Raw genomic sequence first — 144,179 nt, forward strand, 5'->3', positions numbered from 1 at the left:
AATACAAAACAGAAAAAAGTTAGTCTCACCTATACCAAAGTATAATTTAAAACGCATTAAAATCATAGACCAACAAAATAAATACTTTAAGACCTTTCCTGAGAAATAAAAATTCATTATATACAGTTATGTGGCTGTTCATGAGATACACAAGCTTTTCAAGTTGAAAGATTACTACCAAATTAAAGCAAATTTAAGTTGGAAAAGGACAGGAGCTTTCTAAGTGAATATATACCAACATTTTATTAATTATTTCTAGCAGGTAAAATGTGATTATTTTGTTTGGGCCCCTCGTTATTTCAAGCTTAAAAGAACTCATTAAACTACTGAGAAAGGAAGGGAAGACCTTCTAATAAAGTAATTCTGAAGTGTCAACACAGATTAGAGTCCTGATCACCTAAATATATATGTAATCGTCTCCTATTTGTTTAAAAGTCATTAATAATTTTAAGTAGATGTTGCTTTATACACATGTATGAGTGTGTGCAGACACATGCATGCATGCACACATCACTTTTGGTTGTTCCTTTGTATAACTTCAGATAGCTAAAGAAATGCATTTAAGATGGAAATAGAAAAGGCAATTAACTTTCTAAGCTTTTTAGATCACTCCCAGTATGGTAACTCTCAAATTACATCAGGGTTTGTGAGTCTTAAAAGAGAAATGTATAAATTTTGGTCCAAAACAAAAGCAACACTTCATTTGGTGGAAAAATAGAATTCCCACCACTAGATGATAGTTATAATGCTGGTTAATGATGAAGAACATTCTACATACGAACATGAGACTCAAGGTTTTTCTTCATAAAAGTGTAACAGTGGCAAATAATTTTTAAATATATGTATAGATATCTATCATGGAAGTATTTAAATGAAGGACAGGAAGGAGTAACTGAATCTATACTGTCTTCTTTTTTTTTTTAAGAAACAAACACTTCCTATCTAAATTGTCAGCCATAAAGGAGGTTTGAAAAACTACAAAAATTTGGAAACCAATCTGATTCATCTGATTATGGATATCAAATGGCTCTCAGCCCACAAAAATGGAAATGGGGTAAAGTCAAATAGTAACAAAAATTATGCTTTGATCACAAATAAGGCAGTAACAAGAAAATAATTTGGGGATTAAATACAGGTACTACATTAAATAGATTGTGAAAGATGTAAAACACAATTCCCCTTTGAAATAAATCTTACCTAAAAGAAGTATTATAGAAAGTGGGAATGTATGATTTTTTTTTAATAAAACAATTCTGCTTCAGTGCAAATGTGTAGTCAAGGAAAAAAAAGAAAGAAAAGAAAATGTTTCATGTCACTTAGCAGGAACAGTTTCCACAGCCTTTTACACTGTTGATAATTTCTTCTTGTAGTTTCTTCCTTTCCTCCTCTTTGGACACATTTTCTTTCTTTGCATCCCATTTGGGGTTATCATGGTTCTGCACACGGCTGCTCTGTGTATGCCACATTTCTGAATAGATACTGCCAGGGTTAGCAAGCAAACCCTGGTGGGTACCACGTTCAGCTACCTTACCCTAATAAGCAAAAACAAGAGAAACATAGAGAAAGTCATATAACTAGCATAATAACTGACAATACATAATACTTCCTAAGCAAGGGATTTCGAAGGATTTGCATTCATTAAAATACCTCTCCCAATTCCTCATCATAGCATAAATGGGGAAAAAATTGAGATAGGAATGCTTTCTTCACTGTTGAGCTATCAGTCCAGTGAACAAACAAAAAGCTATGAAAATTTCACATACCATAAACCATTTCACTTAAAGGAAATAAAACTTGAATATTTTATTTTTCATTTTGAAGAGCAGAAAAGTCAGGTAAAGATTTTCTAAAGGTGATATTTTCTGTAATCAGTAAATATTTAAATCAAAAGCACTGTTATTTATATAGGGATTTAAAGGATTTAAAAATATTATCCCAAAATCCTTACCTGTACTTTGAAATAAAAACGATTTCTCCATGAAAAGTTTACTTCTTCCAGCAGCTATTTTTGTTAACAATCACTATTAAACTTAACATTGCATAAATTTGGTATCAATTCCAAAACTCTAACCCACAATTAGTCACTTGATGGCTACTGTTAAACATGTTGGGAGACAAAAGGAATTCTGTCACTTTTACTGGTATTCCTGGTGATAGCATCTTTACAAATATACCCTTAAACGAAATAACTGATATTTGTCTGTGCCCACTTCAGAGTGGTTAATTTAATTCTCCTCTTGATTGCTGGCTAGGCAGTCTAAGAACTACTTTGCTCAGCTATTTGGATTCCTCTGGATTCTGCACGTAGCCCTCAACCTTAGTGTGTGTGGACCACTTCACTGGCACAAAAGTCCCCATGATTATGTATTTTATACTTTTCTATTTACCACTGTAAAAAAACAAACAAAATAAAATTCTGAATGCACAGACATAGAAAACTAACTTATGGTCACCAAAGGGCAGAAGGAGTAGGGAGGGACAAATTAGGAGTATGGTATTAGCGTATACAAACTACTATACGTAAAATAGATACAAAGGGTTTACTCTATAGCACAAGGAATTATACTCAATATCTTGTAATAACCTATAATGGAATATAATCTGAAAAAGTGAATCATATGCTGTACACCTGAAACTAACACAGTACTATAAATCAACTATATTTCAATTAAAAAAATCCTCAATGAAAATCACACCAAAAAGTATTAGAAAGAATGTAATTATTTTTGTAGAAAAACCAATTAAATAAATCACAAAAAAGTTATCCTGCAATAAAAATGTATAAAATTATTTTTACTTATATCAAAGCATAAATATACATAGCTTAAAAAGCTAGGTAGTAATTACAAAGCTTATAACAAAAAAATAGTCTTTTGTCTCCTGCTTCTCCACCCTTGTATAGCTCCTTCTTATCCCCAAATTCATAGTTACTTCTTCTGGTATTTACACACAGATATACATATTACTGAGATTCAGCACTCTTATACTATTCCACATTCCCACTGTCTCATTCTTCACTTTCCTAGTAACACTGGTTATATCACAAATGTTTTTAAGTTAATATACAATGTTTACTTTATCATTACTATGTAAGTGTTACCTGTTGAGCCAAGTAGGTACTAGAATTTTATATATATTTTCTCGTAATTTTCCTGGACTTAATAACTGTCTTTCCATTTGCTTAGTTTTCTATGTCACTATTGGTAATTCTCCCTAAACTTTATTCCAGAATTATAAAGCCTGTCTGAATAGTATTTTTCTCATAATCGACTAGATCAGGTAATCTGTTCTTTAGTTTTCCCTACACGAGAGATATTCCACTCACAGCTTTTAGGTTCTTTTCTTTATCCTCAATTCTAAAATTTTATGATAATCTGCTTGGTGGTTCTTTCTTTTTTCCCCTTTCCATTCATTGTGGTGGGTACTTGGTAGGCCTTTTCAATCTGGAAACTCATGCTCTGAAGTTCTGGACATCTGGCAGGTATTATTCTCTGGTAATTTCCTTCCCTTTTTCCTATCCTCTCTTTCTAGAACAACCAGAAGTTGGATGTTGGACCTCTTAGACTAATTCTCTCATTTTCTTATCTTTATTTTATTTTTGTTCTACTCTTTGGAGATTTCTTTGACTTTACTTCAGCATTGACATTTTTCATTTGCAAAATCTCTTGTTCTCTGGTTGGTCCTTTATTTCGGCCCCCATTTTACTGGCTTTTTTTTTTTTTTTTTTTAAATAGAGGAACTGGGGATTGAAACCAGGACCTCATGCATGCTAAGCATGTGCTTTACTACTGAGCTATTTCCCTCCCCTTACCACCTTCATTTTAAATTTGAAATGTTGCACGAATGGTAACAATGAACACCTATATACACTCCTCCTAGGTTAGCAACTGTTATTAATTTTTCCACATTTGCTTTCTCTCACTTCATCCTATCTCTAAATTCACATTACTTTTTGCTAAATCATTTAAGAATGAGTTGCAGACATCATTCATTTCATCCCTACATATTTCATTAGCATGTATTCCTGAAAACAAGGACATTCTCCTACATGACTAGAATAAAACTATATCATACCCAAGAAAAGTATCTAATATATAGTCCATATTCATATTTCACTAACTATCCCAATAATATCCTTTATATATATGTATTTTTTCCCATTCAGGATCCAATCAGGATCAACACACTAAATTTATAACTTTCCTAATCTGTATGAGTTTGTGTGACACTGACATTTCTAAAATGTCCAGGCTTGCTTTTTAAAGAATGCCTTTCAAGTTGTTTTTGTCTAGTTGTTCCTGATAATTAGATACAGGCTAAACATTTTTGGTAGAAATACAATATAGATGATGTTTCCTCAGTGCATCATATTAGGAGGAACATATCAGTTTTGCTCCACAATTAATGATACTAAGTTTGATCACTTGGTTAACAGTAATGTCTACCAAATTTCTCTATTTTAAAGGTACTTTTTCTCTTTGCAATGAATAAGTAATCTATGGGTTATCCTTTCAAATTATTCCCTAATAGTTTTTCACCATATGGTTTTAGCAACTAATGATGATCCTTATCTGAATCAATTATTACAATGGTGGTTGCAAAATATGACTTTCTAAATTTATCATTCCTTCTACATGTGTTAGTTGGCACTCTTTTTTATTGAGTTATAATTAACATACAATATTATATTAGTTTCAGGTATACAATGCAGTGATTCATTATTTTTATGCATTATGAAATGATTACTTCAATAAGACCAATTATCACCCATTGTCATACAAAGTTGCTGTATTATTGAGTATATTCCCTTTGTGTACATTACATCCCTGTGACTTAGTTTGTATCTTATAATACTCTTCACCTATTTCATCCATCCTCCCCACCCTCTCCCCTCTGGCAACCACCAGTTTGTCCTCTGTACCTCTGAGTATGTTTTTGTTTTGTTTGTTCATTTGTTCTATTTTTTAGATTCCATATATAAATAAAATCATATGGCATTTTTCTCTGTCTGACTTATTTCACTTAGCATAAGGTGTATCTCCATGTTGCTGTAAATGGCAAGATTTCATTCTTAAAGAAGAGCTTTCCCTTTCTCCATGATACTTTAAAAAAAGTACCATTATGGAATTACACATTAGTTTTTTACTCAATGTGTTGTAATTCATTAGTAATGTTATTCTTTTAGATGTTCAAATTATCCCACATTTGGCCAGTGGGAAATCGTTCAAAATGGTTCCTGTGTCCTGGTGATATGTCTTCATTAACTTTCCTGCTCCAGATATGGAGTCAATCATTCTCCAAGAAGTCTTAGTTACTTTTAGTAAGGGACAATATTTAGTGTCCAAGATCTAGGTGCTTGTTATACTCATTGCTACTGGGATTTCATATGCTTTTTTTTTTTCACTGAACAGAGTTAGGAACTCTTTCTTTTTCATCATGAACTCATATTGATAATTCTGTTCCAATATAACATTACAAGGTTCCTCTTCTTCTCTTATTCCATATTTGTATCTTTCTTCTCCCAAGTAAGACCACTATTTCTCAAAAACATCTATATATTTACTCATATGCTCAGTCTTATAATATACACAAAATAGTTTCAAAACAGCTACTCCCATGCTATTACCAACAACAAACTTACAAAGTTCAAATTTTCTTTTAGTTATTTTTATCCTTATAATCTATTCCACCAAGGGTAAATAATCAGAGAAATGTGTTCAAAGGTTACTTGGGTTAATTCCATTTTTCTTCTGCACTGTTATGTTATCGATTTGTTATGCAGTTGGTTTAACTTTTTTCTGTTTGTATTCAATTTCTGATTTCCCCCATCCTTGTTGATTTTAAATTTTTTGAATATATAAAAACAGTAGCATGGTTCAAAAGTAAAAATAATACAAAAAAGTATAATCAGGAAAGTCTTATTTCCTCCCCTATGTCCTCTACCCCTTTTTATCCCCATCCTGTAGGTAACCAATGCCTTTAGTTTCTGGTTTATCCTCTCAGAGTTTCTTTTTGCAGAAATAAGTAAATACATGTATGTTCCCCCCCGGCCATACTCCTTGCAAAAGGTAGCATACTATTTATTCTTTTGCATCTTTCTTTCTTTCACTTAACAACATCCTAGAACTCATGCCATGTAAGTCTTCTTTATTTTTTTTCTTAACAGTATTTTTCCTTATTATAGAAATGCTATATTTTCCAAGACCTCTGATGATACTAATTATATTTTTAAGTTTTCTTTTGCTCTCTACATTGTCTACAGTTTTTATTGTTTTTTCCTGCTTGTTTTAGAAGTCTTCCTTTATTATCCACTGACACTTAAGAATACAGTATTAAAAAAGCTGACTGGAAGCTCTATGTGCATGGGAGTGGGGGTCTCAATTGTTGGATTTCATTATAGGATGATCACATGGGTGCCTGGTTATTTTATTGGAGCCATCAAATATGAATATCTTTTTTTTATTATACAAATATCTTTTTTAATGCAGCTACTTTTGTTTCTTCAGAGAAGAATCCTCTATCTGCTAAGGGAAGGAGTGGTAACAGTAGAAATAATTGGTTGGCAAGGTTCTTAGGGCCAGGGGCGAGAGAGGGTCTGTAATCTTATCTTTTAGTATGTTTTGATTTCCAGTTAATCTCATTTCTCTTTGTTAATGTGTCTGGTAATTTTCTTGTGTCCAGAGCCTGTCTGATTCAATTTCCTGACATGCAAACCTCCAATCTCTTGCCAAGACTGGGAAGGGGCAATCAACAGGTTGCAGCAGGTGAGGAAGGGCCTTAGGAACTCTATTTCTTATGTAGACTTAATATTAATACTACAAGGGACTGGTGACAGAACACATGAGGCTATATTAGTTTCACTAGAAAATAAAAATCTCTAATCTTCATAATCAAGAAATTACAAAACCAACAAATTATAAACATAAAGAGATTTTAGATACAAATGATATGATCAATCCAAACCCCAAGTGACAATATTATGATATAACTGTATGGATACGGTGAACCTCCTGGCATGAGGCAGGTAAGCACATGCCTGTTAAAGTACTTTAACACTTTATAACAAAGGGCTATATATACAATTGGAAAGTTCAGTAAAAAGTACAAAAGAGCAGATTTTATTTCAGATTCTTGAACAGCAACGAGATAACAAAATATATTTACAAAATTTCCCATTTAAGACATTCTGGAACAGTTATACTGAAAAAATCTGTTTTTTAATGAATGTTAGCATTTATTAACAAACCAACAAAAAGACCTAGGGTCTCAAGTGCATAGGTAATGTATAAAGGAAATAAAATATATACTACAGAGCTCAACATCCTATGAAAAATTTTAGTGGCATAAAGAATTCTATCTCAATATAGAAAGTATAAGAGAATGCTTCTTCTCTATTAACTCCCAGTACTAAGGCTTTCAAAAGGATAAAGAAGTGAAGGTTTATTTATTAGAAGGGAAAAATAATCATAGAAAAGGCTGAATGGGAGGTGAAAAACTAAACACTGTTAGAAAAAATCAAATACTAAGCAGGTGGGGATATGATATCCTTACAGAGAGGGGAAAAGAAAAACTATTACAATTTTCAAATCTACCAATCACAACAGTGGCACTCTGATATGTTCAGAACATTTAGATAATACATTCTTACAGTAATTTCCTCAGAAGAAATAAAGTAGGTTGCTCTTTTCCTTACTTTCCTCATGAGGAAAAAGATAAAATAAAAATGGCCATGTTTGACAATGACCACTTCATTTTATGGTAATTTTCCTTTAGTCATCAATGGTATGTGTAGGTATTAGAAAAATTTAAATATAAAATATGGCAAAGACACTGAGCAAAGATTCTGTACAGAGCAAAAATGAATATAGAAAAATTATTTTATATACATACTCTTTAAAACTGTTTCTACCATATGAAGGATTTAATGTTTTCCTCATCTAACTTTGCTTTTAAAACTTTAATAATGAAGAGTGAGTTAATACAGTTTATTCATTTTTGGAAGTGGCATGTATTATTTCTTATCAAAAGGAGGTAAAAACGGAATCCTAGCAGGATTCAATCTTATTCAAAGAACACAAATTCTGTTTATTTAAGTTGCTTGTGTTTGTAACAATTCCTAATGTTATTCAAATACTAAACTTTAACATTAAATCTCTTACCTGGTCCAAGACAATGATTTCATCTGCATCAACCACTGTTGACAATCTGTGTGCAATGAAAATAGAAGTTCTGTGCTTGACTGCATCCCTCATGGCACCAAGAATAGTCTGCAAGTTTGACAAGAATAGTAGGAAGGAAAAAAAAATCTATCTATTAGGTAAATGTAAATTAAAATAATCATACATTTCTTAAAAGAATAAATAAAATGCCAGTTAATTTTATATTATATAAATTTTATACCACTACCAATATTTTACCTAATCTAATAATTACAAAGAAGAGAAGAAAATCAATCAAAAAGGGAAGGCAAATATGACCACATTATCATGGAAAAAAATAGCTTTAAGATAGGCAACATTTCTTCAAATTACAAAGTTTGGGAGAAGATGGATATTTTCTATACCAAAAAGCAAACAAATAAATACCGATGATGAATCCACTGATATCAAGAGCATTGCCAGATATGATGTTTACCTGGCCAATGAAAGCAAAAATAAAATGAGGAGGGACTCAAGTGATAGGATGCAGAAAATTTAAAAAAATCAAGAAAAGACAGGAGATGCAAAGGGTACAGGAGCATTTGCTTTTCCTTAGTTCAAACTCAGAGGACAGGAACGGCAACAAAGACAACTAACTGTGCATGTTTAACTTGAGGAAACTTCTTTTTCAAAAGCATTCTGACTTTTTAAGGCATTCTAGAAAATACATTTTTGTTTACTGCCTGTAAAATGTAAGAGAGTTGTATATATATTCAGCTATACTTGGAAACCTGAGTCTAAGTACAGCTAGCTAGATGGAAATAGCAGCGTGGGGGTGGGGATATACCTAATGGCTTCCGACAGTTATTTCTAAACATTGTATTTATTAAAGGAATAAAATTATCAGGAATAGATGGTTACCCAGGAAAAGAAGACTGTTTATTTTCTAGGGCAGACTGAAAATCAAGTGCAGGGCCAATTCTAAGAAAAACTGTGATGTTTGTGGGGACTCTTCTTCCTTACTCTCAAGAACTTAAACTGACATTCTACTGATGCTCTGAACCTTTTAAAATGGTCCATTAAAACCTACTAAATCTTCTGGTAACTCATTCCCTTGGGAGGGGGTGTTTCTTTGCTGGCAATGAATGGGTTATGCTCTGTGAGATAATAAAGATATGTGACTCAAATAATGACTGTTGTTAGGACTTTTAGTTTGTCATAAATGTGGATGACACATCTTTAGGTATAAAGTTCTTGTAAGCAGATTCCTATTCTGCCTACAAATGGAGTCTGGTGCAGCTTAAGGCTCCCTTTAAATATAAAAAATTCTCATGCTAAACAATTCACTTAGAAATTAAACTATTTCAAACACATGGCAGATCAAACAGTATGCCCTGAAACTTAACTCTGTAGGCAAATATATGTCATACCTGCTGTATATCAAAATTAGGCCTATCTTTCAATAATAGGTTTTTACTATATATTCAAATAAAATGTAGGTGAATGGAGGCAACTGACACCACCAACCGATCTTTAGTTCTACATTAAGGGGATTTGTTCATGAAGTTATGATTGCTATTAAGACTTTGGTATTTAATACCAAGATGTTATGAAGTCTAATGTAGTTGCTGGGTAGTACCACAACATCACTGTCATGACATCTTAGTGCTACAATACTTGTGAAATGAATATAAATTGATACCAGCACTGCAGGTTGTGTATGCCTGACCTGCACCTTAGTGAGTTGCTCCATGATAAGGGAAAGGTTTTCTGGCGTGCACACAAACATTTACATGATCTGTTTTAATAGGCGTTAAGTGGTAAAAGCAGAAAGACTAAAACCTTCTTCTTTTGTCAACAGATGAGGTGAATATAGTCATTTTACTGACACTTCCAAAGAAAAAAGTTAAGCAATGTTGAAGAGTTTTATGTTTTCATCATTATTTACCTCTTCAGTAATTGAATCTAATGATGAAGTGGCTTCATCATAGAGAATGACTGGGGGGTCTTTCAAAATGGCTCTTGCGATTGCTACTCTTTGCTTTTCTCCTCCTGGTAAAGAAAATTTTTAGTTTAAGAAAGAATAACATAAATACATAATTTATGTTTCTAGTATTTCCACTGATTATAAACCAAGTAATACTTTCAACGTTTACCTTTACTCCTGATTCCTGTTCATTTTACTCTGTTATAAGTCTTAAGTTAATATATGATATCCTTTGACAAACCATACTCCCTAGAACATAAATGTAATTCTGGATTCTGACTTCATGGCAGGCAAAAAGAATGAGGAGGGGAAGTAACAATTTTGATTCCACATTTATTCCCCTCACCAGAAATATGCTCATTACATATGTTACTTTACATGTACTTTATATTACTTCCCAATGAGCAGCAACCTCAGATAAAAAAATTTTCAGTATTAGAGAATCAACAAAGCCAAAAACAAATTCAACATCTAAAGCCTGAAAACTTGAAGACATTTAACTATGAATATCTAAATTTATCTCTTAACATAAAAAGTAACATTCAGCCAGTATTCACAAAGATTTGTTTTTTTTTGACATAAGCTATTATTTTCACAGCACTCTTCAAAGTTAAGGCTATATACAGGAACCTCTTATTTCACCTTAGTTATTTGCTATGGGTCTTTGGCATAGCAAAATTTTAATACAGAGAGGAAACAGAGACCCACAAAGGTTAACTGATTTGCTCAAGGTTACAGAGCAAGTTCCAGAGGAATCTGGAGTAGACCTGACTAATGCCCAGTTCAATGCTCTTCCTTTCACAATGTACAAGCCCACAATTATTCCTAAATATACTTTAGAGAACATAAAGCAATCCTTCACTGGGACTCTTGCAGGTCTAAGGCCATCAATCTTACATAAAACTATGGTTGGAAGTACCAAAGATGGTGTTTTGCTGAATATGTCCCTTTTGGCATCTTTTCTTGTCTGTTATCCATTAATTTATCAATGTCCAAAAAAATCTGTATTTTTCAGCATCAGTAACCTCTTCAGGCAACAATCTCTACCTGTTGATTATCTGGTACACCAAGTATTATTTCATTTATATCTGCTCTGCAATTATTACCTTCAACCCGTCAGGGGGGCTCCTTATGTCTAATATTAGTGAATGAGTTTATATGCATACTATCCACACTCTTCCTCATTTCATAAATTCAAATTTCTTCTATCAAGGCAGGCACTGTGCTAGAAATAACTGCTTACCTACCTAGCAACGCAGGAGCAGAAAGCTCTAAAAGAAGTGGATACTCAGAGGGAGAACCAGTTTTCACATGTTTCCCAAATTTCTAGTGGAAACCAATCCAGTTTCAATTCTATTCAATAGAATTTTAGAACTTGGAGAAGAAACATTTGCTTGTTCTCTACCAAAATTATTAGCATAGAAGCTAAATTATACATTGCTGGTCTTAAGAGGTCTGGTTGAAAGGAAACAGGTATCAGGTAAGAATAAATTTTCCTTAACCACTCCTACCTTCAAAGGCATACAGAGAGGAAAATAACAATTGGAAAATGGGATGCAGCATAGCTATCTGAAGCAAAATCATGTTTTGAGAGGTCTTGTCTGTATTATGTGACCAATAGAGAAACTCTAGAATTAGCCAAATGGATAAATAATCTGAGGTGTGGGCTAGTTAGTTGGAAACTACTCCTGTGAATAGCAATGGTAAAGTATAAAGGTGGACTGGAATGATGCAGGCATTTTATACTACCAGCTAATGACCAAACAGCTACCACAAACAAACTTAATTTGAAAATAATCTTTGCTTAACGTTTTCTAAGCCTAGATCAAAACTTTCTAATAGACAGAAAATTCCTAGAGAGGAGGTCCCTTTATGCTTCATCTTTTTTAACTCTCAAATCATTTAACATAGTAGCCTGCACACAGTATGTACCTAAATCAATGCTGTGAATAAAGGAAGGCAGTTTGAAGAGAAAACGGGGATTTACTAAAGTTCATGCAGAGTAATCTTCATTCTCTTTTTCTTTACCCCCATACCTAATCTATAGATTTCCTCCCCAAACTAAATCAGAATGAAGAGTAAATGAAAAGTATGCAGTATGTTTATATGAGTTACATTAATACTTTCAGGCATTAGATATCTTTATACTTTTGGAATTCAAATCATTTGGGGCAAAGAAACATTTTTATGGATCATCCAAAAATTCACTCATTTTAGGATAATTCATTATTAAACCTAGTAATTTCATAATTAAACACTCAAATTAAAATGTACAAACTCTAAAATTTACTTGGCCACTGAACCAACAAGGACATGAAAATGAAGTTGGCTGTAAGGAAAGTACAGCAGTTAGGTATATCAATTGTAAGGAGGTCTAAATTATTGAAAACATCCCATAATGATCTAGGAGATTATGAGAAGATACACTATTTACTAGAAAATTCTCCCTACTCTTACTACTTTGCCATGTGAATAATAATCTTGGCTTTCCTTTAATAGTAAGATTATGGCTGATAAATTAACACTGATCTGAGCATGTATCAGCTATTAAGTACTTACAGTGTTTGCAGCTACAAGCGAAAAAAAGAGACTTGCATGATTTGAGAACAGTTACTTCTGGGCATGTCGAATTATTTACACTGATGGACAGGAGACCGGGTACTTTGTCTAAAGTGACTGAATGAGCACTAGGTTTGTACTCTGTCTTTACACCTTCTACAAAATGGCTCTGACAAATAAAAGTTTGAAGGAAGTATGTAAGTGGAGGTCAGGTCTAAAATCTTCGATTACCTGAAAGCTTGAGTCCTCGTTCCCCTACTTGGGTGTCATATCCATATGGCATTCGAAGAATTGCATCATGGAGTCCAGCTAATCTTGCCACTGCATATACTTCCTCAGGTGAAGCATTGATGTTTCCATATAAGAGGTTGTAGTAAATGGTATTATGGAAGAGGACAGCATCCTGGAGCAGATTTATATATAAACACATACATATATATGTTCATTATAAAAAAAATTCAAACAATAGTAAAGACATAGAGGCACAAAGAGTAAAACGTGATTTTACCCTTTCATCACCCCCTCATGCCTATAATCCTATTTCCCTCCCCAGAGTTAATCACCATGACAACTTGTTGTGTATCATTCCAGACTTTTTCTGATGCATTTATATGCCTAAATATACACTTTTCACCTCCAACACAAGTGGGGCCATACTATTATTCACAAATTGCTGTTTTCACTTAATATATCTTGGTGACTATTCATGTCAATAACAAAAACCTATCCCATTCTTTTTAACAGTTGTATGATACCAAGAATGTATCATATTTATCTTATCCATTCCTCTATTGATGGATATTAATATAGTTTCCAAATTTTTGCTACTATAAACAATATTGAAGTAAAATATCATTGTATATTATGATTTTGTACACCCATGTATTTCTGTAAGGATTCCAGAAGCAGACTGATGAGTTAAAAGGTAAGCACCCATTTATCCTTTGATAGTATTGCCCAACTGTCTTCCAGAAATGCTCAAATAGCATACACACCAATCAATAGTGTATGAAAGTGGCAGGTCCTCATATCTTCAACAACCCTGGATATTAGTAAGTGTTAGTTGTTGCTACTTTTAAGGGTAAGATGTGCTCTTTGTTTAAATCAGCATCTCCCTAATTAAGAATAAAGCTGAATATGTTTTCATATGTTTCTCAGCAGCTTTTAAATTGGACTTAAAACATAGAAAACAAAGAATTTATGTACTATAGGTTTTTCTGGAGAAAGTTCACTACAAGTATTCATTTGATATTTCAACTTATTCTGACATGGCACATTAAAGCTTATTTACTTAAAGTGAGCACCCATCTCACACTTTTCTTTCAGTCTCCAATGGTTGAAAGGCAACAGTTAGTAAGATGACATAAAATGACTCTATTAGCTCACATTAACCAGGATACTCAATTAAGATCTCCTTTAACATCATAATCAGCCCCAGAGTTTCAGATATTATTTCAAAGAATATTTTAATAATTTTTACACCTACTACTAATATAAAATTTTCTTGTATTGAGATAGTACTTAAACCCGATGAGCTTAAACTTCTACAAAGAGAAAATACTTATTTTAAAATATTTTATATTTTATATTTATATTTAGAAAAAAGTTAAGCAAATGTCAACTAGAAATTTTGAAAATACAAATATAAGATAAAATAAAAATTAATAATCCATAATCCCACCATTCAGCAATAACTATTAACATGTTGGTGTATTTTCTACAATCTTTTTTTCTCTTAACATGTATTCATTTAATATAAAATTGAGATGTTACATTTTGTTTGGTATCCTCTTTTTTAACAAACTTTGTATCTGAGTCTCTTTCCATGACACTCAATATTCTTTACAAACATGGTATTTATAAATGACTGTATGATATTTTATCTTATAATAATTTAACCATCTACTTATCGTTGGACTTTATAGTTTCCAACTTCTGTTATTATAAATAATGTCATAATGAACAGCTTTGCATATAAAAATCTGCTTACGTCTCTGTTGATTTCCTTACTAAAACTTACTATTAGCAGAATTACTGGAATAAAGGGTATAAATATTTTCCAGACTCTTGCTACTTATTGCCAATTTGCTCATCAGGAAAGCTATATATGTCTTCCAGCAAAATAGACTGGCCATTTTACACAGCTTTGCCCAAACTAGATACTATGAATTTTAGAATCTTTACCAATCTGATAGGTGAAAAATGGTATCCCATTGTTGATTTAATTACCAAGACTTCTAATGAGGATGAGCCTCTTTTCTTTCATTTATTGATCATGTATATTTTTCCTTAGTGAAAAAGTATTTTATTTTTCAAAAGGATGAGGATAATTGTTATACAGTCCAAGAGAATAGCAGGAATCAAGTTACATGGATGAGGACACTAAGCCCTAAGTAGCCACAGCCCAGAATTCAGTTCACTTGATATATGGTTTAGGTCACTGCTTCTCAACATATAGTCTACAAATCATCTCTGTTTGAATCACACAGAAGGCACATTCAAAAATGCAGGTTTATGGGGCTGACACGGCCCTCCTAAATCAGAACTAAGGTGTGTGAAAGAGAGTAGGAATTTCAATAATCGCCCTATGTGATTTCATACACATTAAATTTGGGATTCTCAGTGAAAGAAACGACAGGGCAGAATGGTATGTGCTATATCACCTGGGGGACCTTTTACAAGCAACATCACTGTCTGATCCCTTTCTTCAGTTCTTCCAGGGATTTGGTTCTGATTCTAGGCTGCAACTAACGCCCAGGTCTCTCTACTGGTTTTCAGCATAAGAAAAACTCACATCCTACAAGGTTATCTCCTTATCTTCTCAGATCTTACTCTGAACTTATGCTTCCCCCTAAAATTATTCAGCAAATACTTGTTAAATGCTCACTATGGGTCAGGCACTGTGCTTGGTACTAAGGGGACAGTGGTGAATAAGGTATACCAGCTTGAAGTTGGCAGTCAAACTGCCTTGTAATTTTTATAAATTTATTATGTCAAAAACTGTTCAAAATTAAAATAATAGTTTTCATTTACTGAACAATTATGTGATGGACATTGTACTTGGTGCTTTATACATATTATCTATAATTCATAATAATTCCATCCTATATGAAAAATGGTATCCTTATTTTACAGGAGACTGAGGCCTAAGACCATAGAACTTATAAAGGCTGGAGCAGGGCTTAGAATACAGTTCTGTATGATTCCAGTCTGGACTCTTTCCTCTATATTATGCTATATTTCTATGGATTAAAAAAACCCTTTCCATCATGAAGATTTTACATTCAGGGTTTTTTTTTTTTTTTTTTTTTTTGTCTTTTTGGTAACAGAATATGGCCTGTAGGGTCTAACACTTCCAACTTCATCAGCATATATTGACTCCATGGATTCAAATTATTCTAGTAAATGATCCACTAACCCAATAAATCTTCCCCCAAATAGGTTTTTTCTTTTTTGAAAATACCTGAGGTACCACTCCCACTGCCCTCCGAAGGCTTTCCAGGCTCACATCTTGTATATTTTGACCAGCAAGGTAAATGTTACCCTTTTGAGGCTCATAGAAGCGAAACAACAGCCTCACTATTGTGCTTTTCCTGAAATTGGAGACAAGGAAAGGTTATATAGCTCCTACTGGCACTAGGGAACCCCAATTTTAAACCACAAGTAATCATTTTATTATGATAAAAAATATTACATTGGGAATCATCAACAAATGATGCAGAATTTTATAAACAACTAAATTACCCACCCTGACCCACTACCTCCTACAATGGCCACTTTCTTTCCTGCAGGGACTTCAAAAGATATTCCACCAAGGACTTTTTGCCCCTCAATGTATTCAAAATGCACATTATCAAAAGCCACCGTAGCTGTTTGTGGTGTGATCTGAAGGGGGGATGCCATCACTTTGTCCTAGCAGGGAAGAGAGAAAAAAAAGCCACTTTACACACTGCCTAGAGTACATTATGCAAATAATTTTCTAATTCACAAAGAGAAAAAGGAAAATAATGAGGAAGGAGGAGGTTTATAAGTGGAGTTAGACCAGTTCCAAGCATGCTTTTAAAGATTTCCTTTTCTTACTCCTCACTGGTGAGGGGAAAAATTCTGAATGCTTTGATTTCTGATCAATTTGTTTTAGTGGGTAAGAGAGATGGTGGACAGGGGAGAAAGGAAGTTGAAAACGTGAGGAGAGGCAATCACATTTTATATCATTATTAGCAAAAGTAAATCAAGGGCAAGTACAAATAACTGAAGTTAACAAAATTTAGTTTCTAGGTAGAGTATTCTTTGCTAATACTGTTAAGGTTTCTAAACATAGAAGTAAAAGCTATAATAACCCATTAATAATACACATGATAGTCCTAACTCCCACAAAAAAGATACTGATTTGCTAATGTGGTGATATAAGAATATTCCCCTTGAATAATCCTATCAATGGGATGATACTCATATGATTTTTAAAAAGTACTAAATAGATTACTTACTTTAATCCTGGTGTCTATCTTAAGTAGAGTAAACAAGGTGTTCATATCTATGAGTGCTTGTCTAGTTTCTCTGTATACAGTTCCCAGAAAGTTAAGGGGTAATGAAAGCTGAAAAAGCAGTCCATTCACCATTACTAAATCTCCAACGGTAAGGGTACCTTAATATGAAGTTGTAAAAGAAAAAAAAAGGATATTTTAGATGTCATGAACTTTTCCAGTTTAAGATAAGAGAAGTTTATAGTCTATTAATCTGAAATACAGTTCAAAATGTATATAATCAGCAACTCTTAGGCCTACTCAAATTTCAAAGCATTTTAATCCATGATTTAGGAATATAGTGAACTAGATACATGATAAGTGGAATGGGAAAAGCCCAGTCATACACTACATATAATATATAAGAAAAAGAGAATAGTTTAAGGACAGAAATGGAAGGCTGAAAACCTCTCCTTTCTTCCTAAGACACTAGCAAGTTCCTTGTAATACAAAATAGAATTTTTTAAAGTACATATTTAAAAATTGGAGCAAATAGTTATCATGATTGGGAATGATAAACTATGTATTAAGGTCACAGTGAATGAATGAATTGTAACTGAGTAGGCAGGTTACAGAAAAGAGGCACAGATATTTACTTTTGAAATGTTTTGCAAATGAATAACTAATAGAAAGATGAAAAGGTTACCAGTAATTTTTTAAAAAGACTGCTTGCACTTTAGTCATTTGCACTAAACACTAAATTAATTACATTGCTTTCCAGGTCTACAAGACAAAGTAGAAATATTAGATGCTAAAAAAAGTTACACCTAAAAGAATCAAGTTATAGGCCCACAAACAGTAATCCCAAACAATGACAGAACCACCACTAAACTTGCAGTGTTAAACAAAAGGAAGTTAAAAAATTATCATACAATCAAAAACACATATTCTGATACAAAAAGGAAAGTACTTTCCAAAGATATTATAGCACCTTATCGAATATGCTTTATAATTAAGACTAATATACATATCCTTTCATTAATCTTCATAACGGTTAAGTAAATCATCTACAAATGTGAAAACCACAGATCCATTACCTGCCACAATTCCCTTACCTGCCATAATTCCCTGACTGGCGAGCACCATAATGGCTGTTAAACCAATACTGAAAATAGCACTTTGACCAAAATTCAGCATAGCCAGAGTAGAGGTACTTTTCAATGAAGCAGTCTCATATGTCTTCAAAAATTCATCGTATCTTTGTGCTTCATAATTTTCATTATTAAAATACTACAAAATATACAAAAATAGTAACTATATATAGGTGTAATTGGAATTTATTCCCTTAAGTAATTAGTATACTTTCCATGAGACTTTATGTACAGATACAATTTTGTACTGCGTACTACATTTTGAAAACTGACTTAGAATACATGGGACTATGGTACTTCTGTAGTTTTCCACAATGAACTATATTTGAAAAGTCCATAAAATTCATCCCACAAACATTTACTGAATGTCTAGTTAATTTAAACCCAGATCTAAAAAAGCTGTCAATGGTACTTCCCTCACAAAGCCTTCCCTTGATCCCCTGAGACTCTGAGTTGACAGTTCTCATTGCTCCGACCACATTATGCCTTCTTGAGTAGTCACCTGCATACTTAACTCTTCCAGTGGTCAGCAAATTCTGAGAGGGCAAGGATTAAATACTAACCACTTTTTTTTTAACCACCCTCTCCCATCACAGGACTTAGCAAGGTGCTTTGCACACAAGAGGCATTCAGTAATATTTGTTAATGGAAAAATGAACAAATAAATGAAAGAATTAATGAAAAGCACTATGTTAGGCACTATGAAGGATAGAGTCAAGAACTTAGCGTGCACTCTGAATCAAGATGCTAACTGTACTGTCACCACTTATAAATTAATTCAGAAGGTAAAATTCTGATGGTACTACACAAAAAATGTGATAGAAAGGGCAATTTCTAAACAAAAGGAAAATAATAAAGTAGTATTATTTCATCAGATCTAGAGATCCTATACTAGTCTGAAGCTCTGACTTACAACACCTATTATATTAAATGGCAGAACAAATCTAAGTGCAGTGTGAAAGGAAGAAAAAAGCAAAATGAAACATATTACCTTCACAGTTTCATAGTTCAGCAGCGAGTCTATGGCAGCATTACCTGCATCATTATCTGCTTTGTTCATTTCTATTCTAAATTTAGTTCTGTAAGACAAAGATTTGCATAGGCATGGAACGTCTGCTATAAAAGCATAACTAAATTCTGAACCTTGACTGACCTCTGGGGAATACCTTACCTCCACCGTGTGATGGCAACTGTGAATGCTGTGTATGCACCAAGTGTCCCAAGGGTTACCAATGCAAACTGGGCACCACATCTATAATACTGGAGAAGGCAAAAGAAGGAATGGAAACAGTCATTGTTCTTGCCAAATAGTTCATAACATAGAACAGCATATCTCAAAGATTTTAATTAAAAAATATGTTGGTGTGAAGTTGTATAAATGAAAAATTGAGTGAGAAAGCAAACACCTTAGAAAATCTACTTTAGGTTATAAGGAAGAAACCAAACTGCACTTGTCCCATTGATACTATTGTCAAATGCTTGTAATAAAATTGGTGCAATGAGCCTCAAGAGGAATAAAATACATATATACACATATTGTAAAATATGAAATTGCCTAAAATGTTATGAACGGTGAATAGAAAGAAACCTAGATAATCTGAGCACAGCAGTCCAAAGTCATATACCATAATATCTGCTAACAAAAAAATTGCAACCACTAGTTAAGTGACTGATCTATGTGTAGAAATCAGCAGCTCTTTACAATAACAACGTGATAAAGACTTGAACACAGTCCCTTGAAGCTTGTGGCAAAATAATTAAATGAACTACATAATCCTTCTGGCACCATGGAATTTTGCTTTCAAACCAAGGACATACGATATTACAAAAGCTTCAAGTACTAAAATGCTACTAACAAGAATGTAAGACAAAAGCTTGCTATGAGAAATGTTTTACTTACCAAAACACCACTGACAAGTGTCACCTCAAACATGATAGGAAGAAGATTAAATACTAAAGCACTCAGGACAAAACTGATACCCCTTGTCCCTCTGTCAATAGCCTTTGATAAAGCTCCTGTCTGTCTGCTTAGGTGGAAAGCCAGATCCAGGTTGTGAAGATGGAGAAAGACATTTTTGGCTATTCTTCGGATTGAATTTTGGGCTACCTTGCCAAATACTGCATTTCGAACTTCATTAAAAAAGGCAGCTCCGGCTCTTGATACACCATCTAACAATACATTCAAAAGAAAAAAAATGGGGTGTAAAAACATTAGAATCGTTGGAATGTAAAAACAAGGGCTCAGAAAATGTACAGTGAACACATATATCACAAAATACTTAACACTAAAAGAAACCTAGAAAGCATGTAACCTACTGAGTACCAACCTTTCCACCACCATGAAAACCTTTGTTATTCCCCCCCCCAGATTCCAGAAGTTGAAAGATTTTTTTTCAAGTAAATACTTTTAATAAATGGCAGCCCATAAAGCCTCATTGTGGATAAATGTACAGTATCTATTGAGGTTTTCTGATCTAATTCAACTCCCACAAATAACAAATGATAAAATTGAGATCCTAAAAAATCCAAGTGCTTTGACTAAAGCATGCCCCAACTCAAGTCTGAGTCTCATCAAGTATCCTTTCTACTATGTGGGGACACAAAGCATCATACACTATTTTTTACAAATTGTAGACTTGTATTATGGTTACTGAATATAATTTAATAAAGCATTAATACACACATATCATTATTTAGCTATTTCCTATTTAACAGCTAACAATAACAGCAAGAAAATAACTAGCCTTACTAAAAAGATATCTTATAAGGAGCCTAACAATTACCAGTGGTTGTTAAACTACTATATATAGAATAAACAACAAGGTCCTACTGTACAGCACAGGAAGCTATACTCATATCTTATAATAAACTATAATGGAAGAGAATATGAAAAAGAAATATACATGTATAACTGAATTACTCTGCTGTATACCAGAAACTAACACATTGTAAATCAACTATGCTTCAATTAAAAAAGTATTAAATTCAGTCAACCACTAAAAAAAAAAACAAACAACAAAAAAGAAGTGGCTGTTATGAATGTAATGTCTTATTTCATGTTATTATTTTCTAGAACTTAGAAAATGAGATAGTTATTACAGAATTTTTAGAAAGTATATCATATGAAGAATCTTTAATAAAGCACATAGTAAAAAAAATCTCACATAAGACAAACATCCAAAATGTTAAGTTGTGTTTGTGGTGAAAAGGTCTAACACTCAAATACGATGAAACCCTCTTGAAGAAAGTCAACACCTGTAGACAGATTAAAGAATCACACATACAGCCAATCAGAACTGCCGTTGCCATGGCTGCAACTGTATTTGGTGCATCACTCAGGTTCAGCATGTTTCCCGACATCTGGTTGAGGCTGTCTACAGCATATTTAAACATAAAGGGAACCACAATATTCATGGCCTAAAAACATAAAAGCAGCAATTACTTATCATATGCAAATTATTTATTAATAAAAGTACAAATATTTACCTTAAATTAGTATTTATGAGAATGTTTAGACATTAACCATTTACTAGTATTGAAATGATTTCCCCAATTTATAAAGATAAAACCTTTGGCAGTGGGAGAGCTGTCATTTCAGGACTCCTACCTTATACTAACTGCCATGTTAATATTCATTTACAAGCTATGTGCATTAGTCAAAAGCTCCTAACCCAATGAAATCACCCCAATCATCCACTCCAAAACACTTTCTCCGTTAAATAAAATCCTACTCTGTGCTCATGGCACTTACAGCAAACTGCCTTATATTGTAGTTACTCGTGTATATATTTTTCTTTCTGACTAGATCCTTGAAGGTCTGTATCACATTCCTCTTTCTGTCCCACTTATACTGAGTACAATGCTTTGTATTGTATAATAGGTATTCAATAAATATAAGTAAAATCATTTTTCACCAAAATAATGGTAAAACTGAAATTATACAGTGAAAAGGATCTCAAAAGTTGATAAATTACAAATATCTGCGGCTGATTCACCACTATAGGTGTTGGGGAAGACAATGACAGATCTATTTGCTCCAGAAAAAAATTCCCTTACTCCAATACCATACAAACAACCCAAAGAATACCAAACTAAGTTTTCAAAAACCAACCTATTGCTCCATGAGAATATACCAAAAAAAAAAAATGAGGGGTATAATGCTTTCATATATTCAATAGAAATTAGTCAATCACTCACATTTCACGTTTCCTGAAAAGTTATAGTATCAAAAACACCAACCATCATTTAGGAACAAGAAGTTGGTAAGACTGCCAGTTTTCTTTGAAGAAATTAAATTCATATACATTAATAACATGTGAAAAAATTCTGTAGGGCTTAACAAAGATACTGAAATCCCAGTTCTTGTTAATGTTCCATTATTATGTCATTCATCATTCTTGAACATAAAGAATTTATTGTCAACAAGCTTAACTTTAGCTACAACTGACAGGAGCTACGTAAATCTTACCCATCAAGATTTCAAAGTAAGATACAAGTGCCTTAGCAACCAAGCAGGTGCTACAGTATTCAACAATATCGTTAAAATACAAAGCAGATGTTGGAAAACTCTTAAGAATGTAACACTATGGAATACTTTCCTTAAAACTTTAAGATTTATAACTTCCAAATAAAATCTAATAGAATAGCAGGTTTCAAGTATTATAAATTTCTCAACTCGGATTCCCATATAACCATATACCCTCAGGCTCTTGCTTCTACTTGAAATGGTCTCCCTACCCGATTTACCTCTCTACTTCTATGTTCTTCAAAACCCACTTTGAATCTCATTCCCATCATGATGCCTTCTTTGAAACCTGCAGCCCTTTGGGCACGTTCCATTTTTTAACTCCTCTTTTTTACAATTTATACCTCAGTATTTATAATTTTTTATTATATATTTATCATTCACTTTGTCTGTAGTTGCATGTATATGGATAACTCCTTTCCAAAGCAGAAACCTTCTGTGGCAAAACAAATGTTTTGTAAACAAAAGCTATTATGAGTCAGATATGGTGCTAGGTAGCTTTCACAAAGATGAGAGCTGAATGAAATAACAATTCTGTGAAATGGGTACTACCCCTATAATTGAGAAAACTCAAGTTCCATGAGGTTTAATGACTTGTCTGGTAAGCAGGAGAACTAGAATTAAAATCCAGGTCTGCCTTAAAACAGAATTTTTTTCCAGTATACCACAGCCATATCAGCAGCTTATATAGCAGGGACAACATTACTTTATTACTTTTGCACTCTAAAATGGATGCTCTCAAATGCACTGCTTAAATCAGCTACACTCAAAAAGTATGGCACAAGTATTTAAATAAATTTGAACAGATTCCAGGTTTTCCATATAAGGCCAAATCCCCTCACTTATACTGTAATACACTTTTTCTGAGTGGGAGAAAAAGTGATAGTTACAGATAGCGTGTAATTCTCACAACTCACAGCCCATTATATCTTTACCACAGCTAGAGTGAGTTGTGGCTGAAAGTAATGCATCATCAAGAAAATTGTGCAATTTTACTTTCTTGAAAATGTGTTTGAGTTTGGTCAAACTTGGGAGCATCCATGTAAGTATGTAAAGAACGTCAATGTCATCTTTCCTGTGTTTTTACTGGCAGGGAAAGGGCAGTTAGCACAGTGCTAAGAACAAAGCACTACCTGTAATAATAACCGTTGATTACTGTCAATTTTCCCATAAAATTTCAAAAAGAAAAGGAAAAACACCAAAGAAACAGGAAGGATTATATTATATGTAGATGTTTTTATTAGTTATATATATGTGGGTTTCATTGACCTTGTGATATTTTGGGGCTGAGGGGTGGCAAATATTGGTTTTCTCTAATATTCTGCCTTCAGCAGAACTAGACTTAAACCATCTCAAATGCTAATTTTAAAAAAAAACTTTTTATTTTGAAATAATTATAGGCTAACAGGAAGTTGCAGAAGTAGTTTTAAAAAAAGACATTCATAACCCTTCACCCAGAATCTCCTAATGATGACATCTTATGTAGCTGTGGTTCATTATCAAAGCCAAAAATGTACTTTGGCACATTACTGTTAACTAGACTACAGAACTCATTCAGTTTTCACCATTTTAAAATGTGTATTCATGTGTGTGTGCTTCTTATTTGTCTTCTATATGGTTCTATGTAATTTTATCCCATGTTTAGATCCATGTAACCATCATCACAATCAAGATACAGAACTATCCCATCACCAGAGAACACCTTTGTGCCACCTCTTTATATTCCTTCCCATACCACTTGGTCCCAAGCTAGTCCCTGTTGCCTAGCAATCACGATCTCCATAGTTCCGTCATTTTGAGACTATTATATACACGGAATCATATAGTATGTAACCTTTTTAGATTGTTTTTTTTTTCACTCAGCATAATGCCCTTGAGATTTATCAAGGATGATGCATGTATCAAAAGCTCATCTCATTTTATTGCTGAGTACTATTCCATGGATGCACCAGAATTTATTCAGCCATTCATCCCTGAAGGACATTTTGGTTGTTTCTAGTTTTGAGCTATTACAAATAAAGATGTTATGAACATTTTCATACAGATGGTCATAAGTTTTCATTTCTCTGGGATAAATGCCCAAGAGTGTAACTGCTAAGTCATGTGGTAAGTCTACACTGAACTTTCTAAGAAACTGCCATACTCTCTCAGAGTAGCTGTACCACTTTTTATTCCCACCAGTTAAGTATGAGTAATCCAGTTCCTCTGCATCCTCACCAATATTTGATATCTCACTACTTTTTTTTAATTGTGATGCTATTTTAATAGGGATATAGTGATATATTATACATTGTGGTTTTAATTTGTGTTTCCCCTAGACAATGATGTTGAATGATGTGCTTATTTGCCATCCATATATCCTCTCTGATGAAATTATCTGCTTGTGTCTCTTGTATATGTTATATTTAGATTATCTTTTTTTTTCTGCTGTTGAGTTTTGGGAGTTCTTTGTATATATTCTAGATAGAGGCGTTGCTGGGTATGTGATTTGCAAATATTTTCTCCCAGTCCATAGCTTGTCTTTTATCCTACTAAGGAACCTGAATCAATGGATTCCCTATGAATCAATGGACGCTGAGGTAAGAACCTGGACTTTTATCCCCACCTACAGTAATGAGACAGCACCCTATCCCCACTGGAGCAGTGTCACAAGTCTGCTAAACAGGAGATTTGAATAAGATCCAGAGTCTCTTAACATAATACCCAAAATGCCCAGGTTTCAATAAAAAAATCACTTATCATCCCAAGAACTACTAAAATACCAATTTGAATATGAAAATAAAATCAACAGATATAAATGTCAGAACTACTGACAAGAATTTCAGAGTTGCCATCATAAAAGTGCTTCAAGGAGAATTTATGAACATGTTTAAATCAACAACAACAAAAAAAGAATATCTCAGTAAATAAATAGAAGACATAAAAGAAGAAATAAATTAAAAATTTGGAATTGAAAAAATATAACTGAAGTAAAAAAAAAAAAAAAAAAAAACCTGAATGGATGGCCTGACTCCATGGCAGAATGGAGGACAAAGGAAAGAATCAGTAAATTTGAAGATAGAACAATAGAAATTACTAAATATGAACAACAGAGGGAAAACAGACTTAAAAAAAAAAGTAAACAAGACTCAGAACCTATGGGACCATAACAAAAGATCTATCATTCCTCTTCAGAGTTTCTGAAGAATAGGAGAAAAAGTATGAGACTGGAAAAAGTACTCAAAGAAATAAAAAATCCTCTAATTTGGCAAAGACAAGTGCAAGAATTCAAGAAGCTGAGCAACCCCAAATAGGGATAAACCCAAAGAAATTCACACCAAGACACAGTATATTAAACTTTGGAAAGCTGGAGACAAAGAAGAAATCTTAAAAAGAGCTAGATAAAAACAATACATTAAAGATAAGGGAAAAACAATTTGAAGACGGCAGATTTCCAGGGAGGCCAGCAGGAAGCGGCACAACATTTTTCAAGTGGTAAAAGAGCTGTCTACCTAGAATCCTATAACCAGTAAAATTAGCCTTTAGAAATGAAGGGAATAACAAGACATTCCCAGATTAAGGAAAACTAATAAGGATTAGTCACCAGCAGATCTGCTCTAGAAGAACTGCTAAAGGAAATTCTTCATACACATGGGAAACAGAAACAGAATGATCCTGGAACATTAGGAATGAAGGGAAAGTAACAGAAACAATAAGTATCTACACAAATATAGAAGCAATTCTTCTCTTAAGTTCTTTAAAGTATGTTTGATGGTTAAAAACAAAAAGCAAATTATCGACTGATGAGGTTTTCAATGTATACAGATGTAATACATAAGATGACATGAATATAAAGGGGGAAGGTAAAGGGATTTAGAGGATCATACGGTCTTTACAATTCACCTGAAGTGATAAAATACTGATTCTAAGAGACTGAAAAGTTAAGTATGAATATTGTAATTTGTAGAGAAACTACTAAAAAATTATACAAAGAGATAGAGTAAAAGGCACAATAGATAAATTAAAATGGGATAGTAAAATCTGTTCAAATAACACAAAAGATGGCAAGGAAAGTGAAATAAAGCAACAAAATAAAGAGGCAACTAACAGAAAACAAATAATAAAATGGTAGGCTAAACTCCAAATATATCAATAATTATCAACATAATTATCAACATATTATAATGAGCAATATAAATGAACAATTATTAATGTATCAATACACTAGCAATGAACAACTGGAAACCAAAATTTAAATAAATTTACAACACTTCTCCCTACAAAAACAAACCCTTAAAAGTATACATTTAACCTGGGGTTTCTCAATCTTCAGCACTACTGACATTTTGGGTTAGATAATTCTTTTTTATGGGAGGGGCTATTCTATGCACTTCAGGATGTTTAGCAGTGTCCCTAATGTCTACCAAATACAGGTTAATAGCAGAAACGCTCCCAGTCCCCCCAACTCCCCAGCCTAGTTGTGATTAACAAAAATGTCTAAATGTCTCCAGATAGTGCCAAATGTCCTCTCAAAGACAAAATCACACCCAGTTGGGAATTACTGATCTAGTCAAACATGTACAGTGTCTGTATGCTGAAAGCTACAAATGCAAATGAAATAAATCAAAGACAAACTAAATAAATAGAGAGATATACTGTGCTCATCAACTGCAAGATTCAATGTAGTAGGGATGTCAATTCTCCCCAAATTTGCCCAGAGATTTAATAAAAATCCATTAAAAAAAAATCTCATCTGGCTTCTTTGTAGCCATAGGCAAGATTATTCTAAAATTACACAGAGAAGCAAAGAATAGCAAAAATAGTTTTGGAAAAAAAGAAAGGAAGAAGAATCATACTACTTGTCTTTAAGACATAACTATAAAGTCACAATAATGAAGAAAGTGTGGTGATGATGAATGGACAGACACATAGATCAATGGAAACAGAACAGAGTCCAGAAAAGGATGACATCCATCTTTCCTTCCTTCTTCTCTCTTCTCCTTCCTTCCTTCCTTCCTCTCTCTCTCCCTCTCTCTCTCTATCCCTCTCTCCCTCCATCCCTTCTTATTTATCTATCAACCCATCTATCATAGAGAGAATAATGACTCCCTAAAAACCTCCATGTACTAATACCCAGAACCTTTGAAGATGATACCTTATATGGAAAAATGGACTTTGCAGAGGTAGTTAAACTAAAGAACATGAGCTGGGGAGAGTATCCCAGGTTATCTGAGCGGGACAAATATAATCAAAAGGGTCCTTATAAGAGGGAAGAAGTAGGGTCAAAGTCAAGAAAAAAGATATGAGAAGCTGAGAGTCAGGGTCAGGAAGACTGAAAATGATGTTGGCCTTAAGATGAAGGCACCTCAATTAAAAAAAAAAAAAATGCAGGTGACCTCCAGAAGCTGGAAAAGGCAAGGAAATTGATCTTCCCCAAAGAGCCTCTGGAGGGAGCACAGTTCAGCCAAATGCCTTTATTTTGATCCAGTGAAATCTAATTTTGGACTTCTGATACCTTCAGAAATATAATAAATTTGTGTTGTTTTAAGCTATTAAGTTTATGATAAGTTGTTACAGCAGCAATAGGAAATAGAAAATATTCAGTGGGGTGAGGAGACTTTTAGTGTAGGAACAACTGGACAAAACAATGAACCTTCATTTAAACTAAATACAAGAATTAATTCAAAATGGAGCATAGATCTAAATATAAAAGGTAAAAATGTAACTTCTAGAAAAAAACACAGGAGAAAATCTTTATGACCTTGAGTTAGGTAAACAGTTCTTAGACATAAAACCAAGCATAAACCATAAAGGAAAAAACATGATAAACTGAAACCTATCAAAATTTAAAAAAAAAACACTTTTGTTCTATATAAGACACTATTAAGGGAATTAAAAAACAAACTACAGATTGGGAAAAATATTTTCAAATTATATATCTGAGAAAGGCTCATATCTAGAATATATAACTTACTAAACTCAACAGTAGAAACAACAGTCCAAATAAAAAATGGACAAAACACTTGAACGGACACTTCACCAGAGTGGACATATGGATGGCAATGAAGCACACACAAAGATATTCAACATCATTAGCCATAAGGGGAATGTATATTAAAACCTCAAGATACCACTATATGCCAAGTGTAGGCAAAGAAGTGAAGAAAGTGGAACTCTCATACATTGCTGGTGGGAAGAAAAAACAGCCACTCTGGAAAACAATTTGGCAGTTTTTTATAGAGTTAAACACACTTACCATGACCCAGCAATTTCACTCCTAGGTATTTATCCTAGAGAAATGAAAACTCAGGTTCACAAAAAACCTGTACTACAGTGTTTACAGCAACTCTAGTTATAATTGCCAAAGGGCAGAAAGAAACCAAATGCACATCAGTGGATGAATGGATAAATAAACTCTAGTACATCCATGCTATGGAATACTGCCCATTAATTAAAAAAAAAGAATGAACTAATGATAGACTGACTCAATGATTTGGTGAATGACAAAGGAATTATACTGAGTGAGAGAAGACAGCTCAAAAGGTTATATATTATATGATTCCACTTATATAGTATTCTCAAAATGACAAAACTACAGCAGTAGAGGACAAATCATTGATCTCTAGCAGTTAGGGATCTGGAGAGGGTATATCTACAAAGGGGTTACACAAAGGAGATCTTTGGGGTGATGGCAGTTTTCTGTGCCGTCTTGACCCAGGTAGTAATTATATAAATATATACATGTTAAAAATCACAGAACTATGTACCAAAAAGGGTACATTTTACTGTGTGTATTATTAAAAATATTTTTTTTTACAAAGCCAGTGTCTCAGGTCACATCAGCCCTAGCTCCCTTAGTGACTGGAATTATCTAAAAATAAAGCTAGCTGATAGCGTACTTCAGTAAAAATTGACTCAATATGAAGTTTCATCCCCTGTTGCTTTCTAAAAATTGAGAAATTGGTTATTTTTACTAGATTATAATCACATAACAGACAGTTGTTTTATCTGTAAATGCAATATACCCATTAAGTAACAAGAAATATAAAGGGACTAATTCTCACAAAACTATTTTCTTTCCTAGATGAAAAAGTTTAAATCACATATATAACTAACCTGCTAAACTCCTAAATTGTCACAGAGACTAGTATATCATTAGAAAACTGAATTTTAACATGCACATGTACAATTTGGGACACTGACCGAAGGAATAGAGTTAAGGAAAAAGTAAAATCACCATAAAGAACATCCAAAGGTATGCTGTATCTATATGATGTCAAAATTACTGGTCAATATGGTCATTTTGCTGAGGGTCTCAAATTCCAGATTTCATAACAACTGTTCCGTTCCTGGTCATGAAAGTATTGTCTATCTCATCTAAGGAACCCAACTCTTCCAGAACTTTTAATATTTAAATTTCTCAATAATTAATCTCTTTTGCATAAAGCAGTCTCTGACAATTAAGGGCTATATAGCTACTGATGCCATGAAGGGTCCAATATATGTGAACATGTAAAAGGGAATTTCATTTCATTGTTTAATTACCTCTCTGGTTCCAAAACAATTGGAAGGAGAGAAAGAACAAGAGCACTAAAGGCAGAATTGTTTAGCAAGGCAAAGCAATGAGAACAGAAGGATAAAGTACTTAGATAATTTGTAAAGACCATCTCTTCCAGAAAACAGAGATAGAGGGAATATTTCCTAACTCATTCTATGAGGCCAGCATCATTCTAATACCAAAACCAAACAAAGACACTATAAGAAAGAAAAACTACAGACCACTTTCTCTCATGAACACAGATAAAAAAAATCCCACCAAAATATTAGCAAATCAAATCCAATAATCTACAAAAATAATTATACAATATGGTCAGGTGGAACTTATTTCAGGTATGCATGTCTGGTTCAATATTCAAAAATCAGTTAATGTAACTGATCACATCAATAGGCTAAAGAAAAAATAGTATATATTAACAACAGATGCAAAAAAAGCAATGGAAAAAATACACCTATTCATGATTTTAAGAAACTCTGTAAAAAAAAAAAAAAACTGGGAATTGAGGGGAATGTCCTCAACTTAAGAATATCTACAAAAAAACCTCTATAGCTAACAACATAATTAATGATGAGAAATTAGATGCTTTTACCCCTAAGATTAGAAATAAGAAGGATGTCCTCTCTTACTGCTTCTGTTCAACATGGTACTAGAAGTCCTTAGCTAATGCAGTAAGACAAGAAAAGGAAATAAAAGGTATATATATTAGGGAGAAAGAAATAAAACCATCTTTGTAGATGATATGATTATCTATGGAGAAAATTCAAAACAAGCATTAAAAAAACCCTCCTGAAACTAGCAAGCAACTCTAGCAAGGATGCAGGATACATGGTTAATATAAAAAAGTCAATCATGTTCCTATATACCCCCAATGAATAATACATTATTTAAAATTAAAAATACAACACCATTTAAATTAGTACCAAAAAAGAAATAATTAGGTATAAGTATAACAAAACATATATAAGGTCTACATGAGGAAAACTATAAAACTTTGATGAAAGAAATCAAAGAAACTAAATGAATAGAGAGATATTCCATGTTTATGGATAGGATGACTCAATACTGTCAAGATGCTAGTTCTTCCCAAACTTGATCAATATATTCAATCCAGTCCCAATCAAAACCTTACCTAATAATCTGGTAGATAGGGACAAACTGATTCTAAATTTTATATAGAGAAGCAAAAGACCAAGAATATCTAACACAATATTGAAGAAGAAAACAATGTCGGAGGGCTGACACTATTTGACATCATCAAGACTTACTATAAAGCTATAGTACCCAAAACACTGTGGTACTGGAAAAAGAATCGACAAATAGATCAATGGAACTGAACAGAGAGTCCAGAAATAGACAAATACATACAAATATAGCTAACTGATCTCTGATAAAGGAGCAAAGGCAACTCAGTGGAGTAAAGATAGTCTTTTCAAAAAATGGTGCTTCAAAAACTACTAGAGCTGATAAAAGAATTTGGCAAGGTAGCAGGATATAAGATTAACATACAGAAATCAGTTGCATTTCTTTACACTAACAATGAAAGTAAAGAAACAATCCCTTTTAAAATTGCATCAAAAAAAATACTTAGGAATAAACCTGATCAAGGAGGTGAAAGACTTATATGTGGAGGACTACAAAACATTGATGAAGGAAATTAAAGATGATTTAAAGAAATGGAAAAATATCCCATGTTCTTGGACTAGAAGAATATATACTGTTAAAATGGCCATATTACCCAAAGCAACCTACAGATTAAATGTGATCCCTATCAAATTACCCAGGACATTTTTCACAGAACTAGAACAAATAATCCTAAAATTTATATGGAGTCACAGAAGATCTAGAATTGCCAAAGCAATACTGAGGAAAGAGAATGAAGCTGGAGGAATGACCCTCCCAGACTTCAGACAATATCATAGAGCTACAGTAATCAAAACAGTGCGGTACTGGCACAAAGACAGACCACATGGATCATGGAACTTAACAGAGCCCAGAAATAAACCCACATACTTACAGTCAATTAATCTTTGAAAAAGGAGGCAAGAATATACAATGGAGAAAAAGTAGTCTCTCCAGTAAGTGGTGTTGGAAAAACTGGACAGCTGCATGTAAATCAATTAAGTTAGAATACTCTCTCACACCATATACAAAAGTAAACTCCAAATGGACTTTAAAGACTTAAACACAAGACAAGGCACTATAAAACTCCTAGAAGAAAACATAGGCAAAACATTTTCTGACATAAATCTTGGCGATGTTCTCCTAGGGCAGTCTACCCAGATGACAGAAATAAAAGCAAAAATTAACAAATAGGACATGATTAAACTTATAAGCTTTTGCACAGCAAAGGGAACTATAAACAAAACAAAAAGACAACCTATGGAATGGGAGAAAATATTTGCAAATGATGTGACTGACAAGGGCTTAATTTCCAGAACAGACACACTGCTCGTACAACTTAATAATAAAAAAACAAACAACCTAATCCAAAAATGGGCAGAAGATCTCAACAAGCAACTCTCCAATGAAGACATACAAATGACCAATAGACACATGAAACAATGCTCAATATCGCTAATTATCAGAAAAATGCAAATCAAAACTACAATGAGGTTATCACCTTACACTGGTCAGAATGGCCATCATTCAAAAGTTCACAAACGATAAATGCTGGAGAGGTTGTGGAGAAAAAAAAAAACCCTCCTACACTGTTGGTGGGAAGGTACTTTAGTGCAGCCATTGTGGAAAACAGTATGGAGATTTCTTAAAAAACTAAAAATAGACTTACCATATGATCCAGCAATCTCACTCCTGGGCATATACCCAGAGGGAACTCTAATTAGAAAATATACATGCACCCCAATGTTCATAGCAGCACTATTTACAATAGCCAAGACATGGAAACAATCTGTCCATCAACAGATGACTGGATATAGAAGTTACAGTATATTTATACAATGGAATACTACTCAAGTCATAAAAAAGAACAAAATAATGCTATTTGCTGCAACATGGATGGACCTGGAAATCATCATTCAAAATGAAGTAAGTCAAAAAGAGAAAGAAAAATACCATATGATATCACTTATATGTGGAATCTAAAAAAAAACAAAAAACAAAAAACACAAATGAACTTATCTACAAAACAGAAACAGACTCACAGACATAGAAAACAAACTTATGGGTACCAGGGGGGAGGAGGTGGGAAGGGATAAATTGGGAGTTTGAGATTTGCAGATACTAACTACCATATATAAAATAGATAAACAAATTTCTATTGCATAGCACAGGGAACTATATTCAATATCTTGGAGTAACTTGCAATGAAAAAGAATATGAAAAGGAATATATGTATGCATATGTATGACTGAAACATTATGGTGTAAACCAGAAATTGATTCAACATTGTAAACTGACTATACTTCAATAAAAAAGAATATGAAAACTAATATATATGCATATGTATGACTGAAACATTATGCTTTACAACATTGTAAACTGACTATACTTCTATTAAAAAATGGTGCTTAAACAACTGAATGTGAAAAGAAAGAAAGGAAAGGAAGGAAGGAAGGAAGGATGAATCTAGACAGTGACATTACACCTTCCATAAAAATTAACTTCAAATTATCACAGATCTAAATGTAAAGCACAAAGCTATAAAATATCTAGAACATAACAATTAAGAAAATCTAGGTGACCTTTGGTTTGCCAGTGACTTTATACACAACACTAAAGGCACAATCCATGAAACACTGATGAGTTGCACTTCATTAAAATTTGAAACTTCTGTTCTGTTAAAGACACTGTAAAGAGAAGGAAAATACAAGCCACAGATTCATTGACAATATCTGCAAAACATCTATTTGATAAAGAACTGGTATCCAAAATATACAAAGAACTCTTAAAATTCAGCAATAAGAAAATAAACAATCCATATTAAAAATGCGCAAAAGACCTGACAGACATCTCACCAATGAAGAGATACATATGGTCAATAAGCATATGAAAAGATGCTCAGTAGCATATATCATTAGGCAATTTCAAATTAGAACAAAAATGAGATAATACTATGAACCTTTTAGAACGGCTGACAGGGATATGGAAGAAAAGAAACTCTCATTACTAGTAGAGATGCAGAATGGGTCAGCCACTTTGGAAGACAGTTTGTCAGTTTCTCACAAAACTAAACATAGTCTTTCCATATAATATAGCAATTGCAAATCCTTGATAATTACCCTAATGAGCTGAAAACTTACATCACACGAAATCCTGCACACAACTGTTAATGTAGCTTTATTTATTATTGCTAAAATCTAGAAGCAACCAAGATATCTTTCAAAGAGCAAGTGGCTTAAACACACTATGGTACATCCATACAATGAAATATTTTTCAGCAATAAAAGGAAATGAACTATCAAGTCAAAAAAGACATGAATGACTCTGAAATGCATATTCCTAAGTGAAAGAACCCAGTTTGAAAGGGCTACATACTATATGATTCCAATTATATAACATTCTGGAGAAATGAAAACTATAGAGACAGCAAAATCATCAGTAGTTATCAGGGATTCCAGAGGGTAGAGAGAGAGATGAATAACTGGAACAAGTGGGATTTGTAGGGAAGTGAAACTATTCTTATGATACTTTAATGGTGGATATATGATATTATGCATTTCTCCAGTCACAAATAACTACAACACAAAGAATGAATCCTAAGTTAATAAGAATAATGTATTTTTTATAATGGTTCATCAATGGCAAAAAATGTACTACGCTAATATAAAATGTTAGTAATAGAAGAAATTTAGTGGGGCTGTTTTAGGGAGAGGGATGTATAGCAACTTTGTACTTATTGATCAATTTTTCTGTAAGCCTAAAAATTCACTAAAATATAAAATATTTTAATTTAAAAAATACTTCAGGATGTAACTTATACTTCTCAACTTACATAAAGGCTTCAGGTAGTGTTTTATTCTAAAAAGTGTTTTTCAGAAAATTTTAAAGTATCAAAGTTAACCAAAAAGTATATGAATCTTTTGAAGTTACAAATGTTAAGATAGTTACTGGAAAACTCTAGCTCCTCCATGAAGACTTCCCTAAATGCCTAATTGTTGAAAGTCCCATATAGCTTCATTTGTGACTCCCTTTGGGTGTTTATGTTATATACATATTTTATCATTATATACATTTTTCTCCTTCAGTACACTGTAATTCCAGGAGGGCAAGGCCCACATTTTATTCATTTTTGTATCCCCAGCTGCCTAAGCACAGTACCTTGTACCTAATAGTCACACAACAAATATTTGCTTAGTACATATTGCTATGGTCTGAATGCTTGTGTCCTTCTCTCCTCAATTCATATGCTGAATTCTAACTCCCATGATAATAGTATTTGGAGGCAGGGTCTTTATAAGAGACCCTTCTTGCTCTTTACATCATGTGAGGTTACAACAAAAGACAGCAATCTATGAATCACCCAGTTTATGGCATTTTGTTATAGCAGCCCAGATGGACTAAAACATTACTTTATGTAATAGATGCATGCTTGAAGAAGTGGGGTATCAATGATATCTTTATAAATCATACTGTCTCTCAAAATTATTTTATAATTTTAAATATAGCTTATTTTCATTTCTAACAGATTATTGAGAATATCTTTTTGTACCTGATACTTTAATTTTTTGTGCCCTCAATTTCTCTGTCAACTATGGTTCCCAAGATGGTGGTGCTTAGAATATGAGTAAACTTTTTAATTATTAGAATATTTATTTTATGAAATCAGATGATTTCAATAAATATGTTTTATACTTAAATCCTGGCATAGTTGTATGTAATATACTAATAGAAAGACTGAATTAAAAAAATCCTTAGATCTCAAAATCCCCAGATTAATGATGGTGTGATACTCCTATGATACATGTGTAGATGGTAAGAAAAGGCATTGCATGTGATTTGTAGGGATTTAAGGAATGAAGGCAAACAGTGTTTGCTCTGTCTCTATCTCTGTCTTTCTCTTGGCAACACAGCCCCTAAAATATACCACATACCGAACTCTAACATTAAAATAAAATTGCTGCAACTCGGATAGAAGAAATACCGACCCAGCTTCCTGGCCTCCTCTAGGCTGCAAGGCATCTTTACATAATATAGTTTACCTTAAAAATCTTTGTTGGAGGCAACGATAACCCTAAGACCCTCAGAATCAAAAGAGCATTAAAAAGCAAATAGGCAAGCAGATGGTATGCTGTGGTCCCATATGTTAAGCATGAAATCCTCCTCCCTTTATCTTCTTCTCACGTAACATTTCTTTCTGTCTTCCTTCACCTTCGTGGATGCCTCAGGCATCATTATGAAACCATCACACACTGCTCAGATGTCTGGGTGGCATTCATTTAGAGCTGAGAAGGTTGCTGAACCGTCTCCTACACTTCCCAGAAGTATGTGGAGAAGGCAGGGAAGACCTGAGTTTAAAGGGCCACAGATTGGTCCAAGATGCTTATATACCAAAGCATGTATAATCAACTTGAGGAAAAAATAGGAAGGCAAGGAATGAAAGAGCTAGCAATCTATCTAGTGCACACCAATGAAAAATCACACCTGCAATACTACTCAAAAATAAACAATGACCAGGTTTTAAAGATTTGGGAGAGTGATTATTTTTAAACTGAGGACAGTAGAGAAGCTGAAAAAGTGGTATTAGGAATGGTTAAATGCTATTACTATAGTCTACATTCCTAATTTTTACTAGAATATACCCTGAAAGTATGTGCAGGCACTCATTATAACATCTGACAATTTCTTCCTTTTCCTGATTCAAAAGAAATGAAACATACTTTTTGAGAATTGATTTTTCTACATTTATTTCTGTTTATTCAGAATTAGTTTATATGAGATTAGTATGGCACTTTCCATTCTATGGGTGCTCAGTATTTGCTGACAGAAGAATCAAATATTAGTCTTCTAAAAAGATTTCAGTCTTTAAGGAAGGTAGCTTGATCTACCTGATATTGACCTGTCATCAAGAAACAGAAATCTTTATTTTGAAGGATTATGATTCACTCTAAAATTAAAGTCTAATACAAGTGTCATTATTTAAGATTCCTCCTTTTGACTAGCTTAATCATTTTCTAACCTATTCTCTTCAATTCAAAAGGAAGTCCAGAAAACAATCTGCCTTTAACTTGTCAGCAAGGTACTTACATTCACATAATGAAGAATAAAGGCCGATTTGCTAATTCTGCCTTGCACAGGAGCTCAGAATAATCTTTATCCTTAAGAAATCTGTAGGTAAAAGACAATTCAGCAACTAGTACTGTGCTAAAAATGAATATGAGCTTTAAAAGTTTTCAACTTTCGCAAGGGTACAGCTTAAGTGGCAGAGTGCATGCTTAGCATGCATGAGGTGCTAGGTTCAATCCCCAGTACCTCCTCTAAAAATAAATAAATTAACCTAATTACCTCCCTTCCCTCACACAAAAATTTTTTTTTCAACATCAGCTACCAAAACTAGATTTGTAATACAGTTCTCTCTTTTCAGCTTAACAAAATAGAATATAGTATAGATTCTTGGTCTGTTGCTCAGTATCTTCATTTAAATTCTCTCCCAGAGAAGTTCATTGAGAGGACTCAATAGAGTCCATAGATGAGAAAGGAGACAAGAAAATGGATGAAGTCTGACTGAATTATTTTGGTTTAACTCTCTAATCATGCCTTCCCTGTTTCTACTACTGTTTCTTCCCTATAGGAACACATTCATCACAAGTTATGTCTGCAGTTGTCTTCTATTTCTGTTCTTTTCCTTGATGAACTCACTAATTTGCATTGTTTCAACTATCACCCCTTAATCTCTCTAGCCCTGGGCTCTTTCCTAAATTGTCTTGCATTTTGTATTAGCAGCTGAATATCTCTGTCTTGATGTTCCACTAGCACCTCAAACTTAACATGCCCAAAACCAAAATTTTCATTTTCCAAAAAAAGACTTCCTGACTTATCACTTACTTCTGTTAAAGGTATTATCATTCTTTTATCTTCAGCATCATCTTTGAATATTATTCCTTTTTTACTTCTAATATCTCATCCATTGTAAGTCTTGTTGACTCTACTTCCTTCACCTCAGAATATCTCTGGAATCTCTTCCCTCCATATTTACCATTTCTACCATACACTCCAGTAATAACTGCTATTACTTCTCATCTAGACTATTACATTAGCCTCATAACTGGCCAGTAAATATTTGCTGAATGAAAGCATGAAATGAAAATGAATGGTATCCCTATTTTAGGTCTCTCGCCACCCTAATCCATCTTATATAACAGAATCAGATTAATTCTCTAAAATACAGCTTTAACTTTATTACGCTTCTACCTAAAACAGAGATTCCTACTTCTAACTTAATTAAATTTTTGTTTTACAATTAAGATATTTCACATTAACATTCGATTTATCCTTTTAAGTTTACTTCTAATTCCTCTGAAACATTATCCCCTCATTGGAGCAAAGCTGGACTACTCCCTTCTCCATACATACCATATGTTCTTTCTCATCTTGTTCATTTATTCGTATATCTGTAACAATCCTGCTCATTAATCCAAGCCTATTTCAGACATTACTTCCTCTGTGAAACCTTTCCTGACTCCCCCCATCTTGGTGGTTCTTTCCTTTGAAACCCAATACTTGAATGATACTTCTTTTAAATCATTTGTGACCTACAATGTATTATGGCAATAAAAATAAAACTTGTCTTATCCTGTATAATTTGAGAAGAAATGTGCTTTATTTATATTTGAATATCCTGCAGGCCCAAGAACAATACTTGTATAACAGGTACTCAGTAAATATTTTTAGGGTAGGGTAAAGAATGAGTAAATAAAAGAGAACATGCAGGAGATAGAAAAAAAACAAGTGATAAAGCCTGGGTTCTAAAACAACATATTAACCCTTATACATAAGAGTGATAACCAAACTACAGCCAAATCTTATCTAGACCTTTCAGCAGATTTTTTCTTTCTTTTTTTTTTAACCGTATTTCTGATGGAAATCCAAATTTATTTTTAGTCTAACATGTATATTTTGTTCTATTATATGCCAGGTACTGTTCTAAGTCTTTTAAATGTTAATTTATTCAAGTCTTATAACAACTCTATTTTACCTTATTTTACAAATTGGAAAACAGAGGCACGGAGACTATGCAATTTGTCCAAGGTTACAAGGTTAGTAAGTGGCAGAGCCCAGGAAGTCTGACTTGAGACTATAATATATACCATGACTATATATTGTACCTAAGGATACTTAACTGATTTTAAAATCTGGATAAACTGAAATGGCTTTTTCTTTTTCTTTTTTGAACAACAATATAACGTTTTTTATTCATTTATAATCATTTTACAATGCTGTGTCAAATTCCAGAATAGAGCACAATTGTTCAGTTATACATGAACATATATATATTCATCGTCACATTTTTTTCTCTGTGAGCTACCAGAAGATCTTGTGTATATTTCCCTGTGCTATACAGTATAATCTTGTTTATCTATGCTACAATTTTGAACTCTCAGTCTATCTCTTCCCCCCCACCCCCTTGGCAACCACAAGTTTGTATTCTATGTCCATAAGTATGATTCTGTTTTGTATTTATGTTTTGTTTTTTTTTCTTTTTTGATTTTTGTTTTTTGGTTTTTTTTTAGATTCCACATATGAGCGATCTCATATGGTATTTTTCTTTCACCTTCTGTCTTACTTCACTTAGAATGACATTCTCCAGAAACATCCATGTTGCTGCAAATGGCGTTATGTTGTCGGTTTTTATGGCTGAGTAGTATTCCATTGTATAAATATACCACTTCTTCTTTATCCAGTCATCTGTTGATGGACATTTAGCCTGTCTCCATGTCTTGGCTATTGTAAATAGTGCTGCTATGAACATTGGGGTGCGGGTGTCATCCTGAAGTAGGGTTCCTTTTGGATATATGCCCAGGAGTGGGATTCCTGGGTCATACGGTAAGTCTATTCCTAGTCTTTTGAGGAATCTCCATACTGTTTTCACAGTGGCTGCACCAAACTGCATTCTCACCAGCAGTGTAGGAGGGTTCCCCTTTCTCCACAGCCTCTCCAGCATTTGTCATTTGTGGACTTTTGAATGATGGCCATTCTGACTGGTGTGAGGTGATACCTCATTGTAGTTTTGATTTGCATTTCTCTGATAATTAGTGATATTGAGCATTTTTTCATGTGCCTATTGATCATTTGTATGTCTTCCTTGGAGAATTGCTTGCTTAGGTCTTTTGCCCATTTTTGGATTGGGCTGTTTGGTTCAAAAATCAGTTGCATTTCTTTATACTAATGATGAATCAACAGAAAAAGAAAGTAAAGAAACAATCCCCTTTAAAATAGCACCCAAAGTAATAAAATACCTAGGAATAAATCTAACCAAGGAGGTGAAAGAATTATACACAGAAAACTATAAACCATTGATGAAGGAAGTTAAAAAGATTTTAAAAAATGGAAAGATATCCCATGCTCTTGGACTGGAAGAATCAATACTCTTAAAATGGTCACACTGCCAAAGGCAATCTACAGATTTAATGCAATCCCTATCAAATGACACAGGACATATTTCACAGAACTAGAACAATCATAATACAATTTATATGGAACCACAAAAGACCTAGAGTTGCCAAAACATTACTGAAGAAAAAGAGGCTGGAGGAATAACTCTCCCAGACTTCAGACAATACTATAGAGCTACAGTCATCAATACAGCATGGTATTGGTACAAAAACAGACATATAGACCAATGAAACAGAATAGAGAGCCCAGACATGAACCCACAAACTTTTGGTCAACTAATCTTCGACCAAGGAGGCAAGAATATACAATGGAATAAAGACAGTCTCTTCAGCAAATGGTGTTGGGAAAACTGGACAGCAGCATGTAAAGCAATGAAGCTAGAACACTCCCTTACACCAGACACAAAAATTAACTCAAAATGGATCAAACACTTAAACATAAGACAAGATACAATAAACCTCCTAGAAGAAAATATAGGGAAAACGTTATCTGACATACATCTCAAAAATGTTCTCCTAGAACAGTGTACTCAAGCAATAGAAATAAAAGCAAGAATAAACAAATGGGACCTAATGAAACTCACAAGCTTCTGCACAGCAAAGGAAACCATAAGTAAAGCAAAAAGACAACCTACGGAATGCGAGAAAATTTTTGCAAATGAAACCGACAAAGGCTTGATCTCCAGAATAGATAAGCAGCTCATACGACTTAATAAGAAACAACCAAACAACCCAATCCAGAAATGGGTTTTTCTTGAAAGCTCAGTTATTATCATAACTTTGCCTTATCAAAATGTGTTACAGTACAGTGATAAACTGACAAAGCAGCTAAGATGTAGAGGGTCCCTATACTGAGTGGTACAAAAACGCCTAGCTTTTGTGTTTTTTTTTTTTAAGTTTTCCTAGTTTTTTCCCCACCCTTCATGTCACACCCTTCTTGTTCACCACTTATGGCTATCAGTGTGCCTAACATGTCTTCATCCTCTATTCAGTTTACTGGGAATTGACAACCAAGCTTACCAGAAATATGTTTTAAATAAGAGCCAAAAGGACTCTGAGGAGCTTCTTTGATAAAGTTCCTTATGCTTTGTTACAACCAATGATCCTGCATCTTACACTGATTTCAGGAGTGAATTCCATTAAACTGAGGCTATAGTTACAAGTCTGATCCATAGATAAATCGGGTGTTACCATATAATTTCTGTTGACTACATCGAAGAGTTACATAAATAAGTCCTGAAAGTTGATAATACTCCCCCCAAAAGTGGCTTATATCAGCCTAAGTTTCATTAGTAGAAAATGTCATAGTATTTCCTAGCTATAGCAATAAAAAATGCATAATTTCTCTTATTCTTACCTTTGCTCCACCCAAAAGTCCCAAGGAAATGGCAACTCTAGCTCGTAGATCTGGCCTGTCTTTGGGCCACACATAAGAGAGCATTGCTTTTATGATTTTCCGAGTATCAACATCTTTTAACTGTTGAAAGAGAGAGAACAAAGCAGTGAGTAACATGTCATTTCAAATATAATTATATTTCAATAATGCAGAATTACGTAAATGTTTGAGTAAAATATGAAAACATTACAAAAATAACATTCATTTTGAATATAAGGTCAATATCTTTCAAACTCAAATTATTTTGGAGAAAAACTATTTCAATTAATTTTAAAAAGCTACTTACTTCTCTTAATTTCTTATTTTCATGTACAGCCATCCTCATACTGCCAAAAATTTATTCAGTGGGGGTAAGAGGACATGCACTATACATTTATTTCTTATTTATTAAGCTATCAAAATATTACATAAAATTCAAGAAACATTTTCATATTTCCATCTTTGTGGTCAAAATCTTTATATACTTTTGTGCTGTTTAACAGTATGTTTATGTAAAATATTTTGGAACCCTAAGTCTAAACTCATGGTAGAGCAGAGTTACAACACAATGTTTAGGAAAGCAGAAGTCTTGGCACTGACTATAGAGAACAAAAGTTGGGTTATTAAAATTTTCAACAAAAACATAATTTTTCAGTCATACTTAATCTGAACTACAACTACCTTACATTTTTCCCCCAACTTTCCAAGGCAACATTCCCATTAAATATTTTTGTTTCAGTCTCAGCTTTTAGAAGTAACATATTAGGAATCAAAACCACACTTTCTAAAGCCAAAATAAGATCAATACATATACATTCCAAAACTACTATATTATTATAGTTGGTGAAATAATCCCCATTTAAAAAATTAAAGTATCTACTCAATTTCTAGAAAAGGTATTAAAGAGGAAAAAAAACAAAAAAAAGTTAACGCTCACTGCTGGTAAAGGTGTATGGAAATAGGCACTCTAATACACTGTTAATAGGAGAGTACACTGAAACAATCTTTCTGCAAAGCAATTTCATATCTGCCATTAGCTTTTAAAATAATTTTGCCCTTTATCTCAAGAATTCCACTTCTGGGAATTTATATTTAAGTTTTAAGCTAAAACAACAACAACAACAACAAAAAAATATTCTCCAAGTTAAATCAATTTTACTTCCTAAAAATCTCTTGAATCTACTTCTTTCTATTTCCACCACAAATGTAATCCAAGCTATCATCATTTTTTACATAAACCACTGTAACAACCTCCTAACTGATCTTCTTGCATCCACTCTGCTCCCTGTCCAATTAGTTTACCCTACAATCAGATACTGCTCTCAGCTTAAAACACTTCAATGGCATCCTATCACTCTTAGGATAAAGATCAAAGTCCATACCACAGCTTATGAGTGTGAGCTCTGCTTGGCCTGGCCCCTAGCTACCTTTCTAGTCATGCCTTATACCACTGCTTTCAGTGTTCATGCAACACTACCTTTCTTTCAGATCCTCAAAAAGACTGTCCCACTTTGCACAATGCTGTTTACTCTGCCTGGAATAATCTCTCTCTTTGCAACATCGATCTGTCTCCAACTTCTTCCAATTAGTTAACTGCCAGCCCAAGCAGCACTTTCTCATTGAAGTCTTCTTCCCTAACCACAGTCAGGATCCTTGACTGTATTCTCTCTCAGAACAGTACTCATTTCTTTCAGAGTACCCATTTCAGTTACAAACTACATATACAGCAATCTGATTAACAACTGCTCTCCTGCTAGAATTCCACTTGAGCAGCGAGTTTGTGTTCTGTGCTCACTGATGTAACCCAATACCAAATACAATAGTTGATATACAGTAGATACACAACAAGTACTTATTGAATAAAAGGATGAAAAATTTAGCTATAAGGATGTTTTATCCCATGCTGTTTAAATAGGGAAAAACTGGGTTTAGCTTAAATGATCAACAATGGAGAATCATGCAAACAAGTAACAGTGAATGCATACAGCAAAATATAGCCATATGCAGTGACACAGAAACACGTTAAGTGAAAAAAGCAGAGTACAAAACTTATTTTTCGTGGAAAAAAAATGTGACGTATGTATGAGTTTACACATGTTTACAAATGGATCTGGAAAGCAGTACCCTCCAAAGTGTTAACATTAGTAGCTATGAGTAGATGGAATTACTGATTTTTTGTATTTCTCTTTTTGCTTGCTTGTATTTTCTGCAATTCACAAATATAGTAACAAAAAGTTTAATTCATTTTGAGGGGGAAAAGTTACACAATTTCAAGTAGATTTGCACAACAAGGAATGGGGAAAAAGTGTCAACATATAAGAAACCCAGGACAATGCATCATTTTACACAGGGCAGTTTTTATACTACAGTTATTCCACCCAAGGATCAGCAAACTATTTTTCTAGTTTTAGTTTCTAGTTTTCTCTTTTAGTTACTTTATTGAGTAAAGAGTAACAGAAATAAAGCTGTTCATACTGAACTGAAAACAAAACTACCTTTCTGAGCTGCTTTAAATACACAGGATGGCAAAAACATGAAATGCTGAAAAGTATAGTCCTTAATGTTTTATTTTATACACACATACATCACACACATGAGCTCTCCTAACTGGTAGGGTATTGTTTTAAAGGAAATAAAGCTATAATTTTAAAATGCATTTTTCCAATCAAACTATTACTAAATAAATATAATGAATTATAACACAAACTGGGACATTTCAACCACTTTCCCATTTCACAAGTTTTATCTGTCTTATTTTTCTTGATGGAATAATGGCAAAAGGGCCGTTTCCACATATCTTTAGAAACACTTTCTCCTGTCAAAAACCTTCTACAATAGACCTCAAATTTTTTTTCAATAAAGACACAGAGAAGTTATGGCTAAGAGCAAGAAAATTATTCTAGTTGGCTTAATAGTGCATAAAATGTCACCACTTCATTTAACAAAATGGGTTCTGAAGTTGTGTAATCATGCATTATGAGTCCATTAGGCTGCAAAGTACATGACTTCAGTTATAGTTTAGATAAACTATAAAATTTGAAAAATAATGTCTTTTTTAAAGTGGAGGCCAAATTAAAGAGGCATTTCAGAGGCTGAGGCACATTTTAAAAATATTTTAAACCAACTTATTCCTGCTGCACAGGAATAAATAAATTGAAGGCCTCAATATAGATCCTAAAAGACAAAATCACCAGTTAATCCATACTGGACACCCAGTGGTAATCCTGAAAGACAAAAGGGTTATCTAAAGCTAGAAAGAGACCAGCTACAGCTTGAGACTGAATTAGGTATCATCTTCACATCAACTCATCTTTTCATTTTAGATTGAGCAACACAAATAGTATATATAACATTTTAAGATCACATCCTCAACGAAAAGGTGAAAAATGTAGGAAATAGTCAAAGGAGGATGATGAGAGATTGAATTATTTGAAAACACACTGTGTAAAGAGTAATTATAGTATAGGAAAAAACCCAATGGTTTAAGGAAAGAAAGTTCTTTCTCAAGGGTCAAAATTTCTGAAGTAATCAATGGTTGATATCATAATAGTTTTTTCTAAGCCTTGCTTACACATAAACAGAAAATATGAAATTCTTTAACTTTTCTATTTATGATTTTCACAGTAAGTAAAATTCAAAAGCTATTTTAAAAACATAACAGTGATGACAATATCATGACAACAAAAGCTCTATAAAATGAACACTACAGAAATATCATTAAAAGGCCTGTAAAAGTAGGAGTCAATCTACTTTCCTCCTCTGCTAACATATATAACATGGCCTTCTTGCTGTAGCTAGATAGCCTCAAATTCAAAACACAAAACTGATATTTTAAGCCCCATTACAATGTAAAACTGGTACAATGTTAGTACGAATAACAAAAATTTTTAGAGAGGTCTCAACTACATACTGGAATTAGCTAGCCATAAGAAAGAAAAACAATTCGATTCAGGATGAAAACACAAGGGTAACAAAAGAAGGAATTCAAATTGACTCACTAATATCTTTGATAACAAAATTGTATTTTTTCCTCCAGAAATGAGTTTGGAAGAAAAGGTTTAGAGACATCAGAGAGCTGTCAAAGAAGAAATGAAAGTAAGTGAAAACAAGCTGGACCAAAAGAAAAAAAAAAAAGTGCCAGAGAAAGAAACTTTACTGATACCAGAAATAATGCTCAATAAATATTTATTCAATTAATGAATTAACTTATCTATTCTTAAACCTATCAGGGCAAATTCCAGGAAGAATATCTGAATGCTTGATTTATTAAGTCATCACATCTTTTGACAGATTTTAAAATATTTACTTATTTCTTATTAATATATACCTTCATAAGCCTTATGAGGCTGGGCAGGTAAGAAGATATAACAAGAGGAACATACTACTATACAGGGAGCTGAAACAGCACAAGCACAGCACAGAAGGCCAAAAACAAACACATAAGTATCACTGGAAGCACCTGACTCAACAGGGTATAACTGGAAAGCCACAAATTGTACTGCTTATATGCAGCAGTGCTCAATTCAAAAGCATAACCTGAGGGAAGTATGCAGTTGCTTATAATCATAAGTGCTCTAAGTGAATACCTATAGCTAATGATCATGTGGAGAGGGCACAAAAAGGACAATTAAAAAATTAAAACACATCTTGAGCAGCTCACATCTGGCAGAATTTCAGATATTAAAGATAACTGTGTATTAATAAATTGAATAATGTTTTGCTTCTCAAGTCAGTAACTTCATATTTCTCATCAGAAAAGGTTGTAAAGCACTGAAGCAACAGTAATTTTTTTCACCAAAAGCCCATTCATTTCAAGGGAGTGGAACCCATTGGGCTTCGATAGGAAAAAGAAAGAGTAAGAAAAAAGAAAATGATCTTTTTATAAAGGTAGCAGAATCAACTTTTCTTTAGCTGATGGATTTATATAAGAATTCTGGTTTTAGAGACATTCCTAAATTCCAATAGCAAGAAATGTTCTAACTCACAAATTCAAGGGATTGGTTTAGATGGAAATTTCTTGGGGGCAAAATTTATGGAGAGGAATAAAAAAAATACCAAAAAATTTTGGATGCTATCTGTTTTGTATAAATGTGGGCTATAGGCTGAATGTTTTTTCCCTAAAGAACTAGTATAGCAGAGAATTTGGAAGTGCCCACAATTTCAAGGATAATCAAACTGTCCAAAGAACTGTCTCTTCAATCCAAGCTAAAGATAACTTAACTGCAATTACAGGAATAATTTTAACCACTACTTCAATACTGTTAGGGATAACAGTGGCTTGATAAAAGCTAGGTCAAAAGACAAGAAACTTGAGTAGTGTATAATGGAAAAATCTAAAAGGTAAGTGGAAAACTTTGCCCACATTATTGGGGATATAAGTATATTAAGTTTATAAATGGGAGAGGAAAGATATATTAGTAGTCAGGGAAAGATTTGCAATTACTGTTACATTCTCTGTACCTCAAGGTTTGTTTTCCAAGCTCTGTTGTTCTAAAACTGCAATGAAGAGCTTAAGTGGCAGTGCAAAGGCCCTAAGAAAAAAAATAACTTATGCTAGATATGAGGTGGATTTGTACCCAACAGTCAACTTAATAATTTATGTGCCTCGTTTTTTTTAAAATTTATTCTGACCAAGGTTGGGTGGGGCGGGTAATTAGGCTTATTTATTTTTAGAGGAGGTACTGGAGATTGAACCCAGGACCTCATGCATGCTAAGCATGTGCTTTACCACTTGAGCTATACCCTCCCCGCTCAATTTAATAATTTATAATAAAAAAACTACCAAGTTGACTGATATTTACATTGGCCAGTCAGTGAATTCTCTATCCCAAAGGGAAGTCAATGTGAGAAATCAAATAAAGATCATAAGACTGCTTGATGATAGATGAAATCAGAGCCAGAAAACAGCTTCTTCATGTCATCCAGGTATTCTTGGCCACTGGTCTGTGTGTCCACTCATCTTAACAAGCCTAGAGACTTATTATTCTATTATCTCCCCAATTCTCCATTTTTTAATACTCCAAGTTGTTGTTTCACTTCTTTAATTATACGAAGATTTATGCCAAAGCCTCTGATTGCCTCCAGTAAGTGCTAGATCTCTTTTAATACTACTAGCTTCTGACAATATCCAATCAATGAGGATATGTTTCTAACATTAAAAAAAAGAGTATGTCAAGCAAAGTCTGGTAAGTAGTCCTTATAGTCAGTTCTGCATTATTTGTATTTTTATTATGAGCACAGGATTAGTGAAATTTATGAAATTTACTAACATGCTTTTTTTCACATAAAAAAGTTCAAATGCAGGAGCAAAGTTCCAAAATCCTTTTAAAAATCTGAAGATTATATTATAAAACAAGTAGTTAATTAGTTCATCTATCTTAAAAACAGGATCTTCCAAATACTGAAACTTCCACTCTTTTTTCATAATCCCCTTACTATAGCCATACTGGATAAACAAATGATTTAAATACCTCCTGAGGAGGTATGGGGATTAAAGAAATAGGGAGAAAAGCACTGGAAAGGTTTTCTTATCAATCACCTCCCACCAATAAAATAACTAAAATTTATTTATCTCTCTACAATTTAGAGAGCACTTTTACACAAAATTTGTTCACTTGCCAATAACCCTGAAAATATCATTTCTACTTAGAGATACCATATACATACTGGTTGGGTGAAGTTAGAGGAAGAAAATAAAGGCAAGCTCAGAGAAAGAGGGCCAGATGGAGAATTGTATAACAGTATTCCAATGACAGTTTCACTCCCTTGGAAAAAGTATAGTGCAATTAAATCTTTTTATTTCAGTGGCCCTACTGTTTAGCTTGTCTGTATAATGATAGCAATAAAGAATATGGATAATTAAATAAATGGATCAGGTAAATGGAGGATTTACCATGAAGCTAGGAGACATTCTAGAATCTTTCTAAACTGAAGTACAGAAGGGAAAATGTTAACTTTAAAACACACACACACACAAATTACTTGTAAGAGTTAAATGTAATTTATCTATTTATAAGGCTAGATTATATAACAAATAACCTCAACACTATTTTAAATAAAGAGATAAAATGTTTAGGTTGGTAACTAATTTTTTTTCTCTTTAGTCAATCATGATATTTTTTGCTTGCTTGAAGTCTGAGAAAATCTTATCTATACAACTATGGTCAATTCATATGGTTTTTTATGAGAAAACCTGGAGTGACATGAGTCAATCAACATATTCTGGAATATAATAATCTTGAATATATCTATCTTCCATTCAAGTACAATCACCTATAATAATTTTCAGTTACTTGTTATTGGCTCTTACCCCTTCTTTCGGGTCTGTGTGGAGTCCTCCTCCTGCGTGACCATGCCAACACGTCCTCTTTTCTATCAGTGGCCATGCCTGGAGAGCCTAGTTGAAGACGATACCAAGTTGTCCATTAGCTATTAAAGAATTTCACATCTTTAAAAATATGACTTGGACAGTGTAATCTGATGCATGTCCTCCTACCCCAAAATTCAGAGGCACAGCTTTGAGCTTAGCATAGTAAGTAAAACACCCCCATAATTAGCTTACAGATACATTTATACAAAGAATATTGAGATATAACAAATTACTCATATAGAAGTTGCTTTCCCGAATTAGCTTTTGAAATTAATATTTAAAAGATTTAACTTGTATCATACTTCTATTTGACTTATACTAGCTTTCTTGCTGTCATTTGCTCCTAAGGTACTGTGTAATCCATAACTCTATAATTGGCAAAGCAAAGTACATAATACAGTTAATTAACTGTATCCCACTTGCTTTCTATGCATATGCATTTTTGCTTTACAATTTAATATAGCTGATTTCACATAACTGATTCTTTTATTATTCTGGCTCATATATATATTTAGAAACAAAATATTTTTATCACTTCACAGTCTATCTTATGCTATAGAAACATGCATTCATGTTTTGTCTTTACTACTACATAGTAAATTTCTTACAATTAGGGACAGTCTCTTTTATCCTTGTATCTCCCATGGCCCATGCCAGTGTCTTGTACACGGGCTTGTTGAATTAGTTTATAAAACAGAGCTATCTACAGATCTTCCAACTAGTCTTGAAAATATGCAAACATCTTGCCTACTACAATTCTTTTAAAAGGCCCTAGACTACTGCTCAGGTTAGAGAAATACAAAAATTAAATCATTTGAGAAAATGTAACAGTTGAAAGATAGTAAAGATTAGGATTAAAATTTAGGCTTGCTAATTTTAAAGTGTTTCCTCAAAAATTACTTAATAAAGTATATGGATATAATAATGCTTCTTCAGTAGCCATAATAATCAATAATTAATGAACAAAGGCACAGCTCTTTAGAAACACAAATGTGTATCAATACTGAATCCTAACAATATTGGCTCTGAGTCAAGCTATGAAAATGGAATTACAAGAAGCAAAAGTGCCTTCTTGTTCTCACCTGTTGAGACTCAAAAAATAATTGCCATAAATAGGTTACCGATTTCCGAATCAACAATCTCAAAGCATTTTTAAAGGGGAAACATCAAAAGGTAATCTTTAGTGTGACACTGCCTTTGTGACATTTTTCCCTCTAAAAGACTGAGCAACAGGTTATATGAAGGGGTGTGGTAAATAACGTACAAGATAATGAGGCCTTCAACAAAGCAAAGGATTAAAATATAAATAAATTCAGTAGTGTCAAAAACAATGAGAAGATGGAGCACATTCTCCCTTACCTTAAAACTTAAATAATGGAAAATCTAACTCATTTCTACAGTTTCTGCATAAATTAGAACAATGCCTTGTACCTTAACAGCAAATAATCGCTAATCAGAAGAAAAAACAAAGTACCCAGGATTTAGACTGTCTTCTAATGTTCTAGCCTTTCTATCTTGGAGATTTATTTGTCTCATGTTAAAGCACTGAGAATTTTTAAAGGTGTCTTTCACTTATATTGCCAATGAAAAATAACCCTCATCAACATGTAAACTCAGTATCACTTACCCTACAGGCTCTAATAAGCTTATTAGAGCCCCTTGATATTCCACTATCTGAACATCTTCTAAGGTAAAGAACCTTTACACACATGAAAAATGTACAGCACTCCATATATCAGATACAAATTACCAGGATAAATTTAAGTGTCAACAAGCTGCCATTGCATTTATAAAAACTTTCTAAAAACACTACTCTAGTTGGCATTGATCTCAAGAGATTCAGACAGATTTCTCCAGGGACAGAAAAATATCAAGATTTCTTCCTCCATTCCTAGTAGCAGAAACATATCTTCTTATTTATCTTGCCAGTATTTAGAAAAAAATGAAAAGGGAAATAATTTGGGAAATATAAAATATGTAGTATAAATTGGAAAATACTCCAAGGGCTTACACATTTTTCCTACTTATATGTAGAAGTGTCTGCTTCATCTTACCCTTGTAGCATCTAATAACTGTCTTGAATTGCCTTTTCCCAGTCTCTGCCATGTGGTATGTCTTAATGACTCTGAGATCTGCAGAAGAGAAAAAAAGGGGGGGAAGAATTTTCAGAGTGGACAGTCAATATTCAGAGATTTATTTTACTGTCCATAATCATACATAAAACTAAACCCATAGCCAGTATTAGAGAGATGGTTACTATATAACTAAAAAGGTTAAAAATAAAATGTGTGGTCCACATATAAGGTAAATTATATTACCGATTAAAAGTGACAAATTGTACTTTCTTTTTGCTTTCTCTCCAGGTTTCTCTTTGTTTGTCAAAGTCTCCAAAGTCTTCCACCCCATTTCTTTCTTAAATGGCTTCTATGCTCTTTTCAAACATTCTTACTTATACTGTATTTTATTATGTTCTACATTGTCTGTATTCTCTCTTTAGTTTTAATGGTGAATACTAAATTTAGATACTGTCACAAGATAAGTTTTGGCAAGGTCTGTAACCAACTAATGGACTTTTGGGCCAATTTTTTGTCTTGATAATATTCCAAAAATGGAGTTGAAAGAAGGCAGAATGAAGAACTTTCCCATGGTAATACCAGATAGACATCTGTAAAATGGACACACATCCTTCTAAAATGCACCATTGATTTAGTGGTGAAAAATCTGCTTCTTAGGTCAAGCCTCTCCCAAAAGGCAGGTAATACTTAGGCTTCCCCTAAGCTATAAATGAGTTGTACAAATGGATTAATGTCTGAATATAAAAGTCAATGCTGTACACTGCAACAGAGCAAAAATTAAATCAACCAAAAAACAACCTTCATACACACAAAAAAGCTAACCATATTATTGAGAAAGTTAACTCAGCTGTTTTCTAGAATATAATGAATGGTAGCTAATTTCTGTTTACGTATATTTGTAAATATATGTCATTCCCTGAATTACAAAAATTTCAAAAATACTAATATCTATTTGCACACTGTCTTGCCAAACTCAACGTCCTCTATCACTCCATGTATCCTCAAACTTCTATAAGCCATCCACTGTCAGTGATACCTTTCTAGTATTTAACTTGTTTCCTCCACTGCCTTTCTCCATGCTCAGACCTTGTACAAGCTTTACTCCCTCATTTTCCTATTTTTCAGAAGCCCCAAGTTTAAGTAATTGCATATCAAACAAGATCGTGTACATGCTTGCACATGCATATGCCATTTAATCTTCTTTGCCTTTCAAAATTTGCTCAGTTACTTTATGTAAATGACTACCCATCTTCTTTATTCTCTCTCAAAATATTGCCTATATATGGCCAATAGGTAAAAGATAAATGTTGGTGATACACTTATATTAACAGCAAAAACATACTTTCTAAAGTGATAAAATCTAACCCCTTGAAAGTATCTATAAAACTCCTTCAAATTTTCTATCTCTATCCTTCTCTAATCAAACCATTTTCTCCTTATGAATCAGCATTCAAGGTAAATAATTTTTTAAATGTTCACATTCAAACTGAACTTCTAGTAGTAAGATAGCACTGTTAAAATTATAAACTACTTCAGGCATATAAGAAGTTCAGAAAACAATATAATGAACACAATGTGTACTCAACATCTCACCTAAGAAATAACAGGTAAGAAGAAAGCCCCTGACACGCTCCTCTACAATGTCATCTCCTCCCTGTTCCCCAGAGAGAATCAGCATTGATTACTTAAAACATCTTTCATTGCAAAAGCAAAAATAACAGTCACATAATGGGACAGCTTCTTTTGAGGACTAGTCCCACCACTATTTAAGATATCGTTTCTATGGAAAAATGTTCTGACTTCTAAACAACAGACTTACAAACACTTCTGAAACACAATGCATTTGTAAGTTAAGGATTACCTCTACTTTTAAAACCCTGAAGGAAGAGGTTTATAGCAAAAAAAAAATTTTTTTTTTCACTTAAAAATGGAGGAAGGCAACAAGAGAAAGAAAAACATATTGATTAATTCTTCGAAACCTGATTTGAAAATTAGAGGGTTGGATCAGATGCTAAGGTCCCTTCCTACTCTAAAACTCTGTGATTTTTACAGAATAAAATGAAGGTTGCAGTTATTAATTGGATTTTTAAAATCTTAGCTGAGTATATTATAATTTATTTCTTCAATAAGTCTAGCATCTGAATTTATTTATTTATTTATTTATTCGTTTGTTTATTTATTTATTTATTTCTGGGGTGAGATTGCTTTATTTTATTTTTTTTAACATTTTTTATTGATTTATAATCATTTTACAATGCTGTGTCAAATTCCAGTGTAGAGCACAATTTTTCAGTTATACATGAACATATATATATATATTCATTGTCACATTTTTTTCTCTGTGAGCTACCATAAGATATTGTATATATTTCCCTGTGCTATACAGTATAATCTTGCTTATCTATTCTACAATTTTGAAATCTCAGTCTATCTCTTCCCATCCCCCGTCCCCTTGGCAACCACAAGTTTGTATTCTATGTCTATGAGTCTGTTTCTGTTTTGTATTTATGCTTTTTTTTTTTTTTAGATTCCACATGAGTGATCTCATATGGTGTTTTTCTTTCACCTTCTGTCTTACTTCACTTAGAATGACATTCTCCAGAAACATCCATGTTGCTGCAAATGGCGTTATGTTGTCGGTTTTTATGGCTGAGTAGTATTCCATTGTATAAATAGACGACTTCTTCTTTATCTAGTCATCTGTTGATGGACATTTAGCCTGTCTCCATGTCTTGGCTATTGTAAATAGTGCTGCTATGAACATTGGGGTGCAGGTGTCATCCTGAAGTAGGGTTCTTTCTGGATACATGCCCAGGAGCAGGATTCCTGGGTCATATGGTAAGTCAATTCCTAGTCTTTTGAGGAATCTCATACTGTTTTCCACAGTGGCTGTACCAAACTGCATTCCCACCAGCAGTGTAGGAGGGTTCCCCTTTCTCCACAGCCTCTCCAGCATTCGTTATTTGTGGATTTTTGAATGATGGCCATTCTGACTGGTGTGAGGTGATACCTCATTGTAGTTTTGATTTGCATTTCTCTGATAATTAGTGATATTGAGCATTTTTTCATGTGCCTATTGATCATTTGTATGTCTTCCTTGGAGAATTGCTTGTTTAGGTCTTCTGCCCATTTTCGGATTGAGCTGTTTGTTTTTTTCTTACTAAGTCGTATGAGCTGCTTATATATTCTGGAGATCAAGCCTTTGTCGGTTTCATCGTTTGCAAAAATTTTCTCCCATTCCGTAGGTTGTCTTTTTGTTTTACTTATGGTTTCCTTTTCTGTGCAGAAGCTTGTAAGTTTCATTAGGTCCCATTTGTTTATTCTTGCTTTTATTTCTATTCCTTGAATTTATTTATAACATCATCCCTCCAAAGACATACACAACAATAAACCATGTATTATTGAAGATAACAGACTACTGTACACAGATACCATACAAGTGCAGTATATTGAAAATGACAATCTGCTAGTCCTTTTGAAGCAGATAAGTTAAAACACTAGAGAGTCATGTTTATTTTATCTAAAAAAGGAAGAAATTCTGGAAGAACCTAAAAGTTAGGGATTCTGTGGCTTCTGAGCATAATAATGTACACTCTCATTGAAATCAGCACTATTATTCAGTAATTAATAAAATATTAATCCTTGATAGACAGTTGCATAGGCATAATATCTTGCTCTGTGTAGGCATTCAATTATTACTCACAAACTTTTATCAACACCATTAATCTAGCAGACAGAACTACCTCCATGTAAATGAGTCGAAGACCTAGCCAAAGAGGCTAATAAAATTGAAACCTATTTACATTCTTCCTTTAAGGTAAAAATTCAATCTTTACTAAAAACAATCCTATTAAATAACTCTTTAGTGATTATTAAATATGACTGCATGCTTTTTTTAGTATAGTTAGCTTTCATAATACAAGTTATACTCAGTGTTTATGACGCTTAAAGAATTACCTAATAATAAAAAGAGTTTAAAGAGCAATTTATAAATTGTCAACCCATCAGGGATTTTGTAGTCAATTATATATTGTGCATTCCTGAGGCTCTGGAAACAAAACTACGTATACGACTATTGACCCATGATACATGCAATGCCTAACAGTATCAAAGAGTCATGTATGAATATTGTTATCATCTGATCATTATAAAACCTAAAACAGTTAAAATTAAGCTCTCTAAATAGTAAGTAAATACTGTATAGTACAGGAAACTATATTCAATATCTTTTAGTAACTTACAGTGAAAAAGAATATGAAAACGAATACATATATATGCTCATGTATGGCAGTGTTATGTTGTACACCAGAAACTAAAACATTGTAAAATGACTCTACTGCAATGAAATTATATACATATATATACAAAAAATTAACCTCTCAATACATTTTTTAAAGAGAAACTGTTATAATTTAAAATTACATTTAACTTACTTAAAAAATTTAAAATTCTGAGATAAATGTTATCTAAACTTGGTTTTCTTCCCAAATGCCTAGGAACTATCTAGGGATATGGGGGGAGAAGAGGAAGCAAGGGAGTGAGAGGGGGTAGAGGTTACAGTAAGAGGGGGAGAGGGAGAGGAGAGAAAATGTTAGACTGACTTCTTAAGATTTTGTAATTCTATTTCTCAACTAAAAGTTGAAGGATGTCCTTCATTGTGTTAGATATTCAACAAATGTGTTGAAAGAATGAATAAATGGCAGCATAGCTTAAGGATCATGGATAGCTCACATCACCTGAGTATTCATTGCACAAAACCACCAGGTTGAACTCCACTGCTACAAAATTTGATGACTTTAGAACAGGGGTTGGCAATTTTTTTCTGTCTAAAGGGCCAGACGGCAAATATTTTAGGGTTTGCAGGCATATAATCTTTGTCACAACTACTCAAGTCTATCACTAAAGCAAAAAAGCAGCCACAGATAATACACAAATGGAATGAATGTGGTTGTGGTCAAATAAAACTTTATTTACAGACATTGAAATTTGAATTTCATATCATTGTCTTCTTCCACAAAAAATATTCTTCTTTTGATTGTTTTCCTAACCATTAACAAATGTACAAAAAAATTCTTAGCACAGAGGCCTTGCAAACATACGTGGAATACTGGATTCAGCTCAATGGCCATAGACTGCTGACTCCTGCTCCAGATTACTTCTAAAATCCCTACAGCCTGCTTCTGCTCTGGATGATTTCTAAATCTCTGAAGCATCCAAGGATTCTGAGAATGCCATAGCAGAACAAAAGAAACCACCTCTACCAAAAAATCACCACCACCATCAAAAAAAAATCAACTCATGAATAAAAAATATCCAAAGAAGTCCCCCCTTCTTTAACCAGTTTTCCTTTTATCTGTCAATTTTTTTACATCTCTGAGGGCATCACATCAGCAGCAAGGCCTATTAAGCAGATAGCGCAAAAGCTCTTCAGCTTTTACGTTTGTTTAAGCAACTTCTGTGAGGAAAATTTGGACATTGTTCTCCATTCATACAAGAAACTCATTTATCATCACATTTCTGTCATCATGAAACCTGTTCACTGTTTCATGTTTCAGCTAAGTGGTGTGAAATTCCATGCTGTTTGTTATTGGGTAACAAAGAATTTACAAGGCATTTGCCAAATTCAGGACAATAAAAACACATGGTTGAACGTTAAAAGGTTAAAATTAAAAAAAAAAAAACAAACATAAAACAAAAGCAAAAAATCCACTTCAGAACCAATTCATTTTAAATCATTAAATTAGGGGGAAACCAAATAAAGAGAACTTTAACATACTAAGAGTAATTTAACAAAGGCACATTTTAGACACACTTAATAGTGAATTATTTCACTGAGCTGGTTTATTAGAACCCAAAAACTTTGTGAAATTGTAATGAATCTCTCAGTACTTTTAAGATTCCTAGCCCTTTTGTGTTTGTGCACAGAATGGAGACATTACCATATACTTCACACTGCAGCTAGAATGCTTTATATTTACTAATATGGGCTTGGGAGAAAACTCTCAAGCACATTTCTTAACTCTAAGTTCCACAGCTGGACAATTTGATTCAGTAGCAGACCTGCCAATTTGTTTAGTTATATTTTTATATAAATGCTCTCATTTATGTTTGTTGCTTTTTATGGATGTATCAGATTGCCACTGATGAGCAAATTACCTAGAAAGTTATGCTAAACTCATAAAAGACAGGATTTTCATTTACTTGGGTTATACTGTAAGGCTCTCTATACAGGTCATATCCAAAATATTTTCTTTATAAGCATTCCAATGAAGTCTAAAAACAGGCAGTCTTTTGGTAAGAAATATGTGACATAATCTTTGCTTATAAGACAGATACAGATTAAGAGAATATTGATATAAACACAAACCCAACTCCAGGGCTTACAAATGATATTTAGTGAATTCCTGCTGAGTACTAGATGGAAAAGGCATTTTGAAAAAGCTATTTGTTTTCCTGAATTTTAAATTCTTTTTGGCTTATCCATAGTTAGCCTCTTTCTAGCATGCTAAAAGTTGATTTCTACTGCAGAGGTAGGTAAATATGGGCATTTGGGGCTGACAGCAATCTTCTACCTCCTCAACATGGCTGTCTCCTTTTTATCTCTTTGCTGTCTTTTTTTTTTTTTTTATTTCTCTCTTCTTGTGTGTTGGTAGATTTCTGTTTCTCTTCTATCTGCTTATTTTTTAAATTGTTAGTTTAGTAATGCTAATGGCACTCAAACCTGAGAAGGTTACTAACCTCTATTCCATTATCTCCTTGTGGTCTTATTGAACAGAGACAAGATATAGAACACAACTGTGTATTTCTGGCAACACAATTATTGCCCCAAACAATTGAATAAGCTTCTCAAATGAAAAAAAAGGAAACTTTTCAAAGTAGATTGCACCCCTTCAAAAATACATACACAAAAATGCCTTAATTTTTCTGCCTCTCATTTATCTATTTGAGCCCTGAAAACCTGTCAGAGTTTTTTTCTAAAAATATCCAGTCTTCTTTCCAATTGCACCTTGAAAATTTATAAGGTGACCATAATTCATGCAATGGCTAGAACACTTGCTTTCATATAATGCCAGGAAGAAAACTGACAGCTCTCTTAGAAGCATTTTAAGAGCTGTGTATTTTCCTAAATGCCTTCAAGAGAAGCACCTAGACCCTTAAAGTCACTCTAATGTTTCAAGAAGAAACAAACCTTGCTTTAAATTGCCATATCAACCTTTTTAAACTGGATATACCATTGCAATACAAAAAGGGTTTTATGTACTATACACAACAAAAAATTTAAATATTACTGTACTCAACAAAAATTTATACATATGTTCCTTGCTCTTTAAAAGTTTATAATCTAAAACTGACAGATGCAGGCGTAAGTATCACAGCAAGACAAGTGCGATGGTAAAATATATCTTGACTGTCTTCCCACCATCATCTACCTAAAAGAATCCTTCAATTTTAGTTCACCCCGGAGATGCTTAGCCCAGAAGAGAACAGCAGATTCACTGAAGGCCAGGGTAGTTAGTATTTTGTCCACTTCCCCTATTCTAATTTAATCTTAGTTTGCTAAGGTATTTTTGCATTATAAAGCAACATGGATTAGAAACAGATATACTATAATCATTTTTAATAAGAACCATGGAGGTTATCATTTACTAATCATTCATTATTTGGCTGTCCTTCTGCCCAATACTACATTATCACATTTCATTCTCACTACAATCCTATAAGATATCTACTATCTACTATTACTATTACTACTACTACTATTACTATTACTATTACTATTACTATTACTATTACTATTATTCCCACTTTACAAACTAGATACTGAGGCTCAGAGAAGCTGCCTTGTTCAAGTTTAAATAGCTAGTAAGCAGGAGAATAGAGATGTACATTTCTAACATTATCGATACCAACAATATCAACAAGGTCACTGGACCTGATGAGTTTACTGTCACCTTCCTGACTGATAACCTTGAAATGCCTACGTTAATTTTTCTGTTGTTGGGTTTTTGTTTTTTTTTTGGTAAAAGTATCAATGCAGTTGTGATATTAAATATAAAGAGTGACACCACCAAAACTGGCAGAGTGTAAAACTTCAAAAAAGTGTAGTTCCACTAAAACAATGACTAAGCTGTCAAAAACTGACAGAAACAACTTTTTTAGAATTCTGGAATCTAATAAAAAAAACTGATAACAAACAGGGAGTGCATAATGAGGAAAGAAGTTGCTCAATTTCAGCAGAGAGCATTATATTTGTGCATACTCACCTACCACATCCCATTCCCCAGATCAGAGGTAGCCACAGGGATAGATGACATTTTTTATTCCTGGTAAGACTGGTTGGTACCAGGGGAGGACCTATGGGCCTTGTTCTTAAATAATCGTGGTTGTGTGTTTTGACTTGTCTGGCAGCTTCCTGAATACCTGGCTCATAGGCTTACCTTGTTTTGCACCCTTCAGAACTCTCTTGGTGTTGAAGCAGCCTTCAGTGTTGTTTGCTGGAAGTATATAAAGGCAATGCTAGCTACAGATACTTGGGGCAAGGGATAACAGGGGGCAAGCAAGAGACAGAGTAAAAGGAAGGGTCTGTGGAAAGAGGGACATGGGCAAATAAGGACTTTGAAAAGAGTAGCAATATTTTATTTTAGAAGTAACAAAAGTTAAAGGAACACAAAAGTGTAAATGTTAACATTTATTTAATATGATGCCAAGAAAAAAACTAAAATGTTGAGAAATAAATATTTACAAAAATAAAAGATTAAATACATCAAGATTAAAGATGAAAGATCTTACATTAGAGGGGCACACAGAGTGCCAAGAGGAAAAATAACAACAACAACAAAAAACTATCATGTAGACAGAGTCATAATTAAATGCAGGAATATCACAAAGTAAAAGGATATATCCTAAAAGAATCTAGGAAGAACAAATAACATAAAAAGAATCAGACTGGCATCAGACTTTTCAACAAGTTAGACTGGATGCAAAAAAACAATGGAGTAGGATTTACAGAGCACTGAAGGAAAACAATGCTGAACCTAAAGTTTCACGTACAACTAAATTTCAAACATGATGGCAATTATGGGCACAGATTCACATAGGTCCATTCAGTTTGCAAAAAGTCATCAAGTTGTAGACTTATGAAATTTCCATTTTTCTGCACATATATTATACTTAAATAAAGAGTTAAGGAAGTCACAAGGTGTCAGAAAAGGAAATCCCAGTACTCGTTCTCCCACATAAAAACTAATTTTAAAACAATATATGGACCAAAAAACCTTTATGAGAATTCCACATTTCAATTAAGAAGTTGCAGTACCTCAGACACAAGGACAAAGTTGAGAACAGCTGCACTGAAACAAGATGATGAAAATCACTTTATCCACATGAGCCCCTCCCACAAACCAGCAGAGTTCAGTGCCAAGAGAGATTATCCAGGCCTGAAACTTCTCTCTCAGGGGAAGAGAGGGAGTAGACCATGTGTCCTACATCCCAGAATTCTGGAGTGCTGCCCAAGGTACTGGATTCTGTCTCACCTCACTCAAGAGTGCTAATGGATCAGAACCATTTGGATGCCTGTGGGCAGCTAAGAACAAAGGAAAGCAGTACTACAGTTGGCACAGCTTTGTGCAAATGGAAGGAGGTACACAACTTGAGACTTCCCTCCTAACAGGGAAGGAGAGGAGTGGCACATGTGTTCAATATCCCAGCTTTTCAAAGTGCTGCCCAAGGGACTAGTTTCTGTCTCTCCTCACTTGAAGCTCTGATAGCATCAACATAGTTTGGATGACTGGGGGCTGCTGAGAATAATGGAAAGTGGCAAGTAACCTGCTGTGGGCAGCACACTCAGCGTGATCAGGAAAAAGCGCACAACTCGAGGCTTCTATCATTGGAGGGAGAGAAAAGAATGGAGCACACATTCAACATTCTGATTTTTCAGGGGGCCGTCCAAGCAACTGGTTTCAGTCTTGCCCAACTCAGAGTACTGATTAGACCTGGCATATTATAGATGCTTGGGGCAGCTGAAAACAAAACAAAACAAAACAAATACCTTGGTGATGTGCTACTATTTCAGAGAACCAGCAATATAGCAGAAAGACATCAGAGAAAGCAAGAGATTACAAAGTTCTTAAAAAAGAAAAAACAAATCCCTCTACTTAGAAATCTACAAACATAAGTCTGTAGAAGACACATCCAAATGCCCACAGAATTTTGAACTGGGTGATTGGTGACGGTCTTTCCCTGTCAGAGTCAATACAAAAAAACCAGGAGATATTCCAAATGTGCAGATACCAGTGCAAAAAGGAACATGAAATAAGCAGGTAATAAGGTCCAATCAAAGAGATAAAATAAAGCCCCAGAAATTGATACTAATGAAATGAAGGTATATGAATCTCCTGACAAAAAGTTCAAAATAACTGTCATAAAAATGCTCAATGAGGCTGGGGAAAATGGTGCATGAATAAAATGAGAATAGCAAGAAAGAGACAGAATATATAAAAAAAGAAATTTTGGAGATGAATAATAGAAAAAATGAACTAAAAAATTCAATACTTGGGTTCAACAGCAGATTTGAACAAGCAGAAGAAAAGAATTAGCCAACCTGAAAAAGGGTCATTTGAAATTATCCAGTTAGGGAAGTAAAAAAGGAAAAAGAACAAAAAAGAGTAAAGAAAGTCTAAGGGACTTAAAGGATGCCATAAAACAATCATTCTTCATATTTTGGGAGTCTCAGAACAACAGGAGAGAGAGAAAAGTGCACAAAGATTATTTAAAGAAGTAATAGCTGAAAACTTCCCAAATCTGGAGAGGCAAATAGACAACCAGATTCAAGAAGCCTAAAAAGCAACAGAAAAGGTTAATCCAAAGAAATCCACAACAAGACACTTTCTAATCAAATGGTCAAAAGCCAAGGACAAAGAGAGTTTTGAAAGCCAAAAGAGAAACGCAACTCATCACAAACAAGGGAGCCTCAATAAGACTAGCAGCAGGCGTTTCTCAGAAACTTTACAGACCAGAAGGGAGTGGAATGACATGTTCAACTCAAATATGATCAAATAAAAAAATTCCTACCAAAAATATAATATCTAGCAAAAATCTACTTCAAAAAATGGAGAGATAAAGACTTTCAGATAAACAACAGCTGAGGGAGTTCATCAATGCTAGACCTTCCTTACAAGATATGAGAAAGGGAGTTCTTCAAGATGAAATGAAAGGACACTAAACAGCAACACAAAAGTATGAAAGTATGAAGCTACCTGGTAAAGGTAAATATACAGACAAATAAAGAATACTTAATAATGTAAAAGTGGTACAAAAATCACTTTTTCTAATATGTAAGTTAAAAAAAACCATAAATGATAACTATAACTAGAAACATTTAATAGATATACACTATAAAAAGTTATGATGGTGACATCAATAATATAAGATGTGTGGGGGAGAGTAAAACTGTAGAGTTTTTATTAAGTGATCAAAGTAAAGTTGTTATTAGCATAAGATATTGTTATAACTATGTTTTATGAACATTCCATGACAATCAGAAAGATAAGGCCTATAAAAGATACACAAAAGAAAATGAAAAGAATCGATGAATATTACTACAAAAAAACCCAAACACAAAAGAAACCAGCTGAGTGGGACAAAAAAGCTACAAGACAGAACACAATTAACAAAAATGGCAATAGTTAAGTCCTTATCTAACAATAATTACTTTAAATTTTAATGGACATGTTCTCCAATCAACAGAGTGGCTGAATGGATTAAAAACCCAGTATCTAACTATACGCTACCTTACAAGAAACTTACTTTTTAAGACTTAAAGACACACATAGGTTGAAAGTGAAAGGCTAGAAAAGTATATGCCATGAAAATGTTAACCAGGTCTAACCAAATAGACTTTAACTCAAAAATTGCCACAAGAAACAAAGAAGGACATTATAATAATGATAAAAGTTTCAATTCACCAGGAAGATATTACAGTTATAAACATATATGCATCCAACATCAGAGCACCTAAATATATAAAGCAAACTGACAAAAATGGAGAAATACATAACACATTAATAATAGGAGACTTTAATAACTGACTTTCAGTAACTGATAAAACATACATACAAAAGATCAACAAGGAGACAGAGAACTTGAACACTACAGATCAAACCTGAACAGCACTAACAAACAAATGAAAATGTTCCACCTAACAGCAGCAGAATACACAGTCTTCTCAACTGCACAATGAACATTCTCCAGGATAAATCACATATTAGACCAAAAAAAACCAAATCTTAACAAATTTAAGATTAAAAGCATACAATCTTCTCTGACCTACATGGATTGAAAATGGAAATCAATAGTAGAAACCACAGTGAAATATCACTTCACACCTGTTAGGATGGCCATTACGAAAAAAAATCAAACAAACAAAAAAACAAGTTTTGGTGAAGATGTGGAGAAACTGGAACCCTGTGTTCTGTTGGTAAGAATGTAAAATGGTGCAGATGCTATGGAAAACTACATGGAGGTTCCTCAAAAAAATCAAAATAGAACTACCATATGATCCACCAATCCCAGATCTGGGTACTCATCCAGAAGAACTGAAATGAGGTGTTTGAAAGAGATATTTGCATGCCCAAATTCATCATAGCATTATTAAGGCTAGACAAAATGTGAAAGCAACCAAAATGCCCAACAATGGATAACTAGATTTTAAAAATGTGATATATTCATACAATGAAATATATTTCATCCTTAAAGAAGAAATCTTGTCATATGTGGCAACATGATTGAACCTGGAAGATATTATGCTAGTGAAATAAGCCAGTCACAGAAGGACAAATACTGCATAATGCCACTTATATGAGGAATCTAAAGTAGTCAAACTCACAAAATCAGAAAGTAGAATGGTGGTTCCAAGTTTCCTTCTAAAAGCTCAGGCAAAATAATCTTACATTAAAAACAAAAAAACCAAAATTATCAAGATCAAATCCCATACAAAATTAGTATAAAAATATAAAATAATGAACATAATGACAGCTATAGAAAAGGAAAGCATAAGAGAAAGACATGCTTATAAAACAGATCAAAAGTAGAAATTATCTCAAAATAAGCTAAAATTAAGAAAATGACAAAATATGAGAGAACATGAAATTGGGTAAACTCAGAAATAAGATGATAACTTAATAAGAACTCAAGAAAGAATTAGAAATTTAAAAACTTTTAGAAATAAAGTCCAAATTGAAAGGAAAATGGGGGTGGGGGTGTAGCTCAAGTGGTAGAATACATGCTCAGCATATACAAGGTCCTGGGTTCAATCACTAGTACTTTCTCCAGAAATAATAAATAAGTAAACCTAACTACTCCCCCCCACACCAAAAAAATAAATTAAATAAATTTTTAAAATTAAAAAAAATAAAATAAAAGGAAAACAAGAGCAAATACACAAGGGCAAATGAACTCAACAAATAATGCCTTAAGAAAAGCAGAAGGTGAGGAGAAAATGTTAATAACAAAAAATAAATGAGACAAAAAGGATATAAGAAAAAGTGACATAACTGAAGATAAGAAAAGAAGATTTATCATATGACTAGTAGATGTCCCTGAAGAAGAAAATTTAAATGCATTTCTTGACTTCAAAATTTACCACAGAACTACAGTTATTAAGACAAGGTGGTACTTGCATAGAGACTGAAATATTGTTCAATGGAACAGAACTGTGAGTTCAGAAATAAACCAATAAATCTATTGTCACTTGATTTTTGACAAGGGTATCAAGGAAAAAAATGGGAGAAAAAATACTCTTCAACAAATGATCTTTAAGCAACTGATACCCACATGCAAAAGAATGAATTTGATCTCTGTCTTAGCTTTACACAAACCACACACACACAAAACATCAAAATGGATTGATTACCAAATTATAAGAACTATAAAACTCTTATAAGAAAACATACATTGGATAATTTTTTATTTTTGCTTTTGTTGCTTATGCTTTAGGTGTCATATACAAAAAAATTTTGCCAAGACCAGTGTAAGGAGCTTATCGTATGTTTTCATCTAGGAAACATAATGTCAGTTCTCATGTTTAACCCTTTAATCTGTTTTGAGTTTTGTGTATAGTGTAAGAAAAGGGTCTGATTTCATTCTTTTGCATGTGAATATGCAGTTTTCCCAATATCACTTACTGAAGAGATTATCCTTTCCCCATCGTTGATACCTTAGTTGAACAGTAGTTGGCCATATATGCCTGGGGTTATTTAAATCAAACAACATAATACACATTAACAAGATGAGAGATAAAAATCATATGACCATCTCAACAGATGCAGAAAAACCATTTGACAAAATTCAACATGCATTTATGATAAAAATTCTCAATAGAGTATGACAGCAGAATATACCACAACATTAAAAAAGCCATATATAATACACCCACAGCTAACATCATACTCAATGGTGAAAAGCTGAAAGCTTTTTCTCTTAGATCAGAACAAAAAGAGGATGCACACTATGGCCACTTTTATTCAATATGGTATTGGAAGTCCTAGTCACAGCAATTAGGCAAGAAAAAGAAATAAAAAGATTCCAAATTGGAAAAGAATAAGTAAAACTGCCGCTATTTGCAGATGACATGATACTATATATAGAAAACCATGAGACACCACCAAAAAAAAAAAAAAAAACCCGTTAGAACTAATAAATCAATTCAGTAAAGTTGCAGAATGCAAAAATAATATATAGAAATCAGTTGTTTCTATACACTAATAATGAGTTATCATAAAGAGAAAAGAAAACAATCCCATTTACAATTGCATCAAAAGAATAAAGTACCTAGAAATAAATTTAACCAAGGAGGTGAAAAACTTGTACTCTGAAAACTGTAAGACACTGATGAAAGAAACTGAAGATGGCAAAAATAAATGAAAAGATACATCATGCTCATGACTTGGAAGAATTAATATTGTTAAAATGTCCTTATTACCCAAACTGATCTATATATTCAATGCAATCCCTATCAAAATACCAGTGGCATTTTTTTAACAGAACTAGAACAAATAACTCTAAAATTTGTACAGAAACACAAAAGACCAAAGAGCCAGAACAATTTTGAGGAAAAAGAACAAAGCTGAGGCACTTCCCAGACTTGAAACTATATTATAAAGCCATACTAATTAAAAGTGTACAGTAGTGGCATAAAAACAGACACATAGATCAATGGAACAGAATGAAGAGCCCAGAAATACATCCATACATATATGGTCACTTAATCTATGACAAAGAAATATAAAGAAGAAAAGACAGTTTCTCCAATAAATGGTGATAGGAGAACTGAACAGATACATCCAAAAGAATGAAACTGGACCTCCTTCTAACAACATCCAAAAAAATTAATGTGAAATAGATTAAAGACTTGAATATAAGACTTGAAACCATAAAACTCCTAGAAGAAAAAATTGGCAGTAAGCTCTTTGATATCAGTCTTAGCAATGTTTTTTTTGGTCCTGTGTCCTCAAGCAAAGGCAACAAAAAACCAAAAATAAACAAACGAAACTACATCAAACTAAAAAGGTTTTGAACAGTGAAGGGAACAAACCAAAAACCCAACAACAAAAAGGCAACATACTGAATGGGAGACAATATTTCCAAATCATTTATCCAATAAGTGGTTACTATCCAAAATACATTTAAAAACTTTTACAACTTAATATCAAAAAAGCAAACAACCTGATTAAAAAAATCAGTGGAAAACCTGAATAGACATTTTCCCAAAGAAGACATATACATGGCCAACAGGCACAAAAAGAATTCTCAGTATCACTAATTATTAGGGAAATGCAAATCAAAACCAAAATTGAGATACCATCTCATATCTCATATACCAAAATGGCTATTATCAAAAAGACAAAAAATAAGAAGCAATGGCAACGATGTGAAGAAAAGGGAACCCTCATGCACTGTTGGTAGGAATGTAAAACAGTAGCACAGCCACTATTGAAAGTAGTATAGGGGTTCTGCAAAAAATTAAAAACAGAACTATCATATGATCCAGTAATTCCACTCCTGGGTATTTATTCAAAAAAACACTAATTAGAAAAGATATGTGTACCTTTATGTTAATTGCACCATTATACAGAATGGCCAAGATATGGAAACAACCTAAGTGCCTACTGACAGAAGAATGAATACAGAAAATGTTGCACATATACATATATATGTATACATACATATATATGTGTGTGTGTATATATATAATGGAGTAGTATTCAGCCAAAAAAGAATGAAATATTGCCATTTGTGACAATATGGATGGATTTATACAGTACTATATTAAGTCAAATAAGTCAGACAGAGAAAGACAACCACCATATGATTTCAGTTATATGTAAAATCTAAAAAACAAAACAAGTGAATGAACAAAATAAAAACATACTCATAGATTCATGAAAACAAACTGATGTTTGCCAGGGGGAACCGGGGTTGGGTGGTAGGCAAAATATTTGAATAGGATTAAGAGGTATGAACTTCTAGTTATAAAATAAACAAGTTACAGGGATGTAATGTATAGCATAGGGAATATAGTCAGTAATATTGTAATAACTCTGTATGTTGAAAGATGGTAACTAGATTTATCATGGCGACCATTTCAAAATGTTTATAAATCAAATCACTATGATGTGTACCTGAAGTTACTATAATACTGTCAATTATACTTCAATTAAAATAAACTAGCTTAACTTTTCAGTTGATTTTGAATGTCCTGATGACAGAGAAGTCCAGGAAAAATAAAAAAGAAAAAAACAGCTTTATTTTTTCCTGCATTTGTCTCTCCAGACTTTCCTCTCTCAGTAGTCCTTACATCAGGATCCCCAGAAAAGGTTAAGTGTTACTATACATAATAAAAGTGTGCTGAGTTAACCGAATAAAAAAATCCTAAAATGATACAGTAGAACAAACATTCTACTAGAAATTAGGAGATTTTGGTTTTAACTCTGATTCATTCATTATCTCTTTATGCTACCAGGCATAGGATACTTCAGTTTCTCATTTGTAAGATGAGCAAAATGGAGTAGATTACCCCTACAGTCTATCTGAATGCTAACATCCAATGAATCTATGATTCATATATAATCACTTTATGTACTTAAAAAAGCAACTGTCTTTGCTGGCAACTAAAACATTAGCTAACAACCATTTAAAATGTCATCCAAAAGTAAACAAAGTTTACTTAAATGAAATTTGGATAGGATACAATATCTGGCACTCCCATATGACTATCAGTGAAATCCATTATTCACTGAAATTTGGTTTTATGAAGTGAAAATCTTACATGAAGTCCTTATGCAACTTCAAATATTAATGACTCAAAATTGAAAGTAAACTTATTAAAAGAAACTATATTACATAATTATACATATCTTGGATCATATAATGGAATATATTAAGCCAGTGTGTGCTTAAACTAATCATCTGAAAACCAAACTAGTCTAAAAATAAATATTATCACTTGCTATTCAGTTATTCTATCATACATGCCAACCTAAATTATTAAAGTATGAAAGTTAGAAACAGCTCAGGACCACTGGGGAGCCCTGAAACACTTTCAGGGGTCTACGAAGTCCTTCCTTTTCCAACTATTACTGATCAGCCAAAATGGCGGAGTAGAAAGATCCTGAGCTCATCCCCTCTCAGGAACACACCAAAACCACAACTATATGCAGAACAACCATTAATGAAAAAGACCAGAACCTACCCAAACAGATCTTCGACAATTAGAGACATAAAGAAGGAACCCCATGATAAAAAAAAAAAAAAACCTTAAAAACAATTTAAAAAGTAAAAATGTTAAAAAATAAAAGGAACTACAGAGAGATGAGTAGGAGAGGATTTTTGATATAACCAAGTCCCAAAACCTCCAGTGAGCAAGCCACAAACTGGAGAATAACTGTATTGCAGAGGTTCTTCCACAGGAGTGAGAGTTCTGAGCACCACATTGGGTTCCCCATCCCAGGGATCCTGCACCAGGAAGATGATCCCTCAGAGCATTTGGCTATGAAAGCAAGCAGGGCTTAAATTTGGGAGTCCCACAGGATTGGAGGAAGTAGAAGCGCACTCTATTTTGGGCACACTCTTAAAGGGCGGACACAAAACTTCATGTGCACCAGGACGCGGGGTAAAAGCAGTAATTTGATAGAAGCCTTGGCTAGACCTACCTGCTGGTCTTAAGAGAGTCTCACAAGGAGGCTCGGGGGTGGTTATGACTAACCCTCGGGACACAGACACTGGCAGGAACCATATATGGGAACTATCTACCCTGTGGACACTCATGCTAGTGGCCATCATCTTGGGATCTTCCATATAGTTCATTAGTGCCAAAACATGGCCCCACCCAATAGCCTGTAGGCACCAGTGCTGGGATGCCTCAGGCTAAACAACTAACTGGGCAAGGACATAGCCCCAGCCAACAGAAGACAGGCTACTTAAAGACTTCCTGAGCCCAGAGCCGCCTAAAGATATGTCCCTAGACACAGCCTTGCCCACCAAGAAGTCTGTTCAAGCCTCTAGACCAGCCTCACCTGCCAGGGGCAGACACCAGACACACAAAAAAAACCCCACAATCCCACAAGCTGAAGACCAAGCCCACCCATACAAGCCAGACTCTATTCTGGGACCAGGTGGGACCTGGTTCTGTCCACTAGCAGGCCAACACAAGCTTCTGGACACCCTGGACCCCATATCCAACTGTGTCATGACTGCCCCCCGCCAAGCCCTCTCCCCAATGATCTGATACCAGCTCTTGGATCCCTAGACCCTGTAGCCAGACTCCAGGATCCAGCTCTGCCTGCCAGTAGCACAGCACTAACCCCAGGACATGGTTTATCTACCAGTGGGTGAGCGAAAGCCCTGGAGACTTCTGGACCCTGACTCTGCCCAACAGTGAGCCAGTACTAGCTCCAGAGTCCCAAAGGATTCTGCAGCCAGCCACCTCTTGACCAGGCCCCACTAATAGGCAGCATCTGCACAAGGCAGGGCCTGGCAACTAAACAAGCTAGGGGCCAACCAAGACTATCAGACTACCCACAGCATCACCTGGCCACAAGACAAGGACCCATGCAGCCCTCTTAGGAGGAACCCCTAGAGCATACAACTTAGGTGATGAGAGGGAGCAGAGCTGCTGGAATGCATAGGATGTCTCCTACAGAAGGCCACTTTTCCAAGGTCAAAGAATGTAACTAACTTACCACATACCTAAAAATACAACCAGCAACTTACACAAAATGAGGTGGCAGAGGAACATGTTCCACATGAAGGAACAAGATTGAAACCCCAGAAGAAAAACTAAGTGAAGTGGAGATAGGCAATTCACCTGAGAAAGAGTTCAGAGAAATGACTATAAAGTTGATCAATGAACTCAGGAGAAGAATGGATGCACAGAGTGAGAAGCTAGAAGTTTTTATCACAGGTAAAGACAAATTTACAGTTAAAGTAGGATATCATCCACACACAAAGCTAATAGGGAGGTTAAAAGACAAAAGTAGTAAAAATCACCTATATCCACAATAAGCACTTTGGGATACACAAAACAATTAGATGTATAAAATATGATATCAAAAACAGTAATCATGAGGGGAGGAGAGTACAAAAGTAGGGTTTTTAAAATAAAGAGATTTGAAATAAAGAGATCAGCAACTTAAACTAATCACATATATACACAGACTGCTATACAAAAACCTCATGGTAACCACAAGCCAAAAATCTATAATACACACACACACACACACAAGGAATCCAAACATAATACTAAAGAGTCATCAAATCACAAGAGATAAAAACAGAAAAATAAAGGAGGGAAACAAAAACCTACAAAAAAATCTGAAACAAATAACAAAATGGCTATAAAAACATATATATACATATATCCACAATCACCTTAAATGTAAATGGACTAAATGCTCCAACCAACAGACACAGAGTAGCTGAATGGATACAAAAACAAGAACTGTCTATACGCTGCCTAAGAGACTCACTTCAGATCTAGAAATTAACAGAGTGAAAGTGGGAGGACAGAAAGAGGCATTCTATGCAAATGGAAACCAAAAGAAAACTGGAGAAGCAGCACTTAGATCAGACAAAACAGACTTTAAAATAAAGACTGTTAAGAGACAAAGAAAGAAGGACACTACATAGTGATCAAACGATCAATTCAAGAAGATATAACAATTGCAAATATATATGCACCCAACATAAGAGCACCAAAATATAAAAGGCAATACTAATAATATTAATGACATAAAAGGAGAAATGCACAGTAACACAATAATAGAAGGGGACTATAAAACCCACTTATATCAATGGACAGATAATCCAGACAAAAATCAGTAAGGAAACACTGGCCTTAAATGACAAATTAGACCAAATGGACTTAATAGATACATATAGAACATTCCAACAAAAAGTAGAAAACACATTCTTTTAAAGTGTACATGGGACAGTCTCCAGACAGCTCACATGCTAGGCCACAAAACAAGCCACAGTAAATTTAGGAGGACTGAAATTATATCAAGCATCTTTTCCAACCACAATGTTATGAAACTAAAAATTAACTATAAGAAAAAAAGCTACAAAACACACAAACACGTGGAGGCTAAACAATATGCTAGTAAACAACCAATGAATCACTGAAGAAATCAAAGAAGAAATTAAAAAATACCTACAGACAAATGAAAATGAAAACACAATGATACAAAACCTACATAATTCAGCAAAAACAGTTCTAAGAGGTAAGTTTATAGTGATACAAGCTTACCTCAGGAAACAAGAAAAATCTCAAATAAACAACCTAACCTTACACCCAAGGGAACTACAGTAAGAAGAACAAAGCTCAAAGTTAGTAAAAGGAAAGAAATCATAAAGATCAGAGTAAAAATAAATGAAATTGAGACTATAACAACAGCAACAACAAAAAAAGGGCAATGAAACTAAGAGCTGATTCTTTGCAAAGATAAACAAAATTGATAAACCATTAGCCAGACTCATCAAGAAAAAGAAGAGAGCCCAAATCAATAAAAGCAGAAATGTAAAAGGAAAGTTACATTCAACACCACAGAAATACAAAGGATCATAAAAGACTACCACGAACTAAATGCCAATAAAACGAACAATCTAGAAGAAATGGAAAAATTCTTAGAAAAGTATAATCTCTCAAGACTGAACAGGAAGAAACAGAAAATATCACCAGACCAATTACTAGTAATTAAATCGAATCAGTGATTAAACAACTCCCACCAAAGTCCAGGACCAAATGGCTTCACAGGTGAATTTTACTAAACATTTAGAGAAGACATAACACCTATCCTTCTGAAACTATTCCAAAAAAATTGCAGGGGACAGAACACTTCCAAACTCATTCCATGAGGCCACTATCACCCTGATACCAAAAACATAAAGATATTACAAAAAAGAAAATTACAGGCCAGTATCAATGATGAACATAGATGTAGAAATCTTCAAAAAAATTACTAGCAAACTGAATCCAACAATACATTAAAAGAATCATAAACTATGATCAAGTGGGAGTTATCCCAGGGATGCAAGGATTTTTCAAAATCTGCAAATCAATCAATGTGATACACCACATTAACAAACTAAATAATAAAAACCATACAATCATCTCAATAGATGCAGAAAGGCTTTTGCGAAAATTCAACATACATTTATGATTAAAAAACTCTCCAAAAAGAGCACACAGCAGGAACATACTCAACATGATAAAGGCCATATGTGACAAACCCGTAGCTAACATTATACTCAATGGTAAAAAGCTGAAAGTACTTCCTCTAAGGTCAGGAACAAGACAAGTGATACTCATTCTTGCCACTTTCATTCAAAATGGCTTTGGAAGCCCTACTCACAGCAATCACAAAAGAAAAGGAAATAAATATATTTGGAAAGGAAGGCAACAAATCATAATAAAATTTACATGGAACCACAAAAGACCTAGAATTGCCAAAGCATTACTGAAGAAAAAGAAAGAGGCTGGAGGAATAACTCTCCCAGACTTCAGATAATACTACAGAGCTACAGTCATCAAGACAGCATGGAATTAGTACAAAAACAGACATATGGACAAATGGAACAGAACAGACAGCCCAGACATGAACCCACAAACTTTTGGTCAACTCATCTTCGACAAAGGAGGCAAGAATATACAATGGAATAAAGACAGTCTCTTCAGCAAATGGTGTTGGGAAAACTGGACAGCAGCATGTAAAGCAATGAAGCTAGAACACTCCCTCCCTTACACCATACACAAAAATAAACTCAAAATGGATCAAAGACTTAAACATAAGAGAAGATACAATAAACCTAGAAGAAAATATAGGAAAAACATTATCTCACATACATCTCAAAAATGTTCTCCTAGGACAATCTACCCAAGCAATAGAAATAAAAGCAAAAATAAACAAATGGGACCTAATGAAACTTACAAGCTTCTGCACAGCAAAGGAAACCAGAAGTAAAACAAAACTACAACCTATGGAATGGGAAAAAATTTTTGCAAATGATGAAATCAAAAAGGCTTGATCTCCAGAAATATAAGCAGCTCATATGACTTAATAAGAAAAAAACAAATGGGCAGAAGACCTAAACAAGTCATTCTCCAAGGAAGACATACAAATGATCAATAGGCACATGAAAAAATGCTCAATATCACTCATTATCAGAGAAATGCAAATCAAAACTATGATGAGGTATCACCTCACAGCAGTCAGAATGGCCATCATTCAAAAATCCACAAATGATAAATGCTGGGGAGGCTGTGGAGAAAAGGGAACCCTCTTACACTGCTCGTGGGAATGCAGTTTGGTGCAGCCACTGTGGAAAAGAGTATGGAGATTCCTCAAAAGACTAGGAATAGACTTACCATATGACCCAGTAATCCCGCTCCTGGGCTTATATCCAGAAGGAGCCCCACTTCAAAAAGACACCTGCACCCTAATGTTCAAAGTAGCACTATTTACAATAGCCAAGACATGGAAACAGCCTAAATGTCCATCAACAGATGACTGGATAAAGAAGTGGTGGTGTATTTATACAATGGAATACTATTTATCCCTAAGAACTGACAACATAACACCATTTGCAGCAACATAGATGTTCCTGGAGAATGTCATTCTAAGTGAAGTAAGCCAGAAAGAGAAAGAAAATTACCATATGAGATCGCTCATATGCAGAATCTAAAAAATAAAAAATGAACAGAAATACAAAACAGGAACAGACTCAGAGAGATAGAATATAAACTTGTGGTTGCCAAGGGGGCTGGGGGTGGGAAGGGGCAGACTGGGATTTCAAAATTTGTATATACTGACAGGCATATACAGAATAGATAAACAAGATTATACTGTATAGCACAGGGAAATAAATACAAGACTTGTGGTAGCTCACAGAAAAAAAAACTGACAATTAATATATGTATGCTCATGTGTAACTGAAAAATTGTGCTGTATACTGAAAACTGACACAACATTGTAAAATGACTGTAACTGAATAAAAAATGTAAAAAAAAATAAAAAAGGAAGGCAGAAAACTGTCACTGTTTGCAGATGGCATGATACTCTACATAGAAAATCCTAAAGATGCTACCAAAAAACTAATGGAAATCATCAATGAATTTGGTAAATTTTCAGGATGCGAAACTAATATACAGAAATCTGTTGCATTTCGAAACAGCAACAAACTATCAGAAAGAGAAACGAAGGGGAAAAATCACATTTACCAACATAGCAAAAAGAATAAAACACCTAGGTATAAACCTAAGGAGGCAAAAGATCTGTACTCGAAAAACTGTAAGACACTGATGAAAGAAATTGAAGACAACACAAACATATGGAAAGATACACCACATTCTTGGAGCAATATTGTTAAAATGACCATAGTACCCAAAGCAATCTACAGATTCAATGCAATCTCCATCAATCTATCAATGGCAAGGGGGAGGGTATAGCTTAAGTGGTAGAGCACATACTTAGCATGCACGAGGTCCTGGGTTCAATACCCAGTACCTCTTCTAAAAATAAACAAATAAACCTAATTATCTCCCCCCTCAACAACAACAAAAAATAAATAAATAAACTTAAAAAAATACCAATGGTATTTTCACAGAACTAGAACAAATAATTTTAAAATCTTTATGTAAATACAAAAGACACTAAATAGACAAAACAATCTTGAGAAAGGAAGAGTAGGAAGAGAGAGTAGGAAGAATCACACTCCCTAACTTCAGACTACACTACAAAGCTACAGTAACAAAACAGTATGGTACTGGTCCAAAAATAGATACAGAGATCAATGGAACAGGATAGACAGCCCAGAAATAAAAACACATGCACTTAAGGCCAGTTAATCTACAACAAATGAGGCAAGAACATACAATGGAGAAAAGATAGGCTCTTCAATAAGTAGTGCTGGGAAAACTGGACAACTACATGTAAAAGAATGAAAGTAGAACATTCTCTAATACCACATACAAAAATAAACTCAAAATGAATTAAAGACCTAAATGTAAGCAATAAAACTGGAGGAAAATATAGGCAGAATACTCTTTGACATACATTGCAACAATATTTTCTTGGATCTATCTCCTAAAGTAAAGGAAATAAAAGGAAAAATAAACAAATGGTACCTAATTAATCTTAAAAGCTTTTGCACAGCGAAGGAAATGATCAACAAAATGAAAAAAAACAAAAAACAAAATGAAAAGATAACCTAGTGAATGAGAGAAAATATTTGCAAATGATACTACCAATAAGGGGTTAATATACAACACATAAACAGCTCATATAACTCAACATCAAAAAAGCAAAGAATGTGATTAAGAAATGGGTAGAAGAACTGAACAGACATTTTTCCAAAGCAGAAATCCACCTGGCCAACAGGCATATGGAAAGATGCTCAACATCGCTAATCATCAGGGAAATACAAATCAAAACCACAATGATATCACTTGTCAGACTTGTCAGAATGACTATCATCAATAAGAACACAAATAACAAATGTTGGCAAGTATATGAAGAAAAGGGAACCTTTGTACACTGTTGGTGGGAATGTAAATTGGCACAGCCATTGTGGAAAACAGCATGAAGGTTTTCCCCAAATTTAAAAATAGAACTACCATATGACCCAGCAATTCCACTCTTGGGTATACATTTGAAAACAAAAACACTAATTCAAAAAGATATATGCACTCCGGTGTTCATAGCAACATTATTTACAATTGTCAAGATATGGAAGCAACCTAAAGGTTTATCAACAGATGAATGGATAATGAAGATGTAATCGATTGATTGATTGATCAATCTATCTATCTATATACATACAATGGTATATTATTCAGCATAGAAAAGAATGAAATTTTGATATTTGCAGCAACATCAATGGACTTGGAGGGTATTATGCTAATGAAATAAGTCAGACAGAGAAAGACAAATACTGTATGATATCACTTACATGTGCAATCTAAAAAATACCACAAACAGTGAGTATAACAAGGAAGAAACAGACTCACAGACATAGTGAACAAACTAATGGCTATAGGGGAGAAGGAAGCGAGGAAGGGCAATGTATGGGTAGGGGAATAAGATGTATAAACTATGAGGTATAAAATAAACTACAAGGATATATTGTGCAACACAGGGAATATAGCCTATGTTTTATAATGATTATAAATGGAGCATAACCTTTAAAAATTGTGAATCATTATGCTGTATGCCTGTAACATATAATATTGTACAGCAACTAGCCTTCAATAAAAAAATAAATAAAATAAAAAGGAAAAAATAAAATATGAAAGTTAGTGTGGAAGGATTAATAAACACTGATATGGTGATTGCTCAGACACAAGTGCTCATTAATGGGATTAGTGCCCTTATGAAAAAGACCCCCAAGAGATACCTTGACCTATCCACCATGCAAGGATACAGTGAAAAGACATCTGTCTATGAATCAGGAAGTTGGCACTCAACAAACACTGAATCTCCTGGCACCCTGATCTTAAGACTCCCCAGTCTTCAGAAGCATTAAAAATAAATTTGTTGTTTATAAGCCACCAATCTATAGTATTTTATTAGAGCAGCCGGAATTAAGACAATCTCAAATAAACAACCTTACTTTTCATCTCAAGGGTAGATAAACAACAAACTAAACCCAAAAATAGCAGAAGAAGAATATAATAAAGACTAGAGCAGAAATAAATCAAGTAGAGAATATAAAAAACAATAGGAAAAACCCAACAAACTGAGAGTTGATATTTTGAAAATATAAATAAAATCAACAAACTTTGAGCTAGACTAAGAAAAGAAAGGCTCAAAAAAAATCAGAAGGGAACGAATAGACAATACAATAGATGCCTCAGAAGTAAAAAGGGTCAATAAAGAATTCTCAGGAACCATACAGCAGCAAGCTGTATAACCTAGAAGAAATTGACAAATGCCTACAAACACACAAAATATCAAAACTGAGTGAAAAAGAAAGAGTAAGACTGAAAAGACCAACGACAAATAAGATTAAATCAGTAATTGAAAATCTCCTGACAAAGAAAAGCCCAGGAGCAGGGTAAATTCTATCAAACATTCAAAGAATTCATACTAACCTGAAACATTTAAAAGAAAAAATAGATGAAAGAAAATTCCTAAACCCATCTTATGAGGCCAGCATCACCCCAATACCCAAACTAGCCAAGAAAATAAAACTACAGGCCAATATTCCTGATGAACAATAGTACCAAGAAGAATAAAACTTATGCAAAGAATAAGCTTATGCAAAGAAGTAAAAAACTTGTACACTTAAAATTATATTGATGAAAGAAATTAAAGACATGCATAAATGAAAAGACACCCCATGTTCATGGTTCAGAAGGTTTAATGTTGTTATAATGTCCATACTTTCCAAAGCCTTCTATAGATTCAATGCAATCTCTATCAAAATTCCAAAGGCATTTTTTCACAGAAAAAAAATCCTAAAATTCATACGGAACCACAAAAGATATCAAATTGTCAAAGTAATACTGAACAAGAACACCATACTTCCTGATTTCAAAATATATTACAAAGCTACAGTAATCAAACCTAGCACAGTACTAGCATGAAAACAAGACACATAAACCAATGAAACAGAAGAGAGCCCAGAAACAAATCTATGATGTATCTACAGTCAACTGATCTTCAACAATGATGTCAAGATTGTTCAGTGGGAAAAGGACGGTCTCTTAAACAAATTATACTGGAAAAAAATAAAGGTCCACATGTAAGAAATGAAGCTGGACCTTTACCTAACAAAATATATAAAATTTAACTCAAAATGGATCAAAGACCTAAATGTAAAAGCTAAAACTATAAAACTTTCAGAGGATATTATAGTGGAAGTTTCATTACACTGGATTTAGCTATGATTTCTTGAATATGATACCAAAAGCACAGGCAACAAAAGAAAAATAGATAAACTACACTTCATCAACATTAAAAACTAGTACATCAAAGGATACTATCAATCGTATGAAAGGCAACCTAGAGAATGGGAGAAAATATTTGTAAATCATATATCTGATAACAATTAATATCTCAAATATATAAGAAACTCTTACAACTTAGCAACAACAAAATCAAACAACTCAATCAAAAATTGAGTGAAAGATTTCAGCAGACGTTTCTTCAAGGAAGATATGCAAATGGTAATAAGTATATGCACAGATGCTCAACATCATGAATTATTAGAGAAGTGTAAATCAAAATCACAATGAGATACCACTTCACATCCCTTAGGGTAGCTATTATCAAAAAAAAAAAAAAAAAACCTCAAAAAAACAAAAAATAACCAGTATTGGAAAAATAATGAAAAACTGGAATCCTTGTGCTTTGCTGGTGAGAGTGTAAAATGGGGCAGTCACTGTAGGAAAAGATGACAGTTCCTCAAAAAAATAAAAATAGGGTAACCATATAATCCAGCTGTTCCACTTCTGGGTATATAACTAAAACAATTCAAAGCAGGGACTCAGTCATTTGTATACCCATGTTCATAGCAGCATTATTCACAATAGCCAAATTGAGGAAGCCACCTAAGTGTCCACTGACAGATGAATGGATAAACAAAATGTAGTATATGCATAAAATGGAGTACCAGTCAGCCTTAAACAGGAAGGGAATTTCTAATACATGCTACAAAATGTTATAAACCATAAAGACATTATGCTAAGTGAAAAATTCTAATCACAAGGAGACAATATATTATATGATTCTACTTACATGAGGTACCTACAGTAATCAAATTCAGAGACAGAAAGCAGAGACATATATTGTTTTATTGTGCTTCACTTTATTGTGATTCATAGACAATGAGCTTTTTACAAATTAAAGATTTGTGGCAATCCTGCATTGAGCAACTCTATCAGCACCATTTTTCCAACAGCATTTGCTCACTTATTTCTCTGTGTCACTTCTTGGTAATTCTCACAATATTTCAAACCCTCCACCAGCAAAAAGATTATGACTAACTGGAAGTTCAGATGATGGTTAGGATTTTTGTTTTAGTATTTTTTAATTAAGGTATATACTTTTTTAGACAATGCTATTGTACACTTAAATGTCTACAGTATAGTATAAATATAACTTTTATATGCACTGGAAAACCAAAAATTCATTTGACTAATTTTGTAATATTTGTTTTATTGTGTTGGTCTGAAACCAAATTTGCGGTATCTCCAAGGTATGCCTGTAGAATGTTGGCTGCCAGAAAAAAGGGAGAATAGGGAGTTAGCTAGTAGTTAATTGGTAGAGTATCAGCTGGGGAAGATGAAAAAGTTCTGAAGATGGACAGTGGTAATCATTGCACAACAATGTAAACATACTTAATGCAACAGAACTGTATACTTCAATATGGTAAAAGTGGTAAATTTCATGTTACATATATTTAACCACAATAAAAAGAATAAATTTTTTTTAAAATACCAGAATTTATGGGATGCAGTGAAAACAGTGCTCAAAGGGAAATCATAGCTCTAAGTGCCTACAGTAAAAATGAAGAAAGTTCTCAAATAAATAACCTAACTTTACATCTTAAGTAACTATAAAAAGAAGATACTAGCCAAAAGGAAGTAATGATGATTCAAGCAGAGATAAATGAAATAGAGAAAAAAAGAATAGAGGGAATCAACAAAAGCAAAAGTTGGTTCTTTGAAAACATCAACACAATTGACAAATTTTCAGTCAGAATTGACAAAGAAAGAGACAAAAATAACTAAAATCAGACATGAAAAGTAGAAACATTACTACAGACCTTGTATAAGTAACAAGGATAAACAATTATATGCCAACAAATTAGGTAACCTAGATAATAAGGGCAAATTCCTATAACAATAAAAATTACCAAACAGAAGTTATTTCAAGAAGGAATAGAAAATCTGAACCATAACAAATAAAGAAATTGAATCAGTAATAAAAGCTTCCCAACAAAGAAAATCCTAGACCACGTGACTTCCCTGGTGATTTCTACCAAGCATTTTAAAAAGAAATAATTAAAATCCTTCTCAAATTCATCCTGAAACACTGAAAGGGAAGGAACACTTCCTATTTCGTTCTATAAGGCTAGCATTACTCAGATGCCAAAAATAAAGACATTAGAAGAAAACTAAATACCAAAATCCCTTATGAATATAGATGTAAATACTCTCGACAAAATACTAGCAAACTGAATCAAGAAGTATGTTAAAAGGATTATACACCATGACCAGGTGAGATTTACCCCAGGAAAGCCACGGTGGTTCAACAGAAGAAAATCAATCAATATGATACACATTAATAGAATAAAGGGTAAAAAACTCACTCGATCATCTCAACTGATGCAGAAGAAGCATTTGACAAACTCAACACCGTTTTGTGATTAAAAAAATTCAGAAAACTAGGAATAGAAGGAAACTTCTTCAATATGATAAAACATGTAAAAATCACAACTAACATCATACTCAGTGGTGAAAAACTTAAGGTATTCCCCTTAAGAAATGGGCAAAAGCTTTTACTACTACTACTCAATACTGTACTGAGAGTTCTAACCAGAGCAATTAGGAAAGAAAAGGAAGGTGGAAGGGGAGTTAGAGGACACACACTTCCTGATTTCAATGCCTACTGCAAAGCCACAATAATTGCAAGTGTGCTACTGGCATAAGGATAGACATACTGACTAATGGAATAGAATTCAAAATCCAGAAACAAACCTATGCAGCGATGGCAACTGACTTCTGACAAGGGTGTCGAGTCCATACCATGCAGTAAAAAGTCTCTTCAACAAATGATACTGGGACAACTGGTTATCCACATGCACAAAAATAAAGTTGGACTTCTACCTCAAATCATATACAAAAATAAGAGCTAAAACCATAAAACTCTGGAAGAAAACATAAGGGGAAACCTCATTACCTCAGATTTGGAAATAGATACACTAGTGGCCAACAAACACATGAAAATGTTCTCAACATCACTAGTCATTAGGGAAAAACAATCAAAACCACAATATGGTACCACTTCACATTCACTCGGATGACTATACTAAAAATGCCACACACACAAAAAAAAGACCAGAAAATAAGTCACGTTAGAAGAGAAATGAAGAAATTGGAACCTTTGTACATTGCTGTTAGGAATATAAAATGGTTCAGCTGCTGCAGAAAACATTTTTGCAGTTCCTAAAAAAGTTAAACACAATTACCATATGACCCTGTAATTCTACTCCTAGGTACACAATCAAAGGAACTGAAAACAGGAGCATCTAAATATACAGAGCAAACACTAACAGAACTAAAAGGAGAAATAAACAGTAATAACAATAATAGTTGAAGACTTTAATATCTACTCTTACAACAGATAGATCATCTAGACAGAGAATCAATAAGGAAACAGCAGATTTGAACACTACAGGCCCAATGGACCTAACAAACATAAACAGAACACTCCATCCAACAGCAGCAGAATACACATACTTCTCAAGTGCACACGGAACATTTTCTAGGATAGATCATATGTTAGTACACATATGTTAGTACCACAAAGTTAGTATTAGCAAATTTTAGAAGACAAATCATACCAAGTATCTTCTCATATCACAATGATACAAAACTAGAAATCAATAACAAGAGGACAACTGGAAAATTCACAAATATGTGGAAATTAAACAACATATTCCTGAATAACCAATAGATCAAAAGAAAAAATTAAAAGGCAAATTTAAAAATATATTGAGACAAAAGTGAAAACACAACATACTAAAACATACAGACTGCACCAAAAGTAGTCTTAAGAGGGAAGTTTATAGTAATACACATTTAGAGAAAAGAAAGACCTGAAATAAACAACCTAACTGTATACCTCAAGGAATTAGAAAAAGAAAAAAATTAAGTCCCAAGTTAGCAGAAGGAAGGAAATAATTCAGATTAGAGCAGCAATAAATTAAATAGAGAACAGGAAAACAACAGAAAAGATTAAAAAACCTAAGAGTTTATTCTTTGAAAAGATAAATAAAATGGGCAACCTTTAGCTAGAATAGCCAAGAAAAAGTGGCCCCAAATAAATAAATCAGAAATGAAAGCGGAGCTGTTATAACTGATAAAGTACAAAACATCGTAAGAGAGTAGTATGAATGACCATATGCCAACAAATTGGACAGCCTAGAATAATAGATAAATTCCTGGAGACATCAGATCTACTAAGACTGATCAGGAAGAAACAAAAAATACAGCATGGTAACTATAGTTAGTAATACTGTATTTTACAATTGATATTTTAACAGCAAGGATTTGAACTGTGAGGGTTCAATAATAAATACTACAGATTGTATAGTACTATACCATCTGCAGTTGAGTTGAACCCACAGATGTGGAACCACGGATATGGAGGAACTGTCTACACAGAAGGCCAACTATAAATTATATGCAGATTTTAAACTGTGCAGAGTTGAAATCCCCACATTGTTCAAGGGTCAAGTGTATATTTGAAAGTTGCTAAGAGTAAATTTTGAAAGTTCTCATCACAAGAAAAAAAAATTGTTAACTATGTGAGGTGATGATGTTACCTAATTGTGGTGATTATTTCATAATATGTACACATATCAAATAATTAAGTTGTACATCTTAAATTGATCAATGTTATATGTCAATTATATCTAAATAAAACTGAGGAAAATATAAAATAATTAAAAACAGGTACTCAAACAAGTACATTACATGTACACGCTTGTTTATAACAGCATAATTCACAACAGCTAATTGGTAGAAATAGGCCAAAGGTCCTTAACAGATGGATAGGTTAAAAATTGTGGTGTGTACATGCACATACAAAGAAATAATATCCAGCCATTAAAAGGATAAAGTACTGATACATTCTACAATGTAGATGAACCTCTGAAAGATTCTAGACACAAAAGGTCACATACTGTATGATCTCATTCATATCAAACATCTAGAAAAGATAAATCCATAGAGACAGGGTGCAGACTGATGGGAGCTGGGGGGAAGGTAGAAATGGGAGAGAAACTGCTTAACAGTTAAGGAGTTTTACTTTGGAGTAACGAAAATGCTTTGGAATTTGAAGTTATGGTTGCACTACGCTGTAAATATATTAAATGCCCTAAATTTTTACTTTAAAATGGTTATTTTCAGACTGTAATTTCACCTAGCAATTTTTAAAAAGTAATCTATTACAGGGGAGAGGGTATAGCACAGTGGTAGAGTGCATAATTAGCAGGTACACAGCCCTGGGTTCAATTCCTAGTACTATATTGAAAACAAAACAGAAAAATAAATAAATAAATAAATAAATAAATAATCTATTACAGAATTATAGCAAGGGCATTTAATCAGAAATAATAAATGAAAAGCTGGACACACATTTCTGAAGATATATTTTATCAAATAAAATAATAATCACAGTTTTTTCTAAGAAAACTATTTTAAAAGGTAATGCTCTAATGCCCTTTAGATTAAATGGTCTCATAGGTATTATGTGAAATTAGTTAACTTTCCTAGTAGAAAGATTATTAAATTTTATTAATAAAGCCAGCCCAGAACTTAGAACTGATTATGTTTTTAAAGTATACAGTCATCTAGCATCTAGATCTTGATTTCTACAAACCATTTTCCAATAAAAGGCACAGGGTTCCTCATAGAAAGGGCTGATTTCAAGATCAGGGCAGGGAAAACATAAGGTGAACCTGGAACACTGTGTGGTGTCAGAAAGTAAGGAAGTACTCAAAAAAGGGTGGGGGCATGTTCGAAGGACACAAGAGCCAATCTAAAAGAGCTTCCAGTGACCCAGAGCTAGGACAACTAGAGCAACAAAATAAAAATTATAACCCATAGAATATAGTTTATTAACATCTATGAGTCCATCCTGATATAAACAAGCAAATAATTAAATGAGGAGAAGGGAACAGCTCTTCTCTAAGTCCCATTAAGAAATGTAGATGAGGGAAACAAATAAACAAACAAACAAAAAAAAAAAAACATTATCAGGCAAACACCACAGTAATAACTGTTGTAGATATGCTAATATTAGCTAGTGGAAGTTTGGAGAGAAACGTGATATCTGCATACTCTCAAAGAATCTCCCTCAAGGTGTTTTTTAATTACAAAGGAGAAAATAGTACTCTTCATTAGAGAAAGCCAGGAGACACCACCTTAACCACTCAATGGAGGTTAACATCACCAGTAATAAGACATATCAATACCAGGTACCTTCTGACAATACGTACTGAAAAGAACACATCATAATGTGTTACTGCTCAAGACACTGTAATACAGTTTTTATCACCATATCACCACTCTGTTTTTATCAGGAATACTAACTGAGCTACTAATTACTAAATCCAATAACATTTTGCATATTCATCTTACATATCCTCTCTGTTGCATACTACTACTGACCGTTCCTTCCTTTCCAAAACCCTCTCCTCCCTTAGCTTCCAGCATATCAATCTACCCAGATTCCTTTAACCTCCTGGCCACTGCATATTCCCCTTCTTGGACTCTTATTTAAATTTTGGCGGTCTCAGGAGTGTCTTCCTTAGCCCTCTATTTTTTTCTCATTCTATACAGTCTCCAGAAGTAACCCACAGCCACTATAAAAAACTTATCTCCATGATTATTCTCAAACTTTACCTCCAGCCCAGATCTCGGGTACCTGGCCCATATACACAACTGGCTGTTAGACAATTTCATCATGATGTCTCATAAATAGCTTAAACTCCACATATCCCAAGCTGAACTCACCATTTTCTCCATCGTCTTCAACAGCTCAAATTTGCCTCCCCATCCAAGTTAATAGCATCACTACTCACCAGCTGCGTAAGCAAGATACCCAGGAACTACTCTCTACTCTTTATTTTTTCCTTACCCTCTGTATCAAACCACTAACTCCTGTCAACTCTGCCTACTAAATATTTCTATACTCTATATGATTATCTTAGTTAAGATAATCATCCCTTCTCTAAAATATTACCCTTAAACTCTGTAATGTTCCATCCAAACCAAAGGTCTCCCTATCTCCAATCTTGTTCACTTTCAATCCACCCTCCAAACTACAGCTTTTCCAAAGAAGATTGTTATCTAATATCTTTTGCATTATAATACCCTTTTCTCATTCATCCACCAGAGCATACTCATGTACAAATCTTTTGGAAGGTCTTCTCTGACCTCTCTAGACTGAGGGTGGTTCCCCTCATAAACCCCGCAGAGACCTCTATTAAAGCACTTAACCACATCATATTTGAAGAGTTGGTTACCTGTTTTTTCCAAATTGTGATTTCCTGTAGGGCAAAGGCTATGCCCTTGTTCATGGTTGTAGCCCCAGTACCTAGTACAATGCCTGTCAAATGGCAGGTAACCGATAAATGTTTGTTAGAAGTCTGACTGAAGAGAGAGAAGCAGGATGGCAGAGAAGAAGGACGCTCATAGCTCACCCTCTCCCACAAATACACCAAAACTCACATCTACGGACCCACTCAGCCAACCAGAGCACCTGCCGAACTCCGACAGAACATCGCCCTCTTTGAAAGACAAAGACACCAAAAATCTGGTAGAAGAAAAGGAAAAAAGAAAGAAGAAAAAGCAAAACAGTGCAGGACCGGTCCCGTGGGGAGGGAGCAGCAAAGGAGAAATAGTGCTCGTTCACTGGGTCTTCCCACTCCAACGGAGAGACCAGCGGGACAGAGGGGGAGCCTCCAAGGCTTGGATCTGTACAGAGCAGACCTTGACTGACAGAACTGAGTTAAACGGGCACAAAGAGTCCCCGCGACACCCAGCCCGAGATGTGAGCCGGCAGCTGGGGGCCGGGACAGGCCGCCCAAGCTGGGCGGGGGACTGGGGCAGCTGCACTGAGGCAGCCCCAGGGTATTGCAGGGTGCTGCGTGCCATGGCTGGGAGGGAATACAGAGCAGAACAACTTCAGTCCCCCATAAATTGCGAAAAAAAGCAAAGTAACAAGGCTGGTGTGCCATGGGGGGAGGGGCACCGTAGCCTTTGTCTCCTCAGACCCGCCGCACCATTACTAGCCCTTCTTGCGAGAAGAGAGGCAGGGTGCAGCCACAGCTGCCATCTCCTCCTGTGCTCAGCACCCGGGTGGGGGCAGAGCCAAGACCTGAATCCGCACCTGGGGGCTCCACAACCTCCTAGGCAGGACAGAGACTTGTTTACAGCCCGAGGCAGATAGGATCTTTCTGCCCTGGCACCTCAGAGAATTCATGCCGCCAAGACAAACAAGGAGCCGAGTTTTGGCACAGAGCAGGGGCAGGCTGTTCTGCGATCTTCCCTGAGCCCGCCTTCGGAGCACCGACCCAAGGCAGAGTGGGCAGCTGCACAGAGCAGCGAAGCGACCGGCACTGGGAGAGGGTGGGCAGCCGGCCACCTGCTTTCCTGGCAGGAACGCAGCACCTGACCACAGTGCTGGGAGGGGACGCGATCCGCCCATCTGCCTCGCCCGAGTGCAGCATCAGGAAGGGAAGTGACCCGCCCACCAACTGGCCACAGTGCCAGAAAGATATGAGCAATATGAAGCAGAGGAACGACTCCCAATTAAAAGATCAAGAGAAATCCCCTGAAAGCATGATCAAGGAAACAGACACTGATGGCCTACTAGATCAAGATTTCAAAAAAGAAGTGATCAAAGGACTGAAGGAACTAAAAGAAATAGTGTTTAGAGATATAAAATAGGTCAAAAATGAAATAGAAGCTATAAAGAAGAACCAAGTAGAACTAGGAAACTCATTTGCTGAGATGAGAGCTACCTAAAGGCTGTGCAAAGCAGACTAGATAATGCAGTGGAACCAATAAGTGACCTAGAAGACAGGACAACAGAAAGCACCCAATCAGAACAGCTGAGAGAAAAACAAATAAAAAACAATGAAAACAACATAAGGGACCTATGGGATAATATAAAGCGTGCCAATCTACGCATAATAGGGGTTCCAGAAGGGAAAGAAAGAACAAAGGGGTTTGGAAAGGTATTTGAAGAAATCATGACTGAAAACTTCCCAAACCTAAAGAAGGAATCAGATATCCAAGTACAGGAGGCTCAGAGGGTCCCAAACAGGAAGAACCCAAACAGACCCACACCAAGACATATCATAATCAAGATGGCCAGAGTCAAGGATAAAGAAATGTCCTAAAAGCAGCAAGAGACAAACAGTGAGTTACAAGGGAACCCCCATAAGGCTCTCAGCTGATTTCTCTACACAAACACTACAGGCCAGAAGGTAGTGACAAGATATATTCAGTCCTGAATGAAAAAAAAGATGCAGCCTAGAATACTCTATCCAGCAAGGCTATCCTTTAGAATAGGAGGAGAGATAAAGAACTTCACAGATAAGCAAAAACTAAAAGAGTTTAGCAACACTAAACCCATGCTAAAATACTGACAGGTCTACTCTAAACAGAAAAGAAGCAAGATGCTACAGAAATGAGAAACTCATAACTGGAAAGGTGATAACTACCATGAATTACAAATAGAAAAATCACAAAATTGTAAAAGAAGACATCTAAATCATTGAGTGGGAGGGAAAGCAAGGAAAGCCACTGTGGAAAACAGTATGGAGATTCCTCAAAAGACTAGGAATAGAATTACCATATGACCCAGGGATCCCGCTCCTGGGCATATACCCAGAAGGAACCCTACTTCAAAATGACACCTGCACCCCAATGTTTATAGCAGCACTATTTACAACAGCCAAGACGTGGAAACAGCCTAAATGTCCATCAACAGAAGACTGGATAAAGAAGAGGTGGTATATTTATAATATGGAATACTATTCACCACAAAAACTGACAACATAATGCCATTTGCAGCAACATGGATGTTCCTGGAGAATGTCATTCTAAGTGAAGTAAGACAGAAAGAGAAAGAAAAATACCATATGAGATCACTCATATGTGGAATCTTAAAAAAAAATAAATAAATACAAAACAGAAACAGACTCATAGACATAGAATACAAACATGTGGTTGCCAAGGGGGCAGGAGCTGGGAAGGGACAGGCTGGGATTTCAAAATGTAGAATAGATAAACAAGATTATAGTGTATAGCACAGGGAAATATATACAAGATCTTGTGGTAGCTCACAGCGAAAAAAAAATGTGACAATGAATATATGTATGTTCATGTATAACTGAAAAATTGTGCTCTACACTGGAATTTGACACAACATTGTAAAATGACTATTACTCAGTAAAAAAATGTTAAAAAAAAAAGACTGACTGAAGATGGTGGCATGTTCTTTTTATAAATGCAGAGCTGTGATAGGTTGTGGTAAACTCTAGAAACATTAGTATGATTTTGTTACTTTTGTATGTATGACAATATTCTAAGTTAATATATAAGAATTCATTTAAAAGACTGTTTTACAATCGGTTTAAATAGATTTCCTCTAGCTATTCATCAAAGCAATAGATTATTAGTTGCACAAAGGGTCCTAAATTCATCAGTTTGAGTTGTGAAAAGTAGAGCTAGCAGATGAAGGGGAAAGAGATGAGTGAAAAGAAATGGGTTGTAGTGTCAGTTCTGTCACTAATTAGCTAGGGTGTAACTGGACTGCTTAAGAAGTATTCAAAACAGAAACAATGTTAGTTGCCTAATCATGTGAGCTGTATAGGCAGTCCCCACAAAATCCATTATCAAAAATGGGGTTTTCTTACAGAACCATAAGCCAAAATTGCAATGGCAAAATTTAAAGGACTTTACAATTCACTAGCTGCTTTCACATCTATCATTTCACTTGATCCTTCCCAGAATTGTGGGAGATATATAGGTAAGTCTTATTCAAATATCCATTTCATTGCCTAAAAAACACTGAGACTGAGATAAAGTAGCTAATACAAAGTAATACTCTCCTGATTCAAAATCTTTCATAATCTTTCAAAACATTTTTATGATATTAGAATGCTTGGTGACAAATCCTGTTGACTCTTTCTCATGACAGGCAGTGCAGGCCCTATCACTTCTCTCCTATAGTACTTCAATATCCTCCTAACTGATGTCTCTATCTCCAATTCTGACCTATTTCCAATCTATCCTTCAAACTATAGCCATAATCACATTCCTAAAACAAATTTGGTAATATCATCTCTACTTAAAATTAGTTTCTAGGCCCGTCATATTCCATAGAACTTTCTGCGATGATGCAAATGTTCTATATGTGTAGTCAAATACAATAGCCGGGGGAAGGGTATAGCTCAAATTGTAGAGCACATGCTGGGCATGCACATGCATGGAGGCTGTACCTCCATTAAAAAGAATTAAATAAATAAACCTAATTACCTTCCTGCCCACCTCAAAAAATATAATAACCACTTAACCACATGTGGCTATTGAGCACTTAAAATATGTCTAGTGTGACTAAGCTACTAAGTTTGAAATTTTATTTACTTTTAATTGAAATTTAAATAGCCACATGTGGCTAATGTCTACTGTATTGGAAAGTGTAGCTCCAAGGAATAAAGAGACATTTTTCTGATCCTGGTGAAAAACAATGAATAGATAAATAGGAGCAGGAAGAAGTGAAGTGTTAAAGCATTTTGTAAACTATAAACACTACAAAATTATTGTAAGTATAGATTATATCAAAGTGTTAGAGCATAGCTGCCTTTTTCTTTTTCTTCTCTTTTTTTCTTTTCTATGTTTTCTAATATTTTAGTAGCTAGTATGTACTGTTTTGGTAACTTTTTGAATACAAGAACTTGATTTTGAAAAAAGAAACATGAGTATAGCTCCTTATTAGGCAACATCAAATATGTATAATCCTATGTTACATAGTGACTGAAGAAACCACTGAAATTAAGAGGAAATACTGGTACTCAGTCTTCAAAAAATTCCCCAATTCCCTAGTAAAGTGATAACCAAAACCTGGCTAAATCTAAAAGCTGTAGAATACTTCCAGGAAATCTTCTTAAACATGTTAAAGATCTTTTTTACATTACAAAAAATAATCATTAAGCCATATACAAAATGCATTACTAGTATACAAAACAGAGTTCAATAAATGAACATATTAATACAACCTATTTCAGAAGGTCAGATCACCAACTGAAAAGTTTAAATATGAAATTTTTCTCATTATAAAAACCAGTATATCAAACAATGCCAAAGTATCTGGAATAACAAGTGAAAGTTCCTTTTCACTGTCCTCTAGCCTCCCAACCCATCCCCTCTCCAGAGACAGTATATGCTTCCAGTTTTCTATGTATTTACACACACACTGTTATGGACAGAATTGTGTCTGCTCCAAATTCATGCTGAAGTCCTAACACCCAATACCTCAAATGTCACTATATATGAAGACAGGGCCTTTAAAGAGGTTAATGTTAAACTAGGTCATAGAGTGGGCCCTAATCTAATATGACTGGTGTACTTATAAGAGATTAGGACCCAGACATGCACAGAGAAAAGACCTTGTGAAGACAGAGAAGATGCCATCTTGCAAGGCAAGGAGAGAGGCCTCAGAAGAAATCAACCCTGCCACCACCTTATCTCAGACTTCTAGCCTCCAGAACTGCGAGAAAATTAATTTCTGTTGTTTAAGCCACCCAGTCTGTGATGCTTTGTTACGGCAGTCCTAGCAAACAGACATATGTACATGCACACTCACATGCACCCAGCTGTTAAGTCACCACAGTTAATAGGGTTGAAGAAAGAGTTCATACTTGGCAAATATTCAAACACTTAAAAATATGAATATATTACAATGACAAGTCAACACAAGTTACTCAAGATCAGTACAAAATAATCTGATAAGTAAACCAAAATAGAAGACCCAATTTCTCTTTTCTAGTATGCTTTGAAAAGCATGATAAGTAAATATTTTAAAAGCCTACTCTCCTTAAAGATCAATATCTAAGAAACTACACCCTTAGGATATAGTTTGTCCACTCTAACATCTCCTTCCTCACTGGATGTGGTAAAGAAAATTTAATCAGAGAACTAATAAATAAGCCAAAATACAGCCTGCAGTTAAAATTGCTGCAAGAAGTAAAATAAATGTTATATATGTTACTCCTCAAAGAACTCCATCTTATAACTATTTTTTCTAGCAAAAGACATCTACTAATAAAGTAACTCAAAAAATTTAAAAGCATATATGCTTTAGTTATCTAGCAAAAACTGACAGTGACACTACTGCACCACAGTACCATATAATGACAGAAAGGCAATGGACAGGCTTAAGTTGTTACCCACAAATTTAATTTTACAATCTGATTATGATTTTACTGAAATATACACTCTACATAGAAAGTAAGCCTTCGATTCCAAATGTAGAGTACCAAAGCAAATATTATTTATCCTTATGTTAGACTTTGTTTTGATTTGGTTATAGGGCTTAATCACTCATTTCATAAATATTTTCTGAGTATCTGCTACATGTAAGATACCATGCCCAGCTCTGTAGAAGATAAAAAAGATGACTGGAAAGTATCTGCCTTTTAGGTGCATAAAATCTTATCTTCTCCACAAGACACACATAACTGTACTTGTAGAAAAGTGTTCAGAGGAGGAAGAAATAAACGTGTAACAAGCTTATAAGGAATGGTTCTATGGAATAAATTGGCCCTTGAGCTAAGATTTGAAAAACAGAAAGGAGTTAAGAGAGGGGCCATTTCGGACACAGAGTATGGTATAAATGAAGGAACAAAAACAAAAAGGCACAAGGTACAAGGAACAGGGAGCAATCCAGGGTGGCTGGAGGGGCAGGGTATTTATAGGAAAATAGTTCATAATATGGCTAGCAAGCTAGTTAGGAGAAAATCCTTTAGGGCCTTGAACACCAGCCTACGGTGTAGAGAACACTAAAGTCCACAAGCAGGGAAGTGATACTTATCAGTTATGCTTTACAAAGAATAATCTGGATGTTTTGTGTGGGATGGCTTGGAAGGCTAAATGCCTGAAAGCAGTGAGAAAAGTTATGCATAAAGTTACAAGGGCCTCAAACTAGGGCAAAATTTGCAGGACTGAAAAAGACAGAATAGGCCATTGCTCCTACAATGAAATGTTCACCTACCTCACAGGGCTACTGTGGAGATCAAATGACATAATAAAAGAATTGAAAAGTATATTAACTCACTAGTGATAAACCTTACAAGGTTGTTGAGAGCACAAATGAATACTTCAGGGACAGAGATTTTAGAAAAAAAGAAAACCAAAACAACAAAAATGTCACCTTTTGTAGGCAGCTAAATATATACCTATTAAAATTACTAAAATATGAAGTAATTAAAACGCCAAATTTTGGTAAAGATGGAGCACCAAGAAAAACAATGTTTACAAGCAAAAAGAAACAGAATTTAAGATTATCTCAGCAATGTAAAAATCATGTACATATAAGAACTGGAATTCACAGGGAAAATGGAAAACTATTTAAGAGGTGAGACTGTGCACAGCCTTTAAAACTAAAAGCAATCTTAAGGATCATCTCTTCCTGTGCTTTCCTGTGAAATATGAAGAAATGGATTCTTGGAAGTTTAGAGTATTTGCAAGCAGTTAGTTAATGATAGAACCAGGACTCCTGTGCTTCTCAAAATGTTTCTTTCTGTATAACAAACAATGCAGATCCTAGGTGACTGGGAGGAGGGGTGATTAAAAATAATGTTGATGATTCAAAAAGAAAAAAGAGGTGAGAATATGAGTATTTTCTCTTGTTTTTATTAGATGTGATTTTGTACAATTAAAAAGGGAAATGTATAAATAAAAATAAAAGGGAAAACTATAACAATCAAATAAAGAACAGGGAATTTTGCCTCTATTTTATATTCTATTTTACAACACGGAAAGAACACACTCCTTTGGAAAACCCACTTTAAGATTATAACATTGAATATCAATGTATTATTGTATTTTCCACTTAACCAAAAGTTTGGTATGAGCAAAATAGGTTTCCATTCCATTTCTACCCTACTGCCCAGTGACAAGTGCCCTCTGCTCTGCCACTGGCTACTGAGGAACTCCATTAGAGATTCACCTGCCTGTAATATTTATCAGAGATTCTCTGATCCCCCTGAAATTGCATGCAAAATGAAGCATTTGTGTATGTGCTTTTTTCTAGGGAGAAAATTCAGGGCATTTATCACATTCTCAAAGGGCCTACTGCTCTAAAAACAAAAGTTCAGAAACACTATCATGAACTTTTCTCCCCCTCCTATTAATCTTAATAACCAATTCAAAGCAATATGTCAGTGGCTTACAGAATGTTATTTATTCAATTATTTGTGAATGAGGGGTCCTCTCAATTCCTCTTCTCAATCCCCAACGCCGCTTGCAGACTAAGACCTTTTTATTTCCATTCCTTATCACTTATAGCCTATGCAATCTGCTTCTTTATTTACAGCCTTTATAGTAATGCTCTCCACCACTTTCTTAAAACCTTTTCTACCTTCCTAGATGATTTTAGAACCTAGCTTACTTTTCCTTCACTCTAATTCCATCTCCCCAACATTAGCAAATACGAAATTCATCAATCTCAGTTCTTGTACTCCTACTCCTAGATCAGTAAGTAGTATGAGAAGGGAAGAATACAAATTTACCCCATTAAAATTTCATGTGAACTTAGGGGGAAGGGTATAAGCTCAGTAGTAGAGTCCATGTGGACTCTATGTCCATATGGTAGCTCAGGAGGTCCTGGGTCCAATCCCCAGCACCTCTATTAATTAATTAATTAACCCAGTTACCTCCCCTGCTGAAAAAAAATTCATGTGAACTTAAATGTAACCTATGTTGTTCCTGGAAAACTACCACCAGTAATAAACTAGGCTCACAAAGCAGAGGTAGTATATATATAAAGAGTTAGTCCCAACAGATCAGAGTCAGGAAACTAAAGTGGAAGAAACCTGGAAAGGTGGAAGATCAAGTGGTTGAATCTTATTTTACAGAAACTGAAGTCCAAAGGAACAAGTAATCTGTCCAAGATTATTAAGAGTAGAAACAGAGCTCAGGTGGTCAGATGTCCTGGGCCAATGTTCACTCCACTATACCATGTATGTCCTTTGTACACAAGTTGTTTATCCTCTTTAATATTTAGAAATCAAAATCCTTCAAATTGTCTGTATTTTTTCCAGTAAGGTATACTTTCTACTACTCCAAGACTCTAACAGTATGCAATATAATTCCTTTCTAGCTTGTTGAGTGAGAATCATACACGGAACAAGAACTGAAACCCTTACTGATATCAAGATCGACCCCACTCTAAGTACTCTGTGACTCTCTCACATAAAGAACTGAATTGGTTCGGTATGTCTCATTCTTCTCAAAACCAAGCTGACTACTTACTAACAGCTATATCTTCTAGAGATTGAAAATTATTGTTTAATGATGTGTTCTAGTGTCTTCTAACATCAAAGCCAAGACTAGAATTCAACTCTTCTGATTGTTGGCTTACCAACGTTCTTTCTGCTAGATTACCCTTTTTAAAGTGAATTGTGATCCTGAAGGATATAAATTTAAGTCAGTTCTTTCTTCAAGAAGATACCTATTTAAATTATGATCAATGGTTTTTCACTCTGCCTCTTAGAAGGTCATTTAAAAAGTCTGTCTTGATGACTGGATAAAGAAGTTGTAGTATATTTATACAGTGGAATACTACTCAGCCATAAAAAATGATAAAATTTGCAGCAACATGGATGTCCCTAGAGAATATCATTCTAAGTGAAGTAAGCCAGAAAGAGAAAGAAAAACACCATATGATATCACTCATATGTGGAATCTTAAATAAAAAGACAAATGAACTTATATATAAAACAGAAACAGACTCACAGTCATAGAATACAGACTTGTGGTTGCCAGGGGGAAGCGGGGTATGAAGGGATAAACTGGGAGTTCGAGATTTGCAGACACTAACTGGCATATATAAAATAGATAAACAAGTTTATACTGTATAGCACAGGGAAATATATTCAATATCTTGTAGTAGCTTATGGTGAAAAAGAATATGAAAATGAATATATGTGTATTCATGTAAGACTGAACCATTGTGCTGTATACCAGAAATTGACACAACATTGTAAACTGACTATACCTCAATAAAAAATAAAATAAAATAAAATAAAATAAAATAAAAAGTTTGTCTTAGTATCCCAACAAAAGGACTATTAATTTAAGAAGTTCTTTCTCATATGCACATGAAATCCCTCTTCCTGCAACTGAAGTCTAAGTCTCTGTATTATGAACTAATGTTCTAAGTACATTCAGGTATCACTGAACTATTAGAAGGATAGCTTTTAATTTTTAAAAAAGTAATTATCCTTAAAGTACTTTAAATGTAACTGAATCACCTCCCACCCTCTTCAGTTTCATGCAAAATAATCCACTTGAAAACATCCTTAATTTTTTCCTGTTAAGTTCTGTTTTTCATTTTCTTATTACATTTTGTGTCTTCTCAGTATTCACTCTAGTTTTTTGATATGCAACTTGTATTATGAAACCTAAATCTTAAAACTAGGATACAAAGCAGAGTAAGAGGATTATTTCCCTAGTGTTATCATATTCCCACTTCAATCATTACAAAGGCCAGAAGTAAAGTCTCTTAACTTTTACCTAATTGGTTAACTATCAGCAGCAAGTCACCAGTAGGAGGGCAGGAAGGGGAAACTTACACACTATGGGAAGAAATTAAAGTTCCCATCCTTTGTCTGTGATGTCACAGCTAACAAATGAAAACAAAACAGTACCTATTCAAAAGGACTACTGAATGGCGCATACAAGATAAGTATACTAAAATAAAAGATGTGCCAGACCTCACTGGTAATAGCTCCTACAAACCAAAGAGAAAGGACAGACTGCTTTGCTGCATTGCAATAAGCCAAGGAACATAAGCCAGGCAAAAACAAATGAAAAAAGTTCTACTTCTGGATGACAACATAAGGAGCTCCTTAGACCCATCCCCCAGCAAAACTGGTAACAATTATAAAAGGACAACCATTTAAAGTCTCTAGAAATAGTCGTGGGGGAATATAGCAAGTGAAATATCATTTATTCAAGATCTACTAGAGCTCAGTTAGAATGGCAATAGTCTGTGCTGTCTGAACCAGGGCACACTCCCTGCCTCCCATATTTGGCAATATGGAAACTCCACTTAAGACAGCACTCCCTTTGCCCACTGAGCTTTTAGTTGAAAGACTACCTTCCTGGGATAGGCAGGACATCAGCATTTCTCATCTTTCCCCCAATGACCTGTTGCTGAAGGTAAGTTCTGGGCTAGCATGGCCAAGAGGTAGGGTTTCCCTTCCTGCACACACCTCTACTAGAGGGACAGAGGCTCTACCTCAGGTGTGGTGCCACTGAGAATACTGAAGCCCCAATCACCCAGGCCCTGACTCATAAAAGAGGGTGGTTACATACCAGGAGAGGCAAGTAAAAAAAACCTGAGGCCACTGCTCCCTCCACTCCACCTAGCACTCAATTCCTAAAGTGGGGGTATCACTCAGAGAGAAGGCACCATTGTCCCCTTCCCCAGCTCTAGAGCTGTGGCTGGGAGATTTTGCCTGAGAAGGCCCTAAAGCAGATAGCTCCTAATCTCTTCCCACAGGAATTGACTTCATACAACTGGATGTGGATTAGTTCAAGCCTAAGGCTGCTCTCAAATACAATGGAGGTTAAGGTGAAAGGCAAGTGGGAGGAGACTAATGGAATCATTGGACAGAGGCTAAACTGTAGGTGAGCTGGTTTGTGCCAGAGAAGCAGAAAACCAAGGAGGGAGATAGCTGGGAGGAGACTGCCTAGGGTCAGAATAAATCTCACTGACCTCAGCAACTGTCACTTCAAAGGAATGCGAATCTGATTACTTCAGTCAGTGAAACAATTTTTGCCCCAGGGCACTGCTGAAAACAATGCAATCTGCCAGCAACAAATGGAGCATAACTGGGAAAGAGAAAGAAGTCTCAGCAAAACCACTGTCATCTCAGGGTGACTGCTGGCATACCCAAGGATATCCTTCTTAAGGCTATGTTGCTTAAGAAGCAACATCAGAGGCACTAACACTGTGGAGTGGGGGAGCAGGGAGACGGCATAGAGAGACAGCCCTAAAATAATCCAGCCAGTCTCTAAATAAATGGGAAAGTAAATAATAAACCCTGGGAGGGAAGGGACCACTACCCAGAGTTACTACATTATCTAAAATGTCCAGTTTCCAAAAAATTGCCAGACATGCAAAGAAACATCAAAGTATAACCTATATGCTGGGGAAAAAAGCAGGGAAGAGAAACTGCCTGTGGTTTGACCATATGTTAGATTGAAGAGAAAAAGCCTTCAAAGTTGTCATTACAAATATGTACAAAGACTAAAGGAAACCATGTTAAAGAAATAAAGGAAAGTGTGATGACAATGTCACATCACATGTAGAATATCAATAAACAGGAATTACAAAAGAAAAAAAAGAACCAAATGGAAATTCTAGAGTTGAAAAGTAAAATAAATGAAATGAAAAAGTCACTAGAGGGGCTCAAAAGTAGATGTGAACTGGCAAAAGAAATAATTAGTGAACTCAAAGATAGATCAATGCAAATCATGCAATATGAAGAACAGAGATTTTAGAAAAAATGAAGAAAAATAAACAGATCCTCAGAGAAATGTAAGACATTATTAAGTGCACCAACATATGCATAATGAGTGTATCAGAAAGAAAAGAGATAAAGGAGAAGAAAAACTACCTGATGAAATAATGGCTGAAAACCTACAAAGCTTATTAAAAAGAACAAAAATGTATATATCCAGGAAGCTCAACAAACTTTAAGAAGGAAATGTGCAGAGATCCATGGGCACATCATAGTAAAAATACTGAAAGCCAAAAACAAGGGGAAAATCTTCAAAGCAGTAAGACAAGAAAGACTCCTCACTAATGAGAGAACCCCAATAAAATTAATAGCTGATTTCTTGGCAGAAACAATATATATGCTGGAAGGCAGTAGGATAACATATTTAAAACACTCAAAGAAAAAACTGTCAAGCAAAACAGTATCTTATCCAGGAAAGATACTGTTTGAAAATGAAGGCAAAATAAAAAAACATTTCCAGACAAACAAAAACTGGGAGACTTTAATACTAGCAAAAACACCTTACAAGAAATACTAAAGGAAGTTCTTGAGGCTGAAAGCAAGTGACCTTAGACTGTAATTCAAATCCACACACAAAAAAACAAAGAACAAGGAACAGGTAATTGTGTTATTATAAGACTGTATAAATGCACACTTTTTCTACTTTTCTCCTTGAATTGATTTTAAAAGCAATTGTATAAAATAATATGTATACAACGTATGGTTGAGCCTATAACATATAGAGATGCAATATATTTGCCAATAACAGCACAAAGGAGATGCGTAGAAGCACAGCTGTATTCAGATAAGGAAATGACTCCAGATGGTAACTCAAACACAAGAACACAAATGAAGAGAATCAGAAATGATAAATATAAAGGTTAATATAATAAAAGCCATAAATATTTACTTGCCCCCTTTCTTCTCTTAGATTCTTTAAAAGTCATAATTATGACAATGTATTGTCAGGATTATAACATTCATAGATAATTTAATAGACATAAAAATAAAACAACAAAGAAGGGAAGGAACTAGAACTATACAAAAATAATATTTCTATATCTCACTAGAATTAAGTTATAATATTCTTAGAAGAAAACATATGAGTAAATCGACATGATTTCAGATTTGGCAATGGATTCTTAGCTGTAACACCAAAAGTATGGCCAACAAAAGACAAAAATAGATAAATCTGACTTCAACAAAATGAAAAATTTTTGTGCTTCAAAGGACCATATCAAGAAAGCAAAAAGACAACCCACAGAATGGGAGAAAATATCTGCAAATCATATATCTGATAAGGGACATGAATCTAGAATATATAAAGACTCTCATATCTCAATAAGACAAAGACTAATAACCCAATTAAAAATTGGGCAAAGGACCTGAATTGACATTTCTCCAAAGGATGTATACAAATGGCCAATAAGCACAAGTATAGATGCTCAACATCCTCAGTCATCAAGGAAATACATATCAAAACCACAGGGAGACATGATTTCACACCCACCAAGATGGTTAGACTAAAAAATGTCAGATAACAACTATTTGCTAGGATATGGAGAAATTGGAACCCTCATACACTTCTGATGATAATACAAAATGGCGTAGTCACTTTGAAAACCAGTCCAACAGTTCCTAAAAGAATTAAACATAGAATTACCACATGACCAAACAATTCTACTCTTATGTATACAAGAGAAATGAAAACTTGTGTCCATATAAACTTGCACATGACTGTTTTCAGCAGCATTAGTCGTAATAGCCAAAAGATAGAAATAATTTGAATGTCTATCAACTGATGAATGCATAAAGATAATCTTTCATATCCATATCATTGAATATTACTCAGCTGTAAGAAGGAATGAAGTGTTTAATACATGCCATAACATGGATGAACACTGAAAACATAATGCTAAGTGAAAGAAGCCAGACTCAGAAGACCAAATATTATATGATTCCATTTGTATGAAATGTCCAGAATGGACAAATCTATAGAGAGTGAACATAGACTAGTGGTTGCGTAGGGGGAGAGGGACAGGGTGTAGGGGTGGATAGCCCAAAGGGTAGCAGGTTTCTTTTTGAGGTAATGAAAACTGTAAAACTGACTGTGGTGATGGTGGTATGTATCATTGAATATACTAAAATGCATTGAACAGCACACTTTAAATGGGTGAACAGTATGGTATGTGAATTAATCTCAACAAAGATGTTTAAAGAAAAACAAATGAAAATAGTATACGATCAGTGTCAGGATCAAGTGTCAATGACTCATTAAACATAGATTAAAAAGGCACTATGGCTTAAGTATATGATGCCTCAGTTTCTATCATGTAAATATTAATGAAATAACCCCCAAATTCTATCATTCAAAATTCATAAATCCTTTTAATATTAATTAGTGTAGTAGACAGGCAACTGTACAATAAATCATTACAATTTAAATCTCATCATATGAAATCTTCCAATTTTACAAAAAAAATACTGTTTTAGGTGTTTCCCTCTATGAATTGTGCTCTAGTAATTACTAAATAAGTATTTTTACAATTCAGCAAACATTAATTGTGTGATTAGTGTCTACCACAGTCTTACCCTTATATACTTAACACACAGAAGGCAACAAATGAATGAATGGTCTTAATGGCTGTCATTTATCTATATTAGAACTTAGTTTCTTCAACTGCAAAATTAGAAGGGCTGGATATGATATTTTCCAAAGAAGTACTGTTGTTCGTTAGAACTTTCTGCAATGATGAAAATGTTCCATATTTATGTGACTATTCAGCCCTTAAAATGTGGCTAATGCAACTGAGGAATTAAATTTTTAATTTAATTTAAATTTAAACAGCCACATGAAGTTAGTGACTACTAGAGATTGCACAGCAAAGATCTAGGGCATAATCCTGTGTGAAAAATACATTTTTACAATACATCTCAGGAACTACATACATATGGGAGTTTCATATACCTATATAGAGATATATACACATACACACACATTCATAAAAGTACATAAAACAATACTTCCCTTAATACATATAAAGCATTAGTATTTTCCTTCCTATTCTACTAAATTTCATCTTTAAAAAAGTGCTGATCCAACCCACTAACATGATTTCATAACAGTACACTAAGATTCCTTTCAGCTATAAAACATGCTATAAATACTAACAATTACCCTAAAAGTATGCATTCAGTATTTATTTTGCAATCTTAATCACAAGTCACTAATTAACTTGAAAATTTGCCTCAGGTTATATGAGGTTCTACTTTAAAAGCCTTATAATCTCCCTGTTAAATCCACATTTAAAAAAAAAGAGGCAAGAGTTGTGTGCCTTTAAGAAGTAGAAAACAAAGGTAACACCTTTCCCTTGTTTTTCACACTTCAGAAATCATAACCAAAGGAAATGGTAGGATGTAGAGGAGAGCGTGGAGGAAGGAAGTTGTGGGGATAGTGCTCGTGTAAAAAGAAAAAGCTGTTTTTATTGCCATCACCTCCCTCTTAAACTCCTAATCACTTCTCCTTCCCCTTCATCAAAGACAAAGTCCTACAAATTTTCTCTTAAACTTCACCTGGCTTTTTAGAGGACTACAGAACAAGAATGGTTCCCAAGAGATCACATGTTACAAACTTTCAACTACAAAGTGCTTTAAAAACTTTAATAAAAGAATCTGGATTTGCTTCTCTAGCCTAATCTGATATTTCCTATCATGAACTCCTCACTAGTCTAAACTATATGCAGTTTTACAAAAGGTTCATGCTCTCTCTTACCTGTGGGTCTATGCACATGTTATCTCCTCTTTAACTTCTAATTTTCAGGTCTTGGTTTAAATAAATTACTCAAGGCAATTTTCTCCACCTCAAAATTAGACTTGATGCCTCTCATGTATATTCTTCCAGTACTCTGTACCTTCCCCATCATTGTACTACTGTATTATAATTGTGTTTACTTATCTATTTCCCCTACTAAAGAGTCTAGATTTTAGACTCTATGAACAGGGCCTATATTTTGTTCTGTTCACTGATGTAAAGTGTTCAATAATTACTGAATGAATGGATATAATTCCTCCAGCATTCCACAGGCCTAATGCCATTCCCTATACTCCCTGCTTGGAATGTTCTCCCTGCATTCTACTGCCAGCATGAGATCCTCTCTATAATCTGGTCTTTTAATTATCACTATTTCTTCTGGATGCCTACAGCCCTTACTGATCATATTCATTTGATATTGAACCTACTACCTTGTTTTTAAATTATTCTGGTAATGCATAGGTCCAATCTCCTTAACCAAATTGTCCAATCTTGAAAATATTACTGTGTCTGATTCTCTTGGTACTCCATTATCTAGTACAGGACTATGTACATAGTACACATTAAATATTTGTTGACAAAGAATCAAAATTTAAGAAGTTTCTCATATAAAGTGGACAACACTAGTGATACTGATGAATAAGGGGTGGTATTTTAAACTTTCTGTTAATATATAGGCAATAAAAAGATATATTGAAGTACAAGTACAAATAATTTAAAAAACTGTTCTTGAGTGAGAAACAAAAATGGATATAAACATTAAGAGGCACTATAGTCATAGCTACATTCATTAGTTAAAGATAGGTAGCCTTATGGTTTCCAAAGTGACCTCTGTACATAGAACACAATTTTCAGATCAAAGGATAATCGTGTTTACACATGAATTTAGGGCGGTCTGTTTTGGAGAGAGAGATAAATACGGTTTTGGCCTATCAGCACTGTCAGCAAGGGAGTAACTGTTGCTAACTCAATTTGCCGCTTGTTTATAGGTAGTTTGTCATATTCCAGTGCCCTCCAAATTGCTATTTCTGACTGAGTAAAATCTTAACCACAGGCAAACTGGTCCCAAAGTCCATTACTAACTTTGGAAAGTAGTCCAGTTTTTCCCTGCATTTAGAAAAGTAAGCAGTCTGGGAATGCTGTCTACCCTATCTCTTAAACTCAGAGAAAAAAAACTGTAAATTCTGCGAGAGTCACTAGCGTTCCAGGTGCTCACTGCCGGGAACTGTTCCCATTTACAGTACCTCCAAAGGTTTTCTTCACCCCTTCCTCAAATTTCTAACGCAAATTTCTTTCACTTACTGCTGCTCCAAGTTAGCTCTGACAACCTTTCTTCTTGGCGCTCTCCCTGACCCGAGAACATAAGGGCAACCTTATGTCCTTCACCCTGCAGTTCCATGTGAACGGCATCTCACCTGAGAGATTCGAGAAATTCCCGAGGCGCCGAGCTGACGTGACCTCCACTGCGGATCTGGGCCGCCGCGGATAGAGACTAGAGGCCGGATCAAAATCACGGCGTGCCGGCGCTTTTCGAAAGCAGCCGCCGCAGCTGCCCAGCGCCAGGAATGTATCGCGAGCAGCGCCATCTTAAGCGAGGAAAGAGGAACCGAGAGCAGAGGATTGTGGGACACTGGCGGACTGAACCGGCTACCTTAATCCTCTTCTCCCTCCCCCTTATTTCTCCCACAGCCTGAGACCGGAAATAGCTTTTCTCCGAAGACTCGGATGCTTTAGCGCGGTCGCTTTTTTTCTTCTAGGGCTGGTTTTTTTTTACTATTTTTCTTACATAACCTGGAATATCAGAATAACATTGTCTTTCTTTACCTAGATTTGTCAGATAAAATACAGAGTGCGCAGTTAAATTTGAATTTAAGATAAACAGTGAATAATTTCTAGTATAATTATGTCCCAAATAGTGCATTTGCTAAATCTAGCAACATTACCTTTTCTGTCATTTCACTCTTCTGCCGCCTCCAACTCAGTGCCAAGATCCACTCTCTACATTTTCCCTCTGCTTATTCTTACCATTCTTCTGTGTACTTACGTTTAGGGCAGATTAAACTACAGGTAATGATTTCCTCGGAGAGGAGGCTTCATCTGCGAGATTCACTTTCTCTCCGCCTTGTAAGTGCTTTCGCTTGGCTGATTATTCTTTTCTGGACAAACTTTGGAACAGTTTTCCTTTGGTCTATTGCTCTTGGGGCAGTTTTACACACACACACACACACACACACACACACACACACACACACATACCCCTTTTCTCTGCTAATTTGCCTCTCTTTCTACTTCTACCCTTTGGTTTCTGCAGCATCCCTAATTATTGCAAAACAGCTGGATTTGCTGAGGGATGGTAAAATGAAAATGTATGTCGAGAAGTCCAAGTTTAAAAACATATTTATGTTTTGTCACTGCTATCATCCACCAAAATGATGTTGAAATATGTTTACAGTTATCTGGAAAACTACATTTCCAAGTGTAAATGTTACCTGAAACCCTGGAGACAATAATGCGTTTGCAATTTTCTATTCATTGCTGCATTCTCAAACTTTCACTCAAGATAGGGAAATAATTATGAACTACCTATGTAGAGGCACCATCGACTAATGATAAGTCTGATGAAGACAAAGGATATGCATGGCCCATGAATTTAGCTTTACTTCGTTTCAAAATTCGTATTACACTCCAGGTTTCTAGGGAAGAGGATGCTTGAAAGGAGTTCTTTACAGAAGAAGGGACTTTCATGTAAAGTTAATGGCATGTTTAAAAGCAAGAAAGCGTAAGAAAACATTTCCACATTCAGGAGTCCAGGGAGTATATGGCAGAGTAGCAGGAGATGAGCCTGGGTGAGCAGAGACCTAATGGTGAAGGGGCTTGTATTTCATTGTAAGAAGTTAATGCTTGATCCTGTAGCCAGTGAATGGTTTTAATCAGGAGAGTAACATGATCAGATTTGTATGTTCATTAAACCACTCTGGCTTAAGTAGGAAGTTTGGGCTTGAGAGAGTTTAGATTGGAGTTATGAGGTTAATGCAATAGTCGTAAACTAAAAGCCTGAACCTGGCAGTAGCAATGGCAGATCAATTCCAGAGATATTATGGAAATAGAATTGACAAGTTAGTGACTAATTGGATATTTCTGGCTTATTATTGTCTTGTTGACAAATCAATAATGGCCTCTTTCACTAGTGCCTACATCATCATCAGTAAATAATTTGTTCAAGCATCTATTCTGTGTTAGCAACACTTTACAATAGAGAAACTCTAGACTCTACCAATGATTTATATTAGGGCTAAATATTGCCACTGAATCTTTCTACCTAGGTGAGGCATTGTCCAGTAATGCTCTAATTTTTTTTAAAGTAGGAATCTATGCAGTATATATTTTGTGAGAGGTTTTCTGATATAATGTGACAAAATAATATCTTAAATGTTTATACTTTCAGAATTACTCACACACATTATCTTGCTGGGTCTTAATAACAGCTTTTTCAGAGTATTCCTTGTTCCTAGTAAATAAAGAAGACCTGGGCCATGTGATGATAGAGTCATAACTAGAACCATGGTATTCTGTCTGCTTTTCCACTGTTCTTTACACTAAAGATGTTACCTACATTCAAACATAAGATTTAATTTAAAGTCTTTAGAGGCCATATAGAATCATAAGATTTTAAATCAGTCAAGATCTCAGAATTCTGAAACATCTGACCCTCCAGATGATTTCGCAGGAGTTCTGAGAAGTTCCGTTATAATCACCTACAGGCATTATTGGCATGGAAATACAGTTGTGAAGTCTTTGAATGGAGTCAAAACATTTTTACCAATGTAGTCTCGTAAGCCAACTTCTCTGATTAAGAAATGTGAATAACATTGGAATAACAAAGTAGTTACTCTATGATGCGCTAAAGTGAGACAAACATGAGCTAAATAAGCCAAAGAAAATTTCCAGTGCACCCAGAAAAAGAACATGAAGCATGGTGAGACTTGTGTAATGCTGGAGAACTGCAGCATCAGGCCAACTTGGCTTGGCCTGCAGCAACTTGACACATAAGTGGTGGAAATAAATTCGAGAAATGGAGGAGCCCACAATAAAAGCCACTATAAATAGCTGTTGCAGACACAGATCATGTGACAGCACTTTGTTTATGCAATAATTATACCTATATGTATATAGTATTCTTCAATTTAAAAAATGCTTTTTCAAACCTTATTTCATCATCACATCAAACCTGGAGGGTTGGTATTATTTATTAATATTCCCATGTTTATCAGGAAACAGGCTGAGACAAGTTGTGATGTGACAGAGCTCACAGAGCTAACAGGATGAAGACCAAACCTAAGTGTTTTTTTTTAATTGAGTTATAGTCATTTTACAATGTTGTGTCAAATTCCAGCGTAGAGCACAATTTTTCAGTTATACATGAACATACATATATTCATTGTCACATTTTTTTCTGTGAGCTACCAAAAGATCTTGTATATATTTCCCTGTGCTATACAGTATAATCTTGTTTATCTATTCTGCATATGCCTGTCAGTATCTACAAATTTTGAAATCCCAGTCTGTCCCTTCCTACCCTCCCTCCCCCTTGGCAACCACAAGTTTATATTCTATGTCTATTAGTCTGTTTCTGTTTAGTATTTATGTTCTTTTTTATTTTTTAATTCCACATGTGAGCGATCTCATATGGTATTTTTCTTTCTCTTTCTGGCTTACTTCACTTAGAATGACATTCTCCAGGAACATCCATGTTGCTGCAAATGGCGTTATGTTGTTGGTTTTTATGGCTGAATAGTATTCCATTGTATAAATATACCACATCTTCTTTATCCAGTCATCTGTTGATGGACATTTAGGCTCTCATAAGACAAGATACAATAAATCTCTTAGAAGAAAACATAGGCAAAACATTATCTCACATATATCTCAAAAATGTTCTCCTAGGGCAGTCTACCCAAGCAATAGAAATAAAAGCAAGAATAAACAAATGGGACCTAATGAAACTTACAAGCTTCTGCACAGCAAAGGAAACCATAAGTAAAACAAAACAACCACCTATGGAATGGGAGAAAATTTTTGCAATCGATGAAACCGACAAAGGCTTGATCTCCAGAATATATAATCAGCTCATACGACTCAATAAGAAAAAAACAAACAACCCAATCCAAAAATGGGCAGAAGACCTAAACAAGCAATTCTCCAACGAAGACATACAAATGATCGATAGGCACGTGAAAAAATGCTCAGTATCACTAATTATCAGAGAAATGCAAATCAAAACTATGACGAGGTATCACCTCACTCCACTCAGAATGGCCATCATTCAAAAGTCCACAAATGACAAATGCTGGAGAGGCTGTGGAGTAAAGGGAACACTCTTACACTGCTGGTGGGAATGCAGTTTGGTGCAGACACTGTGGAAAACAGTATGGAGAGTCCTCAAAAGACTAGGAATAGACTTACCATATGATCCAGGAATCCCACTTGTGGGCATATATCCAAACGTAGGTGTTTATAACACCAAATACAGCACTGTTTTGCTTAATTACAACTGAAATGTGGGAGAAACACTTGAGTACTTCAAAAAGGCCACAATGGTCTTTCCTGTTTCTAGAAAATGCCAGAACTTATTCCTACCTCAGTATCTGTGCACTTGCTTTCCCCACAACCTGGAGCATTCTTCCTTCCTGGAGACTTTTCAATGACTCAAATATCACCTGCTTAGAGAAGCTTTTCAAGAGCACCTTATCTCAAGATGCCACCCCCTGTCTCCGCCACTCTCTATCATTGCTTTGTTTTATTTCCCTTAAAATCTTGTCACTCAAAGAGTGATCCACAGTCCATCAGCAATGGCATCATCTGGGATGCCAGTAAGAAATGCAGACTTTCAGACCCCACTTCAGACCTAATGACTCAGAATCTGCATTTTATTAAGAATTCTCCAGGTTATTCACATGTACATTAAAATTTGAGGAGGACTTTTAGAGCACATATCACTTTCTGAAACTAACTTCTTTATTTTTTGTGCATTTTTAATGTTAAGAAATATTTCATCATAACTGAAAACTATGAAGGAAAAGATAATGGACATCCATATACCTGGCTTAGTCTATATTAACATTTACTATGTTTTTAGATCTTAAAAATAATAATTTAGCAAGGAGTGTATAGCTCAAGTGGTAGAGAGCATTCTTAGCATGCATGAAGTTCTGGGTTCAATCCCCATTACTTCCTCTAAAAATAAATAATTAAATAAACCTAATTATCACCCCTGAACAAAAAAATAAAAATAATATAGTGAAGACCCCTGTGTTACCCCCTCTAATCCTAGTCTCTTTCTACTTGTAGGTTTATTCCCTTTTTATTCTTTTATGTTATGTTGGTAAAGTTTGGAAAGAAGAGGAGACAAATTGGTTTGATTAATCCATCATGACTATCATGATGTCCTACATTTTTTATGAGGTGAGTATAAACTTACTACTAAAGATGGACAAGGATTGTACAAGAAAATTATATGTCAATCTTACTTATGAACATAAATGAAAAACTAGAAAAATAAATAGTGACCTCAGTCCAGCATTGTGTAAAAAAAAAATCAAGACCAAGTAAGCTTTATCCCAGAAATGCAAAGATGGCTGACTATGTAAACATATACTAATGTATGTATTCTATTGCTGGTGGGAGTAGTTTACCTATAAATACCTTATATCAAGGTTGTTAATACATATGATCAACAAATTTTAATGAACAGATATCATATAGAAAAAACATAATTCAGAACAGGTATTCAATAAAATTCAACACTCATTCAAGATTTTAAAACTCTTAGTTAACTAGAAATAGAAAAAAATCTTCTCTAAACCGGTAAATGGTATCTCTCCCACCATAAATAAAAATCTATTCCAAACATTTAACTTAATGATGACACTTTAAGAGTGTTTCCCTTAAAAATGGGAATATGCCAAGGATGCTCGCTTACTAACTACTATTTGACATTTTATTGGATGGAAGTAATGGTCTATGCAATAAGAAAAGAGATAGAAACAAAAGGTATAAGGATTGGAAGAAAGAAAATAATAGTAATTGGTAGATTATGTCATCTTCCAGATTAAAAAGATGATCTATAGATAAACTAATTAAAAATAAGAAGAAAGTTATACAAGGTTGCTAAGCAAGAGGTCAACCCAAAATAATCAGTACCCTATAGAGGATATAAAAAATTTTTTAACTTGTCCAATTTTCTATACTTCTGCTACTTATTTGTGTGCTTTGTTCTATCAGTATTAAAATGTAGCACCATGAATGTGTATTTGTCAATTTCTCCTTGTAATTTGGTCACCTATTGTTTTATACATTAAATTGATATCATAGGGTGATTACAAGTTCATGATTGCTGCATCTTCTTGGTGGCTCAAAAGGATTATTATTAAGTAATTTCCTGTTTATTTATATCAATAATTTTTTACCATGAATTCTCTTTTGTCTGATACTAATATCACCGTATCTTTGCCTAGTGTATTTTTTCTACCTCTTTATTGCTAGCCTTTTTTGTGCGATTATGCTTTAGATGTGTTGTTTGTAAGCAAAAGCCACCTGAATTTTGTTTTTAGATCCAGTCTTAGAGTCTCTTTTAATAGATACCTATGATTAATTTACATTTATATATTAATTATAAACATATTTAGGCTGCTTTCTATCATATTATTTTGTTTTTTATTTTAGCCATAGTTTTTGTTTACTTCTTTTTCCCTCCTTTCCTGCCTTCAGATGAATTGACTGATTGAGTTTTTCCTCCATACTGGTTTGAAACTTCTGTGTGTTATTTAAATTTTTTCAGGGATTACACTTACAATTTTAAAGATGCATATTTCACTATGTATTTTTCCAACAGAGTCTAAAGTTGATGTTTCTAGCTTTCTCTCAAAAAAAGAAAAGAATCTTGGAGCTCTCAAGTTTCCATTTCAATCTTCCATACTATAGCAGTTTAGATTTCAATTCTAAAAACCTCTTCAAATTAATAATTATCATGATTTTTATAGTCAGTACTCATTTGGATATTTCAACATGATTCACTGATTTCTTTGCTCAACATTGCTTAATTACATCACACTCCTTATTTCTGGTTTCAATTTCAGTCTTGCTGGAATGAATCATTTAGTAATTCTTTTTCTGTTGTAGTAAACTTTGAGTCTCGGAGTGCCTGAAAATATCTGCATTTCATCCTCACTTTTGCATGATGGTTCAACTGATTATCAAGTCTAAGTTGATAAATTACTCAATTAGATTTCCTTGGGCCTAAAATTTCCTGTTATTACATATTCCGGTTTTCTTTTTTGGTGGTAAAGTTCCTCGTATGTGCTTTGTAATTTTTTGACATGGTCTCTTTTTTTTAGAGAGAGTTGTCTCCCATAAGAGTTCTGCGTATACACTGGGTTGTAGAGATGTCACTATGGGACAGTTTTGTGTTTATTTCCACAGTGTCGCTATAAAATTTGCCCATTTGTTACCCGTTTTTACACTTTATATTTTTAGCTTTGTTTTCCATACCATATGTGAACCCCACATCCATGCACAGTGCAGATTTTTTATGGAGGACTCACAGCTGAGAATGGATTTCCTTCTTACAAGCCCACATTCATAGGCTAAGAGTCAGAGTTTTAATAGTGTTTTTTATTGTAAGAAGCCCAATTCCAGCTCACTACCCACACATCGGGTCTGTGGCTTCCCACCCATTTCAGTGAGGCATTAAAACCCCAGTCACACAAGGGTAGAGGAATGATTTGACTACAAAGAATCATGGAAGAATTTGGGGGGAATTTCATATCTTGATTGTGGTGGTTGTTATACTCCTATACACATGTATTAAAACTTGCAGAACTATAAACCAGAAGGATGATTTTACTTTACAACTAAATTTTAAAAAAGAAAACAAATACCCCAGACTTTGTTTTACAACTGTACCTGACTCCTTTTTGGGGCATTGGGCTTCAACTCTCTTTACTGTTCAGATTTTGAGTTTCCTCTTCATTTCTAACCCCTAGAGATTTTCTTTGTTTTCAAACAACTATGCATTTTTTAAAACTGGGTGGGGAAAGTTGTAATTTTACCCGACTTGTCTATATGTCTGGAGTGTGTAGGAGAGTGTATCTCACATCTTGTTACTTAACCTTGTTGACTCCATTACATACCTCTTGACCACTTGACACACTTTAAGGAAATATAGCACAGAAATTTACATAAAAGAAAAAATAAGGTAAATTGCATAAAGATGTTTATATCAGTGCTAATCATGATAGCAACTTTTGAAAACAATTCCATATTTTCCAAAAGAGTTCAATTAAAAATCTTAATGACAATTACATGAAAAGTATATGGACTTGTGTTAACATATAGAAGAGTATATATGAAATAATGTTGAGTAAGGCAGAACACAAATATATATATATATATATATACATATATATATACACACTATACATATAACACATACATATACATGTACACAAACATATATACAAATATATGTGTGTATGTATATATATATACACACATCCACATGTATTATTATTAAGGTACATCAGACTATTGATGTAACATCTTTCAAAAGAACACAGTACAAAATAAATAGTTGATGTTTTGAAGTTACCACTTCCCCCACCCCATTTATTGAGGAGAACATTTGTTGAACATTTATTCTGTTCTGAGCACTCTGCTTGAACTGGTATTATCTAGTTTTAGCCTCTCAAGATCCCATATCAAGTAGATTCTATTATAACCCTCATTTCTCAAGTGAGGAAAAGGAAGCTTAGGAGTTACCTAAGAACACATAGTTTGGAAGTGGTAGAGTTGATAACCGAATCTAAAGGGTCTGACTCCAAAGCCCATGCTCCTTATCACTATGTCATAGTGTTTTAATCATAGTTATTTGTATAAAAAATGTAAAACTCATGCAAAAATTTAGTTATTTTTAACCTAATAAAAGTTTAGAGATTCTAGTCAATTTTATTGCTTCACTTCCAGGGGAAAAAAATCTTTTGAAAATTTATAAATGGGCTGGTTCATTTGCATGTTATACAAAATAATCATATCTTAACACTTCTCATAATAACAACAGCTACTAATTATCATTTAATCTGTGGTAGGGACTTACTACATGCTTTATATACACAATCTCACATAATCCCCTCAAGTGTTGTATGAGGTAAATAATATGATGATCACCTTTTTTTTTTCTGCTGAGGAAAACTGAGACTTGCAGAGGTTAAGGAACTTGCCCGAGAGTACTTACCTATTAAGCAGCAGACCCAGAACTCAAACCTAAGCCTGGCCCTAAAGTCTGTGCTGCAGACCTAAACTGTACTGCCTTCTCATGTGTTTGTCAACATAGCCCATAGAGTTTAAGGAGAATGCCAAAGCTGTTTTCACTACCTAATATTGTGGGAAATCCTGTGTATTGTAAAGCAGCAGCCAAGATTTTCCTTGGCAAAGAATGATCTTGTGAAGATTTTCGTGGGACTGTGGGACTCCATGCAGATGGCACAATAGGAATCATTCTCTTCCTGAGCACTATGCATACCATTGCTCAGAAAGTAATCAAGTGGATCCCTGAGAAATGTTGCTAGTTATACCATGATTTCAAGTTTCTTGAAAATCTAATTAGCTTGCTGTTTCATGGCTCCATGGTTTTACTCTGGTATGAAGGAGCCAGTGAACTGTGAACACACATCTTCCTATCTGTGTGGCATGTAGACATGATGAAGCTCATTATGCAGCATGATGTTTTTAGTCTTGCAGAGCTCACTTCAGTTTCCATCTTAAATTACCCCTTGAAAGAGACTGAGGATTTCAAGAAGATGATCCAAAGGCCAGCAGAGTGGAGAAAGAGAATGAGAATAGAAAAATCAGAGAATGTTATCTGGGAAATTATTTTAATGAGGCAGGTTACAAAGGGATTGATAGGTTTAAGCATGACATCAATCTTTTAGGCTGAGCCTGATGAAGATTTATATCAGACTATTGATGTAACATCTTTAATATCCCTCTGGCTATAAAAACCCATTATTATGTGATTTCTTGCTAATCAGAAAATCATTACTTTCCTTATGTTTGAGTGAAGCTTTCTAGCAAAATAGGATTTTTTAAAAGATCTATTATTAGCCAGGCAACTGCAATAATTATGACATGGTATGAATGTTCATAGCAGCATTATTCATAATAGCCAAAAACTGAGACCAACTCAAATGCCCACCAACTAGTGACTGGATAAACAAACATGGTATATCTGTACAATGGAATATTATTTGACCATACAAAGGAATGAGGTATTGATACATGTTACAACATGGGTGGACCTTGAAAACATTATGCTAAGTGAAAAGATCCAAAACATCATATATTGCATGGTTCTATTTATGTGACACGCCCAGGATAAGCACATGTATAGGGACAAAATGTAGAGTAGTAGTTGCCTAAACTTTGGGGTAAATGCTAGAGTGGCTGCTAACAGGTGTGGGGTTTTCACTCTGAGAAATAAAATATTCTAAAATCGATTGTGATGATGGTTGTACAACTCTATGGTTGAATAAGTGTTCAATCATTATTGGTTGAGTAAACTAAAAGCTATTGAATTGTACTCCTTATATAGGTGAAGTAGATGATATGTGAATTATAGCTCACAATAAATCTGCTAATAAAAATCAAGTTGTACTACTTGATAACTTCTTTGAAATTCAAGAATTCAAACTCAATTTTCTCATCCTTAGCTGGATATAATTCCTACTTTACAAGGTTGCTGTGAGGATCAAATTATATAATTATGGGGAATTGTTTTATAAATTACAAACTGCTGTACAAGTTAAAAAATTGTTATGTAGTCTGTAATTTGCAAACAAGGCAAATCAATTTAATTCTTTTTTCAGTCTGTCTTTCTAATAGCACTTAGTATAATAATTCTGATAGCTGGGTCTCAATTCTATATTCCCAAAGCTAAATCCTTCTTGCCCTAGTATGTACATTTCCTTTTACCCTCAACAGAAATGGAGAAAAGTTGCTCAATACTGTCTATCCTTTCATCTACTTGAAGTCTTTTACCTAAAATTCCTCAATCTTCTTACCCATGCCAATAGGCTAATACACTTTTGGAGCTAAATAGGCCCAATTTCTGTAATGTTTACTCATGAATTTTCATAAATTAAAATACCACTGCCCCTTAGCTGTTCCTTTTATATGTAGGAGGTAAACAAGGGCTGCAGGCTTACAAGTAAGACCTGCCTTGAGGTCTATCTACAACAAATGACGTTTAAAAGGTCAAGGAAAGGATAAGTGATCAGGGACTGGAAGCAATGTTTTATTTGACTGAAACTAAGATGAATCCAGAGATTATAATTCTCTGGTTTGAAGTAGCAGATGAAATCACAAAGGAAAAGACTGACAGGCATGTCAATGACATGTTAAAATGCTTGCAATATAGTACTAAAGAGAATTGCTAAATTAAAAAAATAGTAGATATAGTATATTCATGTGGAAAAAAGTGAAAAGAAAAGTGAAAACAGCTAGTTGGTTGATTTTTTGATTAGTCAAAAATTTTTAAGTTTTCTAATATTGTTTTATGTTTTTCAAATAATAAATACAATGCAAAATAAGGAAATATTCACATATCATGGAAAGTTCCTAAAATTTGAGTTATTCTATAGTGCGATTCTGTAGACAGGTTATTAGTAAGATCAAAGTGAAAAATTATCAACTAAGTACATAATCACGATGTATTAGACATCTTAAATTTAGGATTTAAACACGATGCAAAGTACATCATAAAGTCATCTAAACTTCACCTGCATTCCCAGTGGACATGAGGCATACTCATAAAAATGGTGTGGGAATGGCAAGCATAATGATATTTTCTTACAAACTTTGGAATAGAATCCAAAGATCATGTCAAAAGAGAACTTTCAAACAACTATCCTAATGTCTCATCACTTGTGACACCAAATCCAAGGTTTAAGAAAGTATTATAAATCATTACAGAGAACTTACCAAATCATAATTTATCTGAGGAATCTGTGAATTTTTTGCCTTGTCTATGATTATTTAAAAATAATAACATTATGATCTTCTTCTACCATAACAAAAATAAAACTAATTTATCTATGATTATTTAAGATAATAAAATTCTGAGCTTCTGCTGACATAGTTAAAATTTTTTAAATAAAATTGATGTGTTTACAAAATATTTCCACATGAATTAGTTTATTTTACCTTCACAACAACTAAGGAGTATTTGAGCTCATAGATGAGCTGACTTGCTCAAATGCAGCCATTGCAAAATTTGCACCCAAGTGCTCTAATTTAAAGAAATCTATTTTGAGGTAAATGGTGAATCAAACTCAGGAAACATGTTAAGGAAATAATAGTAAAGGTCAATGAAACCAAAGGGAACTGGGAAGAGGAATCAGCCTTCCAGCAGTTTGTGGCATTCAAACTAAGGTACTAAATGCATTTCACTAGTCCTATATAGTCTGGTATGTTAATTATACCCAGTAGATCCATTGTTGTTTTTCATTAGAACCTAATATCAATAAATTTTGTGCCTACCAATATACATGGCAACTCTAGACAATCAAGCATATATTAATGAGAAGTTTTAAGATAACATGACGTCCTATTTAGAGGCTGGGGAGATTTTAATAAAAGAAATAAACTCTCCTCCATTCCCCAATTCCCAACCTTACTCCTCATCTCAGTGTAATAAATCATGAAATTATGCCAGTTCTTCCTCCATGATGCCTCCAATTGTGGGTTAGGGCAATATCTTTGGTTTTGAAACTGAGCAGGACCCCTCAGGGCTTCCCCATGGACAGGGCCTTTCCCACCCTCCCCTCCATGTCTCCTGCCTCTTATTTGTAGAAAAGCTTTAGCCTCCTAGGCCTTCCCCACATTGCAAAAAGCAAACTTAATCAGAGAAGTGAGAAAATGCAGAAACAAAGGAAAACAGTGAAGCCAGGCAAAATAATAATAGTTTAGCCATAAAACAAAGTCAGGGAACTTTAGTTTCTCCTCAAGGGCTGTAGATAATATCCTGAGCCAACTCTTTGAATTGCTTTACAGGTACTAAAATTCTCAACAGGTGGAAAAAGTTAACTGCATGCTGACCACAAGCACAGAGACGCCAGACTGTTTGGAATCAGAAGGTTGATGATGTTAACTCCCAAAACACCACCCTGTTATCTCACCACCAACCAATCAGAAGGATATACAGAAACTGATCATGTACCCTGGGATCCTCTTCCTCAGGGAGTTCTGGTCTTTTGAGCATGAGCTGCCACTTTTCCTTGCTTGGCCCCATGTTGGGTGCCTTGCAATAAATTCTGTACTTTCCTTCACCACAACCGGGTGTCAGTAGATTGGCTTTGCAAAATGTCCGGTGAGTGGATCCAAGTTTGGTTTTAAAATAGTTTGTCAGCCTCAAAAATTGCTTCCATGATTACCTCCCTCCATTTAATGGTTCCTTACATTATTGATGAGTTAATCTTATTTTTAAAAATCTTATGGTCTTGATCAGTAACTCACAACATTGCTCACTACCAAATTCAAATTATTCAAAATGACACTCATACTATATTTTTTGCTGGCCTTACCTTAAAATGTTATTTTTGTTTCCCTATTCCCGTGCCAAGGTCTCAGTTCCAACCAGTTGAACCTTCAACACAGATTCCATTTGCTGTAATTAATTAAAAAGAAAAAACTGTTCTAATTATCAATCTTTTTATTGTCAAGTGTATACCATGTAATGTATCTGAGCAATACATAGAGAAACAGATTCAACTGGCTAAAAAATGAAAAGCAGTTCTTCCTTTTTCAAATTCTAAGTCAATGCTGTATAATACACAGTTGAATCTCATGTATGTGAAGTCATCCCAAAATGTAGTGAACTGTAGAAGCAAATTCTAAGAAGCTTGCATGTTTAAAGGGGTAAAATAAAATTTTAAAGTAGCTTCCTTAAGTGTTTTACTCATTTTTGTGCCTTCTTAAATGGTGTACACTGTTCACTTAACTTTATGTTGATGACACTGAACATCACAGGAATTTATAAGTCACTTTTTCTAAAATCTCATCAGATCTTTAAATATGTTCTACAGTGTCTTTATCAGATTTTTTTTTCATTTTGTGCTCAAAAACATCTGGTATAAGGAAACTATTTGAGTCAAAGTTATCCATTTTCTGAAAACTTAATTGTTAAAAATATCTTCCTTATATTCAACAGAAACCTGTACTTCTTTCAGCTTTGACCTCATTCTTTCTAATTCTCCCATGCACACACAAAACAAGTTTTCTCTCTCTTCTGATGCCTCCAAATCTTTGTAAAACTTTATGATTATCTTTAATTATGAACAATTTTTTGCTATCAAATATCTCATATTGCTACTATATGGTCCAGACCCACTTCCCTTTATTATAGTCAACTTTTATAGTTTATTCAGACACGAAAAATGGATAACTATGCATGTTAGAATTACATGTGAAATAAGTCAAAAGACTGAGTAAATGATTTAGGGCTGCTTCTGAGAAATTAAAAATGGGCTTCAGTGACACTTTATTTGTGTAGTATCAAGATTGTTTTGGTTCAAAACTGTTAAAATGGTTATGAGTAAATGACCTGGAACAGACTGTTAAAACAAACAAACATGATGCAATACGTTCAGTATAAAACAAGAAAAGCCCTTGGCAAAATGGAGTGGTTGGTCACCATAGTTTAACCTTACAATAATTTTGTCCAGAATGGGCTTCTTATTATTTTTTCTCTTTTGTATTAATGATGTATAATAATTAAAATTAATGTGATTTTAAAAACTCTCTTTCAACTCTCTTGTCTATATTTTAGACATCTTCCCCCTACCTCCTCCCTGTTTAACAATTACCAACCTATTGTGAAAAAAAATTGCATTTGAGAAGAATGATTTTGCAATAACAAATAAAAATAGAAATGTCACAGTTTCCACTCAGTAGGAATAGAGCTGGAGGAATAGAATTTGGCAGAATGTCTAACACTTTCTAAAGAAGAATCCATGATAGAGCAATACAACCTCTTCCATAAGGCTGACTCTGTAATGAAGGTGGGTGCATGAGACTATGATAATCTTTTTCCCCCAGTTTTATTGAGAAATAATTGACATACATAGTTGTATAAGTTTAAGGCGTACAGCATGATAGTTTGATTTACATACATTGTGAAATGATAACCACAGCAGGTTTAGTTAACATTCATCGTATCAAATGGATATGATAAAAAGAAAAGAAAAATATTTCTCCTTGTGATGAGAACTCAGGGTCTACTCTCTTAACAACTTTTTTACATATCATACTGTAGTGTTAACTGTAGTCATCATGTTGTACATTACATCCCTAGTACTTATTTATCTTATAGCTGGAAATTTGTATCTTTTGACAACCTTCCTCCAATTCCCCCTCCCCTCACCCCCACTTCTGATAACTACAAATCTGATCTCTTTCTCTGAGTTTAGTGATTTTTTTGTTTTTCAGATTCCACTGGTAAGTGATATCATACAGTATTTGACTTTGCCTGATTTATTTCAATTGGCATAATGCCTTTCAAGGTTCCTTGTTTCTTGATGGCTGTGTGCGTGTGTGTGTGTGTGTGTGTGTGTGTGTAATCTCACTTCTTTACCCATTCATCCATCAATGGACAACTAGGTTGCTTCCATATCTTGGCTATTGTAAATAATGCTGCCATGAACATGGGATGTGGATATCTTTTAGAGTTAGTGTTTACATTTCCTTTGGATATATTCCCAGAAATGGAATTAGATTCTAGAACTCCTAGATTATATGGGAGTTCCATTTTTAATTTTTTGAGGAATCTCCACACTGTTTTCCATAGTGGATATAAAATATGCAATCCCACCAACAATTCACCAGGGTTACATTTTCTCCACATCCTTGCCAGCATTTGCTTTTTCTTGTCTTTTTGATGATGGCCATTCTAATGGGTGTGCGGTGACAGCTCATTATGGTTTTGATTTGCATTTCCTTAATGACTAGTGATGTTGAGTGTCTTTTCATAAACTTGTTGGCCACTCATATATCTCCTTTGGAAAAATGTCTATTCAGGTTTTATGCTCATTTTAAATTGGGTTATTCATTTTCTTGCTATTGAGTTGTATGTATTCTTCATATATTTTGATATTACACCCTTATTAGATATATGGCTTGCAAATATTTTTTTCCCATTCTGTAGGCTGTATTTTCACTTTGGTGATGGTTTCTTCTGCTGTACAGAAAATTTGTAGTTTGATGTAGTCTCACTTGTTTATTTTTAATGTTGTTGCTTGTCCTTTATGTATTATTTCCAAAATATTATTACCAAGGCTCATGTCAAGGAGTTTTTCCCTATATTTTCTTCTAGGAGTCTCATGGCTTCAGGTTTCTGGATTCATGATTCTATTCCATTGGTCTATGTGTCTGTTTTTATGCCAGTAGCATACTGTTTTTATTTACTATAGCTTTATAGGATAGCTTGAAATCAGGAAGTATAAAGCCTCCTGCTTTCCCCACATTTCTTTGGCTATCTGGGGTCTTTTGTAGTTTCATATAAATTCTAAGAGTGTTTTTCTATTTCTGTAAAAAATACCATTGGATTCTTGATAGGGATTGCATTGAATCTATAGGTGGCTTTTGTTAGTATTGACATTTTAACAATATTAATTCTTTCAATCCATGAACTTGGGTTATTTTTCCACTTATATATTCTTGGATTTGTTTCATCAATGTCTTATAGTTTTGATAGGAGAGATTTTTTATCTCCTTGGTTAAATATATTCCTAAGATTTTGTTGTTTTTGATGCTATAGTAAATTGAATAAATTGAGTCTTATTCAGGAAATTCATTGTTAGTAAATAGAAACACTACTGATTTTCATATGTTAAATTTGTATCCTGCAGCTTTACTGAATTTGTTGATTAGTTCTAACAGTTTTTTGGTTGAGTCTTTAGGATTTTCTACATATAAAATCATGTCATCTGCACATAGAGACAATTTTTCTTCTTCCTTTCCAATTCGTATGCCTTTTACTTATTTTTCTTGCCTGATTGTTCCAGCTAAAACTTCCAGTATTATTTTGAGTAGGAGTGGTGAGAGTAAGTATCCTTTTCTTGTTCCTGATCTTAGAGGAAAAGCTTTCAACCTTTCACTATTGAGTATGATAGCTATGGGCTTGTCATGTATGGCCTTTATTATTTTGAGGTTTTTTTTATGCCCTAATTTGTTAAGTGTTTTTATCAGGAACAGATGTTAAATTTTGTCAAATGTTTTTTTCTGCACCTGTTGAGATGATCATATAATTCTTTTCTTTCATTTTATTAATGTGATATATCACAGTGATTGATTTGCATATGTTGAACCATCTTGCATTTTTGCATCCTTGTATCCCAAGGATAAATCCCACTTGATCATGATGAATGATCCTTTGAATGTGCTGCTGAGTTTTGTTCAGATTTTTTTAATCTGTACTTATTAGGGATATTTGCCTGCAGTTTTCTTTTCTAGTAGTATCCTTCTCTGGCTTTATTATCAGGATAATGCTGGCCTCATAAAATCAGTTTGGGAATGTTCCTTCCTCTTTGATATTTTGCAATAGTTTGAGAAGCATTGGTGTTAACTCCTCTTTAAATGTTTGGTAAAATTCACCAATGAGGTCGACTGAGCTTTACTTCATGGGGATATTTTTTATTGCTGATTCAATTTCCTTACTAGAAATTGGTCTATTCTGACTTTCTATTTCTTCCTGATTCAGTCTTGGTAGATTGTATATTTTTAAGAATTTTTCTATTTCTTCTAGATTGTCAAGTTTATTGGCATATAATTGCTCATAGTAGCCTTTCATGATCCCTTGCATTTCAGTGGTATCAGTTGTAATGTCTGCTCCTTTATTTATAATTTTGTTTGATTTGGGTCCTCTCTCTTTTTTCATTGATTAATCTAGCTAAGGGTTTCTCAATTTTGTCAGTCTTTTCAAATAATAAACTCTTAGTTTGGTTAGTCTTTTCTATTGTTCTTCTGTTCTCTATTTTATTATTTATGATCTAATCTTTATTATTTCCTTCCTTCTGCTAATTTTGGCTTTGTTTGTTTTTCTTTTTCTAATTCCTTAAGGCATAGAGTTAGGTTGTTTATTTTGGATACTATGATATCATGATGCCTGTATTTCTTAAGACCATTCAAATTCCTCTGCTCGGATTCTTTACTCACCAAATAGCCTTCTTTTCTGTCCTTTTTTTCTGTTTTTATGAAAAATAATAATTTAAATAAAAATGTACCTCAGAAGCCACGGACAGTTGGAAAATATATCCAATACAAGTAACTGACAAGGAAGGTGTCCAAAATAAATGAACTTTAAAGACTCAATGAGAAAAATTGGTTTAAAATTGATTTAAAAAATCTAGATAGTCTCTCACAGTAGCAGAAGTATGAATTACCAACAAGCATATGAAAAAATGCTTGATCTCATTAATATGCAGGGAAATTCAAGTTAAAATTCACTAAGATACCATGTTACAGTTGCTAGATTGGCAAAGATGAGAAAGTTTTATTATATCAAATGTTGGGAATAAAGATGTATACCACCTGGAACACTTTTACACTGTTAAAGGGGGTGTAAATTGGCACAATCATTTCAGAACACAATTGGGCATTACCCAATGCAGTTGAAAATGTGCAAACACTATGACCTAGCAATTTTATCTTTTGGTAAAGTTCTACAGGGGTGTCTTCAATAGATTGCAAACCATCAGTGACTCATAAAATCAATTTTATGGGTCACAAACAGCATTTAAAAATAAATGTGAATAAATATACCACATCTTCTTTATCCAGTCATCTGGTGATGGACATTTAGTCTGTTTCCATGTCTTGGCTATTGTAAATAATGCTGCTATGAACATTGGGGTGCAGGTGTCATCCTGAAGTAGGGTACCTTCTGGATATATCCCCAGGAGCGGGATTCCTGGGTCATATGGTAACTCTATTCCTAGTCTTTTGAGGAATCTCCATACTGTTTTCCACAGTGGCTGTACTAAACTGCATTCCCACCAGCAGTGTAGGAGGGTTCCCTTTTCTCTATAGCCTCTCCAGCATTTGTCATTTGTGGACTTTTGAATGATGGCCATTCTGAGTGGTGTGAGATGATACCTCATTGTAGTTTTGATTTGCATTTCTCTGATAATTAGTGATATTGAGCATTTTTTCATGTGCCTATTGATCATTTGTATGTCTTCCTTGGAGAATTGCTTGTTTAGGTCTTCTGCCCATTTTTAGATTGGGTTGTTTATTTTCTTCTTATTGAGTCATATGAGCTGCTTATATATTCTGGAGATCAAGCCTTTGTCAGTTTCATTTGCAAAAATTTTTTCCCATTCCGTAGGTTGTCTTTTTGTTTTACTTATGGTTTCCTTTGCTGTGCAGAAGCTTGTAAGTTTCACTAGGTCCCATTTGTTTATTCTTGCTTTTATTTCTTCTAGGAGAACATTTTTGAGATGTATGTCAGATAATGTTTTGCCTATATTTTCTTCTAGGAGGTTTAGTATCTTGTCTTATGTTTAAGTCTTTGATCCATTTTGAGTTGATTTTTGTGTATGGTGTAAGGGAGTGTTCTAGCTTCATTGTTTTACATGCTGCTGTCCAGTTTTCCCAACACCATTTGCTGAAGAGACTGTCTTTATTCCATTGTATATTCTTGCCTCCTTTGTCGAAGATGAGTTGACCAAAAGTTTGTGAGTTCATTTCTGGGCTCTCTATTCTGTTTCATTGGTCCATATGTCTGTTTTTGTACCAATACCATGCTGTTTTGATGACTGTAGCTCTGTAGTATTGTCTGAAGTCTGGGAGAGTTATTCCTCCAGCCTCTTTCTTTTTCTTCAGTAATACTTTGGCAATTCTGGGACTTTGTGATTCCATATAAATTTTATTATGATTTTTTCTAGTTCTGTGAAATATTTCCTGGTATATTTATACAATGGAATACTACTCAGCCATAAAAACTGACAACATAACGCCATTTGCAGCAACATGGATGCTCCTGGAGAATGTCATTCTAAATGAAGTAAGCCAGAAAGAGAAAGAAAAATACCATATGAGATCACTCATATGTGGAATCTAAAAAAAAAAGAAAAAACAACAAAGCATAAATACAGAACAGAAATAGACGCATAGACATAGAATACAGACTTGTGGTTGACAAGAGGGTGGGGGGTTGGAAGAAATAGACTGGGATTTCAAAATTGTAGAATAGATAGATAGGATTATACTGTATAGCACAGGGAAATATATACAAGATCTTATGGTAGCTCACAGAGAAAGGAATGTGACAATGAATATATATATATATATATATGTTCATGTATAATTGAAAAATTGTGCTCTAAACTGGAATTTGACACAACATGGTAAAATGTTTATAAATCAATAAAAATGTTAAAAAATTAATGTGAATAGTATAAAAAAGGAAATAGAGTGCATTATAGGTAGAAACTATTAGTATGGTTTAGTGAAACTTTTGATTCAGTTATATAATGTATGTATTTGTGTATTGTGCATGCGTATGTGTATGTGTGTTTGTAGTTGGTTACAATATAAAATGTATTTTCTATTGTGGGCTGCAGTCTTTGTTAGTTTTCAATGGCTATGTAACAACATACTGGCTTAAAACAACACACACATTTATTATTTTATAGTTTCTGTGGATCAAAAGTCCAGGCATAGCTCAGCTAGGTCCTATGCTTAGGGTCTTAAAAGGCTGCACTCAAAGCATGGGCCAGGGTTGTGGTCTCATCTGAGGTTGGACTGGGGTAGGATCTGCTTTGAAGCTCACTCAGGTTGTTGTCAGAATTCAGTTTCTTACAACTGAAGGAGTGATGGATTCTGTTTCTTGCTGACTGTGGTCCAGAGACCACTCTTAGCCCTTACAGGCCACCCTAGTTCCTTGCTGTGTGGGATTCACCAACATGGTTACTTACTTCCTCAAAGTCAGTAAAGGAGAGACTCCAGCAAGATAAGTGCTGGAATTTTACAGAGGTAACAACATACACCCCATGACCTTTGCTGTATGCTATTGGTTAAAAGCAAGTTACAGATCCCATCCACAGTCAAGTGAAGGGGATTACACAAAGGTCTGAAAATCATCAGGTGGAGACCATGGGTAGGCTATCCTAGTTTGTCCACCACATAGTCAGAAAAGTTTGAATCTATTTTCTAGAGAAATGCTTGCACATGTGTACCAAGAGACATGGAGCATCACTATTTGTAACAGCTAAAACTTAAAAAAAAACCTCAGATGTTCACTAGAGAACTAAGTATAAAATGTGTTGTATTCATAGACTGGAATATTTTTCAGTAGTGAAAATGAATGAACTATAGTTACATGAAACAATACAAATTAATCTTAAGAACATGATGTTGAGCAAAAAACCCCAGCTGCCCCCAAATATCTACAGCATGATTCCATTTATATGAAGTTTATAAACATGCAAAACAAACAATATATGGTTTAAACATACTATATTTGTGGTGAAAAGCATAAAGGAAAGCAAGAAATAAGCACGAATTTCAGGCTATTGGTTACCTCTGAGGAGGGAGGAAGTGAATGAAATCTGAGTTTTAGACTGGGTAGAGAAAATGAGGGTGTTTGAGGAATATACAATTCTTTCTGTCTTAAAATAAAATATATGTATTTAAATTTTAAATGTATGTATACATATATTTTATTTTAAAACATCTTATGTAACTGTTCAATATTTAATGAAAACAATTTTTTAAACTCAAACTCCAATTTGTTAGCACATCTGACAACTTTTCTGGTAAAGTTTCTTTTTTATCTTGAATATAAGAGGATTTAAAATTTTCACAGAATTTCTTCTATTCTTTTTATGCATTTTCTCAAATCCACCTAAGAAAGACCAGAGAAAAATTCCTTTTTGTCACTAAGGTTCACTTTTAAGTATTTCAGTCCTAGAATAAAGAAAAATAAAAACTGCATTTCTGGAGGATAAAGAAAATCTCTCCTATTCTTTTCTTAAATCTCTAAGTTCTCTGTATTTCCTGAGGTTACCAACATAGACATCATTAAGATGCTCATGTTTTAGACAGTTCTGCTAACAGATACATGAAATGGCTTAACAGCGTAAGTAGAATAAAATCTTATCTGTAAAAATTCATCAGCTCTGTGCTCACAGATTTGTGCAGTGGCAGAGAAATACTTGAAATATATGTGAATCTGAACTCCAGAGATTTACATATAAAATAACAAGATCATGAAAATGCACCAAACTGGAAGGTTAAAATCATGCTTTACAATGAAAGCAAGAATATCATGAATATTATGTGCATTATCAGCTGGGTACTCAAAACTGTGGGCAATCAGAGCATGAAAATGGAAAAAGCGTTTTCCTGTTGGGTAGTCTTGAAATTAATTTTTAATTATTTCATTTTATGGTTCAGGTAACTAGAAGAGTCTAATGAAATAATCCTGTTAATTAGTTTTAGCTGTGGTGTTGTAAACATATAGAATGGTTCTTTGAAAGAGAATTGAATCATGGAATCTTTTATCAAATGAAAAAGCAAACAAATAACTTTGTCCAAAGTATGTAGTAATTAACAATACTAGTTCTGGGATTCCAGCACACCATCTGTACAGGAAAGAGTTAACATAGCAAACCTGCGACTGCTATTTTAGAAAAGCCTAATTGCAAGGTTGGACATTGGCCTGTGTCTGGGAACTTGGATTTTGCGAGGGTTCCCACTATTCCCTAACTGATAAGGGTGGCTCACTGTGTCTAAACTGTACAAATTATGGGCTGAACCCTCCTTTTCTTCTGGAAATCTGAAATCATGCTACATGCTAGATGGTGAGTGCCTACAGCCCCCAATAGAAACCTTTGGCACTGAATCTTTAGTGAGTTTCCATGGTAGATACCTCACATGTGTTGTCACATTCAATTCTGGGGGAATCAAGCACATCCTACTTGGAGAGAACTCTTAAAAGTTTGTGCCTAGTTTCCTCTGGATTATGCCCCCATGTACTTTTCCCCTTTGTTGATTTTGCTTTGTATGATTTTGCTGTGATAAATCTCAGCCATGAGTATGATTATATTTTGAATCTTGAGTCCTTCTAGCTAAACTCTTGAACCTGAGGGTGGTTTTGCATACCCTTTCCCCATTATACTATTTTCATATTCTAAACCTCTAGTATTTTGTTAGCATTTTAAAAATATATAAATTTTGAATCATTCAGATATTGAGATGTACCCTGAAAGATAATCATATTAATATTTTGAATCAAACAAAAGTGAACTGAATTAGGAAGTGCTCAGCCATATTTCTTCCATTTTTAAAAGCTTTCCAAAATATTTTGTTTTAAATTCCCATTTCCCTGGTTACTACAGAGGTTGAAGATCTTAAACATTTATTAGCCATCTATATTTTCCTAGAGTACAGAAATTGGGGAGATGGTGGTGGTGAGAAGAATTATGTATATTCAGGAAAACAGGGGGAAGATGTGGTAAAGAGTTTAGGACAAGAAATAGATCAGAAAAATTTTCAGGTTCAAACAGTAAGCCTTATCTTAAAGCCCAATCAATCACTACCTTTTTATGCTCAGACCCAGAATCTTCCTATTTCCCAGCCTCCTTATCTGTGAAATAGGAAAAATAATAGTACTAATCTCATATGATTTTTGTGAGGCTTAACCAAATTAATATGTGTGAAGTGCTCAGCATATTCCCGGCACATAAGTTCTCAGTAAATGGTTATTATTATCATTATTACTGTTATTTCTCTCCATTTCTGATGTGTCTAACTAAGGCTAGGCCCTCATCATCTTACGATTGGATTACTGCAACAGCTGCTTCTGACTGTTAACTCTTTAGTCCATCATTGCCACAATAATCATTTTCACTTCATTTTTTCAGAACCCCCATCTACTCATTTCCTACTTCCTACCTTTCAATCTTATTTCTCTATGTCAGTGATTCTCTATTCCTCTACATTAGTGGTTCTCATACTTGAGCATGTGCCAAAACTATTGGGAAGGTTTGTCAATACACAGATTTTGGGGGGCTCCACCCCAGAATTTCTGATTAAATAAGTCTGAGTAGGGCTCAATAGATGCATTTCTGACAAGTTCCCAGGTGCTGATGCTGCTGGTTTGGGGACCACTCTTTAAGAACCACTGCTTTACATTATCTCTCCACTTGACTTAGTTTTCAGTCTTTTTGCACTCTGTCAGTCCCATTAATTTATTTTTTTCTTCTTATGTCTATCCATTCTATTTTCCTTGCCTGGAATGTTCTTTGCTCCCCTCTCCTCCTAGTCTTAAGATCTTATCCAGTCCAGTTTAAGACTCCATAGATCTCTCTGTTCTTTGGACTAGTATTACTTAATACAATCCATATTACACAGTTTTAATCCTTTATTTTATGTTATATGCTCTTATTTTATTCCTGTGACTTATATGACCAATAATGTAAATATTCTATAGTGGGAATTATATTTTATTTCTTCTGAATCTCCCACAGATAGAGCCTAGTACAAGACTGAACATACATAAGATGTTTAATGGTTACTTAATTGATAAATTTATGTGGTCAGTGCATACATTTTGATTATGAGATCATATGCTTTTCATTCCTTCCATAACTAGGCACAGATGAAGATTTCCAGAGGTCTAACTTCTGCTTTCAGCTTTACATGCAGAAGCCCACTACAGCACTCATGCCTGCAGAGTGAATCTTGCCTGTCACATCTTCCCAACTTTGTGTCTGTCTTAATGTACTCAGAATTACAGGGCAATGATTATTATAGAGATACTATATAGAACAACGCGCGTGATTGCAGCCTTATACTTAATGGAAAATAGTAGCTGATTGTTTCATTCTGCCTTAGAGTGAGGAAATATTCAGTAAAAAACAAATTGATGCTGGCTGCTGCTTCTGAAGTCTTCTTAAACTTCAAATGCTTCCAACATTTACAACTGTGGCAGACAGTCAAGAGACATACAACATTTTATTTAATTCCATGTAAAAGGGGTTTCAAATTTATTTATTTGGTCTCTGTTGCTTTATTGAGCAGAATATGTGGCTACTTTTCAGGTTCAGATGAAAAAAAAGACCTTGCTTAAGTTTATAGTTGCTTGGGGTTGTGGTTTTTACAAAACATCATTAAATGTAAAATAAAAAATATGTTAGTCAATCATGAAGCTCAAAAATTTGCTTTTATATTTGGCTGTCAGAAATGTTATAATGCTCAACAGAGACTAAAGAAGGTGTAACAATACCCCCATTCAAGGACAATGATGTGTTCTCAATTATTTCTGGATTGTTTCCCAACAGTAATGTGGTTTCCTTTTATCACAATGAGCCAGCAAAACAATACCATTTTATCCCTGTTTTAGATACTAGAAAAAGTCTGAATTTCAGTGGCATTTATTAACTTGTTAAGTCTTGAAACTTCAGGTTTTTAATACCTGTTCTTTAAAAACAGCAAGAGTATGAAGACAGGAACCACTGCTACTTTGTTTATTCTTGTTAAAATCTTGGCTTTGTAGTAACTTAAAATATGGGCTTTTTTCTACACTGTTCCCTAAAAAGTTGATTGTCAGCTCAAGGGTCAAGGGATTGCAAAAAGCAATGTCACAATATAAATAGTTCATAACAAATATTCAGTAAATATTTGTCAGTGCAATTATGCCCCACAGGTCATCTGGAACCCCTGTCCTTAAAATACAGTTTTAAAAGATTCTAGTATTGCTCTGTGGCTACCTGTCTGGTACTAGAAGTCTTGAGGAAGAGGGTTATCCTCAGTTTGGAACCACATTGGAAAATTCAATCTGGTACCATAGCCCAGAAAATCGTATGAATTTATGAGTTATGTGTCCAAGTATACCCAGGTGTTTGTATTTCTTTAAATGTAATCCTAAAATCTGTCAAATAATATTGATAATATAAATGTGATATCTTACATGAAGAAATACTAGCCCTTCCTATATGCTTGTCACTTTACATGTATTTACAAATTTAATTCTAACAATAACTCTATGGTGCATGTAATATTATTAGCCCATTTTAAAGACAAAGAAACTGAAGTACAAGAAGTTATTTGAGTTTCTTAAAGTGAAAGCCCCCTTACTTGAATATGTATATTAGAGATGGTTTAAAAGTTCTATTTTCTTAGAAAAATATACTTGAAGAAAAACATACTCTTCTCTTTCCCTCACTTCATCATGGCTAGTTGTTGAGGCCACATGGCTACAAAGAAGTTACCACCACTTACTTGATGACGGCATAACCTAATTGGAGGCAAAGTATATAGGAGGAAATTAGCAGCCACCACAAGTGCCTGCTTTTTCAAACCTGAACACATAACATTATAGGATAAGAAAGGAAGGAAAAGGCAAATGTCACAGTCTATTTCCCATGACCTCACTTTTCAAGCAGGAGGCTCAACTTAACCAACTGGGCCACTGATTGATTACAGGATTTACTGAGAAAAATTGGATCATCTCTAAAGCATAGATTCTCATTTAACTTAGGCATTGAAAGATACTGGCAGGTACAATAAATGTATTGAAGTATATGGGCTCCAGATTAAGACTAAATTGAGTTCAAGTCTCTATGCCATCACTAATTACCTCTGTATCATTTGCCAAGTTATTTAACTTCTTTAAGCAACAGTTTCCTCATCTATAAATATGGAGGGTAGGGGCAGGTAATAACAATACCTATTACATCAGACTATTTTGAGGATTGTTTGAGATATGATGCATGTGGAATTCTTTTCTTTTCTTTCTTTCTTTCTTTCTTTCTTTCTTTCTTTTTTTTTTTTTTTTTTTTTGCATGTGAAATTCTTAACCTAGTGTCTAGTATTTGGTAAATGCCCAAAAGGTCATTTATTAGGAAATAGCACTCCAGGAGGAAAGCAAAATAAACAGAGGTTTGATATTAGGTATTTAAGGGTGAATAATAACAAATAAGACTGGAAAGAATTCAGTGTGGGTGATAAGAAGGTCCAGACTGTCATGCTAAAGAATTGGGATTTATTTAATATTCACTGGGGAGGCAAAGAAAGCTTATGATCAGGCAAGTCCAAACACCATCAAATATTGTCTCAGAAAGAAGTGTCAGTTTTTAAGTGGAAAAATAAATCAATTCATTTAGGCAGCCTGAAACCACAAGTGTGATCATATCATGTCTGTTCAGACTCATTGTTGTTTTTGCTTATAACGGGTATTATATAACTATTATAAAAATAATAATTCACATTTAGAGTTTACACTTTCTACTGAAACTGAGAATGCTGTATATTAGACCTGACTGTGAATCTACAATTACAGAAGAATAGCCATGGTTATTCTGACATTCTAAATTGCTCCCCAGAGTTAGACAATGCAGAGGAGTAAGTCAAATAAATGTAATGCTTGGAGGGAAGGTTGATTTATTAAAAGAAAAAGTCAGTAAATTGCAGATCAGTACTTGATCCTACAGGGCTCAGGAAAGCTGGGCCCCACTTGCCAAAGAGTATTTGAAGCTTATTCTTGAGATGGTCTTGCAGTCAAAGTGGAAAGGTCCAAAACTGGGGAAATATGAGGAACACTAAGCCAGGAGAGAAGAGAGAGGGAGGAAAGGAGGGAAAAGATAAACCATAAATGGAAGGATGGAGCAGTGAGTTGAAAGCCAGAGTCATAAATGGTAAAGAGCTAAGATTTGCAGGGCACAGTCCCCAGAAGCTAAGGGGCAGGGTTAGGTAGGGTAGGTTTGGTTTAGGATGCTATGGACTAAGGGCTTATCTGAAGTCCTATCTCAGAACATATTAAGGAAGATGAGTGGTAGGCTGTTTATGAGCTCTGAATAAACTGTGAAATTACATTTAAAGGCATGGTCTCATACTTGAACTGGGAAACTTGTAGAAGGAAGAATTTTAACTTACAGGCAGTGATCAAATAGAAACAGTTTTCTTTGTGAATCATGACTTTTGATTTTTATGCTGTTAAATGATTTGCAGACTAGTAGGCTTAAATCATGCAGAACTGAATTCTCCTTCATTCTCACCAGTGTCCTTATGAGAGAATGAAGGAAAGCATCAGTCAAGTTCTTCTTATTAATGACTTTTGAAACTATATTTGGTACAATAGGGAACTAAGTAAGTAAATTATGGTACATTAACCTGATGGAATTCCATACAGCATGAAAAAGGGTATATATGTAAACTGTGAATTTAAATGAAAAACCAAATTTTAACAAAGGACAACAACCATACGTGAACTCCAATTATAGCTATGTAAACACATTATTACAAATTGGACTGGGAATAAACATAAAGAAATAAAAATAGTTTTGTTATATTGGTCAAGATAGAATAATTTTTTCTTTTCAAAATTTTATAATGTATTTCTTTAATATACTTTTTTTCTTTTTTTGTCTTTCTTTTTTAAGAGTAATTAATGCTTGTGACAAAAAGCTTAGGAAGTAAAGAATTGTGGAAGGGAAAAAGTAAAACTTCTCAAATTCAGTTTTCACTCACATTAATATGTTTCTGCATATAATAGAAAGATGGGTCCAGATCCCAGTTGGGGACAATTGGGCGATTATCAAAGATTCCAATTCTTTTTAAAAATTGAAGTATAGTTGATTTACAATGTTGTATTAATTTCAGGTGTATAGCAAAGTGATTCAGGTGTGTGTGTGTGTGTATGTGTGTGTGTGTGTGTGTGTGTGTGTGTATTCTTTTTCAGATTCGTGATTCCTTTCTCTTCTCAGTCCATTCTCTCTTTTTGGTTGTTGTCATTCAATCACTTCAGCTGCCATGTTTTAATAACTCTCAAATCTTGACTTACAGCCCAACTTTTTTTCCTGAGCTTCAGACTTCTATATCCATCAGCTAACCACACAATTTCCACCTGGATATAACATAGGCCCCTCTTATTCAAAATTTCTATCATCTCTCCACCTCCCAAACCTGTTTCTCCTCCTTATTCCCTACTTTAAATAATCATGGTTCAACTAGTCATATAGAATAAATTTTTGCCTCTTTCCTTTCCCTCACCAGAAACACTAAATTAATTTGTCTATTCCATACATTCCACTTCCAGAATATCTTTTTGATCTAGCTCTCCTTTCTTCCATCCCACTGCCATTGTCCTAGCCCAGACCATCATCATTTCTCACCTGATCTACTGCAATAGCTTCTCCCTGCTTCTAGTATTGTTACCCTTTTCTATAAGCTCCACAGTGCTGTCAGTTATTCTTTTAAAACAAAATTTGAATCACATCATTATTTTTCTCAAAAATCTGCCTACATTTTAAAGTCTAAACACTTAACATAGCTTTTCAAGTTTTCCACCATCTGACCCTGAGAGAGACATGTTCTATATATCCTTATACTCATCCTAAACTCTTATGATTCCTGTTTAGAGTTAGGTTAGTACATTTCACACCTCCTGGTCTTTGTATTGCCTTCTCCAGTCACCAAACTTCTAATCTTCAGAGTTTAACTCAAATATCACCCCTTTCAAGAAGTTAATCTTATGTGCCTCACTGCATAGTAACTGTTTCTCTCTTTCTATTCTCACTGAATACTACTTGGGCTTCTTTTATAGTATCTGTTACAAACTTCCTTGCATAACAATGATTTGCGTTCATGACAGTGAACTTTACTAGACTGTAAGTTGCTTGAAGACAGAAACAGTGTTACACTAATTGCTGTATCCCTGGAGGTATCACAGCTCCTGGAACATTGAAAATACTGCATTGAATTGAATTAAATTGAATTCGGTGACCTGAGACTGACCAGGTTTTGTCCTTCCTTGTCTCTTCTCAGGATAACTACAGGCCTCAGGATGAAGTTTGAGGATAACGAAACCTGTATATCAGAGCTGTTCTTAACCATAATGTGTTCTGTTTGCTTCTGACTTGGAAACAAGTTAAAAATCCAAGTCCCAGACCCAAATCTCTAAGTGTTCCTTCTTCTTTCCACTAATAAGTCTAGCCTGAGCACAGGGAGGCCAGAGGAAACAGCAGCAATCCTGTCAGAGTAGTGAGAAAGGCGTGATTCATGTATCAACTAGCTGGAGTTTGGAAAGGAACTGAGAGATCCATCTGTTGAAATCTCACCATCCATCAGCAGTACGTTGCCCTGGGCAGCCAGCCTGCTGTTAGATACTTACTAATTTTAGGTTGTTTCACTCTTCTCACAGAGGTTCTTGGGTTAATTTATGGACTGTATAAAAAGAATCAGAAAAACGACCACAAACTGTAGGATTAACATTGACCTGAGTGTCAGAAAACCTGGATTCTAATCATGATTCTGCTACTAATTTTCTATGAAATATTGGGTAAGGGACTTCCTTCCTCTGGACTTAGTCCCTCTAATCTGTAATCATTAAAGTGGCTTTTTCTTTTTAATCTTTTAAATCTGTAATCTAATCTGCAATTTTTTTTAACATTTTATTGAATTATAGTCATTTTACAATGTTGTGTCAAATTCCAGTGTAGAGCACAATTTTTCAGTTACATATGAACATACATATGTTCATTTCACATTTTTTTCAGTGAGCTTTTTTCAATGTTTAAAATAGTTTTAATTAATGAGAACAATTCCATAAAGGGAGAGGATAAAGAATGGAATGACAAGAAGTATTAGGTCTTAATAAAGCAATATAAGATAGATCCATTATCAAAGACTATTTACTTTTTTATTGAGATAGAATTGACATACAACATTATATTGGCTTCATGTGTACAGCATAGTGATTTGATATTTATATATACTGTGAAATGATCACTCCAATAAGTCTAGTTAACTACTGTCACCATACATAGTTATAGAATGTTTTCTTATGATGAGAACTTTTAAGATTTACTCTCTTAGCAACTTTCAAATATGCAACATAGTATTATTAACCATAGTCACCATGCTCTGCATTATATTCCCATGACTTATTTTTTTATAACTGGAAGTTTGTACCTTTTGACTCTCTTCCCCTACCCACTGTATCTCACAACCACCAGTGTGTTCTCTGTATCTATGAACTTGTTTGATTTTTTTTTTTAGATTCCACATATAAGTGAGATCATTACAGTGTTTGACTTTCCCAGTCTGATATATTTCACTTAGCATAATGCTCTCAATATTCAACTATGTTGTCATAAATTGCAAGATTTCCTTCTTTTTATGGCTGAATAATATTTTTGTGTGTGTGTCTGTATACCATATTTTCTTTATCCATTCATTTGCTGATAACACTTAGGTTGTTTCTCTATCTTGGCTATTGTAAATAATGCTGCAATAAACATAGGCATGCACATATCTTTTTGAGTTAGTGTTTTCATTTTCTTTGGATAAATACCCAGAAGTGGAATTGCTGGATCACATGGTAGTTCTACGTTTAATTTTTGTGGACTCCCCATAGTGTTTTCCATAGTGGCTAAACCAGTTTACATTTCCACCAATAGTGCAAAAGGGTTTCCTTTTCTCCACATCAACACCAACACTTGTTATTTGTTCCCTTTTTGATGAGTCATTCTTAAATGTGTGAGATGATATCTCATTGTGGTTTTGGTTTGCATTTCCCTGACCCTGATGGTTAGCAATGTTGCACATTTTTTTATGTACCTGCTGGCTATCTGTATGCCTTCTTTAGAAAAATGTCTATGCAGATCCTCTGCCCATTTTTCAGTTGGATTGCTTGGGGTTTTTTTTTTCACTGTTAAGTTGTATGAATTCTTTATATATTTTGGATATTAACTCCTTATCAGATATATAATTTGCAATATTTCCTTCCATTCAGTAGGTTGCCTTTTCATTTTGTCATTGGTAGTTTCCTTTGCTGTGTAGAAGCTTTTTGGTTTGAGGTAGTCTCACTTGTTTAGTTTTGCTTTTGTTGCCCTTGCTTGAGGACACAGATCCAAAAAAAATTTTGTTAAGGCCTATGCTTTTGGTGTCAAACCCCAAAAAATCATCATTAAGACCTAAGTCAAAAAGCACACTGCCTAGGTTTTCTTCTAGGAGTTTTATGGTTTCAAGTCTTGCATTCAAATCTTTAATCTATTTTGAGTTAGCTTTTGTATATGGGTAAGATAGTGGTCCAGTTTCATTATTTTGCATGTGGCTGTCCACTTTTTCCAACACCAGTCCAAAAATAAGAGATTGTCCTTCCTCCATTGTATATTCTTAGCTCCTTTGTTGTAAATTAATTGACCATATGTGCATGGGCTTATTTCTGGGCTCTCTCTTCTATTCTGTTGATTTGTGTGCCTTGTTTTTATGCTAATACCATACTGCTTTGATTACTATAGCTTTGTCATATAATTTGAAATCAAGGTGCATGATGCTTCTAGTCTTCCTTCTTTTTCTCAAGATAGCCTTGTCTATTCAGGGAAAGGCCATTTAACTTTTAAAGATCAAGAATACCAAAAGCATAAAGTGGAGTATAAGAAAAACATTTTATAAGTATGATTAGCTGTTTATTGCTAATCTCTCCCACAGTAGTTAAACATGAACTTAAGAAAAAATGAGATGAGAAAAATAAGCACACACAACACACAGGGTTAGAGGAGCCAGCATGCAAAATAGGTAAAAGGATGAAGTTACATCAGGTCATATCTAAAGTCTTTTCATACTTTAACATTGTGTGGTGTGTGACAATGGTAATGAATCCAGCATAGTAGGTGCTCGACAAATTCTTATTGAACAAATTGGGTAAAAATCATTAAGTGTTTGAGTTTGTGGCATAGGTTGTTAGTGCTGATGAAATTCAGATAGAAGAAGGTTTGGAGAAGCAGAGAGAAAAGGGGAGGTATTCCAACCAAGAATAGCACTTCTGTGTTTAACTTTGAGTTTTGGGATAAATTCTTTGAGATGGTTCCTAAAGGCCCAAAAGATGGGCCATTATTTTATTTTATTACTTATTTTTGTGATTTTTAGCCTTGATATTTTTTTCTTTGATTGATAAGAGGGATAAGGGAAAAGAAAGGAAAAAATACAACTTACATTTATGAAGAGCCTTTCATATGCTAGGAACTATACATATACTATCATATTTAACCCTCACAACAACCACCAGAAGTAGGTATTATTATTTCTGTTTTTCACAGGTGAAAAAAAAAAAAAACAAGCCACAGAGAAGTCTAGTCAATTCCTTAAGTTCACTTTCCTAGTATGAAAACAGATCTAATAATCAAACTCAGATCTTATTAACTCCAAAACTCTTGCTCCTTCCACTACTATGCCACTTTCAGCTAGCATGATTTCTGAAAAGATTCTTCTCACATCATTTCAATGCAAATAACAACGAAGGTCCTCAGATAAAATTTTAGTTAAGGAACTAACCAACCCATTCACATAGACCTTTTATTCAATTAGCTTTATTAAAAACCTTTGGTACCTTGAATATAATTCCTGAAACTCATCTTGGACTCTGGAGATCCTGATATATTGAATAGATTCACTCTCTAAGTTCCCCAAATACTATTTATCCATTCCCAAAGAAAAATTAAAAATGGGTCTCAAACCTAAGAGGAAAATAAATCACTCATAATTAGATAAAATCTAATTAAAAGAACACCATTTCTCAACTTTCAGACTGGAAAAGATTAAAAAGTGTAAAAACACATTCTGTTTGTTAGGTTGTGGGGAAACAGGTATTCTGATATATTACTGGTAGGAATTCCAACTGGTATAACTCTTCTGGAATGAAATTGGACAATATCTAACAAAACCACACATGCACTTTTATTTTGACTGAGCAATTCTGCTTCTAGGAATCTACCCTGAAGACACACTTCCAACAACATGAAAATACACACGCACAAGCTTGTTTACTGCAATTTTTTTTGCAATTGCAAAATATTAGGAAACAACCTAAATGGTCACATGTAAGAAAGTAGTCAAATAAACCATGGTATTTCTAAACAATGAAGTACTACATTAGTATGTATTTCTGTGAAATAAATTACAACAAACTTAGTGACTTTAAAATCACATGTTTATTATTTCAAAGTTTCTCTGGGTCAGCAGTCTTGACATATTTTAGCTGAATATTCTGTTTCAGAGACTCTTAAAAGATGCAATCAAGGTGTTGACCAGTGCTGAGACTTATCTGAGGCTAAACTTGGAAAAGATGCATTTCCAAGATCATATGGCTGTTGGCAGGATTTGGTTCCTTGTGGACTGTTAGACTGAGAGCTTCAGCTATTTGTTAGCTGTCAGCTGGAATTTGTCCTCAGCAACTAGAGGCTTCCTACAGTTCCTTGCCATGTGGACTTCTCCACATGGTGGCTTCCTTCCTTAAAGCTAGCAAGGGAGAGACAATACAATCTGCTAGAAAGATAGACATTACAGTCTTATGCAACATAATCATGGATGTGACATCCTATCACCTTTGCCATATTCTATTGGTTAGAGGCAAGTCATAAATCATGTCTACATTCAAGAGGAGGGAATTATACAAGGACATGAATATTAGGAGGCAGAGATAATGGAGTACCCTCAGAGTCTGTCTTGTCACAAGTACTATGTAGCTATAAAAAACTATGACAAAGCTATGAACTGACTTAGCATGATTTCCAAGACATGCTGTTAAGTGAAGAAAGTAACATATAAAAGACTATCTATAGTATATTACTCTTTATGAAAGAAGAAAAGGATATGTAAGAAAATCAGTATGTATTTGCTCATTTGTGCAAAAGAAACACAGGAAGAATAAACCAGAAACTAAAAAGATTTGTTATCTAGGTGGTTATGAAAAGTGAGGGGACAGAATGGGAAAATGGGATAAGGTAGTAAGGATGAGGAAAGAGCGACTCTTGCCTGAGTATGCTTTTTTGTGTAATTTTGACTCTTAGTACCTTGGTAATGTTTCACATACCTCCAAAATAAATAAGTAAATTGAATAAAAACAATCACAAGTATATATGACTATATTAAAATGCATAATAAAATCACAGTATAACTGAAGCAGGTGGATAAGAAAATAACAAATATAGTTATGGATTGAATTGCACCTCTCCAAAAAGATATGTTGAGGTACTAACCCCCAGTATCTTAGAAAGTGATTTTATTTGGAAATAGGGTCTTTAAACAGGTAATCAAGTTAAAATGAGGTCGTTTAGATGGGCTTTAATCCAATATGACTGATGTCCTTATATAAAGGGTCAATTTGGACATACAGGCAGATATACACAGAGGGAAGATAATGTGAAGAGATAAAGACAAAGGAAGAGCACCATGTGAAGATGAAGGCAGAGATTGGAGTGATGAATTTAAAAGCCAAGGATTGCTAGCAAACCATCAGAAGCTGGGAGAAAGGTATGTAACAGATTCTACTTCACACCCTGAGAAGGAACCAACTCTGTTGACTCCTTGATTTTGGATTTCTAGCCTCTAGAACTGTGAGACAATACATTTATGTTATTTTAAGCCACCCAGTTTTTTGTACTTTCTTACAGCAGCACTAGAAAACTAATATAGCAAGTAACTTTGGAAAATTGTATTGTGATTGGTTGCTGTAAGGCTAAAGACAAAAACTATTGTACACAAATACTGTAATCTACTTTGTAAATTTTTTTCTCACACGGGAGAGATAATTATAGTTAGATTTCCTACAGCCAGAAGAAGTTACAAATATAGGTAGAGGGGAGGTTAGAATGAACAGAATATGTTGAAATGGAATCAGAGATATAGATAAGAGATAGCTAAATGAAAAAATAAATATAGATGTGATATGTGTGTGTGTTAGTATACATAGATATATTTCCTAGCTCAGTCCACCAAAAGGTCCTAAGAGTAATAAAATTCCATTAGCAACAAGCATACCTAGAGCCCATTAGTTTCTAGCTACCATTCTTAAAAAAAGAAACTACGTTTCTCAGAGAAGAGGTTGATCCCAGGACTCTGGCAGGAAAACTATAAGATAAGCCTAGCACACTTTCTGTGCCAGAAAGTAAGGGCATGTTGAAATAGATTGGGGACATACTGAAAGGACAAGGAGCCAACCTGAAGGAGTTCTTAAAGCCAAAGCTAAAACCATTTGAGCAACAAAGTAAATAATGACAGTACTTAATTAATAATCCACAAAATAAAGTAAATATGCATGAGTCCATAGTGATATAAATAAACAATTGAATAATCAAGTAAATAAATAAACAGGACAAGGTGAGAGCTCTTTCTTACAGAAGAATTCCAATTAATAAATGTAAAAGAAATAAGAAAAATGGAAACTCACAATTAGGCAAATATCACAGTAATAATTTTCATAGGCCAGATAAATTGATGCATGCTAACATTAGCAAGTGAAAGTTTGAGGAGAAATAGAATAGTTTGCATAATCTCAAATTATCTATTCAATACACATATCACCTATATTTATTTCTACAGGGATAATTAGTACATTTTCACTTCCAGTAGATATCACCTTTACCAAGAGATTAGTTAACATCCCCAGTAAATAAAATGTGCCAACTTCACGTGGATATGATGTGATATAACGCATAACATCATTTCTGTGTTGTACTCACCAAAAATCAATAACTGATCTATTCAAGATAAAATATCAGATGTATTAAAATTCAGAGCCATTCTACAAAACAATTGACAAATATTCATTAAAAGTGTCAAGGTCATGGAAGACAAAAGATTGAGGAAATACTCCAGATTGTGGTAGACTAAAGAGTATCAATAATTAAATGCAATGTGGAACCTTGATTTGGCTACTAGAACAGAAAAGGGACATTCAAAGAAAAACTAGTGAAATTGTTATAACATTTATAATTCAGTTAATAGCATCAAATTAACTATTAATTTCCTAGTTTTGATAATTATGATCTGGTTATATAAATTATTAACATTAGAAGAAACTGGTGAAGGATATATGTGAGCTCCTTGTACTATTTTTGCAACTTTTCTAGAAGTCTAAAATTGTTTCCCAATAAAACGTTAAAATTTTTCTTCAGAAGATTTTCCCATTACTTACCAGTGATACTGAGTGGGAACCATGTTAACAGGAGAAAGGTTGATATATAATCATCCATTCATATACAGTATCTCACTTTACCATTCAAACAATTGAGAAGTTAATAAAACAAGGACTATACTCACATCCTACAGATAGGGAAACTGAGTCTAAGAGAGGTTAAGTGATTTAAAAGGTCATTCAGGAATTCTTCATCTAGCATGCCAGGGCACAATTGGCAGCCTAATTCTTTACCTGATTACAACAAAAAGTTCTGGATGAATGCAGAAACCAAATATCCAAGGACTTTGAAAAGAAAACAAAGCAAACAAAAGTCGAGGAGATGCATGACAGAGCAGTGGCATGGACAGCTAAAATCCCAAATGAAAGCCCATATTTTGGGTCAGAGAAAATGGAAAAAGGGACCTTGTGGGCCCAGAAGTGTTGGAAGGGATTCTGAGAAGGGGAAAACAAAAGAAAAGGATCCATTAGTTCTGTATACAAACCGACATTATCTTGGGCTTACTGCTGAACTGCACATAGTTGGGACAGAACCAAAGCAGCTTAACAAAACCCTTATGAATGAAATAGTTTTAAAACATGATCTAAGTCTCAGACTAACCCCTGCATGATACACGCCTGAGACAGAACCAGTTTAACATAGGAAAGGCTTTGAAAGTTGAACTGAGATTAGATCCATGCTCACAGAATGAATGACAGAACTTGTGGTTTGAACATAACTGGGCTTACTGTCTATAAAAGAACAGCAAGAAAAATCTCCAGAGGATTTAAACATAATACAGAATCTACACAACATAAGATTAAAAAGTTCAAGATATAATCCAAAACTATGCAACATAAAAAAACAGGAAAACATGACCAAATTTCAACATAAAGGATAATCCAATCACATCAAACCTAAGAGGACCAAAATGTTGGAATGATAAGACAAAGGCCTTAAAGAAAATATTTTAACTATACTCCATGAGATAAAGATAAACACACTTTCTTGGCAGAGAAATAGAAACCATAAATTTTATTTTATTTTTTAATTTTTTAAACTTATTTTATTGAGTTCCAGTCATTTTACACTGTTGTGTCAAATTCCAATTGGGAGCACAATTTTTCAGTTATACATGAACATACATATATTCATTGTCACATATTTTTCTCATGTGAGCTGCCACAAGATCTTGTATATACTTCCCTGTGCTATACAGTATAATCTTGTTTATTTAGTCACATATGTCTGTCAGTACCTACAAATTTTGAAATCCCAGTCTGTCCTTTAACACCCCCCACCACCTTGGTAACCACAAATTTGTATTCTATGTCTATGAGTCTGTTTCTGTTTTGTATTTACGATCTATTTTGTTGTTTTTTAGATTCCACATATGAGCGATCTCATATGGTATTTTTTCTTTCTCTTTCTGGATTACTTCACTTAGAATGACATTCTCCAGGAACATCCATGTTGCTACAAATGGCATTATGTTGTCGGTTTTTATGGCTGAATAGTATTCCATTGTATAAATATACCACCACTTCTTTATCCAGTCATCTGTTGATGGACATTTGGGCTGTTTCCACGTCTTGGCTACTGTAAATAGCGCTGCTATGAACATTGGGGTGCAATTGTCATTTTGGAGTAGGGTTCCTTCTGGATATATGCCCAGGAGTGGGATTTCTTTACGCTTATGATGAATCAAAAGAAAAAGAAAATAAAAAACGATCCCTTTAAAATAGCACCCAAAGTAATAAAATACCTAGGAATAAATCGAACCAAGGAGGTGAACGACTTATAAATGGAAAACTATAAACCATTGATGAAGGAAATTAAAGAAGACTTAAAAAAATGGAAAGATATCCCATGCTCCTGGATTGGAAGAATCAATATTGTTAAAATGGTCATACTGCCCAAGGAAATCTACAGATTTAATGCAATCCCTATCAAATTACCCAGGACACATTTCACAGAAGTAGGAAAAATCATAATAAAATTTATAAGGAACCACAAAAGACCTAGAACTGCCAAAGCATTACTGAAGAAAAAGAGGCTGGAGGAGTAACTCTCCCAGACTTCAGACAATACTATAGAGCTACAATCATCAAAACAGCATGATATTGGTACAAAAACAGACATATAGACCAATGGAACAGATTAGATAGCCCAGAAATGAACCCACAAACTTTTGGTCAACTCATCTTTGACAAAGGAGGCAAGAATATACAATGGAATAAAGACAGTCTCTTCAGCAAATGGTGTTGGGAAAACTGGACAGCAGCATGTAAATCAATGAAGCTAGAACACTCCCTTACACCATACACAAAAATCAACTCAAAATGGATTAAAGAGTTAAACATAAGACAATACACAATAAACCTCCTAGATGCAAACATATGTAAAACATTATGTCACATACATCTCAAAAATGTTCTTCTAAGGCAGTCTACACAAGCAATAGAAATAAGAGGAATAATAAACAAATGGGACCTAATTAAACTCACAAGCTTCTGCACAGCAAAAGAAACCATAAGTAAAACAAAACTACAACCTATGGAATGGAAGAAAATTTTTGCAAAATGTGAAACCAACAAAGGCTTAATCTCCAGAATATATAATCAGCTCATAAGACATAATAAGAAAAAAACAAACAACCCAATCCAAAAATGGGCAGAAGACTTAAGCAATTCTCCAAGGAAGAAATACAAATGATCAATAGGCACATGAAAAAATGCTCAATATCACTAATTAACAGAGAAATGCAAATCAAAACTATAATGAGGTATCACCTCACTCCACTCAGAATGGCCATCATTCAAAAGTCCACAAATGACAAATGCTGGAGAGGCTGTGGAGTAAAGGGAACCCTCTTACTCTGCTGGTGGGAATGCAGTTTGGTGCAGACACTGTGGAAAACAGTATGGAGATTCCTCAAAAGACTAGGAATAGAGTTACCATATGACCCAGGAATCCCGCTCCTGGGCATATATCCAGAAGAAACCCTACTTCAAAATGACACCTGCACCCCAATGTTCATAGCAACACTATTAACAATAGCCAAGACATGGAAACAGCCTAAATATCCATCAACAGATGACTGGATAAAGAAGTGGTGGTATATTTATACAACGGCATACTATTCAGCCATGAAAAATGACAACATAATGCCATTTGCAGCAACGTGGATGTCCCCATGGATGTCCCTGGATAATGTCATTCTAAGTGATGTAATCCAGAAAGAGAAAGAAAATTATCACATGAGATTGCTTGTATGTGGCATCTTAAAAAAAAAAGAACATATATACAAAACTGAAGTAGACTCATAGACATAAAATACAAACTCATGGTTGCCAAGGGGCAGGGGGGTGGGAAGGGACAGACTGGGAGTTCACAATTTATAGATACTTATAGGCATATGTAGAATAGATAAACAAGATTATACTGTATAGTACAGGGTAGTATATAGAAGATCTTGTGATAGCTCACTGTGAAAAAGAATATGACAATGAGTGTAAGTATGTTCATGTATAACT

At 34.3% G+C, this 144,179-nt stretch overlaps 1 protein-coding gene across 3 annotated transcripts; it reads right to left on the minus strand.

Annotated features, from left to right (window-relative positions):
* Positions 1 to 224: 224 nt before the first annotated feature.
* On the minus strand, positions 225 to 104,259 carry ABCB7 (ATP binding cassette subfamily B member 7). Of its 3 annotated transcripts, none has more exons than XM_045504727.2 (16): positions 104,056 to 104,259; positions 51,724 to 51,801; positions 49,610 to 49,696; positions 42,283 to 42,402; positions 21,580 to 21,712; positions 20,403 to 20,464; positions 19,467 to 19,555; positions 19,287 to 19,374; positions 18,260 to 18,434; positions 17,169 to 17,326; positions 16,433 to 16,596; positions 16,148 to 16,277; positions 12,916 to 13,087; positions 10,087 to 10,190; positions 8,160 to 8,267; positions 225 to 1,532 (listed from the first exon to the last, which is right to left on the minus strand). In XM_045504727.2, the coding sequence occupies exons 1-16, from the start codon at positions 104,224 to 104,226 to the stop codon at positions 1,317 to 1,319; spliced, it is 2,055 nt and encodes a 684-aa protein (XP_045360683.1). In that variant the 5' UTR covers positions 104,227 to 104,259; the 3' UTR covers positions 225 to 1,316. The 3 variants fall into 3 exon arrangements, with proteins under 3 accessions (XP_045360683.1, XP_010965864.1, XP_045360682.1); XM_010967562.3 differs by having other exon boundaries at positions 20,196 to 20,464; XM_045504726.2 differs by lacking the exon at positions 51,724 to 51,801 and having other exon boundaries at positions 20,196 to 20,464.
* Positions 104,260 to 144,179: the final 39,920 nt, after the last annotated feature.

This window comes from Camelus bactrianus, chromosome X (assembly GCF_048773025.1).
Source record: "Camelus bactrianus isolate YW-2024 breed Bactrian camel chromosome X, ASM4877302v1, whole genome shotgun sequence".
Classification (NCBI taxonomy): Eukaryota; Metazoa; Chordata; class Mammalia; order Artiodactyla; family Camelidae; genus Camelus; species Camelus bactrianus.

Bases quoted from the DNA above. Each gene is read 5' to 3' on its own strand.
- ABCB7 (XM_010967562.3), bottom strand. From the start codon at position 104,226: ATGGCGCTGCTCGCGATACATTCCTGGCGCTGGGCAGCTGCGGCGGCT. The intron at 49,697-51,723 runs GTAAGATGAAGC...GTCTTCAACTAG, and splicing joins AGTTATTAGATGCTACAAGG to GCTCTCCAGGCATGGCCACT. The intron at 16,597-17,168 runs GTAAGTAATCTA...CTTCCCTGCTAG, and splicing joins AGATAGACACCAGGATTAAA to GACAAAGTGATGGCATCCCC.